This window comes from Oncorhynchus masou, chromosome 24 (genome assembly GCF_036934945.1).
Source record: "Oncorhynchus masou masou isolate Uvic2021 chromosome 24, UVic_Omas_1.1, whole genome shotgun sequence".
NCBI lineage: Eukaryota > Metazoa > Chordata > Actinopteri > Salmoniformes > Salmonidae > Oncorhynchus > Oncorhynchus masou.
In genome coordinates this window covers 74,116,191-74,245,481 of record NC_088235.1, presented here as the reverse complement: position 1 = coordinate 74,245,481, position 129,291 = coordinate 74,116,191, and the positions used below count along the sequence as shown (strand labels likewise).

Sequence of the window (129,291 nt, the reverse complement as noted above, 5' to 3'; positions counted from 1 at the left end):
TCTAGAGCTCATTTTATTTTATATAATGTAGAATACTCTGTATACATACAAGTACACACACAGACAATGATAACATGCTAGGGGGTACAACAAATTACAGATTATACAAAGACCTTAAAACAATCAATATGTGTGCTTCTTTTAACAACTTTCTTATTAGAATAATGTGGAATGGTCTTAATTGTACTGCTCGAATTCCTTATAGAAAACACGGAAGTGTTTTTTTTTTTATTAGTGAATTTACATTTATGAATATGACATTTTTCCATTAGCACAATTATAATTGAGGTAAAATTGTTTTTATCTTTATTATGGTTAAGGAAACCGAGCAGCACATTCTCCCATAACAAACAAAAGTCAATTATAAAACTGTGAATATCTTTCCATAATTGTTTTACATGTAGACAATGCCAAAGTAAATGTGAAACTGTTTCTGGATGCTCAAAACAAAAGTACAATCAATGTTAATGTCTTTTTTTTTTGTTTAATACTTATGGATCATTCTGAAAGAGACCTCTTTGACCTTGTTAACGAGCAAGTATTTGTGTGGTAATAACCAGACTTTTTTCCAACAGATATTAGTGACCAATGTATTCCAGTAACTTGTGACATAAGGAATGAAGACAATATCCCTTTGAAATAAAGCACGTATAGATCTGTTGTTCTGAGGGAGGAAGGAGAAACATATTTTCCCTATTGGAGAGAACTGGATTAAGCGAGGGTAGGTCAAGAAGGTGAGGTCTGGCTACACCTCTATATGACATGAGCGTTCCAGATGGAATAGCATCAACGACTATGGCGAACTCTAGGTGTTACAGGGATATTGTAACGAGATAAAAAAAATCCTCATAATTGAGTGACAATCCTTCTGCATTAAAAAGCTGACTCACCAGCAGGATATGATAATTGAACCAGTTCTTTAAAAAATAAAGACTTGTTTCTATACAAAATGTCCTTATTGATCCAAATGAAATACCTATGCGGGGAACAATTATGTTTATATATTAATGACCACGCTAAGAATACTTCTCTATGAAAAGCAAATAATTTTGTGTAACTGATGTGAAATGGCTAGCTAGTTAACCTGAAGTAGTTGTTCCCCTTGCTCTGCAAGGGCCGTGGCTTTTGTGGAGCGATGGGTAACAATGCTTTGGGGGTGGCTGTTGTTGATTTGGGTCCCTGGTTCGAGCCCAGTTTGGGGCGAGGAGAGGGACGGAAGCAAAACTGTTACATTTGCAGGAGTCTTATCAATGTTACAGTTACAAAGTAACATAAAATTGAGGCCACCAAAATGGGAGAAGATATGATGAAGGATGAAATTCCAATTTGAAGTTGGATTCTTTGAAAAAAATGTAGCCCATTTTATCTTAAGTATTATTCAAAGTATGAAAATCTGAAAAATTGAGACCACCATATTCATACGAGTTCATAATGACAGATTTCCTAATATGTGTACGATTTTTCCAGATGAAGTTGAAAAGCACCTGGTCAACCGCTTTACCTATTTTGTTGTCAAGATATAGGGACTGGGCTGCATAAGTAAGTGTGGAGATACCTTCAGAAAATAATACTCGACCTTTTCAAGGATAAATCCCTCTGAAACCAATGATTAAACTTATTTTTGTTTTTTTCAATAATAGGTATACAATCTAATGAGCATCTTTTCTGTTGATCCTTAGATATGGTAATCCCAAGGTATGTTACTTTTCCCTTGACTGGAATATTGCATATAGAGGTTATCACACAGTCTTAAACAGCAAACAATTCGCACAATTATTTTTAGAGCTCTGACTCATCGACTGGAAGATCACTGATGTCATGATTTGTCTCGTATTTTTCCGAGTTCCCAGTTGCTTTGAATGCAGCATTAGTTCCTATGATCCATGCCAAATAATCAGTGATCATCATAATGACAAGCAAAACACTGAATAAGAAGAGGACACTTTTATTGATACACAAGGTACAACTTACTTTACGTCCTTTTGAGAGTACAACATATGTACATGTATAATAAAAGGAATAAAGGACTGTTTTTTAAATAACGTAATTGCCTAACTCATGACGTACCATTTATTACCCTTTCTCCTTCAACTTAAATGATTGGTTAAATACACAGTACTAGTATTTACCATTGGACAATATCACTAGGATTCCAAGACCCAATGCATTTCTAACTTACAGTAGAGGTATGTGTCAATTTCATTTTCATATGACCCAGATCCGACTATACAAAACTGTTACAAGTCACAAAGAGAGAAAAACATGTCCAAAAAGAAACAAAGAACAACGGTGAAAACTAAAGCAATGAAGTCCAAGACCAGAACACTGTGGGCTATTGTTGAAGCATTGAGCCCACACACTCCTGCAGACAAGGACACTGCATTGATTGTAAACCAAAGACCAGTTTAAATTCAGTTACTCTAATCAGGTGATGATAAGGTCAAAATATCAGACATTGCATACCATTCAACGAACCACCCACAACCTTGCGGATGTGAAGTGTTTTTCAGTTGCAATGGTTTTGGTCGATATAAAGCAGAATTTTACCTTGGTTTTGTTTTTTTCATGTCCCGTTATCTGTCTGTGTAATGGTATCCCAATCTCTGTCAGACTTGTGTCATTGTTTTCCAATCATAAGTATTAGTGGTTCAGCAGTTTGCAATTCAACATGGAAACCCGAAGTCTTTCCTGTGAATCTGGCATGGTTGGGTTTGCTGTCATCAATACCATCACTGAGACTTGTCTTGGTTGGATGCCTCTACCTGTTGGTCTGTAAAGATAATGCAATACACTTGCTCAAAGTTCACTCATAGTTGCTCATAGTTCACCAAATAAAATGTAAAACACTCAAAGTAGTTATGTCAAAATGACATGAGAAATATAGGCAAATGAAGGAAATATGGGCACAGTATACACTCCCCTTCATATGTTTTTGGACAGTGAAGATACCGTTTCAAATTTGGTTTTATACTCCACCATTTTGGATTTGAGATCAAATGTTTCACATGACTCCCCAGTTGAGGAAGTCATAAGTATTTGGACAAATTCACATAAAGAGGCAATCTGCAGTTGCTCCATACATTTTTGGACTTATAAATGAATATGATCCCATTGATTCTTGATGAAATGTACAACGTTTGCATCCCTGTCCAAATCCCTATGGAGGGGAGTGTACAGGAAGTAGATGGTGCCCATATCTTTCTCATTCCTTTGGGAAAACGGCATAGCTGGATCTACAAAACAAATGGCATGGGGCATGGACTCATACGATGCGAGACGAATTTGGAAGTCCTAAAACCATCTGACAAACTTTAGTAATTAACTATTCCTTTAGGAGGTTAGAGCACTTGGTTAATGCAAATAGCAATCTGTGCCACCAGATTCAGCCACTGCCCACAAAACCTTGTGGTTGACCGGGTGAATACAGTGAGTGATACTGTATACACACACAGTATGACTGTGTGACACTTACCATTTAGTCTACAGTGGGTTCAGTGTAGATCAACTCATTGATAATCTTCTGAATAGACATGGAATAGGAACAGACAAGACAGTGAGGAATAATTACTTTCAAAAGAGCTTCACAACCATATTACGAAAGGGAAGCACAAAGCAGCGGGAAGCATACATTTATAATCATTGAAATATTGGCTAATTGGCTGATGGTCGACTACCTCTTTTCACAGTTCAGGTAATGCCTGCTGTAGTGGGCCTTGATTTGTTTTTAAACCTGAGGAGGGAAGCCTAGCAGAATCTTTAATCCAGCCATGTGTTCTTCTCACAAGTCGGATTTGCTGATTTACATCCTCGTTTTCATTCTTGAGAAAACAGACTTTGCCATCTGTTGCTGTGCTAAAATCTCTGACAAAACATTTTGAAAGCTTATTTTGTGTTGAGGCTGTGCTTTCTACTGCATTTCCTCCAACAAGACACTCCCAAAATTAAACAATAGACCCAGATTCCAAGCTTGCAGAAAGTGACTACGTGAAAAATAACTAATGGCAGCTTTATCAGTATCCATTGTCTACAGATTGCAGTGGAGTGGGATTAGTTAGTTAGCACCCATTAACTTCCACATGACTGTACAGAGTATCAGTTTAGGAATGATCCCACCAACAACATTTACCAGCCAGAGGAGAGAAAATAGTGATCCACGGTGTGGACTGGAGGCTTGACACATGCTCCATAAAATATATATATGTATTCTATTTTGATGACATGCATTTCAATAGTGTTGGCACTTTCAATCACACTGTGTTGTCGTCTTCTGTTGTTCAATTAAACCATTAAATTATTTCTGACAAATAATAGCAATCAAATGAGATATTAAAACTAAGAGTTGATACTAGCTACTAGAATGAAGGAGTGGTTTCTTAGAGGCTACAACAGGGTTTACAGTGCCTTCGGAAATGATTCACACCTCTTGACTTGTTCCACATGTTGTGTTACAGCCTGAATTTAAAATGGATTAAATTTAGATTTTGTCATCACTGGCCTACACACAATACCCCATAATGTCAAAATGGAATTATATTTCTCAAAATGTTTACAAATAAGAAAAAATGAAAAGCTGAAATGTCTTGAGTCAATAAGTATTCAACCCCTTTGTTGAATATCCCTTTGAGCATGGTGAAGTTATTAATTACACTTTGGATGGTGTATCAATACACCCAGTCACAACAAAGATACAGGCGTCCTTCCTAACTCAGTTGCCGGAGAAGAAGGAAACAGCTCAGGGATTTCATCATGAGGATGGATCAACAACATTGTAGTTCTTCAACAATACTAACCTAATTGACAGAGTGAAAAGAAGGAAGCCTGTACAGAATAAAAATATTCCAAAGCATGTATCCTGTTTGCAACAAGGCACTAAAGTAATGCTGCAAAAGATGTGGCAAAGCAATTAACTTTTTGTCCTGAATACAAAGTATTATGTTTGGGGCACTCTCCACATTTTCAAGCATAGTTGTGGCAAAATCCTAGAGGACAACCTGGTTCAGTCTGCTTTCCAACAGACACTGGGAAAGGAAAGGACAATAACCTAAAACACAAGGCCAAATCTACACTGGAATTTCTTACCAATAAGACAGGGAATCAAATCATATGAAATCAATGAATGTTTCTGAGTGGCCGAGTTACAGTTTTGACTTAAATCTACTTGAAAATCTACGGCAAGACCTGAAAATGGTTATTTAGCAATGGTCAACAACCAATCTGACAGAGCTTGAATGATTTTTTTAAAAGAATAATGGGCAAATGTTGCAAAATCCAGGTATGGAAAGCTCTTAGAGACATGCAGTACCAGTCAAAATTTTGGACACACCTACTCATCCAAGTTGTTTTTTGCAGCACCTACTGAAAAATATATTTTTTAAAGGAATAAAAAAAATACAAATATATATATTAGTAGTGCTCTGGGCCTTTACTAGACCTGTGTTAGCAGACCGATATAGATGTCTGTAGCGCGGGTAAAAAAAAAGTGCAGCACTCCCAAACATCTTCCCACTGCTATGGAGACATACCCAGAAAGACTCACAGCTGTAATCGCTGCCAAAGGTGCTTCTATAAAGAATTGGGGCGGCAGGTAGCCTAGAGGTTAAGAGCTTTGGGCCAGTAAACGAAAGGTCACTGATTCAAATTCCTGAGCCGACTTGGTAAAACATCTGTCGAAGTGCCCTTGAGCAAGGCACTTAACCCTAATTGCTTTTGTAAGTCACTCTGTTAAATGTTTAAAATGTTAAATGTATATTAAATGAGATATAGGTGTATTTCATTTTCTATACATTTGCAAAGAATTCTAAAAATATGTCTTCACTTTGTCATTATGGGGTGTGTGTAGATGGGTTAGAAAGAAAAATCTATTTAATCCATTTTAAAATCCAGGCTGTTACACAACAAAATGTGGAATAAGTCAAGGGGTATGAATAATTTCGGGAGGCACTATATAGACAACACATACTCTAGGGAAACAACACACAGCTAACATGCAAACAAGCTAATAGTGAGACTATATTAGCTTAGCTGGAGCAGTGTTAGGCACTAACTAATGGCAAAGGAAATCAAGTGATAAAGAGTTTGTTACAGAAATAAAGAGTTCGTTTTACATACAGCTGATTCTGATGTGCTGAGTAAGGCTTTGGCCCCTGATGCATCTGATGTGCTGGGTAAGCCTTTGGCCCCTGATGCGCTGGGTAAGCCTTTGGCCCCTGATGCTTGTGGTACTATAGTCTTGTTTTTCACCAGTGATTGAAGGACTGAGGGCAGACAGGAAAGATAATAAGAGACAGGCCCCATGCAAACAAAGGTATAGGAAGTTTGCTTCAGAAACAAGTAAGCGATCTGTACACATGAAATTGCAAAAGCAGTTGGAAAGGATGTATACAAACAATCAAGGCTGAAACACACATGCATGTACACACACAAACAGACACACACACACAAAAGTGTATCTCAGTTTTTCCTGAAACTTAAATGGATAGCAATATTTAGGCTAATTTGTTTATTCTGTATACTTTGCATTATCTTCACAGTAAGAATGCATTCTTTCACAGGTTGAAAATAGCTACCTCTATATCAGCTGACCTGGTTCTTGCCATCCTTCTGTCTACCTTTTGTAAGCTGTCTATGACCTCAGTTGACATCATTAATCCCTGCTCGACCATTTGCCAGTTTATGAAATCCATCACTGGTGTGACCTCATAGCCAACAGCACATTAAATATATCCTCATTGTTTTCTCAATAGATACAGTAAAGAGTTCAAAGGAACTCAACCAAAACAATGGAAATGACATGGAAACGTGTGGGGGAAAGATCCTGAATATCCTCATTGCCCCAGCAAAATTAGCCTACAATTAGGCTATTGATTATATGTACATTTCACACTACGTTGAGATAAAAATCGGAGTATATTGTTTGTATGGATGTCAACCCCAATACATGTCCATGTCATCGTCACCAATCAACTGCATTAGTTAAAAACGACTGAATATCACCACCCATATCTGTATGCTAGCTATGCTACCAGCTTATACGAACAGGCGTTAGCATTTAGCAGTCACTTCTTCTAAACCTGAAAAGGGACAACTTCTAAATGGTATGCAGCGAAAACAGAGAAATATATCCTAATCGAACTTTAGTAATCACATTGTGTGCCTGTTACAATACATCAATCATGACAGATTTGACCAATATCCACTTTGTTAGATCAGATTGGCTGAATCTGCACCAACACGGTGTCCTTCTTCTATCCCCCACGGCCTGCACTCCATTGACCTCTTTACCGCATCTATATGGGTGCAGTGTTACACACAGCTCTCTAATAGGATTTATACTGTGAAATACCAAGCCATTTAGGGACTTCAGAGGGAAATTAGCTATGTAGCTAAATCAGGTACAACATTTATTGGGCATGCTTTTGAATGTACTGACTGCAAAATTATATAATCCGTTTCCACTGCCATCGATTGCTACAGTGCATTTGAAAAGTATTCAGACCACTTGAATTCTTCCACATTTGTTACGTTAGTCTTATTCAGAAATGTATACAATAGTTTTTTTCCCTCATAAATCTACACACAATAAATACACCATAATGACAAAGCAAAAACAGGTTTTTAGAATTGTTTGCAAATGTATTAAAAATAAGAAACTGAAATATCACATTTACATAAGTATTCAGACCCTTTACTCAGTACTTTGTTGAAGCACCTTTTGCAGCGATTACAGCCGCGAGTCTTCTTGGGTATGACGCTAAGCATTAAGCATCTCTTTGCTCCATTAATCTTTCCCTCGATCCTGACTAATCTCCCACTCCCTGCCGCTGAAAAACATCCCCATAGAATGATGCTGCCACCAGCACGCTTCACTGTAGGGATGGTGTCAGGAGTTCAATCTTGGTTTCATCAGACAAGAGAATCTTGTTTCTCATGTTCTGAAAGTTCTTTAGGTGCCTTTTGGCAAACTCCGAGTGGGCTGTCATGTGCCTTTTACTGAGGAGTGGCTTCTGTCTGGCCACTCTACCATAAAGGCCTGATTAGTGGAGTGCTGCATAAATGGCTGTCCTTCTGGAAGGTTCTCCCATCTCCACAGAGGAACTCTGGAGTTCTGTCAGAATAAACATTGGGTTCTTGGTCACCTCCCTGACCAAGGCCGTTCTCGCCTGATTGCTCAGTTTGGCCGGGTGGCCAGCTCTAGGAATAGTCTTGGTGATTGCAAACTTCTTCCATTTAAGAATGATGGAGGCCACTGTGTTCTTAGGGACCCTTCAATGCTGCAGACATTATTTGGTACCCTTCCCCAGAGCTGTGCCTCAACACAATCCTGTCTCGGAGCTCTACGGACAATTCCTTCGACCTCATGGCTTGGTTTTTGATCTGACATGCACTGTCAGCTGTGAGACCTTATATAGACAGGTGTGTGGCTTTCCAAATCATGTCCAATCAATTGAATTTACCACAGGTGGACTCCAAACAAGTTGTAGAAACATCTCAAGGATGATCAATGAAAACAGGATGCACCTGAGTTTAATTTCAAGTCTCATAGCAAAGGGTCTGAATACTTATGTAAAAAAAAATTGAAAAGATAATTTGCAAAAACCTGTTTTCAATTTGTCATTATAGGGTATTGTGTGTAGATCGATTAGGATTTGTATTTACTTAATCAATTTTAGAATAAGGGTGAGATGTAACATAATGTGGAAAAGGGGAAGGGGTTTGAATACTTTCTGAATGCACCGTTACATTCTCCAAACATGCTTACAAGGAGATTTTGGACACTGGTAAATAACCTACTAACATATTTTAAAACAGTTTGGAGGAAATGACAACAACCTAGGGAAGTCTAAAATAAGAAAATACTTCACTTTAAGGTGTACATGAAATGCATTGGGGCTAAGAGCTAGCTGTTTCTGGACTGGGCCGTCAGGGGCCTCTGTACCTTCTCTGGTGACGGACTCGGCTGCATTCATGGCCTTCCCGCTGAGGTCATTGACCATGCTGTCCACGGTGGCCTCGTGCTTGAGGAAGAAGGGCCGCACCACCCGGTTGTACAGAATCTGAGAGCCGTTCCACGTGACGGGGGCCATGCACCACAACAAGAACAGGCACTGGCAAAGAGGGTGCGAAAAAAAACAAGAACATGATTGACACATGTTGAAGGGCAGCACATACTGCCGTAACCACATAAGCAAAGCATGACACGTCCATGAGCCAAAATAAAGCATAAATACAGGTGTTTGATCACAGGTAGTTCACGGCATACCACAAATTTATTGACATGTACTTATGAATGTTTATGTATAGCAAGCTTATAATAGCTTGTTAATTGCTTGTTAAGTGTTATATGCAGCTATATTCAGTAGCCTATAGTGATTTTGAATTATATTGTAACTGTAAGGTCAGTGGTTGGTCACAATGAGTGAGTTGAAGCAGTTTTCAGTTTGCTTAGAATGTAAGGCACACAGTCTGTCTGTGTGATACACATCTGATTATCACCTTACCTTGAAAGCATAGTAGAAAGGAAACCAGTAGAGGAAGATGTCAGAGAAGAATTCCGCCAAACTGAAGATTCCGTAGACGACCCAATAGGTCAGCCATTTTGTGTCATCTTCTTTGTTTGTGCTCTCGATGGCTTTGATTCTACATGGAAGAGTGGAAACAGTACCCGACATTACATAGCAATAATTGAGGTAAGGTACTACATAACATAAAATGGCAACACATAAACGGTCTAGCTTAAAACATGTAACTTAACTTTAAAGCTAGTTTGCTACTGTTCTTACGAGTAATATGCAGGATACACAAATCCAATCATGTTACAGAGGAGGGAGGCGCCATAGCCATATACCAAATACAGTCCCGTCAGAGACACTGCACCTGTCGATAACACAAGACACATGACGAGAGGTGAAGCGTTATACTGAACAAAGATGCTAATCAAGCAGTGCACTGCTACTTCATGAGAATGTAAGTAGTCTTAGGGAAATTGTGTGAGGAGTCTCAAATGCTGTTATTGACTGATAGTGAAGGATTTACTGAACTTTAGAATGTCATGCAAAATACATTTTTAAATACATTTTTAAAAAATAGAGAGAGAGAGAGAGAGAGAGAGACTGAGAGAGAGAGAGAGAATGTCTGGTAACAGCTGCAGAAGAAACAGTTAAGAAATTAGAACTTGAAAATTGTCCAATCTACAAAAGGATGTGTTTGCCAGTGATGATATACTTACATCGGCCTACTCTCATATTTAGGTCTACAGGTAACTACAGTTGTTGTATTGCATTGTTGATTCCTTGTTAAGCTCTACACCCAGAGACAACTCTCTAGTCTCGTGCATGCTTGTAGCTATTCATTCCTTGTTGGATAAAGCAGTATTGAGAATTTGCTGGAATAAATTGTGGGTTCATGGAAGTATGTGGGTATCATTGGGCACCAGGCACGGGTAATTACATCATCACAACTGAACTCATGGCACAAGTGCACATGGCTCCCTATGGTGGTGCTGTCTAGGGCTAATACCAACATGTGACATGGAACAGTATTACAGTAAGTGCAACCCACTGGCATGGACGTACTCCTGGCCCGTGCCTTGCCAAAGTCCTCTGGAGGGTGACAATGAATTATTCAACATAACGGACAGTCTGAAACCACCAAGACATGGCACTGTGGTTGGATTTGTGACAGTGAAGTATCTGAAGGAAGATTGGTTGTTTTTTTGTTTACATACAGTAATAGCAGTAGTATTTGCAATTATAATACTGCACCATTCAAATATGTATGTTCCTAAAAATCTAATGGAAATAATCTTTCATTACAATATTATTAGGTAGATCTAATATTTATAGTGTATACAATGTAGGTAGAGGTACATCTGAAGAGTGTGCGTCCTAAAGAAACACACCTGTTGGTCAATACCAAACTGTGCGCCATAGCATAACCTACTTCTAGACCTTCCAATTGGCTGCAGTTCGTGTTCACAGCAAGGACTACAAGTGTGCTGCGCATTCGACCAATGTAGGCTTCCAATGAATCAATAGCCTACAGGAATCCATCTTTGACATAATGGTATTTAAACATCTACATCAAATTAACATGACAACAAATTTGTCCTCCGAATAGGCTACACAAAAGTTACATACCTAGGGCAATAATTTTTTTCTTGATTCCCGTTTTCTCCTCCAGTTTTCCAAGGAAATCTGTAACCATGTTTTTCTCATTTAGAAATTTATCTGCGCGATCTCGAAGTTTGTTAAGTACTTCTGAGATACCCATGGTGACGGGTTTACAGAGTTCGGAGTTTCTTAAGGCCAAATTCTAAAAATAAACATGTAAATAAACTATATTTTCCCTGTGGAAATCTGAGTCCTCGTGCAGTTCAAATCAGCTGACGGGACAGGTTTCGTCTCCTTAATCCGCTTTGCTGGAGAGTCCCTCTGTGCGTCATTTGGCGGTGGAGAGGGAATGGTTAAGGATCACGACTGGCTAGAAGGAAACCAATAGGAATACAGATTATAATTATCTGAAGTTGTACAGTGCCAAATTCCAACAGGTGTTTATCTGCTACACTGTATTAATTTCAACAGGTAAAACAGCCTATATGGGTGTGTGCCTATTATTTGTCTATATTTCTAACGGGAATAATGTGTTGCTGTGTGGAATGTATTAGGATACCCAGCAGGTGTCAGTGTACGGGCATTCTTAGTGATCCCTCCATGAGTGTAATGAAGTTGCCCTTAGACAATGATCTAAGGTCAGTTTTGCATTCACACAAATTGTTACGTTTAGGGGACGGTAGACTTGCGCCTCCCGAGTAGCGCAGCGGTCTACCAGAGGCGTCACTACAGACCCAGGTTCGATCCCGGGCTGTGTTTACAACCGGCCGTGATCGGGAGTCCCATAGGGCGGCACACAATTGGCCCAGCGTAGTCCGGGTTAGGAAACAAATAGGAGGAATACAATTATACGTCGTCAGTTAGGGGAGGGTTTGCCCGGGGGGGCTTTACAAGTAGGCGGTCATTGAACTTGCCTAGTTAATCAAATAAAATCCAATGCCTAATGGTAACTTTAAATGGTTTTACACAGACTAGTATCAAACTTTGCTTTGGCCGGGGTCTTGAAAGCACAGTAGGCACGGTGATTTGAGCTATCCGATTGGCCAGGGCAGTATGCGCACTCGATTTAGCCACAGATCTCCCGATCCGCAGGGGAGGCGGAGTTTGTCATTTCAGATTTCAGATAAGTGAAATGGTTAAAAAAGGGAACACTTACCCGGTGCGTAGGGCTTCTGAATCAAGTGCACTTACTGTCAAGAGCTCAACACAAATACAAAAAAAGGAGCGCAGGCTTTTATCATTGGCTTTTGTACAGAAATGTTTGATGATCCACAAGGAATGCCTAGAACATCTACCAGTCGATTGCGATCGGCCGGTTGGTGACCACCGCATTAACATATGATGACAACATATAACAACAAGCCTGATGTGTTTATTGATTATTATGTGAATGACAGCCCACCTACACGGAATTCAAAATGATTGGCTATTCTAAATGATTACTTTCATCAGTCACATGCCCCTAGTGGGGCAATAATGGACATACTGTAATACAAGTTTGTAAACATAACTGCATGCTGTACATATGACAATAATTTTAACATTCCTTTCCCCAGGCATCCAGTGCTGTTCTTCTAGCAGTAGGAATCTATGCCAAGGTTGCCAAAGAGAAAAGTCAGGCATCAATCTATATAATAGGTAGTGAAATGTATATTTCCATTGGCAAAATAAACTCAATGATGGGCGACTATTAATTAGGTGTGTGTGTTTTGCCAAAGATGTGGACACTGACGACTGACCCAGCAATCTTGCTGATCATCATTGCCTCAATGTTTAGATTCACCTTCTTTGGGTGTTTTGGATCATTGCACAATCTGTCACGTTCATCTGAATGGACCAAGGCACAGCGTACTTAGAGTTCCACATGTTTAATAAATGTGAAACTCACCAAAATCAATACAGAAGAAAATGAAACGGGACGTTCTGGGCTGCTCACAGGCAGCTACACAAAAACAAGATCCCACAAAAAAACAGTGGGAAAAGGCTGCCAAAATATGATCCCCAATCAGAGACAACAATAGACAGCTGCTTGGGAACCATACCAGGCCAACATAGAAATGAAAAAACTAGACTACCCACCCTTATCACACCCTGACCTAACCAAAATAGAGAATAAAAAGGATCTCTACGGTCAGGGCATGACACAATCGAAGCTGCTACTGAAGACAGTAGCTGAGCTCCTTGCTTGTTACCATTGTTTACAATATCCCTGTGACTTAGCCATACGTACAATATTGTTTTCTGTATATTGGAAAGCCATAGATAGATTATGGTAAATAGTAGTACCTGTAATTATCTCAACACTGTAGTTGTCTTTATGGTGATTGCAGAAAGTAAGTAATACCATCATGTCTTGCAACTGTCCTAGCCTACTACAAGGTTGAAATATCATTTCTGTTGTCAGTTTTTAGGGATATTGGCTGGCAATCCTCCTGCAGACTGCAGCTGCAGGGCTTGGTTTCCTATTCACTGACAAGGTAATGTTAGGACCCTGAAAGCCGGTATTTTGCTGAGAATTGCATCCCCTGCAAAGCCAAAGCACAATTGAATTCTCTGCATGCCACCATTTTAGAATAAAAGTTTCACCAAAATTAAACGAATTAGCTTGTAGGTATCAGAGATCACTGAGATGTTTTCTGGTGTTCTTTCAGGTTTTGGAGAGGACTGAAAAGTTGATGGAAAGGCAAATTGGGATGATTTGAACTTGAAACATGTTATTGACTTTGTTCTGAAACAGGTTAATTACACTGGTTCAGTCGGTTGGAACATGGTGCTGGCCATATAAATAGAATTACTAGAATTGTGGATTTGATTTTGTTATGGGCCTCATATACAGAGTATTTGTGTATTGGTGTGTTCGGATGAGAGTCTGCTAAATTAAAATATGACTATATTATAACATGATCATTAAATGGGGAGAAGGGCATCACATGAATCATTAATAATGTACTAATTACTAAAAAATTACAGTATATAAATGACCTTTGGGAACAACCTTTGCTATGAAAATGAAATGAGAAGAAATAGACCACAACACTACGCACTGCATACTGACAGAACAGTGGACAGCGGACTGCTGAATTACTTCCTGTATTAGCAGAATCCAAGAGCAATTTAGCACAACCTACTATCATAGAACAGAATGACAGAACTGCAGTGAAGCAACTCAATCTAAACCTGGAAATGTTTAAATCAAGTTTATTCACTATAATTCATGAGTTGGCTTTGTATCAGAATCAGGGGTTTTAGAACAAGGCCGGAACAAAATCCTGCACACCCAACAGTCATGCTCACAAATGTTATATCCACGGTATTTCCACAGACAGCGTTCAACACAATGTGTGGCTATGAGGCCCAGAGTATGGAGCGGAGTTCGACAGGGGGCAAGCGTGTACACCGCTGGCTGCCTGGATAAGGTTGTGTGGTGGGGGAGACAGAACCTCTTCTTAATGGGGGGGGGGGATTACTGTGGGTCTGCTCTGCTTAGAGGTAAGACATGGCTCAGTAGTTCACATTTGAATTCGATTGGGGAAAAACATGTTTAGTTTGCTTGGCTGGATATCCTAAACATAGTCGATCCCGGAGAAGTGCAGATCAGACAAGTGCAAATCCCTTTTCAGTGAAATAGAAGTCCCAATTTAAATATATTTGTTTTTACTTGCTCTGGATGTCTTTATGCCCCAGTTAAGGCAACAATGTCATTTTCAAGTCATTAGGAATCAAGTGTATGCAGGACCAGTAAGAAGATGGCACATACAAATATACAATTATACCATGTAGATTTTTAGTGAATTGTCAGCTGCAGAGGGGCCATAAAAAAACACAATTAGATTAGCTCTCCAATAATATATTTAATCACATTTCAAGATATAAGTTCAGTTGAGAACAAGCAGAAACCCATAGGAAGCTACACAAGTCACAGAGAACAGGAAGGCAATGCTTGACATTGGAAAAGCTCTAACGAGCTAGTGTTCACGGAGTGGATGAACATGTTGATTAAAACGTTGCATGAAATCGTGTTAGCAAAGAGCCTGGAGAAAAATAATACAGACTCTAAAAAGACATGGGAACAAGTCTTGTGTTTCTTTAAGGACACTTAAAATAATCATGACCATGAAAAAGCATATCATTTAAATATGTATTTGTGTTTTGCATGTGTGTGTTTTTTATGTAATATGTTGGTTATGTTAAAGATGAATTTTTGGGGGGAAATTGTCGCTACAAAAAAAGAAAGGCAATGCTCTCTAAATAAACAGAAAGACGTGCTTTCAAACTGACTTGAAAATATGAGTGATTGTACAGCATGTTTGTAGAATGCCCAACCTTATTTCTCATCATGTACCAAGTTTTTGTGTCTTTTTCTTGCAAGCCGTGTATAAAGAAGGTCCAAAAGAGGGGAAAACAAGATGGTGGAAGAGAGCCTTCCTTCACTAGAGAAAGACTAGACAGCAATGTTTGGTGCGTGTTTCCTGGGACTTCAATAATAAATGAGAGAGCCCTCCTTTTGATCCACTGGAGTTGTTTAGCAACAACTTTGAACAGAAGTAGTCTGTACGCACAGCGAATCTCTGTACTTTAATGTCAAAAGATTGTTCAAGAGAGCGCCGGAGGGCAAAGACATTAACTATTTAATATATGATTTCCAACAACAGGAAATGTCAGATTATTTTATTTTAGCATTCTACAAAATAAGAACAGAGTGTACAAAACATCAGGAACACCTTCCTAATATTGAGACACACCCCCTTTTGCCTCAGAACAGCCTCAATTTGTCGAGGCATGGACTCCACAAGGTGTCGAAATCATTCCACAGGGAATGGCCCATGTTGACTCCAATGCTTCCCACAGTTGTGTCAAAGTTGGCTGGATGTCCTTTGGGTGGTGGACCATTCTCGATACACACAGGAAACGTTGCAGTTCTTGACCCCCTCACACAAGTGAGCTTGGCACCTACTTCCATACCCCGTTCAAAGGCAAGACAATCTTTTGTTTTGCCCATTCACCCTCAATGGCACACATACACAATCCATGTCTCAATTGTCTCAAGGCTTAAAAATCCTTATATAACCGCTCTCCTCCCCTTCATCTACACTGATTTAAGTGTTTGAAGGAACATTTTATGGTTTGTGCTTTTCTAAGAACCAATGTGACAGATTGATCGTGCCTGGGAGGTATCCTCACAATCAGTATAAGCAATTTGGCAGTATGCCCAGAACATTGCTTTGAGAACTGATAGGGGTATCTCGGTTTTAAGGTCTTAGCTTGGCGAGAAGAAGCCTTGTGAGGTATTGGTTGGTCGCATGCATGAACCAAACGTTAATGATGAATTAATTATGAATAAGCTAAATCATGCAAATACAACTATAAGAGAACTAACGGGATTGCCCCGGCAGATCTCCCGACCAACATGTACTATTGTGCATTAAGTTGGTTGGAACCTCTCCAGCTTACTGATAATAAAGAATGAGTAATTAAATGTTTGACTGAGTCCCTGGTGGTAATTTCCATGATAAGTGGATTTAGCAAGTGACATCAATAAGGAATCATAACTTTCACCTGGATTAACCTGGTCAGTCTATGTCATGGAAGGAGCAGGTGTTCCTAATGTTTTGTACACTAAGTGTACATGTGTGCTTTGTACAGCTACTAGCCCTTAAATGTTCTGCATATTGATGCTTTTATACATAATCACAGCATTTTGTAACAGTTTGTATATTTGTCATCTCTACGTGTCATGTGATGAACATGTGCGAACACAAATTCCTACATTTCACAGAATGTTTTATAATAAGTAATATGGATAGCTGATTTAAAGCAAGTGAACTGAGCTGACAGACAGCCCCTATTTTCATATAATTCAGTGAGGGAAACTGAAGTCAACTTACTGTATACAGAAGCAGCACACCTTAGAACCGTATATGACACTAGATCTCTACAATTGACACTATGTCTGTTATGTTATGTCAGTTTCCTTACAACAGTTGGCATGAGTGAGAGGGTTTGCTCTTGAGCATCAGGGCCATGAAGTTAAACTGAGCAGGATTGTACTCAGGGATCTCTGTGATGACGCTGTGAGGGCTGTCTGCACTCTTCTGCCGGGACGTGACCCTGTAGTGTGCGTTGACGTTCCGGAGTGGGTTGTATTCCGGACAGACGCCATCCGGACAGCGGAATCCTTCCTTGATGACGTAGCCCAGCTGAGAGATTGCCACAAAGCCATTCCTGTAGGTCAACATTTTGGTGACAGGAGCGTAGACGTACTGGACGAATAACAGACTCCCTGGGACAAAAAAAATGATACACAATATGTAGTGTTCATTTGTGTATACCAATATGGGTTTGATATATGGTTTGAAATAGTAGCGAGCAACATTTATTTCTAATAGTATTAAACAAACAATGTAAAATTCTCAAAAAAAACCTCAAATGTAGTGAGCACATACCACTAGCAACATCCCAGACTTTAATAGTTCTATCCTGTGAGCCAGTGAAGACGTGCTTGTCACTCTCAGAGAACGCTGCACAAAGAACCCCTTCAAACAAGAACCCCTGTATTTCAAAAGGTACAAACACATTTATGTCAATGAGTCAATCTGAGGTGTGTCTGAAAAATAGATTCTCCCTGACTAGACCGTTGACCTTTAACTTGACCTTGTACTCCATGGTGTGATCCAGCACCAGGGGGGTCAGCCCCCACAACCTCTGCACGGCGTCCTCTGAGCCCACTAGGGCGTGCGTCCCCCAGTTGCTGGTCGTCACGCAGTTGACCCTGCTGCGGTGGCCATCCAGGGTGGCGGTTGAGGCGGACTTGAAGTCGTACATGGTGACCTTATATTAATAAGGAGACAGGACACAATGCTAGCTTCAGCAACATCTTTACTAAGTTAAAACAAAATATCTTGTAGGCCTACAGAGCATTATGGGTAACGTTGGCCAATGATGCTACAGACCTCCCCGCAGGCCGTTCCGTACAGCAGCCTACAGTCTGGGAGCAGGGCCATGGAGGAGACGGGCGAGTGGAGCAGGGAGAGGGCAAACTTCGCGGAGGGCCCCTCCACGCTGGGGAAACTGTCCCTGGCCGTGATCTCGAACAGACATACTGAGTCCTCGTAGGCCACGGCCATGTGCTTCTCCTGGCCGCCAATGGCCATGCAGCGCACCGTGGGCAGGGTCTCAGGAGGTGGGATGCACAGGGTCTCTTTGGGGAAGGCTAGGGGGTAGATGAGGACCGTGCCAGTCGTGAGGCCACAGAAGAGGAGTTTCTTGTTCTGGGCCAGCTCTAGGCAACACACCTCAGCAGAGACGGCCATGGTGTCAGTGGAAGAGCCTGAGACAAACAGGAGAGAGATTCTCTTTAACAGGCCCCCATTGTCAAATACAAGCAAATATTCTCCATGTTGCATGTGGATATTGAAAACATACAATGAGACATGTCCGTTAGCCCCTCTAGGTCCACATTATACATTCACATTTGTAACATTACTTCTTATTCTTTCTCTATGATAAATACAGTGGGGAGAACAAGTATTTGATACACTGCCGATTCTACAGGTTTTCCTACTAATAAAGCATGTAGACGTCTGTAATTTTTATCATAGGTACACTTCTTGCTTTTCTTTTCTTTTTTTACCCCTTTTTCTCCCCAATTTCGTGGTATCCAATTGTTAGTAGCTACTATCTTTTCTCATCGCTACAACTCCCGTACGGGCTCGGGAGAGACGAAGGTTGAAAGTCATGCGTCCTCCGATACACAAACCAACCAAGCCGCACTGCTTCTTAACACAGCGCGCATCCAACCCGGAAGCCAGCCGCACCAATGTGTCAGAGGAAACACTGTGCCCCTGGCAACCTTGGTTAGCGTGCACTGCACCAGGCCCGCCACAGGAGTCGCTGGTGCGCGATGAGACAAGGACATCCCTACCGGCCAAACCCTCCTTAACCCGGACGACGCTAGGCCAATTGTGCGTCGCCCCACGGACCTCCCGGTCGCGGCTGGTTACGATAGTCTGGGTGCGAACCCAGAGTCTCTGGTGGCACAGCTGGCGCTGCAGTACAGCGCCCTTAACCACTGCGCCACCCGGGAGGCCTATCATAGGTACACTTCAACTGTGAGAGACGGAATCTAAAACAAAAATCAAAAAAAATCACATTGTATGATTTTTAAGTAATTAATTTGTATTTTATTGCATGAAATAAATATTTGATCACCTCCCAACCAGTAAGAATTCCGGCTCTCACAGACCTGTTAGTTTTTCTTTAAGAAGCCCTCCTGTTCTCCACTCATTACCTGTATTAACTGCACCTGTTTGAACTCGTTACCTGTATAAAAGACATCTGTCCACACACTCAATCAAACAGACTCCAACCTCTCCACAATGGCCAAGACCAGAGAGCTGTGTAAGGACATCAGGGATAAAATTGTAGACCTGCACAAGGATGGGATGGGCTACAGGACAATAGGCAAGCAGCTTGGTGAGAAGGCAACAACTGTTTGCGCAATTATTAGAAGATGGAAGAAGTTCAAGATGACGGTCAATCACCCTCGGTCTGGGGCTCCATGCAAGATCTCATCTCTTGGGGCATCAATGGTCATAAGGAAGGTGAGGGATCAGCCCAGAACTACACGGCAGGACCTGGTCAATGACCTCAACAGAGCTGGGACCACAGTCTCGAAGAAAACCATTAGTAACACACTACGCCGTCATGGATTAAAATCCTGCAACGCACGCAAAGTCCCCCTGCTCAAGCCAGCTCATGTCCAGGCCCGTCTGAAGTTTGCCAATGACCATCTGGATGATCCAGAGGAGGAATGGGAGAAGGTCATGTGGTCTGATGAGACAAAAATAGCTTTTTGGACTAAACTCCACACGCCGTGTTTGGAGGAAGAAGAAGGATGAGTACAACCCCAGAACACTATCCCAACCGTGAAGCATGGAGGTGGAAACATCGTTCTTTGGGGATGCTTTTCTGCAAAGGGGACAGGACGACTGCACCGTATTGAGAGGAGGATGGATGGGGCCATGTATTGCGAGATCTTGGCCAACAACCTCCTTCCCTCAGTAAGAGCCTTGAAGATGGGTCGTGGCTGGGTCTTCCAGCATGACAACGACCCAAAACACACAGCCACACAACTAAGGAGTGGCTCCGTAAGAAGCATCTCAAGGTCCTGGAGTAGCCTAGCCAGTCTCCAGACCTGAACCCAATAGAAAATCTTTGGAGGGAGCTGAAAGTCCGTATTGCCCAGTGACAGCCCCGAAACCTGAAGGATCTGGAGAAGGTCTGTATGGAGGAGTGGGCCAAAATCCCTACTGCAGTGTGTGCAAACCTGGTCAAGAACTTCAGGAAACATATGATCTCTGTAATTGCAAACAAAGGTTTCTGTGCCAAATATTAAGTCCTGCTTTTCTGATGTATCAAATACTTATGTCATGCAATAAAATGCAAATTAATTACTTAAAAATCATACAATGTGATTTCCGGATTTTTGTTTTTTGTTTTAGATTGTCTCACAGTTGAAGTGTACCTATGATAAAAATTACAGACCTCTACATGCTTTGTAAGTGGGAAAACCTACAAAAATCATCAGTGTATCAAATACTTGTTCTCTCCACTGTATATCCCTATGAACTTTTACTTGACAATTTTCAAGTAGGTCATATTTTTCACCCAAACATAAGGTGCACATATGTATTTTTACCTGTGTGACAATTCCATGTAATCACTTCTTTCTGGCCTACGTTTCTAACATAGTACACCGTGTCACCATCTTTAGTGAGGGCAACCTGAGGGCACCCGGCTGGAATACAGCAATTGTGTCTCTGCTGAGGGTTGTTGGGTGAGGGCAGATGCCACAGCTTCAGGTAGTAGGCTGAGGAGGAGGCGGAGATGACAGTGCCCTCATACAGAGCCAGAGTGGTGACAGGGGCATCCATGCCAAGGAAACAGTCAAGGAGGTTTCCCGTGGTCATAGACCACACCTGTAAAAAGCAGAGCGGATCAATGTTAGCCTGGTCCCAGATCTGTTTGTGCTGTCTTGCCAACTAGTAAGTGCCGGGAGCATCGGTTCGTGTCAAGAACTGCAACGCTACTGTGTTTTTCAAGTTCAACAGTTTCCCGTGTGTATCACGAATGATCCACCACCCAAAGACATCCAGCCAACTTCACACAACTGTGGGAAGCATTGGCAGTGCAACTCAATACACTCAGTGTATATTTGGGGCACAATTTAGAAACGTAGGATATCAGAAGGCCACATTATCTAGGGATGTTTCATCAAAGTTGTAGCTATACCAATAACAATGGCAGTTGGCAAAAACACACAAACAGATCTGGGATCAAGACAAGACATTTGGATCAAAGTTCGTCATTGGGAACAAGTGACTTCTTTGAATAAGCCCAGTATGTGACTTGTCATCTATATCCTCTATATTGCCATCTATATCAATGCCATCTATTATCAGTAATAATCAATAACTAAAGTACAGTCTAGAAACAAGTTGTATACAAGTGCATCATTTTCATGGGTACCAATTAACCAATACTGACCCGTATAGTCTGGTCCTCAGAGCCCGAGACGACCACTCTGTTGTCGCTTGACACACAGGCACACAACACCGTGTCCTCGTGGTGCAGATCCAGGAAGCTCTGGACACAGTCTGACTCTCTATGGAAAAGGACCAGTGTCCTCTCACAGCCTGTAATGATATGACTGTATATAATATTACTGTATACTGTATATAATAGTCATTTGCCAGACACTTTTCCAGTTAGCACATTCAGTATATGTGGCCTAGCCTGGTCCCAGATATGTTTGTGCGGTCTTGCTAATTCCTATAGTCAAGAAGTCAGCAAGACAACATGAACTGATTTAGGACCAGGCTATACAGTGCACTCGGAGAGTATTCAAACCAATTGATTTTTTCCACATTTTGTTATGTTACAGCCTTATTCTAAAATGGATTAAATATGTTTTTTTCCTCATCAATCTACACACAACACCCCATAATGACAAAGCAAAAACGGTTTTTTTTAGAAATTTTTGCTGATTTATAAAAAAAACAGAAATAACTTATTTACATAAGTATTCAGACCCTTTGCTATGAGACTCGAAATTGAGCTCAAGTGCATCCTGTTTCCATTGATCATCCTTGAGAAGTTTCTACAACTTGATTGGAGTCCACCTGTGGTAAATTAAATTAATTGGACATGACTTGGAAAGGCACACACCTGTCTATATCAGATCCCACAGCTGACAGTGCATGTCAGAGCAAAAACCAGGCCATGAGGTCGAAGGAATTGTCCGTAGAGCTCCGAGACAGGATTGTGTCAAGGCGCAGGTCTTGGAAGGGTACCCAAACATGTCTGCAGCTTTGAAGGGTCCCCAGGAACACAGCGACCTCCATCATTCTTAATTGGAAGAAGCTTGGAACCACCAAGACTCTTCCTAGAGCTGTCTGCCCAGCCAAACTGAGCAATCGGGGGAGAAGGGCCTTGGTCAGTGAGATGACCAAGAACCTGATGATCAATCTGAAAGAGCTCCAGAGTTCCTCTGTGGAAATGGGAGAACCTTTCAGAAGGACAACCATCTCTGCAACATTCAGGCCTTTATGGTAGATTGGCTATGGTAGATTGGCCAGACAGAAGCCACTCCTCAGTAAAAGGCACGTTTGCCAAAAAGCACCTAAAGGACACTGACCATGAGAAACAATATTCTCTGGTCTGATGAAACCAAGATTGAACTCTTCGGCCTGAATACCCAGTGTCATGTCTGGAGGAAACCTGGCACCATCCCTACGGTGAAGCATGGTGGTGGCAGCATCATGTTGTGGGGATGTTTTTCAGCAGCAGGGACTGGGAGACTAGTTACGATCAAGGGAAAGATGAATGGAGCAAAGTACAGAGAGATCCTCGATGGAAACCTGCTCCAACCTTCCAACAGGACAACGACCCTAAGCACACAGCCACACATTTACAAAAAACTGTTTTTGTTTTGTCATTATGGTGTATTGTGTGTAGATCGATGAGGGGGAAAAAACTATTTAAATCAATTTTAGAATAAGGCTGTATTGTATCAAAATGTGGAATAAGTAAAGGGGTCTGAATACTTACCGAATGCACTGTATGTGGCCCATATGGGAATGAAACTCTACTCCAACCCCCTGAACCATAGAGACACAGAGGTAGGCTACATAGTGTCAATGCCATTCATGGGGTTCCTCCTAAGGTCCTCCTGTACTGTAGTACTGCTACCTGCCAAAAGTATCCTTTCGTCATCTGAGGCGGAGAGGAAGGTTGCACAGACTGGAAGCTCTGTGACTGTCTGTCTCAGAGTCCACTGTGACTCTCTGCCCTGTACCGTGCTGGAAACCTACAAATGACAGATGGTCGAACAGAATGCAATGAGAAACCAATTATGCCATTAAAATCAGAAATACAGTCTATCTCATAGGAAATTGAATCATCCTCCTCCAGGACATGTTTCGACAATCTGTACCTGATAGAGGAAGCCCTCCTTGGATGCTATAAGTAGTCGGCCATTTCTTTGCAGTGTAAGGGTTGCCGTCAGCGTCAAACTATGTGAAGATTTTTCCAAATGTATCTGCGCTGTCTTGTCCTCGGCGGATGGGTGGGAAAATGTGACAAGTCCTCCGTCTGAGAGGGAGACGACCATTCCATTCAAAAATCCCAGAATAATGGAGACACCGGTATCTTTGACTTGGAATAGTAGTTCTGTTGTGTTAAGATGCCATACTTTCACCTGCAGGTAAAGCAGAAGCGTTACAGATGATAATATTCTTGGGGAGTACATACTGTAAATATAAACAAGGTTGGTTAACAGAATGATTGAAAAGGTGCATTTGAAGGAAAACTCCTCAAAGAAAATGTATTTGATAGATGACAATTAAGCCCTTCACATGTATGTCATACCTGGCCTCCAGAGTGGGTGAAGACAAGCGCCCTCTCCTCAGACACATGGATGTGTGTGGTGGAAGGTAAGGAGTTAATGGACACCGCCTCCTGGGTACAGTACAGCTGCCTTCCACTCAGCAGGCTCCACTTCCTCAGACTCCCGTCAGCAGCCAATGAGAGACAGTGAGCGCCGCTGTCAATCACTCTCACTGATAGCACCTTAGCTGAAGAGCATAAATAAGTAGACACACAGAGAAAGAATTTGCTAGAATAACCAGAATGTGGATACGCTTGACAGTGATTAATTACAAACTCAAATACCTTTCCTTAGAAATACACGCACACACACACCCTCACCTGTGTGTCCCACTAAGGTTTGGATGACCTCTAGATCATTGAGGTCCCAGGCAATCACCTTCCCGTCCTCTGAGCCTGCCAGCAGGATCCCTCTCTCTGGGCAAATATCCAGAGCTGTGACCCCTTCAGACAGACAAGACAAGAAGCTGTCCTTAAGCACAGATGTAAGATCAGCTTACCCATGCCATATCCTAACTTTAACCATTGGAGATGTGAAATACAGACTGACATTAGATCAGCATCTGGTGGCTACTTCATCCTACTCCTGGGCTCAATTTGCAATGAACAGGCAAATCCTGCACTATGTGTACAAACCTTTCTGGAAACCAGCAAGCGTTGTCTTTAGCGCTCCCCCTGGAGGCTGGAGGAAGGTGCACTTGGGGACAAGGATGGGGTCGGGACAGCACGAGAGCCAGTCGTGACACTGGCAGCAGAGTCGTCCTATCAGTGAAGGGTACATCTCAGCGAAGGTGTGGAGCCTGGCCAAGACCTCTGTGTAGAAGAGGGGGGGGTCTTTGGAGAGGAAACATAGTATTAGAACGGAGTGAGACAGTGTGAAGAGAAGGCTCTCCTGATACAGTATCACCCAACCACCCACCCATCCAAGTATAATGTCAATGTTTCTGATTCCAAGCCAGAGGGACGAGAGTCAACAATAACCTACCCTACTGTTAGCACTCATTCTCTTTTGATCAATGATTTTTTTTGTTTGTTGTTGCATCGCTCGTAAATATGTGAAATAGTGATCCAGCTACTTTACCTGAAACCGGGCAGATTTAAACCCAACAGAACGTGCATTAATTGAACATGTAACACTCAACTACGATACCACCCCCCTGACCCATCTGACCCCCCTGACCCATCTGACCCATCTGTCCATCTAGAAAGTCCAGGGTGGGCTTGAGGAGAATGAAAGTTTCTCGGATCAGTTGAGTCTCGGGGCAGTCCATGAGCTTGGTGCAGAGGGTCAGGTCCTCAATGACACTGGCCACGCCACAGGTCAGGGTCTTACAGTACAGCCACTCACTACTGCCTGTGGGGCAAAGAGTCACAGCTTAAAGGTTAGACTTCGTAATATGACATCATCATACACAGTAAGACAACTTCCTGACATCAACAATAAGAGAATTCAAATCAGCCAAGCCTGTCTGCCAGTATTGGCTCTTCCCACCATTGACTTTTGCACTGTGGCCTTACCTATAACCTCCTGGCGCAGCTCCTCCCAGAGGCCTGCGTGGAGGAGGTGGTAGGGCAGCTCCTGCAGCTTTTTGACATTTGCCACTCCTTCAGCGAACCACAGAGGCTGAGGGGGCACCTTGGCAACATGCCAGGGGAGAGAGAGGACAGGTGTACGTTAATGATTTAACACGACACAACTAACCCGCGGAAACATTTTCACTATGGAAACACGTCCGGTTAGCTTCAAGGTAGTATCAAAAGCAACCGTCCATTTCATTAAATGAAAAACATGTCCTCTTGTGCATCTCTATCAATTGTTCTTCCTTAGTTTCAGTTCTTATTTACTGTGATATTTTTTTGTGTATTGTGCTCCCTCTAAAAAAAGGCTCTGAGGGTCAGAGACCTTTATCCAGCTCAAATGGACCACACACACACAGCACAGAACGTTGAACTACTATTCATCTGCCATTTGTTCGTGGAAGTCTGTTTTAGTTGACCACCCTGGTGGACGTCTGACTGCAGACATGTTCGCGTGATTCAACCTGTAAAATCCGTTTGCACTTGGTTTGCAAATCATGGCCGTCACTCTTTTGAGGTGCTAAGGCCTTGTTTGCGTGGCGCTACAGAGGGCAGTGCGGACAGCTCAGTACATCACTGGGGCCGAGCTCCCTGCCATCCTGGACCTCTACATCAGGCGGTGTAAAAAGAAGGCCAGGAAAATTGTTAATGATTCCAGCCACTCAAGCCATCGACTGTTTTCTCTGCTTCCGCACGGCAAGCGGTACCGGTGCATCAAGTCTGACACCAACAGGCTCCTGAACAGCTTCTGTCCCCCAAGCAATAAGGCTGCTAAATAGCTAACAAAATGGCTACAAGGACTATCTAAGTTGACCCTTGTATTTTACACTGTAATGACTAGAGGAGTACACCGATTATTATTGAAAACACATCTAAGGGTTCTTTGGAGGTGCCATTCTATGTCATCATAGGAAACTGAACTGAAATCCCATCATTCTGTTACCTTGCGGTCAGCGTCCAATGTGGTCGTCAGTGGGGGTAGGAGGACAGCTTTGACTCGGCCTTGGCTCCAGCTACCCAAGAAGTACTCAGCAAGGATCCTGTGTCTGTCAGCCTGCTGCTCTGACCTCTGGTACCTCTCTCGCACAGTTTCAGTCAACAGCCTATTACCATATTAAATTGCACAGACAAAGTACAGGATTGGAAGTTCTGCCATAAGCAGAACAACACAAGAAGTATTGACTACTACTGGACTGGAAGCATGCTCAATGGAAAATCTACATTATTAAAATAGATTTTTAGCAAAAACAATTGACTTAATCTGGGTTTGGAACCCCAGCCCCTAAACCTATTTGGCTGAGATATATAGAGAGGATCCTTACTTGTGGTGGAAGTCGAGCACCGTGACGCCATTGGCCTGTCCCTCCACGAGTAGTTCTCCCAAGTCGTGCCTGAGTCGCACCCACAGTAGAGGGGGGAGGCGGATGAGGGAGTGGTTGGGGGGAAGCCAGTACTGGTAGACTTCAGCCAGGACATTGTCATCAAGGGACAAGATATCACGCAGCTCTGCCTCTGATAGACTACCCCTGGAGAACAGAATGAGTAATAATCATTTGGAAAAGAAATCATTATAAATAGAAGGATGGATTTTTCCATTTCTAACCCCAATGTATGATAAGGGGGGAGGAATACGGCAGCTTTCGATCTGGGAATTTGTCATGTGGATTGTCTGTAGGTTAAAGTATGACTCTGGCTTGATATTCCAGTGGTCTATTGATTGAAATATCAATGTTGTATTGTCGGTAAATGCACCAGATGTGTGTGGGCGTGTGGATGTGTGTCACAGGTGGCTGGTGGCCCCTTAATTGTGGAGGATGTGCTCATAATAATGTCTAGAATGGAAAAAAATGGAATCAAACACATCAAACACATGTGTTTGATACCATTCCATTCACTCCATTCCAGCTATTATGAGCCGTCCTCCCCTCACAAGCCTCCTGTGGACTGTGTATCTGTGTGTGTACACGAACACCTCACCTAGCAGAAACGATATATCCCAAAGCTGCGCCAACCAGTTGCTTCCCATGCCTCTCCTCAAGGGCCTGGAGTAGCTGTGACATCACTTCCTGTGCACTACTGCTCAGGGCCAGGTCAGTCACGGGTGTATAGGACGCCCATCGCCTGGCCATGTCCAGCAGTAGCTTCAGATGCAGAGGATTTCCACTCAGCTGAAAGCTACACAGTACCACTTCACACTGTTCTGGAGTCAGGCTTCGTTGCGCTTCCCTCATGTAGGCATTCATGATCTCTCTACCCTGGTCACATGATAGGGGTTCTACTTCAAAGAAATGTCCCGGCACCTCGACTGTTCTCCGAAGGTTAGCCAAAACTGGAGAGCCTGTATCTGCAGTGGACACCACCAAATGGACATTGGGGGGGATGTCTTTGGGTAGCCAGTGGAGGTTCTGGCCCTGGGTGGCTGAGGACAATTGGTCCAAGGAGTCTAGTATCAGAAGAAGTGTGTCTCCTCGCTCCGACACCTCAGCTAGAAGGCCATGGAAGAACCTTACCAGGTCCTCACTCGTGTGTGCTGTTATTGGGGTGGGAGGTGACAAACTGAACACAGAGCAGATCTGGAAACAGACACTCTGGAGGACACGGCCCAGGTCGGAGCTCTCTGCCGATGTCCCCAGCAACCTGAGCACCACCACAGCCCTGGGGTCCAGGAGGCCACGCATCTCCTGTGCCAGCTTGCAGAGCAGCGTTGTCTTGCCCACACCTGGTGGCCCATGCACCACCAGGGGCGTGTGGCGGGTGTTGGTGTGCTCCCACATGGCCAGGCAGATCTTCCCAAGGAGCCCCTCCCTGCCGCAAAATACGCCTGAACACTTCCCGGCACTCAAAGCCATGTGGTGACTAAGCTCCTGGAGCAGCCAACCTTTGTCCTCTTCCCCCTTCCTCTGACTTGCATCTCCTCCTCTTGCCCCATTCGTCCTCACTTCACCAGCCTCCACTGACGAACCAGCACCAACTCTCCTGGCAATGCAGGCCTTCGTCTGGGACACGAGCTGCTCGCAGAGGCTCTCCAGGTACTGGGCATGCTCCTTGCAGCTGGGCTCGATGGCTCCCTTGCACAACTCCACACTGTGCAGGTTGAGCATGCCCGGTGAGGCAGAGAAGAGACGCGACTTGAGGCCCGAGAGGAGTTCCTGAGCCTCGGTATCCAGCAGGCCATCAGCCGTCACATCCATGTACTGGGCCAGCCGCTTCGGGCCGTCCTTCTTACGCAAGTGAGGTAGCTCCCGCACGAAGAGGATGGCGGAGGGCTCGCTCTCGTCCCCATCTGGAATTCGCAGACCCTCCTCTATCTCATGCTCCGCCACTATGGAGGAGGGAGAACACCAGAAAATGGGTTGATTGGTTCTACAAAATGTGGATTTTCTACAATAAGTTACAGCTAATGAGCAAATAAGCTACCAAGTCATTGCGAATAAATAATAGTTTAAGTGGAAATGTAACTAGAAAGCCACCAAGACTGAATCTAGCGACACTTGTCTACACATCACAATGCAGAACATAACAGGTTTTTAGCTTGATCCTATTCTAACATGACTGGTCCAAGACATTGGCAAGCTCTGACCAGATTTGAAGAACTGGTGTTTTTGTTCAACCGTTATATCCCCGTCTTTTTCAGCCTGCACGGCCGCAGTGCGTAGGAGCTGCAATAATCGAGCCTCTGTGTAGCGCCAGGAAATGACACTGTCATCCTGCAGCAACCTTCTCTCAGGCTGAAGGTCATTGTAGTGGGGCAACAGAGTTGTGATTGGCTGAAGAACGTAGACAGGCGGAACAGCATTGTTGTCTTTCCTGAACCATTGGTGGAGAAGCCCAACCTGGTCCTGTGGTAGCTTGGACAGCAGCACCTCAAATTGTTTTCCTGGGAGTACACGGGGGATAGGGCGGTGGCCATACCGGTTCCCCAGTAGAGCCTTGAGAACAAGGGAGACATATCAAATCAAATTAAATTAAAACACATAACACCTCGCTGGAATTATATATTTCAAGAACCATTGAATTCAAGGAAAAGAAGAGCTAATTAACATTTGTGCAGGGTTCTCCAACTCCTGTCCTGGCAAGCTAGTAGGTGTGCAGGTTTTTGATCCAGCACAGCAGACAGCACTTACATCCCACTGGGTACACTGGTTGAATCAACATTGTTTGCGCATCATTTCAATGGAATTACATTCAACCAACGTGGAACAAACGTTGGGATACAGGTATCAAATGATCCATCTTCAGTCTGAGCCACAGTTATTTCATGTCATGGGTTAGAAGAAAAGCCTGTAGCTCTCCAGGTTTGGAGTTGGACCCCTGTGCTAGAGGAACAGTATGAACAACACTTACAATGAAACTTGGTCCTACGGATATTTTCCTGCAAGCCTCGATTTCCTGAAGACACAGTTCTGTGGTCATGTGGTCCACAGCAATTGCATCCTGGAGACCCCATCTCATATCCACAACCTTCAGGGATAAAGAACTAAATACAGAAGTTCCTCCAACAACACTAACATCACACTTCTCCGAATAATGATCTCCGAATTCATATGAAATTAGAATTAATTGACATGTGTCTGATGGCGGCCCATAATGTACTGCTACTCACCTCAAACACTAAGCCCAGACTCTGACAAAAAGCTTGAAGTTCAGGATAGGTTTTGTCCAATAAGGCATTCCTTTCACTGCTCATATCTGCCAACGGTCACATCAGGTCAGAAAACACACAGTGTTACCCAAAACTTAAACACAAGGCTATTCGCCGAAAGATTACAAATTAGCAGGGGCCCAACTTTCACTGGGGACAGGACCCCACATTCTGAAATTGCATTTTTGTCGCCCCCCCCCCCCCAGTTTACTTGGAATGTGATACAAAACGAGGCAACGGTGTGCTTCAGGACCATGCAGACACCTCTGAGCGGTCGGGTAGGTTGTTACGTCCTCCCAACTTCTAAAACCAAAGTTGCGCCCCTACAAATTCGGGATATGATTCTTTCAAAACAGATACAATGGCTGGGCCGTTGTAGTGATGATGTAGCATCTGCTAAATAAGGAATAATCACATCTCTGATAAATTCAGTTGCAGCCAAATATATTGTCACCCTTGCACTTTTCTTAAATAATTCACTATTTCTTTTAAAATAAGTTGCCATCGAAAAAAACTGTCTCCACATCTTGTTATTGGATTTTCAACATTGCAGAACCAATTGTATTTTTGTAAACTTAAGTTTTAATTTAGAAAATAAAGACAAATGCATGGACAAAGTTATTGGCACTCCGGAGCTTGGTTGCACAGCCTTTGGCCTAGATAACTGCCAACCAAATGCTTTTATGGAGCTACTAATGAGCTTGCTGCAACATTCTACTGACATATTTCCCCACTTTCAGCAGCAAAGTTCTTTAATTCTTCAATGTTTGAGGGACACCCTCCAACTACTGTTTTCAGCTCTCACCATAAGTTATGGATGTGATACGTCTTCGAAATAAGGGTGTGGCTATGATTCGTAAATTGAAAGCAGACCACTACCTGAAATCTACATCAGGTAATTTAAATAATCCATCCAAATTTTGGCAAGTAGTGAATGGTTCGGAGTGCAAAAAAGATACACAAGCTTCCAAAACAATTGTTGGAAGACACACAGATTGTAACTGAGAGAATCTCCACTCTGACAGCATTTTCTAGATGCAGGCAGTTTATTTGAGAAGATCAAGGTATAATTGAGCCCCCTATGAATTTACCTGACATCCCTGTGCTCTCCATCGCCAGGTTCCCTTTTCATCCTTCTGTTTCAGAAGTGTGTAAAGCCCTGGAAATAAATTGATAGAAAAAAAATCCCCTGGCCCTGATGATCTAGACCCCAGTTTCCTACACCTAGCTGCAGGCATCATTGCTCCCCCTTAGCATGTATTTTTAACCTTACGCTTGATGTTAAGGAAATCTGGCTTTTGTACTGCCTCTCCTGAAAGGTGGAGATCATTCGCTACTTGATAACTATCGACCCATATAAAAATTGTCTGCACTGTCTAAGGTACTGGCGTCTTTAGTAGGCAGCTGAAGGCCTACCTCCAAGAAAATAACATCTTAAATGGAATGCAATCAGGCTTAGATCTGGCCACAGCACTGATTCAGCAACATTGAAGGTTTTAAATGACATCCACTGTGCTCTTGACAAGTTACATTGTGTGTCTTTATTAATTTGTCGAAGGCATTTGACACTGTGGACCATACTGTGTTAGTGCAAAGGTTAAAATGTTGTGGAATTACTGGTCATGGTCTAGATTGTGTACGATTTGATAGGGAATTTATAAACCAATGTGTAATGGTGGATGGTTGTAAATCCAAAGAGTCCAAAGAGTTGCGCTCAGGTGTTCTACAAGGTTCTATTTTTGGCCCACTGTTGTTCATTTTGTATATCAACAACATTGGGGATTATATTGAAACAGCAGATGTTCATTTTTATGCAGATGCTACTGTTCTTTATTCAAGTGGTAGTAGTTTACCTTAAGCTTTTGAAAATGCCCAAAGAGCATTTATCATCATGTATGATTTATCTGTATGATTTAAAGCTGGTTCTGAATTCAGGTAAAACAAAATGCCTGGTATTTTCAAATGCCGGGCATGTTTACAAATGTCATTGCTATATTGGCTGGGAATACTATAGAGCAAGTCAAAGTGTACAAACATTTGGGTGTGTGGGCTGATGACAAGCTGAGCTTCACTGTTCATGTGGAGAACTTGATAAGGAAGCTCAAGCTGAGAATAGTTTTTTTTTTTTACCGGCATAAGGGTTGTTTTTCTCTGGAGGCCAAGAAGGAGCTGGTACTATGTACATTACACACAGATTTAGATTTTAATGTTATATATATATATATATATATAAAAAACATTAAAATCTAAATATATATATAAAAAACATTAAAATCTAAATATATATATATATATTTATTTATTTATTTATTAGTGGGGCAAAAAAGTATTTAGTCAGCCACCAATTGTGCATTTTCTCCCACTTAAAAGGATGAGAGAGGCCTGTAATTTTCATCATAGGTACACTTCAACTATGACAGACAAAATGAGAGAAAAAAAATCCAGAAAATCACATTGTAGGAATTTTAATGAATTTATTTGCAAGTTATGGTGGAAAATAAGTATTTGGTCACCTACAAACAAGCAAGATTTCTGGCTCTCACAGACCTGTAACTATTTCTTTAAGAGGCTCCTCTGTCCTCCACTCGTTACCTGTATTAATGGCACCTGTTTGAACTTGTTATCAGTATAAAAGACACCTAACCACAACCTCAAACAGTCACTCCACTATGGCCAAGACCAAAGAGCTGTCAAAGGACACCAGAAACAAAATTGTAGACCTGCACCAGGCTGGGAAGACTGAATCTGCAATAGGTAAGCAGCTTGGTTTGAAGAAATCAACTGTGGGAGCAATTATTAGGAAATGGAAGACATACAAGACCACTGATAATCTCCCTCGATCTGGGGCTCCACACAAGATCTCACCCCGTGGGGTCAAAATGATCACAAGAACGGTGAGCAAAAATCCCAGAACCACACAGGAGGACCTAGTGAATGACCTGCAGAGAGCTGGGACCAAAGTAACAAAGCCTACCATCAGTAACACACTACGCCGCCAGGGACTCAAATCCTGCAGTGCCAGACGTGTCCCCCTGCTTTATCCAGGACATGTCCAGGCCCGTCTGAAGTTTGCTAGAGATCATTTGGATGATCCAGAAGAAGATTGGGAGAATGTCATATGGTCAGATGAAACCAAAATATAACTTTTTGGTAAAAACTCAACTCGTTGTGTTTGGAGGACAAAGAATGCTGAGTTGCATCCAAAGAACACCATACCTACTGTGAAGCATGGGGGTGGAAACATCATGCTTTGGGGCTGTTTTTCTTCAAAGGGACCAGGACGACTGATCCGTGTAAAGGAAAGAATGAATGGGGCCATGTATCATGAGATTTTGAGTGAAAACCTCCTTCCATCAGCAAGGGCAGTGAAGATGAAACGTGGCTGGGTCTTTCAGCATGACAATGATCCCAAACACACCGCCCAGGCAACGAAGGAGTGGCTTCGTAAAAAGCATTTCAAGGTCCTGGAGTGGCCTAGCCAGTCTCCAGATCTCAACCCCATAGAAAATCTTTGGAGGGAGTTGAAAGTCCGTGTTGCCCAGCAACAGCCCCAAAACGTCACTGCTCTAAAGGAGATCTGCATGGAGGAATGGGCCAAAATACCAGCAACAATGTGTGAAAACCTTGTGAAGACTTACAGAAAACGTTTGACCTCTGTCATTGCCAACAAAGGGTATATAACAAAGTATTGAGATTAACTTTTGTTATTGACCAAATACTTATTTTCCACCATAATTTGCAAATAAAATCATTAAAAATCCAACAATGTGATTTTCTGGAATTTTTTCTCTCATTTTGTCTGTCATAGTTGAAGTGTACCTATGATGAAAAATACAGGCCTCTCTCATCCTTTTAAGTGGGAGAACTTGCACAATTGGTGGCTGACTAAATACTTTTTTGCCCCACTGTATATATATGCAGGCCTCAACCACCACCCTGAGAGCACTTGATTCAGTATATCATGCGGTCCTCAGGTTCATTACAAATCAACAATGTCTTACACATCATTGTGATCTCTACAGCGCTGTTGGTTCGTCGTCATTGACCTTGCGTAGGCTTAAACATTGGTATACACTGATTTATAAGGTCATGTTGGGTAAGATACTATTTTCTCTGTTCTTTTTAATCAGGTCGGTAGATAAATATAAATTACGGTCCCATTCTCATTTGCTTTTATCAGTACCAAGAATTAGAACAGGTTTTGGTAGAAATAGTTACTCAGGTCCTGGCACTCTCTCCTGAACATTAAAACATATGATTATCTAGTCTTGTTGGTGGAGTTTATATGTAAATATCATAGAAGAGTGTAATTGTCTTTAGGACAACAGTTTTTTAGTCGAGACGTGTTTTTTTTAGCCTAACATGTAATTGTTGTACTGTATGTGTGTCTATAGTTTCGTTTCATGTTGTGACAGTGTATGCTTTGTTCCCCCTGCTACTATTGGATCAGGTCTCTCTTGAAAAAGAGATGTTATCTCAATGAGGAAAAAAAACAGTATAAATAAAAGGTCAAAATAATAAAATAATAATCATCATCCGGACTCTTCGATGGTCTCTCCGGAGCAGTCCCGTGTTTCATAATGAACCATCTCCAGGGTGCACACATCAAAAATGGTTCAAAGAGAGATGCTGGACTGTTCTGGTGTGGCCAGATCTGAAACACATCCCATAAATTATAGCAAGAGCTGAACACAGCAGTTGGTGGAGGGTACCCCTCAAATATGGAAGAATCCGTGGAAAGGTGCAGCAAGCTCATTGATGGCTACAAGAAGAGTTTGTCTGAAGTTATCTTGGCCAAAGGCTGTGCAACCAAATACAAGCTCCAGTGTGCCAATCATTTTGTCAATGCCGTGTGTCTTCATTTTCTATTTTAAGTTTACAAAAATAAAACTGGTTATGCAATGTTGAAAATCCAATAAGGTGTGGGGACCAAAGGTTTTCTTCAATTTCAACTTATTTTAGATGAAATAGGAAATTATTTATGTTCAAGGGTGCCAATATATTTGGCCGCAACTGTATATGCCTTGGCTGAGCCCATGTTACAATGAAAATACTGAACCCATACCATTATGAAAATACTGAGCCCAATGTGTCATCATGAAAATACACCCACCTGTAAATGTGGAGCTGACAAAGACTCGGACCACGTTGGACCTGAGCTTCAGTCCTTCAGTTGCCTGGCCTCTGAGAACCTCCATGAGAGCTCCTCTTGGCGATGCCATGGTCCTCCTCACCAAGCACTGTCCCAGGCTAAAACCTCCCTCTCATCTCACAATGACCCACAATAAGTGCTCAGCTTCCAAAAGTCATCAGAGAAGCATGTGAGCAGACTTATCTATTCTGACTGTAAGCATGTACTTGTGTTACAGTTTTTAGATCATTATTTAAGCATCCAATCCAATTGCCCCTTGTTCCTTGTGCTTCATGTTGCATAGTGAAATTAGATGCAAGATACATACCTGAATGTTTTTTCCCCCTCTCCCGTTGAATCCTATTTGTCATATCCTTGGAGATCAAGCTCTCCAAGACAACCTTGGGCCCTGTTCAAATATTTTCAAATTGCACCCTTCGTTCCTCTTTTCCTTGAGATAATCACTGGTGTAACACTAGAGGGTAGGTGAAAGCCAAGGTTTCTCTAAAATAGCTCTCCCCCACCCAGTCAGTGATTGCATTGAGGGGAGGAAGGTAGGATGCCCTTTCAAAGTATTGGAGCAGGGCCTTTGTTTACGAATGGTGTCTTCCTGGGACTGGAGGTCCCTTAGGGTAAGGAAAGGAGAAGAGGGAGTTGGCTGTTGCCTCGCAGCTGAGGCTCACCTTTAATGACATGGGGGAGAAGGGGCAAGACTAATAGTGTTTTAATATACAGTCATTGGTTTCAACTTAGACTGTAGCATTCACCAAGCACTTTTAGGAGCTGACGGGCTTGATGCCACTAAACAAATCAATTATCAGAAATCTCCGAAACGGAGCTTTTATTTTATCGTGGGAACACTTAAGAATATTCTGCAACACAAAGGTAGCTTTGGATTATACTGAAGCATAACATTTATTTAATGCTTCATGAAGCTTTTCTGAAATATCCCATTATTTATACTAAATAGAAATAAGATATTTCAGAAAAGCTTCATACAGAAGTATAACCTGGTTATAGTTGCTTGCCTCTCAAATAAGTTAGAGATCTGAGATATTGTATTAATGTACTTAATTTTCAGAATGACTAGGCATTCCAGCTCTTTACCCTGACCATACATCATGATGTTTGTTCCCCAGTACTGTACTACCCTTTAAGCTGTTTTGACACAGGCTCCATTTTACCAAACGAAATCCTCAGAACACGACAGGAATATCCCTGGAGTTCATTTGATCATCAGGGTATTTAACTACAGAGGTAATAAAGTGAGTCAAGCCTGAGTTTGCCTCTGGCTAGGACTGGCAACAACATCTGCGACAATATTCCTGGTAGTGCAAGTTAAAAAACACCCTAACAAAACACCTAACAAAATCTTTGTAATACGAGGTTATACTTCATTTGGAATGTACTACTGCTATACAACCATGAGGACTGCCGTTGTAAACAGCTTAATGGCAGCGAGTGTACTTCAAGGCTACAGACTCATTCTCAGGGGAGTTAGTCTTATGTAATACTAATGAGACACAGTATTATGCCTTGTTTCACCAGAAAGGATACTGAATCTATATGATACTGGCTGCATATCAGGGCCTCAAACATGCGGCCTAAGACCCAAATGCGGCCTAAGAGCTGTTTTAATGCGGCCCGTGAACGTCTTAGTATATCATTAACAAAATAAGTTTAAAACCCCTTAAGAGCTACTTATTTTGAGAAAACTGACAGAAGGTGACAAATGGGTCAAGTCAATTCTTAATGTATTTTGTTCAACCTTACTTGCATACAATAGTTTAAAACATCTCCAAACTAAAAAAAACAACACAGCACAAAAGGGTGAAATAGCATGCATCAATTCTTGTTTTCATTGTTTTTTTCTAGAACATGTATGTCCCTTGTGCCCGTGTCCTAAGATTATGATTGGTTAGGGTGGGCGTTTACACTGAGCTGGTTGTGATTGGTCAACAGGCACATGGAGTGTCTGCCTCCAGCTCTACCGTTAATCCTTTGCTCAGGAGAAAAGCTTCTTGCTTTGGCTCCCTCCCTAGGAAGTTCTTGAGCATAATTTCAGCGTCCTCCGAGCCTCCGGGCTTTAGGATACAGTTTCTGTAGCCCAGCCCCACCTAGAAGAGATGGAAATGTACTTCATCAGCATCAAGCAGATGACCATTGAAGCTGACAACATTGACATTTCTGCCATAGTGAAATCATTTGGAGTTCAAAAAGGCCAGTCAGACTACATGGCACCAGTTCTGGAGGGCTGCAGGCGGTCACTGCTCACTAGCATCAAGAACCAACGACGCCTGATACCAACTACTCGATAAGAGCGGAAGGTCAGGTGTAAAAACAGCATTGTAAATAACTAGCTGTGCCAACCTTGGGGTTCATGATGCCCTCCTGCTTGAAGCGGGCGTAGAACATGTCCATGGAGTAGACCTCGCTCCAGAGGTAACCGTAGTACTGGGCATCGTAACCACCCGCCAGGTGGCCAAATGTGGCTGGCATGTTGGTTCCTATGGGCACAATGGCGAAGAAAAAAAGGATTTGTTTTTAAAAAACAGACAATAACTTAAGGAGTTGGCAAGACTGCACAAACAGATCTGGGAACAGGCTACCAAACTACAGTTGTGATAGTGCTATGGACCATTAGTTGAGGTTGTCTCTGACCTGAGGATGCAGGCACGCCCAGTATCTCCTGGCTCAGCCGGGCGTACTCCTCAGCCGGGTCCAGCCCATTCTTGGTGTGTAAGGCCTGGTCCACTTTGGCAAGGACGATCTGACGCAGGTTAAACAGACCTGCATGGGAGGGAGAGGGTTAACACAATAACACACTGAAGCATTTAAACCCAGTAGCTCTTCAGGAGTCGTGTTGGTGACCACTGCCCAATAACCTAAACACCAGCACTGGTGTAAAAGGCGTTATTAAGCTGGGTGTTCTATGAAAGAGCCAGGGTGTTGTTTCATGGTGACCCACCCGTGTTGGCCAAGCGGGACTTCATGAGTTTGTCCAGCAGGTCGTCAGGGATTGGGGCACCCGTCTTGTAGTGTTTGGACATGCGCTGCAGGGGCTCCTTCTCCCACACCCAGTTCTCCAGCATCTGGGACGGCGCCTCCACAAAGTCCCGCTCCACGTGTGTCCCGCTGAACATGGCAAAGTCCGCCTGGGAGCAGCAGAGGAGGAGAGACACATGCATCTGTTAATCCCCGCATCCTGTGGTAGAACTACTGTTAGACATCAAACTGGACAGGAAAGGGGAGGGATATATTATTTTGGTGTTCATATACAGTGCCTTGCGAAAGTATTCGGCCCCTTTACTTTCAGTGCAGCAAACTCTCTCCAGAAGTTCAGTGAGGATCTCTGAATGATCCAATCTTGACCTAAATGATTAATGATGATAAATACAATCCACCTGTGTGTAATCAAGTCTCCGTATAAATGCACCTGCACTGTGATAGTCTCAAAGGTCCGTTAAAAGCGCAGAGAGCATCATGAAGAACAAGGAACACACCAGGCAGGTCCGACATACTGTTGTGAAGAAGTTTAAAGCCGGATTTGGATACAAAAATATTTCCCAAGCTTTAAACATCCCAAGGAGCACTGTGCAAGCGATAATATTGAAATGGAAGGGGTATCAGACCACTGCAAATCTACCAAGACCTGGCCGTCCCTCTAAACTTTCAGCTCATACAAGGAGAGGACTGATCAGAGATGCGGCCAAGAGGCCCATGATCACTCTGGATGAACTGCAGAGATCTACAGCTGAGGTGGGAGACTCTGTCCATAGGACAACAATCAGTCGTATATTGCACAAATCTGGCCTTTATGGAAGAGTGGCAAGAAGAAAGCCATTTCTTAAAGATATCCATAAAAAGTGTCATTTAAAGTTTGCCACAAGCCACCTGGGAGACACACCAAACATGTGGAAGAAGGTGCTCTGGTCAGATGAAACCAAAATTGAACTTTTTGGCAACAATGCAAAACGTTATGTTTGGCGTAAAAGCAACACAGCTCATCACCCTGAACACACCATACCCACTGTCAAACATGGTGGTGGCAGCATCATGGTTTGGGCCTGCTTTTCTTCAGCAGGGACAGGGAAGATGGTTAAAATTGATGGGAAGATGGATGGAGCCAAATATAGGACCATTCTGGAAGAAAACCTGATGGAGTCTGCAAAAGGCCTGAGACTGGAACGGAGATTTGTCTTCCAACAAGACAATGATCCAAAACATAAAGCAAAATCTACAATGGAATGGTTCAAAAATAAACATATCCAAGTGTTAGACTGGCCAAGTCAAAGCCCAGACCTGAATCCAATCGAGAATCTGTGGAAAGAACTGAAAACTGCTGTTCAAATGCTCTCCATCCAACCTCACTGAGCTCGAGCTGTTTTGCAAGGAGAAATGGGAAAAAAATTCAGTCTCTCGAGGTGCAAATCTGACAGAGACATACCCCAAGCGACTTACATCTGTAATCGCAGCAAAAGGTGGCGCTACAAAGTATTAACTTAAGGAGGCTGAATAATTTTGCACGCCCAATGTTTCAGTTTTTGATTTGTTAAAAAAGTTTGAAATATCCAATAAATGTCGTTCCACTTCATGATTGTGTCCCACTTGTTGTTGATTCTTCACAAAAAAATACAGTTTTATATCTTTATGTTTGAAGCCTGAAATGTGGCAAAAGGTCGCAAAGTTCAAGGGGCCGAATACTTTCGCAAGGCACTGTAGGTTTGATTACATTTCCTATACCATATTAAATATAGATTTTGTAGTGAATGGTCATTGAAGGAGTACACTCTGCTCTCAGGTATTAAAACTGGAAAAAAGTCACTGCTTACAAACGTGTTTTAGGTTGATTTTACAGGTATTAAATAGCCAATGATGTATTGAGAGCAGGAAATATATTACCCATCACACTAAAATGCCTTTACTCAGTCAAACATTAATTTCAGTGCTTAGGAATTACACAGCAATGTATACTCTATAGTAGCAATGACACCACACACACGTATACATACACACCTGAGCGCAGAGCTGGTGCATGACGTGGCCAAACTCGTGGAAGTAGGTCTCCACCTCGTCGTGCTGCAGCAGGGAGGGGGCGTCGGCCGTGGGCTTGCTGAAGTTGGCCACCATGGCCGCCACCGCCATCTGCCGGGTCCCGTCCGACAGCAGACAGCCGGGCTGCAGGCCAAAGCAGGCCGCGTGGCCGTACTTCCCCTCGCTGGGAAGGGTTACACACAACCACCGTGACTGGCTAAACATTTTTATTTCAGTGTCTCCCCCATAATGTGGAGGAGGAAAAGGTGGACTCTTCTCTGTTTCTATTGCTGTAGACAAATTCAGAGCAATGAAATAAAGACTTTCCCCCCCAAAAAATATTAAAATCCTCATTAAAAAAAGATGGTTATATCAAAACAATCATCATACATAACTAATTGTATGCGGCCATCTTTAAAATCCTCTGCCCTTTTCAATCTCTTCCGTTTTCCTCCGACTCACCGTGGGAAGAGGTCCAGGTAGAACTGGCCCACCACCGTGCCCGTGGTGCGATCCTTGACGGAGTAGAGGGTGACGTCGTCGTGCCACACGGGGGCGCCCCCCTCCACCAGGTCAAAGGTGAGGTTCAGCAACTCCTGGTAGATGTCCAGCAGGCCCCGGGTCACAACCTCCATGGGGAAGTACTCCTTCAGCTGGTTCTGGTCCACCGCGTATTGGGTCTCCTCCACCTACAGGAGGAAGAGCAAAGGACAGATTCAATTCATCACTTCAAAACATTATCCCTTCAGGGGCAAATATAGACCACACAGCCCACTGGGTCATCTCTAACACCGCAGTGAAAAACACAGAGCTATGATTTTTATTTTAAGTGTTATATATTTTGAGTAGGGATTGATTGATGCTCAACGTTAAGTTGCAATCTTCCTACCATCATATCTAAGCTAATATGACACCAACGTCGATGAAACTTTGCAAATAAACTTGAAAGTACACAACACACTCTTGACACACACACACACACACACACACACACACACACGACCCGTTCAGCCGTTACGGAGAAACACATGCCGGACATTTCACAAAGTCGTTAGCATTAGCATAATTGCCCAAACCTAGCTCAAATTCTAGACGTCGGATTAAAACAAGACTACAGCATCCATAAAATGACCATCAGACTTGGTTTTATTTGGACGGAATAAATTGAGATGCAACCCGCTTGTACATCGTACAATTTATCACTCTCACATGTCCAATTAGAACCAACGATGTGACACCTTTTTGAAGCATTTCCAACACACACTGGGAGACAAATTCACCTTTCAGCAGTACAATAACCTAAAATACAAGACAAATATACACTGCCGAGTCGCTTACCAAGACGACATTGAGTGTTCCTGAGTGGTCTAGTTACAGTTTTGACTTAAATGTACTTGAAAATCTATGGTAAGACCTGAAAATGGCTGTCTAACAATAATCACCAACCAAAGTTACAGCGCTTGAAGAATAAATAAAAGTGCAAATTTTGTACAATCCAGGTGTGCAAAGTGACTTACCCAGGAAGACTCAAAGCTGTAAATCACTGCCAAACGGTGATTCTAACATGTGACCCCCTACTCAAGGGTGTGAATGCTTATGTAAATTAGATATTTCTGTAATCCATTTTGAATTCAGGCTGCAAAGCAACAAAATCTGGATTAAGGGGTATGAATACTTTCTGAAGGCACTGTAAATATCATGGCTGTTTTTTTTAGATATAGGCATATTGTAATTTTGTTTTATTGTAGCGTGACCATCTTACTACAATTTTTTTTTTTTTATAAATACAAACATAATATAAGCTGCATATTAAATATGACAAGAGGTAATGAACTGGCCATTGATCAGAACAGCAAATGATAAAACAGGACCATATTTTATTTATGTCAATATTGCACAGATAAGATAATGGTTAGAGAAATCAGGAAGGCAGAAAGGCTCTAAAGGCCTCTATATCTATATGAATGACACTGTCCAACACAACCTGTTGTTATGTTAAGCACCTACGGAGAAAAGAAAAGGATCCGATTGCCCCCTCAATGACATACAGTCCATTCGGAAATTATTCAGACCCCTTTTCCATATTTTGTTACAGCCTTACTCCAAACTGATTAAATTGCTTTTTCCCCCTCATCAATCTACACACCATACCCTATAATGACAAAGCAATATTTTAAAGTTTTTTTTTTTTTAACCTTATTTACATAAGTATTCAGACCCTTTGCTAAGAGACTCGAAATTGAGCTCAGGTGCATCCAGTTTCCATTGATCATCCTTGAGATGTTTCTACAACTTGATTAGAGTACACCTGTGGTGAAGTCAATTGATTGGACATACAGTGCCTTGCGAAAGTATTCGGCCCCCTGGAACTTTGCGACCTTTTGCCACATTTCAGGCTTCAAACATAAAGATATAAAACTGTATTTTTTTGTGAAGAATCAACAACAAGTGGGACACAATCATGAAGTGGAACGACATTTATTGGATATTTCAAACTTTTTTAACAAATCAAAAACTGAAAAATTGGGCGTGCAAAATTATTCAGCCCCTTTACTTTCAGTGCAGCAAACTCTCTCCAGAAGTTCAGTGAGGATCTCTGAATGATCCAATGTTGACCTAAATGACTAATGATGATAAATACAATCCACCTGTGTGTAATCAAGTCTCCGTATAAATGCACCTGCAATGTGATAGTCTCAGAGGTCCGTTAAAAGCGCAGAGAGCATCATGAAGAACAAGGAACACACCAGGCAGGTCCGAGATACTGTTGTGAAGAAGTTTAAAGTCGGATTTGGATACAAAAATATTTCCCAAGCTTTAAACATCCCAAGGAGCACTGTGCAAGCGATAATATTGAAATGGAAGGAGTATCAGACCACTGCAAATCTACCAAGACCTGGCCGTCCCTCTAAACTTTCAGCTCATACAAGGAGAAGACTGATCAGAGATGCAGCCAAGAGGCCCATGATCACTCTGGATGAACTGCAGAGATCTACAGCTGAGGTGGGAGACTCTGTCCATAGGACAACAATCAGTCGTATATTGCACAAATCTGCCTTTATGGAAGAGTGGCAAGAAGAAAGCCATTTCTTAAAGATATCCATAAAAAGTGTTGTTTAAAGTTTGCCACAAGCCACCTGGGAGACACACCAAACATGTGGAAGAAAGTGCTCTGGTCAGATGAAACCAAAATTGAACTTTTTGGCAACAATGCAAAACGTTATGTTTGGCATAAAAGCAACACAGCTCATCACCCTGAACACATCATACCCACTGTCAAATATGGTGGTGGCAGCATCATGGTTTGGGCCTGCTTTTCTTCAGCAGGGACAGGGAATATGGTTAAAATTGATGGGAAGATGGATGGAGCCAAATACAGGACCATTCTGGAATAAAACCTGATGGAGTCTGCAAAAGACCTGAGACTGGGACGGAGATTTGTCTTCCAACAAGACAATGATCCAAAACATAAAGCAAAATCTACAATGGAATGGTTCAAAAATAAACATATCCAGGTGTTAGAATGGCCAAGTCAAAGTCCAGACCTGAATTCAATCGAGAATCTGTGGAAAGAACTGAAAACTGCTGTTCACAAATGCTCTCCATCCAACCTCACTGAGCTCGAGCTGTTTTGCAAGGAGGAATGGGAAAACACTTCAGTCTCTCGATGTGTAAAAATGATAGACATACCCCAAGCGACTTACAGCTGTAATCGCAGCAAAAGGTGGCGCTACAAAGTATTAACTTAAGGGGGCTGACTAATTTTGCACGCCCAATTTTTCAGTTTTTGATTTGTTAAAAAAGTTTGAAATATCCAATAAATGTCGTTCCACTTCATGATTGTGTCCCACTTGTTGTTGATTCTTCACAAAAAAAATACAGTTTTATATCTTTATGTTTGAAGCCTGAAATGTGGCAAAAGGTCGCAAAGTTCAAGGGGGCCGAATACTTTCGCAAGGCACTGAAGTAGGCGTCAAAGCTGCGTGATGGAAAACCTTGGTAGTGCATTGGTGGAGTAGGCATTGTGGTGCTTGTGAACTTCCTTTCTTTTTTGGGCTTCAGACCAATCCCTGCTTCTCACATTAAACTGTTTTGTGTTTTTAATAAATATAGGCTTTGCACATACTGGTATAGCAATTATGTAATACAACAGCATAATAACCTTTGCAATCTGCAACTCTGACATCCCCCCAAGCCAATGTATTTATGGGTGTTAAAAAAAATAATACTGTTGGGTCCCCAGAAAAACAGAGCTGCAGACATTTGTCGTTTTTACCTATGGCCTACCTGGGTCATGAAGTAACGTGTGTCCCAGGCGTATAACTCGCCTTTGAAGGGCAGGCCCCTCTTCTGGCACTCCTCCTTCTTCAGCTTGAGGATGACATGGCGCTCCTCCTCCCCCAGGGGCTTCAGCTTACGGGCCAGTTCCTCTGGAGAAAAGGAAGATGACCTTATTGTCAAATGTACCCAAAGGAAATGTGTCTTCTGCTTTATGCCAATCCCTCCCAAACACAGAGAGACACAAACACACACACATTGGAGCAGAGACGTGAGGGGTGGAAACTGTGTGTGTGTGTAAGGTTTTTTGTCTGGATCAAAATGGACATTAGGTTGCATGCGGAGGGCATAGCAGTGTGTGGTCAATGGCAGTCACCGACTGAATATTTTAGAGGCCTATTGGCCGCAGAGACAAAATGTTGCTGGAATACTTCAGAGATTTTGGCAATGAGGCCCTTTATCTATTTCCCGAGTCAGATGAACACGTAGACACCATGTTTATGTCTCTGCATGCAGTTTGTGGCATTGATATGAGTCAAACATTTATTCTAGTGTCAAAATGGAATACAAACTGGAAGTAGGATAACTGGTCATAAAGTAAGTCTCCTCCAAAACAGAGTTTTGTAAGTGCGTTCGTCACAACTTACTTGAGGGTTGGGTATTAATTACTTAGATGTCCACTTTTGCCAATGATGCCCAATTGAGACAATGCGTTGTGGTCAGCACCCAGCTGCCATGTGGAATTACTGGACAACGTTGTCAAGTCTGTATATGGGTGCAACGCACGCACATTTCAGTCACCAAAAAGAAGTGAAAATTGGCTCCCATTAAATTGGTGCAAACTACCAATGCATTTAAACAATACGGCCAGGAATGGATTATATCTGTTGAAATGCTTTGGAAGTTTGCTAGCTAAGTACAAGATAGCTGGTACTACCTGGCTCGTAGCTACCTTTGGCTGTACAACATAATGCTAGCGAGCCAGGGTTCATTTGCTAAATTACTTCGCTACTATGGCCTATTTATTGCTTTACCTCCTCACACCATTTGTACACACTGTATATACACATACCCATAACATGAGTGTAGAGTTATACTCCACACACAATTTATTTTTATTTGCTAGGTACACTATATATACACAAAAGTATGTGGACATCCCTTCAAATTAGAGGATTCGGCTATTTCAGCTACACCTGTTGCTGACAGGTGTGTAAAATCGAGCACACAACCATGCAATCTCCGTAGACAAACATTGGCAGTAGAATGGCCTTACTGAAGAGCTGAGTGACTTGCAACATAGCAGTCATAGGATTCCACCTTTCCAACCAGTCCATTCATCAAATGCCTGCCCTGCTAGAGCTGCCCAAGGTCAACTGTAAGTGCTGTTATTGTGAAGTGGAAACGTCTAGGAGCAACAACAGCTCAGCTGCTAAGTGGTAGGCCACACAAACTAAAAGAACGGGACCAGAGAGTGCTGAAGCATGTAAAAATAGTATCTCCTCGATTGCAACACTCTCTACAGAGTTCCAAACTGCCTTTGGAAGCAACGTCAACACAATAACTGTTAGTCGGGAGCTCCATGAAATGGGTTTCCATGGCCGAACAGCCGCACACAAGCCTAAGATCAACATGCGCAATGCCAAGCGTCGGCTGGAGTGATGTTAAGCTTGCCGCCATTGGACTCTGGAAATGGGTTCTCTGGAGTGATGAATCATGCTTCACCATCTGACAGTCTGATGGACTAATATGAGTTTGACGGATGCCAGAAGAACGCTACCTGCACCAATGCATAGTGCCAACTGTAAAGTTTGGTGGAGAAGGAATAATGGTCTGGGGCTGTTTTTTTATGGTTCAGGCTAGGTCCCTTAATTCCAATGAAGGGAAATCTTAAAGCTACAGCATACAATGACATTCTAGACCATACTGCGCTTCCAACTTTGTGGCAAAAGTTTAGGGAAGGCCCTTTCCTGTTCCAGCATGACAATGCTCACGTACACAAAGCGAGGTCCATACAGAAATGGTTGTTCAAGATCGGTCCGAAAGAACTTGACTTGCCTGCACAGAGCCCTGACCTCAACTCTACCGAACACCTTTGAGATGAATTGGAACGCCGACTACGAGCCAGGTCTAATTGCCCAACATTAGTGCCCGACCTCACTAATGCTCTTATGGCTGAATAGAAGCAAGTCACCGCAGCAATGTCACCGCCTTCCCAGAAGAGTGGTGGCTGTTATAGCAGCAAAGGGGGGGAACAACTCCATAATAATGTCCATGATTTTGGAATGAGATGTTTGACGTGCACGTGTCCACATAGTGTATGTGTAGGCATACCGTCTTCATAAGCACATCAATATGATATTTACAGCATAAAAAGTTTTTATAATGTATCTACACTCAAGCTGGGTGATGTTTCCACGTGTCCACACATGCAGCCTAGGGATATTAGTCATTCTGGGAATTGTCCCCCGGGAAAGATCTAACAGCGGACATAAGGAGAATAGAGGCGAGACAAAACTAGCCAGTTATAGATTACTGTGTTGTAGGACAGCTGAGCTGACTCCGGACAGGTCATTCAACTCGCAGTTGATACTATTTCCATGGTAACAAGTCTTTACATGACACAATGAAATTTTGAAACTAAGTTGCAAGCTACTTTTGTTGCAAGGTGTTGTAGAACTAGTGCCTTATGAAACACATTCCAGGCACTGGCTCTTGCTATCAACGCCATAACTGATTTGACAGAGAAATCAGCTAGCCAGCTGCTGTCAGCTTAGCTAAACACAAGGTCAGTGAAGGCTTTAGTCAACACATAGAACTGAATTAGCAGAACATCTTGAGATGGCGAGTCAGTCAGGAGGAGAGAAGTCCTCATCTTCAAATGAAATGGCAAAGACATGAAACACACACATCAAACCACGCCCCCAAGGCAACTCTTGATTGGCTTCAGTCATGGCCGCTAAGCATTTCTTAATGACCAAGCTTCAAAATGAGTCCAAATCAGGAAGCTCAGTTGCTCTTTAAAGCTAATTCCCTGCAATTCTACACATTTTGCCATGGGGATGATAGAATATATTGCCGTTTTAAAGCTAATTTCCTGCAATTCTACACTTTTTGTCATGGCTTAGGCTGTGTTCTTATGCTATCGGAGTGACTCAAACATAACAAAAAAAATGGGGGCCCCATGCCATGACAAAAATACCCCTGAATGTACCATTTTGCTGATTGTTAGTTTCAGATAGTTGTACCCCATCTCGATCAGTAACACCCACCTAGGAAGCCGGCCACCTTCTTGCCAGACTTGGCCATGTTCATCTCCAGGACAAAGTCAGCGTGGGTGGTGAAACCCAGCAGGGAGCTCTTCTGGGCTCTCAACTGCACTAACTCCTTCAGGATGGCAGAGTTCTTCTACACCAGGGTAAAAGACAGAGGGTGAGGGCTGAAATTCATTCCAGGGGACCATTTTAAGTAACTTTACAGGTTATCATCCTTGGTGCTCAGAGAAAAAAAACACAACTGTTGACTATTATCAATTTTGGCCGACATAAACGTTCATTTCGGGCAGCAGTTAAGACTTTCTTTGAGTTTCTCAGGGGCTCAGCGATTTTCTCTAGTCAACGCTCTCCCAGTACAGGATAGTATCTTGGTCTCACACAAAACAGACAACGGCTCACCTCTTTGCACCGAGAGTTGAAGGCCTCCTCCAGCTTCTTGCGGGTCTCGGGGATGAAGCACTTCTTCATGGTGGGGAAGTAGTGGGGGTACTTGAGGGTGATTTTCAGCTTGTCCCCGTCCTTCTCCAGCGAGCTCAGGAAGTCCTCAGGGAGACCGCCTAAAGTGCATCGTCAGACATGTCACAAGTCCTACTTATGGATTTACTTTCAATGTTAGTGATTTTTGGTTCTTCTTTTTTTTTAAGCAATCAAATTAGAAACCTGAAAACACATTAGATATTTCATATAGCTAAGAATGAAACGTTGAAATTCTACAACAGTTTCCATAAGTGTCCTTCCCCTTAATGTTGCGGAATCAGTTAAGGTCGAACAACACAGCAACTGTTGTAGGAAGTTAGTTTTTTTGCATCCTTTTGATGGTGACTACTACAAGAGAACAGGGACGGGTTCGATAGGAGCCTGGGAGCTTATAGCTTGTAAAGAGCCAGGTTGGGATGAATTTCACTTCAGGACACTGACTCAATTCAGTAGATAATATACTGAAATTCAAATTCAGAGGGCCATCTATTTTTAATGAAGATATTTTAACAAATTGGAATTGATACCAATACTATTAAGTAATATTTAGTTACTATTAATGGATAGTACACGTTACTGCCATTAGTGGATAGTACCCATTATTTCTATGAGCAAAGGTCCAACAACAGAAATGGGGTCTCAGAACAGGCCACGTGAACATGGTCTCACCCAGCTCCTCTCTGGTGAAAGTCAGACTAGTGGTGTCTTCGTTCAGGTGCTTGTTGAAGTCAATGCACAGGTTGCTCAGTTTCTTCTTGATCCTCTTGACTTCCTGTTTGGATTAGATAGATAAAGTCAATAAGTTGACAACAATGAACCTACTGTAGATCCTACTGTAGAGTATAACACGAGTCATTCCACCTCAAAAAGCACAAGAAAGAAGATTGACACCCACCATCTCAGATTGTTCTGAAATCATTTGTTGGGAACAGATAAGATTAGCATTCCTGAAACATTGTTTCAAGATGATTTGAACTGTGAGAAATCAAGCTTAATCGACTGCACCCAAAATTGGCCATTTCAATTTATAGGATTCATATACTATTCAATAAATATAGTATATGAAACCTCTTAATGGTTAAGATGTCATCCAAAACCTACGGACCACCCCAAAGGCAAGTATACAGTATTCATTTTGTATGTTTGACAAGTAGTATGAAGCTGCGGCTTACATTATTCTTTATTCATTCTATGTAATGTATTCAGTGAATTTGGTGGATTTTCCCCCACTGTTCAGAAAAATTAGCCATTGAAGTCACTTGCATCCCCCCCATAAATTAGAGTGAAAATACCAGATATTTCTCACTAGATGCCGCTGTTCCTGCTGTTACTGCCACACACTTTTATCCATGTTGCTGGTCTCTTGTGTTTCTTAAATGGATCACAAAAATGCTCGTGCAACTTTGGGTAGACAATCAATCGTTTTTGCTCATGGTGAAAATAAATAGTGTGGTCATCCTCACAAACCAAGGCAGTCCTCAATGAAAGCAATTCAGTTCGTCTCTTAGCAACCCAACTCCTCACAAATAATCCAACAAATGGCAGCTCTCTGAGAGGGTTATCCCTATGGTGTAATTCTCATATGAAGATTTTTCCTACAAATCCAAAAATGTGATGGAGAAATGGGCTCGTGACTAAAATGTTGTGACATCCCTAATAAAATTATAAACCATTACATAGCAGTCTTTTGTTTTTCAATAAAAATGGTTAGAAAACATTTCTATGTTGTTTGACTAGTGACATTTAACATTAAACCCAACCCAATACCATTACAAAACAATATACAGTGTGTATTTGGGACTTTTCCCATTAGAAACTATAACATTGAAAGCATAAGAACTGCTGTTAGTTTGCTTGTTCACCAGGAATGTTGAATCCAGACATTTTTGGAAGGGAATAAACTAAACATACATTGGCTGTTTCCTGGACACAGGTTAAGCCTAAGAGGTGTGTGTTTGAGATGCTTTCATTGAGGACTGGCTTGAATTGTATGGATGACCAAACCTTTTTTTCATCATGTGCAAAAGCTATTAGTTTTCGACCCAAATTTGCAAAAGGGTCCATTTAATAAACACAAGAAATCAGCTATATGGATAAAAGGGTGTGGCAGTAACAGCAGGAACAGCTGCATCCATGGTCAAAAGTGGTACTTTCACATTCATTTATGGGGGAAAAAATACGACTTCAAAATGGCTCATTTCTCTGACCAGGGGGGAAAAACGTCACCGACTTCACTGAGAATACATTACATAGTATGAATAAACAATACACCAAGCTGCAGTTTCATACTACCTGTCAAACATAGAGAACTGATACTGTATACTGGCCATTGGGGGGGCGGGGGTGTTCCGTGGGTGGCTTTTGACCATTTATTTGGATTCCTCGCATCACTGTTAATCCCCGAGGTCGAAGTCCACGCCCCAAGGTAATCTAAATAGCATACTACAGAAATCCCCATAATTGTCTGTCAGTTTAAGAGCTATCAGGTTGTTTTGCATTGGATGCGTCTCAATCCACAGCATCCACCTATATCGCACTTCCGCATCTGCAGTGAAAGGTGACAGAGCTAGAGCAGTGCTTGTCAGTCCATGAGACATCCCGAAAATCGGCCATCACAAAATCGTCTGAACGGTTTGGCCTGAAAACTATTATGACCCCTCTATGGACGGGGGTGTTCTCTGTTTTGCTCTATGACCTCCACAAGTCAGTACAGCCGATCTGCCTACTTCTGTCTGTAGCGTCTGAACACAAGTCACAAGTCTTATCTGAAGGTCAGCCGGTACCAGTTGCAAAAAAATGTGGAAGTATATATGGAGACTTTTTAGGGCCAAAAATGAGTTAAACACAAACAATTATTTTAAATATTTTTGTGGATACTTCAAAGAGTCTTAAAATTCTAAATCAAACAGCTAAATGACCCTATGAATTGAAAAGGCCAATTTGGGTTCATTTCTCAGAGATACCATTTGAAATTAAATGGAACGATCCACTTGGAAATGAGCGTGGCCGTAAAATCCATCAAGGTCACTTCCTTTGAAAACGGTCAAGTCTCTTACATCCTGTGTTTCTTTGGGCAGGTGGAGACCATTCCTTTGGCCCAGCTTGATCAGCCTCTCCATGTACCTCTTGGATTCCCGAGTAAGCGTGTCACCGTCAACCTTGCGCTGTGAGAGGTTAAAAGCAGAACTCAGTCAATGAGAATGATACTCCACGCAACCTTTACATAGCCATGGGATAATTCTGTAGACAACATGAGGCAAGAGCATGTTTATTTTACCTTTATTTAACTAGGCAAGTCCGTTAAGAACAAATGTAAAAACATACAGGCTATAGAGATCTTCCTAGGTACAGCTCAATAGGTCAAAGTGGATCACCTTTTCCTCTCCTTTATTAATACTGATATAATGAAGTGGGAAGATGAAAGCACATCCACTGCGTGCATTTTCAGATCAGTGTAGATGAAGAATAAGGAGATGAGGATGAAGCAACTACAGACTATTGACATCTTATCTACGGACTATTGGGACCTTCCATATTGATCTCACACAGCCCTCCTCACCTCCAGTGCCACGATCCTCTGGTAGACGTCCTCCCTCATGCTCATCTCCACATCAAACTCCGACAGCTTCTTGTCGGCGTCGGTGCTGGCCGTGCGCACCTCCTTGGAGGAGGACACATGCTGGGGAAGTCCAGCATGTTGCGGTCAACTGGAATAACACGTCAAAATGTAAAAGTGAGCAGTTATTATGAGTGTCATTTTCATTGTACGTGATGCTATGTATCATGAGGATTATATGTCATGCTTTTTCAGTGGTCAAAGTGCTTTCATACTGAAATGGGGGGGGGGGACTCAATCCATTACCAATGTGTAGCACGCACCAACAGTTTATAAAACCAGTCTAAACTGACCATTGTCAGCTTGAAACATAGGCTTCGGTTTTGTAGATTATTTCATCACTACGCACAGTCTTAACAAAAGGCCTTATGAAAAGCAGTAAAGCGATGATAAAAACAAGTTCTTTTGGATTAGGTCATTTGGTGCCTTGAGTCTATAAAAGGCTACAACTGACTGATTTAACATGTAGAGTCCAGTGTCCACTGCCTATTGTAGGGAGCATTGGCTTGTCAGCTAGTTTTTATGTAAAAAGTGCTGATTTGTCTATACCATTGCATACCTTTTTCGTGCCAACTCAGACATTTTCCCAATTGCTTTCAAGGCCAGTGGAGTAGATGCTAGTTGTGGTTGCTATGGACTGAACCCGCTACACATCATAACCTATTCATTTCAATCCACTGTGGTCATACAGGAAAGGGTTTGAAGAAATAATGCCATTTTGGAGTCACACCCACCTGTGTACTCCACCTCCACATCAGCGAGAGCCTTCAGGGTGTTCTCATAGGAAACACTGGCCAGGTCCAGAGCCCCGACACAGTCATATACCTTTTTGGTCTTGGCAATAACCTCATCCGAGAGCTGATTGATTTGCTCTGGGGTCAGTTCCCAGCGCAGGCGGTTGTCAGCACAGACTGGCGCACCAGTGCCAGATGCCAACTCTTCTGTTGGGTGAAAGAAAGGTTGGACATGAGTTGGATGGTTCGTCTTGGAAAAGGCCTACTTCTAAAGCGTATGAGGAAATGTTTTGTTTCACTATGCAGGGGATGAGTCATGTTATTCAATGGCATGTGGTATGAACTAGGTAGAGTTTCAGTATTGTTCATGTGATTCGAAGATACTGCGGCAGGTGTACTATCAGAAGTACAGTCGTGGCAGAAAGTTTTGAGAATGACACAAATAATACATTTTCACAAAGTTTGCTGCTTCAGTGTCTTTAGATATTAGATGTTACTATAGAATAGTGAAGTATAATTACAAGCATTTCATAAGTGTCAAAGGCTTTTATTGACAATTACATGAAGTTGATGCAAAGTCAATATTTTTCAGTTGACCCTTCTTTTTCAAGACCTCTGGAATCCACCATGGCATCCACCATCTGCATAATTAATGCTTGGAGTTTGTCAGAATGTGTGGTTTTTTGTTTGTCCACCTGCCTCTTGAGGATTGACCATATGTTCTCAATGGGATTAAGGTCTGGGGAGTTTCCTGGCCATCGACCCAAAGTATCAATGTTTTGTTCCCCGAGCCACTTAGATATCACTTTTGCCATGTAGCAAGGAGCTCCATCATGCTGGAAAAGGCATTGTTTGTCACCAAACTGTTCCTGGATGGTTGGGAGAAGTTTCTCTCTGAGGATGTGGCTGTGTTCTTAGGCAAAATTGTGAGTGAGCCCACTCCCTTGGCTGAGAAGCAACCCCACACATGAACGGTCTCAGGATGCTTTACTGTTGGAATGACACAGGACTGATGGTAGAGCTCACCTTGTCTTCTCCGGACAAGCCTTTTTTCCGGATGCCCCAAACAATCGGAAAGGGGATTCATCATAGAAAATGACTTTACCTCAGTCCTCAGCAGTCCAATCCCTGTACATTTTGCAGAATATCAGTCTGTCCCTGATGTTTTTCCTGGAGAGAAGTGGCTTCTTTGCTGCCCTTCTTGACACCAGTCCATCCTCCAAAAGTCTTTGCCTCACTGTGAGTGCAGATGCACTCACACCTGCCTACTGCCATTCCTGAGAAAGCTCTGTACTGGTGGTGCCCCGAGCTCGCAGCTGAATCAACTTTAGGAGACGGTCCTGGCACTTGCTGCACTTTCTTGGGCACCTTGAAGCCTTCTTCACAACAATTGAACCGCTCTCCTTGAAGTTCTTGATGATCTGATAAATTGTTGATTTAGGTGCAATCTTACTGGCAGCAATATCCTTGCCTGTGAAGCTCTTTTTGTGCAACGCAATGATGACGGCACGTGTTTCCTTGCAGGTAACCATGGTTGACAGAGGAAGAACAATGATTTCAAGCATCACCCTCCTTTTGAGGCTTCCAGTCTGTTATTCGAACTCAATCAGCATGACAGAGTGATCTCCAGCCTTGTCCTCGTCAACACTCACACCGGTGTTACCGAGAGAATCACTGACATGATGTCAGCTGGTCCTTTGGTGTCAGGGCTGAAATGCAGGGGAAATATTTTTGGGGGATTCAGTTCATTTGCAATTAATTGCAATTCATCTGATCACTCTTCATAACATTCTGGAGTATATGCAAATTGCCATCATACAAACTGAGGCAGCAGACTTTGTAAAAAATGAATATTTGTGTCATTCTGAAAACTTTTGGCCACGACTGTACAGAGCCATTCCACTCGTGGTGCTGTTGCACCCAATTGAAACCTCGTCTTGCCAGTTATAGCTTTCAGCTTGCTCGTGTACAGTTGAAATTCTGTGTTACCTGTTGGGTAATTATATTCTGTTGCATCCTGTGGTGGATTCAAGGACGTCCCAGGGACTCATCTGGACTAAGTTAAATGGTGAGTTCTCACTCTGTTGTTCGAAAGACCTCTTTGGTACAGCCTCTCCCATAGTTCGTTTGGCTACCCATTACGAAAACAGAAGGGAACGTTGGGTTATGAATGTAACCTTGGTTCCCTCAGAAGAATAACAGGTCGCCAATCTTTCATGTTGCTCCTCCACCTCTGTGGGGTTTGAGTGAAGTAATGGACAGTGTGTCACACCACGCCTTTTATAGTAACAGGTCACGTGGGTACAGTAAGGGTGTGGCGTGACTGTAAACATCTTTGATATTAAGCATCTCAAACACATCGCGTGAATGGGAAGGAGTTCCCATAGGTCGTCAGGCGACCCGTTACTCTACTCAGAGAACCAAGGTTACATCTTTAACCCAAAGTTTTGTACCAATGATTTTGTCACAAGTGGCTGAGATGTGCAGGACTTAAAATGTAGAGTTAATGAAATGGCACAGGAAAATTTGAGGCAGTCTCTATAAAGGTTGCTGGCCACACAACAATAAATGGATTTGACAGTCAAACTATCACTTAAAGATGCACTATGCAGTAATTGCTCTGCCATTTCCTGGTTGTTCAAATTCTAATAGTTCGCCTGATTTCAGATTGTGACAAATCAAGCTAGTGTAGAGAATCAATGTACCATCTAAACCACTGTAAAATATATTTTCAATAACCAAAAATATAATATATTCAGCTGTTTGAAGCTGGTGAACAAAACCTTAAGTAAAAGAAGCAAAAACAAAACTTAAGATAGGAATAGTGCACATAGAAACAGATCTACCTCTTCTTAGACTTGCTTTAAATGAGAAGGAAACCTAAACATACATTTTAGAGGTTGACCGATTATGATTTTTCAACGCCGATACCGATTATTTGAGGACCAAAAAAGCTGATGCCGATTAATCGGCCGATTTAAATAAAAAAAAAGATTTGTAATAATGACAATTAAAATAAGCTCATTCAGTATTGTTGTACCTTAATATAATACATCAATAAAATGTATTTAGCCTCAAATAAAATGAAACATGTCCAATTTGGTTTAAATAATGCAAAAACAAAAAGTGTTGGAGAAGAAAGTAAAAGTGCATTATGTGCCATGTAAAAAAGCTAACGTTTAAGTTCCTTGCTCAGAACATGAGAACATATGAAAACTTTTAACAGGAGTCTTCAATATTCCCAGGAAAGAATTTTTAGGTTGTAGGAATTATAGGACAATTTCTCTCTATACGATTTGTATTTCATATACCTTTGACTATTGGATGTTCATATAGGCACTTTAGTATTGCCAGTGTAACAGTATAGCTTCTGTCCCTCTCCTCGCCCCTACCTGGGCTCGAACCAGGAACACATCGACAACAGCCACCCTCGAAGCAGCGTTACCCATCGCTCCACAAAAGCTGCGGCCCTTGCAGAGCAAGGGGAACAACCACTCCAAGTCTCAGAGCGAGTGACGTTTAAAACGCTATTAGTGCGCACCCCGCTAACTAGCTAGCCATTTAACATCGGTTACACCAGCCTAATCTCGGGAGTTGATAGATTTGAAGTCATAAACAGCTCAATGCTTGAAGCACAACGAAGAGCTGCTGGCAAAACGCACGAAAGTGCTGTTTGAATGAATTCTGTATTTTATCAAACGGGTGGCATCCATAAGTCATAATTACATAAAATTCTGGCAAATTAGGTGGCCCAAACTGTTCCATATACACTGACTCTGCGTGCAATGAACGCAAGAGAAGTGACACAATTTCACCTGGTTAATATTGCCTGCTAACCTGGATTTATTTTATCAAAATATGCATGTTTAAAAATATATACTTGTGTATTAATTTTAAGAAAGGCATTGATGTTTTATGGTTAGGTACATATTGGAGTAAGACAGCCATTTTTCGTGAATACGCACCGCATCGATTATATGCAACGCAGGACACTAGATAAACTAGTAATATCATCAACCATGTTCAGTTAACTAGTGATTATTATTGATTGTTTTTTTATAAGATAAGTTTAATGCTAGCTAGCAACTTACCTTGGCTTCTTACTGCATTTGCGTAACAGCCAGTCTCCTCATGGAGTGCAATGTAATCAGGTGGTTAGAGCGTTGGACTGTTTAACTGTAAGGATGCAAGATTGAATCCCCGAGCCAACAAGGTAAAAATCTGTAATTCTGTCCCTGAACAAGGCAGTTAACCCACCATTCCTAGGCCGTCATTGAAAATAAGAATGTGTTCTTAACTGACTTGCCTAGTTGAATAAAGGATAAATAAAGGTGTGTGTAAAAAAAAATTTAAACGGCCAAATCGGTGTCCAAAAATTGAAAATTGAAATTGGCCCTAATTAAAATCGGTCGACCTCTAATACATTTCTATGTGAATTTGGTAGGGTCACCCAAAAAGCTTCATATTGCAGCTTCAAATAGCAGCCAACCATTGTCACTGTTGATATACTATGCCACGTCATGATTGGTTTAAGTTTACTAACAGACAAAGTTATTCTTAGAGCAGGCCACCCGGCCAAACTGAACAATCGTGGGAGAAGGGCCTTGGTCAGAGGTGACCAAGAACCCGATGGTCACTCTGACAGAGCTCCAGAGTCCCTCTGTGGAGATGGGAGAATCTTCCAGAAGTACAACTATCTCTGCAGCACTCCACCAATCAGGTATTTATGGTAGCCACTCCTCAGTAAAAAGGCACATGACAACCCGCTTGGAGTTTGTCAAAAGGGACCTGACTATCAGACCATGAGAAACAAGATTCTCTGGTCTGATGAAACCAAGATTGAACTTTTTGGCCTCAATGCCAAGCGTCACGTCTGGAGGAAACCTGGCACCATCCCTACGGTGAAGCAAGGTGGTGGCAGCATCATCCTGTGGGGATGTTTTTCAGCGGCAGGGACTAGGAGACCAGTCAGGATTGAGGGAAAGATGAACGAAGCAAAGTACAGAGAGATTCTTGATGAAAACCTGCTCAGGACCTCAGACTGGGGCGAAACTTCATCTTCCAACAGGACAACGACCATAAGCACACAGCCAAGACAATGTAGGAGTGGCTTCTGGACAAGTTTTTGAATGTCCTTGAGTGGCCCAGCCAGAGCCTGACTTGAACCTGATCAAACATCTCTGGAAAGACCTGAAAATAGCTGTGCAAAAACGCTTCCCATTCAACCTGATGGAGCTTGAGAGGATCTGCAGAGAAGGATGGGAGAAACTCCCCAAATACAGGTGTGCCAAGCTTGTAGCGTCATACCCAAGAATACTTGAGGCTGTAATCACTCCCAAAGGTTCTTTAAGAAAGTACTGATTAAAGGGTCTTAATACTTATGTAAATTGGATATTTCAGGGGGTTTTAAATTATAAATTAGCAAACATTTCGAAAAAAAAACAGTTTATTTTTTTAATTCTGGGGTATTGTGTGTAGATTGAGGTAAAAACAAAATCAATACAATTAAATACATTTTAGAATAAGGCTAAGGTAACAAAATATGGAATAAGTCAAGGGGTCGGAATACTTTCTGAAGGCACTGTAAGTGATTCATTGCCACTTGTTAAAACGAGTTTTAGTGCTTGTGCCGATTATAAGGGTCTCCTCAAAAAATGTTTTTTTTTTACAAGTAATACTATTGTTGCACATGTATGAGCAGATAAACATAACATTTGCTATGTTTTCATTATAATCACGAAATGTTTCAGCATATTGGTTAGGACGCCGTTAACTGTTTTGACATTGGACTATTTATCAAAATGTCTTGTCAACAGGAAGCGTCAACAGGAAGCAGCAACGGAATAATTTGGGTTCTTTCTGTTTTAGTCATATAAAATTGAACTTTCAACCTTAATTTCCAATGGTAACTGCAACTCCAAAAACGTGCTGCGGATTGGTTTATTTTGATGATATACCAGAAATCACCAAAAAGGGTTTGCCCTGCCTTCTAATGGCACATATAATTAAACATAATGTTCAAATGTGAGTCGTTTGAAGACTCACGCAGTTCCTCTCTGCTTACCCCATGTCAAAATAGAAGTCCCCCACAGCACAAGTGCTTGCTTTTTTGTGCAGGTATAACGCACGTTCAGGACTTTTATTTTGACAGTGAGCGGGAAAGGAAGTGAGTCTACAACAGACCCACGTTTGGAAAGTCTGATTTATGTTTTATTATACGTTTATGTCAATACCCCCCGGCCCAGCATAAGAACCAACCCTATAGACAATCGACAAAGTTGAACTTTACTTATATTTGACATCTGCCTTCCGGCGGACTATTCCGTTATTTTGTCAACTAATTCCTAGTAAAACTAGTGTGTAACGTTAAATACTAGCTAACGTTGCTACAAAGCAGGTAGCTAACGTTAATAGCTAGGTAGCATCCAGAAAGCCAAGCACAGACGTATTAATATGCATAACTTTGAGTTTGTATTCATTTGGCAATGAAGTGTTAGGAAAGACTAACATGGATTCATTTCGTACTCACCTGTCGGTGCCATCTTCCAGAAAACCAAGTACCAACGTTTTCAGAGCGCTTTGCAGTCTGTGTTTGCAGATAAAGCGACTGTAGTGCGGGCATGCTTCAGCTACGTAGTGATGACGTCTAAACACTTGCGACGAAGTCAACACCTTTTTTTGCTATCATCACCAGACATACCTTTTTAATATCTCTGGCACCACTAGCTACTGCAAGAAGCACCTGAAGTAAAGGCAACTGGTAAGGATCATTTTTGCTGGCTAACATCTGTTGTGTGCCATAACGTATCGTTTTTTAAACCACACGTCAATGTCAACGAAAGTCGAGTAAATCGAGGTAAAGTGCTCCAAGCATTTTGTTATTGGCGTCATGTCAGTAAAGCTAATGTGCTAAGTAGGCTAGATAACTAACATTATTTAGCTACTAGCAGCTAGATAGCCCTAGCTAAGATATCCACGTAGTTAAGCTTAATCATTTCTCATGCAAAACTAGACACCTAACGTGAACGAATACACGGTCGGAGTATTTTCACATGGTAGGCCAACTGTTAGCTCTGTTAGCCTTATTAGCTAACAGCAGCCGACCGTAAGCAACTTGCTAGAACATTCTAGCTAGCTCGCGACGTCTTGTCAAGTTATCAAACTTGCTAGCTAGTTCTTAGCCTAGGATTAAGAAGCTATCAAATCAGATGACATGGTAACATATAGGTTTATTTGTTATAATACCGGTATGTGTAAATGTCACTGTTTTAGCTACCTACAATCTATTCCAATCAGTTTACAATGGAGATTTATTTTATTTTACCTTTATTTAACTAAGCAAGTCAGTCAAGAAAAACATCTTAACTACCTGTTCAGGGGCAGAAAGACAGATTTGTACCTTGTCAGCTCGGGGATTTGAACTTGCAACCTTTAGGTTACTAGTCCAACGCTCTAACCACTAGGCTACCCTGCCTCCCTGGTGTACCAACAACACTATATTCTCTTCTTTTCTTCTTCAGGGTCCCTCACAATACACGTTCTACTAAGGGGTTTGGACCTCAATCCAAAATGACTGACACAAAGCGTCTTGCCTTCTCCATCATTCACTTTCTTCATGATCAACTGGGCTCTGGGAGTCTATCATCAGATGCTCAGGAAAGTTTAGAAGGTAAGCTTGAGTTGGGAAGCCAAGATTCAGTAAAAGGAGATGGACTCCTAGCCCATGTTGGAAGATGGTCAGGGACTCCACTGTGTCCAGTCATTGCCATTTCTCAACATCTGATGCTTTCCCAGTTGCAGTCCAATGCCTGGAGACCGCCTTCAATGTCTCGACCGACGACCAGACCCTAGCTGTCACTCAAACGCTACCAGAGATTTTTGCCTCTGCGACACTGAAGGTAAATTTAAGACATCTGCTTTATATGAAGGTGAATATGTGGTCAATAGTTTGTCTCAAATGTGTTGACTGTCTGTTGCAGCATCCAAACACTCTCCACGTGAATATAAACACAGCCACAGATTCCCCCACTGAGGAGGAAGAGGCAGAGGCTGAGCGACTCAAAACTGATGGTAGGACCTTCCATGTAAATAGTTTGTACATTACTCAGTCTTCAATATCAGCTCTCTTCAAATGGGTCTATGGTTAAGCTGTTACATTCTATACAGTCTATACATTCTTCTGGCAAATAATTGTATGTGTTTTTCACGGTAGGGAATGATCAAATGAGGGTTGAGAACTATGAGGCAGCTGTGGAATTCTACTCGAAGGCTATTGCCATAAATCCCCAGAATGGAGTTTACTACTGCAACAGGTATTGACCAACAAACTCCTGAACTTGGAGGATAATTTGACAATTATTTACACATTAGGTATATCCAAGTGTACATTGTCAATTTTCAAGCGTGTATGGAGTTTGTCAAGCAGTGAATATTAATTCACATTTGTTTTTGTGAGGTACTGCTAATTGTATGGTTTGCTTTTGCTAGGGCTGCTGCATACAGCAAACTAGGCAACTACGCTGGAGCAGTGCAGGACTGTGAACTTGCCATTGGCATTGACCCAAACTACAGCAAAGCGTATGGAAGAATGGGGTATGTTAGACACTAGTGTTCAATATTACAGTGGACATGGGCCAGTGTGTTGCTGATTTGTTATTGACTGATGGTTGACTTACATTGACTTCAACGTCCCATGCTTCCAGTTTGGCTCTAGCCAGTTTAAACAAACACACAGAAGCTGTAAGTTATTACAAAAAAGCCCTGGAGTTGGACCCAGAGAACGACACCTACAAATCCAACCTGAAAATAGCAGAGCAGAAAATGGAGACACCAAGCCCAGTAAGTTGATAACATCTCAGCCACTATGGAAATGCGTAACATCTGGAAGCATGTGGAATGAATCATTGTTGATCATGTTGTTCTTAAATTATCTCCTCCAGACAGGGGGAGTGGGAGGAGTTGATCTGGCTGGGTTGCTCAGTAACCCTGGTTTCATGAACATGGTGAGTTCCAATTAACTAAAACTGGCCCTTTTCAAATGAAAGATACTAGGAACAACCAGGCTGATCCACTATACTACTATAATGCTGTGTGCTTGACAAATGGGAAACCTTGAAAATACTACTTGTAAACTGTAAGCAACGAGTTGTGTGCATGCAAGTGCCTTGGTTTACCAAAGAGTAGAACTAGTATTTATATTAATTGTTACGGCTGCTTTATCCTAGGCATCTGGTTTGATGAACAACCCACAAGTACAGCAACTGTAAGTTATCCATTTATTTTCTATAACATACACTCTCTTTTTAGATGTAGCACAAGGACTTTGTAAATGCACTCTGAGATTCCATACTTGGGAACTAGCTTTGAGTTTAATGCATGTAGAATATACCACCTTGCTTGTCTGTGTTGTATAGGATGTCAGGGATGATGTCAGGGGCTTACGGGCCAATGGGACCTCCAGCATCGTCTGGAGTAGGGCCAGGGCCTGGCTTAGGTGCAGGACCAGGGCCTGTACCAGGGTTAGGGTTGGGAGCCGGACCGGCAGCAGGAGTTGGAGTAGGGGGAGCGGGTCCAGGTGACATCTCTGGTCTCATCCAAGCGTAAGTCGACTACTAGCTCTACTCAGTCTGTGCCAAATATGACTTGTGTATTGTATTATTTGTTATTACATTAGGCTATATTATTGTATTGTATTATTGTTATACCAATGACATCAGTGATAGACATGAAAGCATTTGAAATGTGAGAGTATTAATAAAATCCATTAATGTATGACCTTTTTGTGACTTGTACTTGGCAACTGCCATTCCATCACCTCGCTGTAACCATGTCCATTTAGGGGCCAACAATTTGCGCAGCAGATGCAACAGCAGAACCCAGAGTTAATTGAACAGCTGAGGAGTCAAATTCGCAGCCGGCCGTCTAGCGCTAGCAACGATGAGCAACCTTGACCCTCAGACGGGTAAGATGAACATTTTAAAATGACATTTGATGGGTTGGTCCATGTATTGTAGAGTTGTTTTTCTTTTGTACAAACTGCTCATGTAGCTAATCCTAAAACGGTCTGCTCTTTGTTTTTTTACAGAGGGAGATTTGTGTGTGGAAAAGTGAAGACGGCCTGTGTCCTTTTTTTGTCGTTTGTATTATTCTCGCAACTCCGGGGACAAAAAGCTTTTCTTCACTGAGTACTTATTGCATGTGCAGCCCCTCCCCTCCAAGGAAACCAGTCAGTGAAACTTTGATCAAATTTGATAAACCCACTGTCAACAGATATCTAGTATGGATTGAGTGGATCTGTTATACTCCAATCTGCAATGTCATGCCAGTATAGCACTTGGTTTAACTGTTTAATGTTACTAATCCTTGCCAGTGAACTGAATCACTACACCCCCAGTGGACTAAATGCAGTTGCATCACTTGAACTTTGTCATTTCAGGTGCACAACAACAGATTATTATGTGATATATTTCAGCAGCCACCTTAATTTGAGAAGCATCTATTTGTACAGAGATATACTGGTAGTCAGAGATGGCATGTAGAGTACTGTCAACATTATGGGAATTAAATGGACCATTTCAAACAGGACCTTTATGGTTGTTGACTTGTTTAGTGTAATCCAGGAGTTGTTTCAGCATTTTTCTTGAGTTGCACGATAACACCTACAGTCCACTTTGTTCTTATTTTGTCATGAGAAATGTGTTTTTTCTAACAACATGGGTGGCTGTCTGTTTTCGTTCACAATCTTTGATTAAATTGCACTGGCAACTTAGCCTAACATGTTTACTTGATTGTAAACCTATTGTTTATTTCAACTCAGGAAGTGAGTTGAAATTCAATACATGAATATATTTTCTAAATGGAATTGAATTCATCAATTGAAGATCAATTCTTTCTTTGAGTTGACTGAAGATTGAATTGATGCCAAGTACCAAATGTGCACTGAAACATAAATTTAAAAAACTGCATTGCATGGTGAGATTGATACATTTAGGAAAGCTGAAGGACATATGCACATCCAGGTAATTTCCACAAGTGCTGGAGTTGTAGGCATCTCATGAAAAACACTGCTCATGCTTCCATGTGATATTTATAACAATATTTTGACCCTTAGGTCTTCATATCCCAGATGGGGGTGGAGGGTCCTATATATAGAGGCAGTACTCAGTGACATCACTTCCTGAATCCAGGGGGAAAGCATGTATCACTGTATCAAAATATATGATCATACACCAGAAATGTGATAAACATGTACAGTAATATACATATATTCAATTTGGACATTTTGAAACTATAAAAAAATGTTTTGCCTCCTGAGCAGCAGTGTGCGGATTTCTGTTTTCCATTGATTATATTTAGCAAAAAAATGTATTTTCAGGAGCTTAGCATTAATTTTCAGGAACTCGCTCAAATGGAGACTTATGTTTACAAAAGCGTTCAACGAAACGTCATCGCATAATGATATGTTCTCCACCAATCAAACGTTTACGTCGTGTGAACACGAAGTGTCACCAGAACAAGGAATGAAGCTGTGAAGGGAAGGTGTACTACAGAGGTATTTCATATTTCTCATCAAAAGCTCGATAGAAACTAGCTATAGTCATTGTATTATTATTTACTCGTGTACAATTTACCTGCTGACAAAGATTGCAACGTGATCCAAATTATTATTAATTATACCGACTGTAGCATCCACTTAAAAAGTTGTGTTTTATCAACGGGTTGCTCAGATAATTGACTAAACGTTATGTTGCCGTGAGTGCAATGTTAGCTAGCTAAATTAGCAACAATCGTACATGTTGATTGTATCATGGTAACGTTACATGCTGTCGGATATGTACATATCTATACTTGTGCAGTATTAAGGATTGTGCTTTGCATCATTCAAGATTGCACATCTAGCTAGTACTCGCAGCTGTGATGAGATGTAATCAATTCAAACCAGTCAAGGTGGTCATAGCTTAGCTATCTGTTCTAGTTTGTAACGGACTGTCACTATAGATACATCTCACAGTTGACCTAGTTAGTTTGTTTTGCACATATTTAACTGTTTATTTTATCATTTGTAGTTGATGTCACAGCCTCTCGGACCAGGACCAGCATGACAGGACACATCTCTGTTTCTGACAGAACATAGGAGAAGAGGCTTTGAGGGTTATGTGCCACTCATATTACTGAGCGATACCATATCTGGACATTATGGAGCTTGTAGTGGCCAAGGTCCTTTGCCTTCTGGGAGTGTTTTCCCTCATGTTGGCTGGGATTCTTCTCCCAGTGCGACTCATGATTCAGGTGGACTATGAAAAAGCCCCAAGGTACAGGAAGGCTCTTGCACTCTGCAATTCTTTTGGAGGGGGTGTATTTCTGGCCACTTGCTTCAATGCTCTTTTGCCTGCCGTACGAGACAAGGTTAGTAGCTATGTCTTGAAAATATTAGATTTTGTAGAGGAAAAGGTTGATTGGTTTATAAAACCTCCCATAATCATGTCATCTCAGAAGTAGTTTGGAAGACTGAAGCCGTGTTGAGAAGCCCCCAAAAATGCATTCTGACAATATGTGAAAGCCTCAACTTTTCTGCTGTTGTAGAATAGAAGTAGAATGTTTATGCTGATGTTCATTTACTGGGTGTCTCTGCCTTAGGTGGATGAGGTCCTGAAACTGGTGAATATCACCACAGACTACCCACTGGCAGAGACCATGATGATGCTGGGCTTCTTCCTCACGGTCTTCGTGGAGCAGGCAGTGCTCACCTTCAAGAAGGAGAAGCCATCTTTCATTGACCTAGAAACTTTCAACGCAAGGGGTTCAGAGGCTGGTAGCGACTCTGAGTACGACGCTCCATTCATCTCCCCCACCCGGGGCTCCCCTGTGAGCCGCCACCACCACCATGGGCATCACCATGGACACCTCAGCCCCACCGAGCTGGCCAGAGCTGGGCCTCTACGGCTGGCCAGCCTGGTCCTGGCTCTCTCTGCCCATTCTGTCTTTGAGGGACTGGCGCTGGGCCTCCAGGAGGACGGGGCCAAGCTTGGAAGCCTCTTCCTGGGTGTGGGCATCCACGAGACCCTGGCTGCCGTGGCTCTGGGGGTGAGTGTTGCCAAAGCTTCTTTGCCCATGAGGGATGCCATCAAACTGGGTGTGACGGTCAGCCTCATGATACCCATTGGCATCGGACTGGGCATGTGCATCAATAGTGCCCAGAACCTGGCAGGCAGTATTGCATCGGTGGTGCTCCAAGGCCTGGCTGCTGGTACTTTCCTCTTTGTCACCTTCTTTGAGATCCTGTCTCGGGAGCTGGAGGATAAACATGACCGACTGCTGAAGGTGCTCTTTCTCATACTGGGCTATGGAGTTCTAGCAGGCCTAATGTTCATCAAATGGTGATTGAAGGAAGAAGCCTTTTAATGCAATCAGTTGTCTGATTATCACACTGACCACAATTTGTATTGTGTGCACATAGGCACTACCAAAGTAAATGTTTTTTATTTGGTAAAGGGGAACAGTAAATCAAGTATCGTATTTTTTTTTCTTTGCACTGGAACATGTTTGCTTACCAAGTCAGGCTGTTACTGTGTTAGTTTCTGCCATAGTGAATACATGCTCCTGACATTGATTAGTAATGGTAAAGCTAGTCACTTTGATAGTATATGTTTCCAGAGACCGGATGAAAACTGATGTCGAGAGATCCAGAAAACAAATTTATAGCATTTATAGTAACGACTCATTTTGGTAGTGAAGTGAACGACTTGTAACATGAAGGTAACCTTTACTGAAGAAAATGTGCTACGTGCAGTGATATGTAACTGATATTAACATATTGAAGTTTGTGGTTGAAGGATATAATGGTGGTTAGTATGAAGTGGTTCATATTGTCTCCTGTCTGGTCTATGTACCTGCTGTTTCCATGATCCGTAAGCTATGTGTTAAAATATGTGCATATTTCAATGTACCGTTGTCAAATGTAAACAGTTTCAATTTGTTTTTGTCTGTTGGGGTAAGTGTTTCCTAGAATGAATAGCCCAATAAGGAGTTGAGAAAAAATGTGTGCAAATTGTTCATTGAATTCAAGTCAGAATACCTTCCTAATTGTGTGATTTTAGTTGGATACTTTAGCCTTTTTACAATTATTACTCTAACTCCCTAATCAAATAAGAATCAATTCACTGGAAACTGTTTGTGTAGCCTGGTGCATGGTCCTGATATTTGTCACATTGAGATTATATCAATGGTTTCCTTTTCAAGATGTTATTTTTAGGTTTATGGTAACGGGGAGTCACATTGAGACCCATGTCTCTCTTTATAAATTATGGGGTACAGATATGATATCATCAGTAGAGGCTGTCTGTTTTTTATGTCTTTTCCACAGTTAGTTTTGACAGATCATTTTACATTGCTTAGAGGAATTCCATTTTCACCTAAATATGTTTTTTTGTTTTGTTTTTTTACTTGTGAAAAATGTTTGGCTCGTAATTTGAATGTGTAGAACTTAACGTGTTTTGCAGAAGACACTTACTGGAGGAAGCCTACTGTAAAAGGTACATTTGTAAAGTTCAAACCTTATTGTGCTCCCTAAAATCTACATAAGATCAGTTGTTCAAATGTATAGTAGGGCAGTTATACATTGAATGTGTCCATATCAATTTGTGCTTTTAGGGTCTTAAAACAAAAGGACATTTTCATTATTGTGAAAATAGTTTTAATGCAAAAAATATATATATTCATTGGCAACCAGCTTTCCTTTATATAATGAACAGTGAAATGCAAATAAGTTATGACTTCTATTACAACATGGGGTTGGTGATGGTTAAATACTTTATTTATATTAGATAATAGCAGCCCTTCAATGAAAACTGTTTGCAATGTTGTGACAAACGTTTAACTCTTAAACTATATATATATATATATATATATATATATATATACACACCGTGTATTACATGTTTCGGCGGTGAGGTTTTCCATTTTAATTTGATTGAATTGAGCATTAAAGAAAACCTTTACTCACACCATGGCCGGACATCTTTTCCTTTATCATATTTGGTTCATGATTTAGAAACATGTCGCAGTCAGATGAACAGTACCACAAACTGTTTTGACCTTGGATGGCATAGGTGTGATTTCTAAATTTTAGCTCTGTTTTTCGAAAGGAAATGCCCAAATACATACACTTAGTGTACAAAACATAAAGAACACCTTCCCCTCCCCCCTTTGCCCACAGAGCCTCAATTCGTCGGGGCATAGAATCGACAAGGTGTTGAAAGCCTTCCATGGGGATGCTAGTCATTGTGTCCCACAGTTGTGTCAAGTTTGCTTGATGTCCTACGGTGGTGGACCATCCTTGATGATACACACAAGAAACTGTTGTGTAAAAAAAAACAGCAGCGGTGCAGTTCTTGACACAAACCAGTGTGCCGTTCAAAGGCACTTGAATATTTTGTTTTGCCCATTTGCCCTTTGAATGGCACACATATACAAACCACGTCTCTTGGCTTAAAAATCCTTGTTTAACCTGTCTCCTCCCTTTTCATCTACATTGATTGAAGTCGATTTAAATGACATAATGGATCATAAGATTTGACCTGGATTCATATGGTTAGTCTATGTAATGGAAAGAGCACTTGTTCTTACTGTTTTGTGAACTCAAATGTATATTTAGATGTGATTTCCTCCATTCCAGTTGGTGAACTAGCAATTGGCCAAACCATTGCGTCTAACCTGTAGTGCAACCTAACTATTTACGTTCACACCTTCAATAACATATTCCAAATGGCTCTCTTCCAAGTAAGGAGATGTCAGGATGTAGCCGGTGTATTTGGTATTTTATTAGGTTGCCCATAGGCTGTTTTAAAAGCAGCAGCTGCTCTTCCTTGTGGGCCTCATGAAACATGACATTACAGAACTAGGCAAGAACAGCTCTGTGATAACTCGAATTGACAGTTCTACAGTAGGATAATTTACAAAGATAGTTTGAGCCCTCTGTTAAATATGTCTACAGGGTCAGAGGTCTGGGTTTGAGACAACGCCCTGTTCAGCATGTCAAAAGTTAATCTTTGGTCTTACCGAAGGTTCTGAGTATTCCCCTAGGTAAATGGTTCCTAAGTAAACCATGGGAACAGTAAACACTGATTCAAATATACTAATGTAACAGATACAGTGGGGTCTGAAATTATTGACAGCCTTGATAACAATGAGCGAAATTGACTAAAATAAATTATTCAAATGCTGAGCTGTATTGTAAGCTCAAAACAATTGGGAAATTAGATTCTCTTACACTAATGCAATTGATCAGAGAAAGCGATTTTGTTAAACAAGTAATAATTATTTTCTCAAAGGCAGGGGTCAGAATTATTGACACCCCTGTGTTCAATACCTTACCTTGTGAGAATAACCGCACTGAGCCTTTTTCAAAAATGTTTTATGGGTTGGAGAACACATTGGGAGGGATCTTAGACGATTCCTACATACAGACTTCTTCCAGGTCCTTATGGACTGCTCTTTTCAATTCAAACCACAGTATTTACATTTGTAATTTAGCAGACTATTTTATCCAGAGTGATTTACAGAAGCAATTACAGTTAGGTGCCTTGCTCAAGTGCACATTGGCAGCTTTTTCACATATTCTGCTCTGGGATTCGAACCGGCAACCTTTCAGTTACTGGCCCAACGCTCTTAACCGCTAGACTACCTGCAGCTCCTTTTTCAATAGATTTCAAGTGCGGAGACAGAGATGGCCATTTTGTGGCCAATTAACCATTTCTTTGTGGGTTTTGATGTGTGCTTGGGGTTGTTGTCTTGCTTGGAATATAACCTTGCGGCCAATTTTCAGCAACCTGTTTTTTAGCTAAAATGTCCTGGTACAGGGGAAAGTTCATGATGCTGTTGACCTTTATGGGGAATTCAACCAAATTACAAATTCACCTCATCATATTAATACTGCAAATCATCATCAGTCACTGATTCTCCAGGTCCATACATTCTATCCATGAGATATTGTTTACTCCACTCCTCATAACTTAATGCAAATGTGGCTATATAGATCGGCAACAGGAAATATTACTGCTGTCCTGTGCTGGACCAAAGTATACCAATATGCTTGCATTTGACAATAAATACTGTCACTTAGTTGCACTCAGCTGAAGATAGAGCCCATGTAGACTACATTCTAGGGGTCCATGAGATTAGGTAAATGTATAGCTAAATTGGATAAAGCATCCCTTTTTAAACTTAATATTGCTTGATTCTGTCAGTATAGGACAATGCCAACAGGATATGAAATGTTTTAACATTAGGGTGTTATAATATGTTAATCAAATGTTATAATAGGTTAATTATTATGTAACATTTGTAGATAATAAAGATACAGTGCCTAGTGTAAGTCTACACTCCCCTTGCACAGTCTTCACGGTTTCTGCCTTAAAATTAAACCTAAAAAGGATTACATTTTTTTCCTAATCGACACAACCTACTCCATATTTTTAAAGTGAAAGAAAATTATAGTTTCATACACAAAAAATGAAGTTGTCTTGATTGCGTATGTCTTCACACCCCAGAGTTATTACTTGGTGGAAACACCTTTGGAAGCCATTTCAGTTGTGAAAAAGGTTCTTCCAATTTTGCACAACTCTTAGGGCAACATTTTTATATCCATTGTTTTTGGCTTTGCTCCTTTCATATTTCTTTTGATCTTGACAAACTCCCCAGTCCTTGCCGGTGACAAGCATACCCACAACATGATGCCACTGCAATACTTAAAATACAGAGGGTTTCACTCTGTGTTGTATTGGATTTGACCCAAACCTGTAGTTTTTAATTTAGGCAAAAAAGTTCATTTCTTTGCTGTGTTGTCTTGCAGTATTACTTAACGGCCTTGTTGCAAACAGAATGGTTGATTTGGAGTGGATTTCATAAAACAGGCTTCCTTCTTTTGACTTTGTCATACAGGCCAGTAATGTGGAGTTTATGCAATGTTGTTGATCCTCTGTTTTTTCAAGTATTGTTATGGCAGCATCATGTCATGGGAATGCTTGTCACCGGAATGGACTGGGGAGTTTGTCAGGTTAAAAATAAACATAAAAGGAGCTAAGCCGGTTCTGTGTAGATCGGTAAGGGGAAAAAATCAAATGTAATCTTTTTTCAGATTTAAATTTAAGGTAGCAGAATGTGAAGACTGCAAGGGCTGTGTAGACATTCACTAGCGACTGTAACTGTAAATCCACAGACAACATTCAGGGACACATTAAGATCTTGAATTAAATACCTTTTGCCACACATCAAGGTGAAAAGAAGGAACAGCCACCTTCCAGGCGTCTCAAACCCGTTTTCAGTTGCGTTTTCCATCACTTACCTGTTGGCTGACCTTTCCTCTTATTGACACACCAAATATATGTTCCTCACAGTCATTTCCGTTCCCTTCTCTCCCTCACCTTTGACATTTGGGCTCAATACTCAAATGCAACCAGCTTCTAATAGGATTTGACTGGATTGCAGCCGTGCATTTGTTTTGTTAACTAGAACAAAATTACAATCAAACCTTATGAGATTGACCTTAAGAAATATTAATCTACTGATCCTTAAAAGTTCGAGAAGGGGTCAGTTCAATTGGGATCCATTTCATCTCAGTTGATAAATTCAATTTTATTCACAATTTGGATAAAATATGGCCCTGGTACAGAATTGTTCAGTTTGGCAGTGTATGTAAGATGTAGTTTTCTTTGATAAGAGGCTACTACAATGACAACTTCGAATTTGAGCAAATTTGGGGCGAAGCTGGCAGGGCTGGAACCATGAGGGACCTCATACAATAGCGGGGGCGTCATGCACCCCAAATATCGGAGGGGGCACAAAGTACGTGAAGATGGCTGGAGGGTGGCTCGGCCACTCGACTGTAGATTGTAGGATTTAGCATTTTAACATACTAACCCGAACACCTGAATCAGTTTTTTCCTACAATCTAGAGCCATTAAGCCAATGTATTTTCTTTTTCTGCATATCTAAGATCTTGAACTGCCTGTATCCTCCTGACTAATGGTTCTTCTCATAGTTTTTTGTTGTATTTGACCTCCTTTTCTCCCCAATTTTCAATCTTGTCTCATCGCTGCAACTCCCCAACGGGCTCGGGAGAGGTGAAGGTGGAGTCATGCGTCCCCCGAAACATGACCCACCTAACCGCGCTCCTTAACACCCGTCAGTTTAACCCAGCACCAATGTGTCGTAGGAACCACCGTACAACTGGCGACCGGGGTCAGCCCGCAGGCACCTGGCCCACCACAAGGAGTCAGTAGAGCGCAATGAGCCCTATCCCGGACGACACTGGGCCAATTGTGCACTGTCCTATGGCACTCCTGGCCACGGCTGGTTGTGGCACAGCCCGGGAAATGAACCCAGGTCTGTGGTAACACCTCTAGCACTGCATGCGATGAGGTGCCTTCGACTGCTGCGCCATTCGGGTTCGTTTTTTAAAGAAACTAAATATGCTTCTCTGAATCTTTGCTCAAATCTGGGTCAAATATTGAAAGGAACTTGAGTCTTATTCAGTACATTTAGTTATTGCTTGCTTTTCTGAAGTCGACCAACCTCGCAATAAGGCATCCCAGCTAAGATAGTTAGACAAGCTAGCTACTCTAACTTGATTGATAGCCTTAAATGGCTTCTTAGTAGTTAGTTATGAGGTTGGGAACCTATCTGGGCTAGCTAAAGCCAACTTCCTAAAATTGGTGGCTAGGTGGCTAGTAGTATTACGTTTGACCAATGACAATAGAGGACATGGAGCCTGTATTGAAGTAAATCTAGCCATGACGACGACCAGGAGCCATTTGCAAACAAGGGAAATCCTATTAAGCTGTGAAGTTAGCGCGGCAAGGGAGCCTTCGGCAATCTAAGAATAGCAGGTTCATTAGAGAGACATCAGCATAAAGGCTGTTCAAACAGCAAAAAAAGAGGCCAGATGGTGGTGAAAGGGTTGTGAGAACCATGGACCAATCTCAGCTCTATGCTGCTTTCCACCAGGTAATGTTCTGGATAAGTTGGGACGGGCTTCATGTCATCCTTGAATCCTTTTACACTATTACTACATGAAATCCATGATTCATGGGGATATCAAACCTTTTCCCTCAGTAGCCTATAACTCGTCCAAGAAAGTTAAAGGTTTTGCGAAAAGCAAGGTTGAAGCAGTTGACCCGGTGGACTACCCAGAACAGTATGAATCCTCGGTTCTTAGCCTAGTTTTTCCACTGTGCTTCTGCTTCCACCGCTGCTTGCTCTTTGCGGTCTAGGCTGTGTTGACGTGGGAGCACTTTGTGACAACTGCTGATGTAAAAGGGGCTTTATAAATAAATCTGATGATTGATTGAGATGACAAGATATAAACAATGAAGTTCAAAAACATGGCAGCCTGCTACCTAACAACAAATACTTGTTAGATGTTGTTACACGTTTGTAAGCCTCTTAGTTCCACATTCTCCCTAATTGTGGGCTTTGGCTGGCTGGCATTCACTCTGCACAAGCCCACGATGGCTTAATCCCCATGTAAGCTAAATTAATTGCACCCTCCAGAAGAAGTTGACTGTCTTCCCAGTGAAGGACTTGGCACTATGGAGGAGCTACTACTGCCCACAGATGGCAAGGAAACACGATACAACAATAGTACGTATTCTCCAAGAGGAGACTCTGGGGGGAAACCCATGTACGAACGCGTCAAGACATTTTTACACAGGACTTTCGTCGTTGACTTGAAACAGTGGCTGAGGGAGTATCTGAAGCTCAACGGCTTGCTGACACTCTCGGTTTTTGCCGTGTTGGCCGGCTGTCTCCTGGGGTTCATGTTGAGAGGGAGCCATCTCTCTACCCAGGTACGTGGTTCTTTATCACAAAGTCGGACGCATGTGCAAATGCTGCTTGATTATTTGAAGTGTTTGCATTGGAGAACATCAACCGGCAGACGTAATGGACCATTGAGAGAAGCTTCTAGTGCCAGTCTGCCAGGTCCATGTGTCTCCCTTGGCAGTGTGTACATTTCTGTGTTTGACCATCTCTCACTCTTTTCGGATGAGGCGGATCCGTGAAAGTGTTCCACTTAAAACGCCCGATAGAGCTCCTGTTTGCATTGGAGAACATCAACCGGCAGACGTAATGGACCATTGTGAGAGGCTTCTAGTGCACGACACCATCAGCAAATGATGGGACTGGAACCTGAAAAGTGGTCTGCGTTAATTGTTATAGCAACAGAGAGCCTGTGCACAGCTAGAAGAGCAGCCCTCGTAGCATGCATTCATCCCCTTGATTGAATACGTGGTTGTTAGGGAAGGAGTTAATGACCTCTACTCAGCAACGTGTTTCAGTCCCTGAAAGGAAAGTTCTCCGCTAATGCAAATGTAGCACTTTCAACGCATTTTGTGGAATAAATTCTAATCTAGGCCATTGATGGTGAACCAATTACTGGCTTCAGAAAAAGAAATGCAGCATATTGTTGGAGTACAACAGTAGACACCTAGAGAGTTATAGGCCATCTATGGTGCTCATAAGGTAAAGAAGGATAGGTATCGTATGCCCACATTATCACGCCCTTCCTGTCCACTTTTACATGAAAACAAAAGGAATGTGATGTTCAGAACAGTAGAGAGTTGAGGTCAATCCAAGCTCAGTCCTGTCAGGAGAAGGGGATTATTTGATCTCAGACTGAGACTTGGCTTGCCAAAGCAAACATGGCCTAAAGTGTGCTCGATAATCACAGGTGTGTGAGGTGACGCATGACCCAAAGATGATGTTTGTAAGTGAGCGGAGGTTTATCCTGAGGAAATGACTGTGGGAGTTACTACCAAGAACTACACTTAACAAAAATGTAAACACAACATGTAAAGTGCTGTTCCCATGTGCTGAATAAAGTATCCCAGAAATGTTCCATACGCACAAAAAGCTTATTTCTTTCACATTTTGTGGACAAATTTGTTTACGGTACATCTCTGTTAGTGAGCATTTTATCCTTTGTCAAGATAATCCATCCACCTGACAGGTGTGGTATATCAAGAAGCTGATTAAAGCTGATCATTACACAGATGCACTTTGTGCTGGGGACAATAAAAGGCCACTAAAATGTGCAGTTTTGTCACACAACACAATACCACAGATGTCTCAAGTTTTGAGGGAGTGTGCAATTGGTATGCTGACTGCAGGAATGTCCACCAGAGCTGTTGCCAGAGAACGCCATTTTAAAGAATGTCCAACCGGCCTTAAAACTGAAGACCACGTGTAACCACGCCAGCTCAGGACCTCCACATTCAGCTTCTTCACCTGCGGGATCGTCAGAGGGGGGAGGGGCAGTATTTCTGTCTGTAATAAAGCTCTTTTGTAGGGGAAAACCGATTCTGATTGGCTGAGCCTGGCTGTTAAGTGGATGGGCCTGTCGCCCCCCCCCCCCCCCCCCAATCTGAACCAGATTGAATCAACCAATATTATTCACGGTTATTTCTTTACGATTTTGAAAACCAAGAACATCCTTTCGCCTTTTCACAAGGGGTGACTCTGAAAAGCCTTTTCCTCAATTTCCCTTCTCAAAACATTGAAGGAGAAGGAGCATTGGAGGTGAAGGAACCTTCTCTGACCTCCTTTTGGTGGTTTGAGAAGGAATCTAGGAGAGAGGACACGAAGAATCAAGCAAAAGGCTTTTGACATTCACCCAAGTGTGTGCTGATGGGCACTTTTTTTCTAGAAGACAGGAATACTTGAAACAAAAATATCTGTCCAACTATTGTAACGGGTCTCCTGTGGAAAGAGACAAAGTTTTGGAATGTGTTTCAAGGTGGCCTTTTTTTCAACAATCAACCTCCTCAAATCTGTTAAGTCACCAGCTGCCACTGCTTTGGAGTGAGTGCTTCATCCCTACTTACATTAATTAACATGAATGTTTCTTCTGATTTCCCCTTCCAGGCTAAGATTTATTTTTCATTCCCTGGAGAACTTCTCATGAGAGTGCTCAAAATGCTGATCCTCCCCCTCATCACGTCCAGGTAAACATCTTTAATGTCAACTTCTTTCCAGTAATATGGTTGCATATTCAACCAGCAATAGAGTAATAAAAGTATAATTTAATCTTCACTGAGAATTCCTCTATTGTTGATTGAATATATTTCACACACCACAAAAAAGAACCAGCCTCAAAAGTGACTTTTGAGAAAAGTGCATAACTGGACGAGGTGTTAAATGACTTGGAGAGAATGCTGACTGCAGGATGACTTTTGATGTTATCACACCGCACCCAATGATAGTCGCTACCCCCTATAGACAGGTAATGACATCACATCTTCATTCAAGTTGAATGGGGATTAAAACATTACCACTAAACAAGACTTTAGAAACCAGATTTCAGTATATTCCATATGGTCGACATAACATGACAGGTTCCAGTTATATTACAACTGTCAGATAGTATATAGCCTCTGCCAATTCCCCAAAAACCAGATATTCCGGTTTTCAGAGGACATGGAAACAAGGCGACGCTCCATTTTAACTCCTCCTCCACATTTACTGGATTGGTTGCACAGTGCAGAAGAGAACCTCCCCCCACAGTTTTATTTTATGTTCTTGTCAATACCAGTATGTAAGGGATCTAGTTTCAGGCATTTATTTTATGCCTGCTATGTTTGGTTAGGTAGTATAGGAAGTAGTGCTGACAACAAACACTTGAAAAGGTGTCCTTCTGCCACTTCAATAGAAATGTTCATTAGATCTCACTTAGATCCACATTCTCCTTAGTTTCCTTTAATCACTCACTAGAATGGATCCATATGTGGGTACCAATTTAGGCACCTGAGCAATTATTGGGCCATTTTTATTGCATGTTTTCCTTATTTCATCCTAACCAATCCTCTCTCTTTTTTTCTCTCTCTACAGTTTAATGTCAGGCCTGTCGTCTATGGAGTCCAAAGCCTGTTGTCGTGTGGGTGTTCTCACTGTGACCTACTACCTGTGGACCACCTTCATTGCGGTGGTGGTGGGTATCCTACTGGTGATCATCATCAAGCCCGGGGTGGGCACTGAGATGGACAGCAACAGGCTAGGAGGAGGGCCCGTCATGACTTCTGCTGATGCCTTGCTAGATCTCATTAGGTGAGTGACCAATAACGAAAAACCAGAAGCAAAACTGAAGTGTGATTTCTACTTAAAATATCAAAGGGATGTAAAAGGCACTCATTCGTGGAATGGCCCTGCTACAATGCATTTGGAAAGTATTCAGACCCCTTCTATTTTTATACATTTTGTTACATTACAGCCTTATTCTAAAATTGATTAAATAAGAATACAATTCTCATCCATCTACACACCATACCCCATAATGACAAAGCAAAAACAGGTTTTAAGACATTTTTTCCAATTCATAAAAATAAAAAATAGAAATGTATTCAGACCTTTTGCTATGAGACTCGAAATTGAGCTCAGTAGCATCCTGTTCCCATTGATCATCCTTGAGATGTTTCTACAACTTGATGGGAGTACACCTGTGGTAATATCAATTGATTGGACATAATTTGGAAAGGCACACACCTGTATATAAGGTCCCACTGTTGACAGTGCATGTCAGTGCAAAAATCAAGCCATGAGGTCGAAGGAATTGTCCGTAGAGCTCCGAGACAGGATTGTGTCGAGGCACAGATCTGGTGAAGGGTAACAAAACATTTCTGCAGCATTGAAGGTCCCCAAGAACACAGTGCCTCCATCATTCCTAGATGGGAGAAGTTTGGAACCACCAAGACTCTTCCTAGAGCTGGCCACTCGGCCAAATCAAGCAATCGCGGGAGAAGGGCATTGGTTAGGGAGGTGACCAAGAACCCGATGGTCACTCTGACAATGCTCCAGAGTTCCTCTGTGGAGATGGGAGAACCTTCCAGAAGGACAACCACCTCAGCAGCGCTCCACCAACCAGGGACTGGTAGACTAGTCAGGATCGAGGGAAAGATGGACGGAGCAAAGGACAGAGAGATCCTTGATGAAAACCTGCACCAGAGCACACAGGACCTCAAACTGGGGTGAAGGTTCACCTTCTAACAGGACAATGACCCTAAGTACACAGCCAAGACCACACAGGAGTGGCTTCGAGATAAGTCTCTGAATGTCCTTGAGTGGCCCAGCCAGAGCCCAGACTTGAACCCAATCGAACATCTCTGGAGAGACCTGAAAATAGCTTTGCAGCAAAGCTCTCCTCCAACCTGATCGAGCTTGAGAGGATCTGCAGAGAAGAATGGGAGAAACTCCCCAAATACAGGTGCGCCAAGCTTGTAGAGTTTACTTATGTAAATGTGATATTTTTATTTTTTATTTTATACATTTGCAAACAGTTCTGAAAACCTGTTTTTGCTTTCTCATTATGGAGTACTGTGTGTAGATTGATGAGGAAAACAATTTAATCAATTTTAGAATAAGGCTGTAACATAGTCCTGCATTAGCGGACCAATGTATCCCTATGTAGCGCGGGCAAAAGTCACAGCACCCTCAACCCAAAACATCGTTGAGTGGCCAGATGGAAGGCACTCCTCAGTCAGACTCCAGATATTGATTTCCAGAAAGTGCTTTCAGGAGTAAGTTGGATTTGTTACAGCAGTGTGTCTTGGATGAAGGGAGTTGAGACTAGATTTAGAAGCCGGCAATCCTGTGGCATGGCCCCATTCGGTGCTGGCGGCAAATCTAGCACCCACAACCAGACTGCCAGTTTCTACAGTGAGCTCCACTGTATTGGGACAGTGACAATTGTGTGTATGTTGTTTTGGCTCTGTACTCCAGCATTTGAAGTGATATAATGACTACAAGGTTAAAGAGAAGACTGTCAGCTTTAATTTCATCTTATTTTCATCCATATCGGGTAAACCGTTTAGAAACTACATAGTCCATTTTACTGTGCCAAAAGTATTGGGACAAATTCACTTATATGTATATTAGAGTAGTAAAAACTTAAGTATTTGGTCCCATATTCATAGCACGCAATGACTACGTCAAGCTTGTGACTCTGCAAATTTGTTAGATGCATTTTCCGTTTGTTTTGGTTGTGTTTCAGATTATTTTGTGCCCAATAGAAATTAATTGTCAATAATGTATTGTGTCATTTTGGAGTCACTTTTATTGTAAATAATAATTTCATATGTTTCTTAAACACTTCTACATTCATGTGGATGCTACCACGATTACTGATAATCCAGAATGAATCATGAATAATGATGAGTGCAAAAGTTAGAGGCATAAATGCCGTTCATTCTTATTAGCAACAAAATTATCTGAAACACAATCAAAACAAATAGCAAATGGATCCAAGTTGGTAGGGTCACAAGCTTGATGTAGTCATTGCATGCTAGGATTATGGGACCAAATACTAAACTTTTGACTAATTTAATACACATATAAGTGAATTTGGTACTCTAAAACGGGTATGTACAAAAAGTGCCGTAATTTCTAAACTGTTCACCTGATAATGATGAAAATGTCACCAAAAAAACTGGGAGCTGCGTTATTGGCTTTCACTGTAATACAAGACATGCTGAAGTCCAAGGCTATATCTTAAAGTGAGATCTATTGTTTGGGTGTTAATCAAAATGTTTATTTTCCTCACTAAAATTAAGAACTTCAGTAGACATTCCAGTCCAAATACCTACTTCTGGTAATTATTCAATTTAAAAAAATGTAAATGAATACAAATAAATAAATATGATAAAGACATGTAACTTGGTCATGTAAATTCAAAGCGTTTTTTTCCCTGTTTAAATTTTTGGGGGGGATATATTGACTCCAGTCCTGTTAAGTACAGTACCATAGGCCTGATATGCATGCTTCGACCTATTGTTGTCTATGCTTGGTAGTCCTACACAGTAGCAACAACTATCTCAGGAGGTTGGGACGCACACACACATACACACAATCCAGTTAACTGACAGGGGTGATGAAAAAAATTTTAGTTGTCCAAAAGGGATGATTTACAGATGAACCCAGTCATGAACAGCGAGGATACAAATGATCTTCGTGGAGGATTGCTTCACCGGCACACGTCAGGAGGGCTTCTGGCTCGTGCCTGTCTGAAAGTACTTCCCTCTTTTAAGGGCCCTCGCAGGAGTCGCCTGCCCTCTTCATCCACTTATTAACTCGACCTCTGACACTGCAGAGTAAAGAGAGGAATAGAGGAGAGCCAGAGTAAAAACTGATAACGTAGGGGGCAAATTGCCTCTAGTGTTCACTGATGTAAAACGAAGACACTTCACAAGTTCTTCATTTCTTTGCAGAGGCATAGTCATTGTTTGGCCCATGCAAATACTTTAAACCTTAAAATACTTCAATTCATAAAATATGTTTTGTATTGTCAAAAAGCTTCACTTTATGCAGACATACATCAAAAGGTGTATTCATCACTTCTATACATTCTGTGGAATACACATCAATGATTAGACTGCAGGGGACCACTTTCCTTTGCATGGCTCACAAATGACAAATGGCTCACAAATTACTGTGACAATAGCCTCGCTACTGTATATAGCCTGTCCTTTTACTGTTGTTTTATTTCTTTACCTACACCTTTTTTTTGCACTATTGGTTAGAGCATGTAAGTATGCATTTTACTGTAAGGTCTACCACACCTGTTCTATTCGGCGCACATGACAAATAAACAGATTTGATTCAAAAGGTTGAAAAAGCTTGTTCGACATGATCATACTTATCAAGTTGGAATTATTATGATTCCCTCTTATACGGTAATAATTACACGTGACCTTACAAATACTGATCAGGAATGAATAGCCATGCGTTTTACCCTGACTGTATGCACCAACATATCAACATGCTAAGCTAAATTATAACATCCTCTTTTTACAGGAATATGGTTCCTTCCAATCTTATTGAGGCGACATTTCAACAGGTAACACCAGTCCAATGCTAATGTACAGTATGACACATTAGAGAGTGACTTCAGAAAGTATTCACACCCCTTGACTTTTTCCACATTTTGTTGTGCTACAGCCTGAATTTTAAATATATGAAATTAAGATTTTGTGTCACCTTAACCCCATAATGTCAAAGTGGAATTATGTTTTTAGACATTTTTACAAATTCATTAAAAATGAAAAGTTGAAATGTCTTTAGTCAATAAGTAATTCAATCCCTTTGTTGATAGAGCAATACAACCGACATGTACATGATTGTGAAGAGTCTCACCTTTCAAAAGAGTGTGTTAGTGTGTATCCCAAACTGTTCGTACACTGCACACAGAAGTAGGCAGAAGAGGCTGGACCGACTTTAGATGAGTCCCGTGACACTTGTGGGGGTCGTAGAGCAAAACAGAGAACACCCACCACCATGTTCGTGAGAGTTTGTAGGCCAAACAGTTCGGACGCTACAGACTTTTCGTGAGAAGACAGGTTTTCGGGAAGTATCATGGTCTGACAAACACCGGAGATGCGGAAGGGTGATATCGGTAGATGCGATGAATTGAGCCCATGCCAGATATCGATAGCTTAAAGATATCGATAGCTTATAGGTAGATAGGTTAAAATAAAAAGCAGCCATTGAATATCACTTTGAGTATGGTGAAGTTGTTAATTACACTTGCATCAATAAACCCAGTCACTACAAAGATACAGGTGCTTTTCCTAACTCAGTTGCCGGTAAGGAAGGAAACTTTTAATGGCTGTGATAGGAGAAAACTGAGGATGGGTCAACAACATTGTAGTTACTCCACAATGCTAACCCAAATGACAGTGTGAAAAGAAGGACACCTCCACAGAATAACAAATATTCCAAAACATGCATCCTATTTGTAATAAGGCACTAAAGTAAAACTGCAAAAAATGTGGCAAAGAAATTAACTTTATATCCTGAATATAAAGCGTTATGTTTTGGGAAAATCCAACACAACACATCACTGAGTGCCACTCTTCATATTTTCAAGCATGGTGGTGGCTGCATCATGTTATGGATATGCTTGTAATCGGCAAGGACTAGGGAGATTTTTAAGATAAAAATAAACCGAATAGAGCTAAGCGCAGGCAAAATTCTAGAGGAAAAGCTTTTTCAGTGTGCTTTCCAACAGACACTGATAGACAAATTCACCTTTCAGCAGGACAATAACCTAAAATACAAGGTCAAATATACATAGGAGTTGCTTACCAAGACGTCATTGAATGTTCTTGAGTGGCCTAGTCACAGTTTTGACTTAAATCGGCTTGAAAGCCTATGGCAAGACTTGAAAATGGCAGTCTAGCAATGATCAACAACCAACTTGACAGAGCTTGAACAATCTTTTAAAGAATAATTTGCAAATATTGTACAATTTAGGTGTGCAAAGCTCTTAGAGACTTACCTCTCAAAGACTAAAAGCTGTAATCGCTGCAAAAGGTGATTCTAACATGTATTGACTCAGGGGTGTGAATACTTATGTAAATGAGATATTTCTGTATTTCATTTTCAATAAATTTGCAAACATTTCTAAAAACTGGTTTTCACTTTGTTATGGGGTATTGTGTAGATGGGTGAGATGTTTTATTTATTTAATCCATTTTGAATTCAAGTTGTAACACAAGAAAATGTGCAACACGTCAAGGGGTATGAATACTTTCTATAGGCACTGTACCATTGTTTATTTAATAATATGCCAGACATAGAAGACCTTCCATTGGTAGTGATTAACAAGTCAAGACAAATCCCTACAGCTTATGGGTATTGTACTTTAAATCACCTTCCTCATCTGCAATGTTCTTATTGATCCAGTACAAAACAGATATGGTCCGTATCCTGAAAGTCCCCAGAGTCACAGTGCAGCCCAACTTTGTGTACATCATGCCTGACGATAGTGGCCCCACTGGTAGGACGGTGTTCCTGGAGCTCACTCCACCTCCTGAGATTCACTACAAGACCAGAGCTGGCAGCAGCCAACAGATGAACGTGCTGGGGATTGTCATCTTCTCTGCCACCATGGGTAAAGACAGTTTATCTTCTATTTTCTTTTATCTTTTTTCTTATTTTCTGTATCAATGCTACAGTTGAAGTCAGAAGTTTACATACACCTTAGCCAATTACATTTAAACTCGGTTTTTCACCATTTCTGACATTTAATCCTATTAGAAATTCCCTGTTATAGGTCAGTTAGGATCACCACTTTATTTTAAGAATGTGAACATGTCAGAATAATAGTAGAGAGAATTATTTATTTCAGCTTTTATTTCTTTCATCACATTCCCAGTGGGTCAGAAGTTACATACACTCAATTAGTATTTGGTAGCATTGCCTTTAAATTGTTTAACTTGGATCAAATGTTTTGGGTAGCCATTCCACAAGCTTCCCACAATAAGTTGGGTGAATTTTGACCCATTCCTCCTGACAGAGCTGGTGTAACTGAGTCAGGTTTGTAGGCCTCCTTGCTCGCACACGCTTTTTCAGTTTTGCACAAGAATCTTCTATAGGATTGAGATCAGGGCTTTGTGATGGCCACTCCAGTACCTTGACTTTGTTGTCCTTAAGCCATTTTACCACAACTTTGGAAGTATGCTTGGCGTTATTGTCCATTTGGAAGACCCATTTGCGACCAAGCTTTAACTTCATGATTGATGTCTTGAGATGTTGCTTCAATATATCCACATATATCCACATTACTTCCTCATCTATTTTGTGAAGTTCACCAGTCCCTCCTGCAGCAAAGCACCCCCACAACATGATGCTGCCACCCCCATGCTTCACGGTTGGGATGGTGTTCTTCAGCTTGCAAGCCTCCCCCTTTTTCCTCCAACCATAATGATGGTCATTATGACCAAATAGTTCTATTTCTGTTTCATCAGACCAGAGGACATTTCTCCAAAAAGTATGATCTTTGTCCCCATGTGCAAACCGTAGTCTGGCTTTTTTTATGGCGGTTTTGGAGCAGTGGCTTCTTCCTTGCTGAGTGGTCTTTCAGGTTGTGTCAAATTAGGACTAGTTTTACTGTGGATATAGATACTTTTGTACCTGTTTCCTCCAGCATCTTCACAAGGTCCTTTGCTGTTGTCCTGGGATTGATTTGCACTTTTCTCACGAAAGTACGTTCATCTACAGGAGACAGAACGCGTCTCCTCCCTGAGCGGTATGACGGCTGCGTGGTCCCATGGTGTTTATACTTGCGTACTATTGTTTGTACAGATGAACGTGGTACCTTCAGGCCTTTGGAAATTGCTCCCAAGGATGAACCAAACTTGTGGAGGTCTACAAATGTTTTTCTGAGGTCTTGGCTGATTTCTTTTGATTTCCCCATGAAGCAAAGAGGCACTGAGTTTGAAGGTAGGCCTTGAAATACATCCACAGGTACACCTCCAATTGATACAAATTGTGTCAATTAGCCTATCAGAAGCTTCTAAAGCCATGACATCATTTTCTGGAATTTTACAAGTTGTTTAAAGGCACAGTCAACTTAGTGTATGTGAACTTCTGACCCACTGGAATTGTGATACAGTGAATTTATAAGTGAAATAATCTGTCTGTAAACAATTGTTGGAAAAATGACTTGTGTCATGCACAAAGTAGATATCCTAGCCGACTTGCCAAAGCTATAGTTTGTTAACAAGAAATTTGTGGAGTGGTTGAAAAACTAGTTTTAATGACTCCAACCTAAGTCTATGTAAACTTCCGACTTCAACTGTATATGTATCCATCTCTATCTAAATCATTTTAATTTTGCTTTTTTTAGGGCTGTTACTGGGGAAAATAGGCGAGAGAGGAGCACCACTAGTTAACTTGTGTCAGTGTATCAACGAATGTGTCATGAAAATCATCAACACTGCTGTTTGGTAAGTGGAAGTCGAGCTTTATCAATAGTTTACATTATCATGGTTCCACTGGCTCAGTGGTTTAGAGAATGGCAACACCAGGTTTGTGGATGTGATGTCCATTCAGTGTGACTTTCTGAGGTTACGACCTGTACACGGGCATGTGGTGAGAATGGGGTCATTGTCTTGTGGTCAAGCTTTGGTGGAGAAGTCAGGCGACGATCTTGCTTCGTTCCACCCAGCAGCGAACTGCACATGCCAAGGATTAGTCAAGCAGGAGTAGCTCACCCTGTGCTCAGGGTCAACAGTGACTTATCCCAGGGGCCTCTGGCACCACCAGGGCAGAATGACTGCCCCCTCTCATTGAAGCCACAGCGGTTCAAGGCCGACCGTGGTACTGCAGGCATTGTTTGCAGAAAACAGGATCCCCCATTATAGTGACTAGAAAAAATGACAATCTTTGGGTAAAATCGAATACAACCATGGTACCAATAATTGATCATTTAGTTGCTAATGGCAGCTTGCAGTACCCCAGTCGGCCTTCAACTTGAGTAACTCAATGAGAGGGAAAAAGCACTAAAGCTAGCCTGCAACGTCACTTCCTGGAGTATTTCAAACTGTTTCGTCACTAGTTGCCACAGCCACAAAGTCGGAATTATGGCTAAATCCTGCCTATTTCTAAAATGTATCTTCTTAAAATCTGATTTTAAACCTAACCTTAACCACAATGTTTAACCCTAAGCTTAAATTAGAACTATTAAGCAACAAAATAAATCATGACTTTTATGAAATAGCCAGTTTTTACTTTGTGGTTGTGGTAACTAGAGACAACAATATTATGTCTCCATGAGACGCCATCTTAACCAATTTCATTTGGCTTAAATGCGCTATTGAGTCTTCACATAAGAGTGAATGGTGTCATGTGATCGATGGCTTTGTCAATTTATATATATATATATACAGTCATTAGGCACATTGCATGCAGCTCAGGTTTACCTGAAACTGGCCCGGCCATATTGTACGATGTCACTTACCACACAGGTTCTGCTGATATAGGACCGACCTCAAAGACTTGAATGGCTCTTGGCTCTGACATGTTTTTAGCGGCAGGAATAAACTCACGTGACACAACAGGGCAATTTTAGTTTTCTTTTTTTTGTGAATACAGTTTTGAGATTTGGTCAATACATAGCATTATTTCAATTACAATGTATTTATTTTTATTCTGTTTTACTGTGTGGAAACGGCTCATTAGGAAAAACACATTTGACCTATAGGTAACTGCCAAAATAATGGAAACACTTGAGTAAATGAGGGATACAAAGTATATTGAAAGCAGGTGCTTCCACACAGGTGTGGTTTCTGAGTTAATTAACCAGTTAACATCCCTTCATGTTTAGGGTGTATAAAAAGTATAAAAATGCTGTTTTGTCTATCATGGCTATGACCCCATAGGATGACAGTGCCCCCATCCCCAGGCCACGAGTGGTCACTGAATGGTTTGATGAGCATTTAAACGACATTAACCATATGCCATGGCCACCTCCGTCACCAGCTCTTAACCCAATTGAACCCTTATGGGAGATTCTTTAATAGTGCCTGAGATATCCTTTTCCACCACCATCAACAAAACACCAAATGATGGAATTTCTTGTGGAAGAATGATGTTACATCCGTCCAATAGAATCTATGCTTAGGTGCATTGAAGCTATTCTGGCTCATGGTGGCCCAACGCCCTATTAAGACACTTTATGTTGGGATTTTCTTTATTTTGGCAGTTACATGTAGGTTGTATAGAAAGTCTTTGGAGGTGTTTCTTGAACAACAATGAAACACAGTTCTTCCTTTTTTAATTTCCGGACAGGTATTTTCCATTTGGGATCATATTTCTCGTAGCTGGAAAAATCCTGGACATGCAGGACCCATCTACTCTTGGGAAGAAGCTGGGCTGGTACACTATCACTGTTCTGGCTGGGCTCTTTGTCCACGGCCTCATCCTCCTCCCCTTCTTCTACCTCATCCTGACTCGGAAAAACCCTTTCACTTTCATCAGAGGCCTGCTTCAAGCCTTGGTCATAGCACTGGCCACCTCCTCAAGGTCTGTCTGTGTCCTATTTTCTCATTAAACAATGATATTTTTCACTGTCCTGGAGGTTGCTGCAGTGTGCAGGGCTGCAGTGTGCAACCAACAACCTGGGTTGGGGTCAATTCCTTTCTTAATTATGTCAGTTCAGCAGGAAGTGAATTGACATTAAATTCATGTTGAATCGCAAATGTACTTTATTCAATTTGTGAATCGAATTTCAGTTCACCCCCTAATTTGAAATTAAAGTAACCCCCCCCCCCCTTCATTCAGCTGAGTCATATAACACCTGATTCATTTGATTCAGGTGTGTTAGTGCAGGGTTGGGACAAAAGCTTGCAAACACTGTTGCCCTCCAGGACCAGGTGTGAAGAACACTGTCCCAGAGGGATCCTTATAAACATTGTAATGTTTGATTGATCATCTCCAGTTTCAAACACTTTCTTTGAAACTCGTAAAACTTACTCAAATGCATCTGCATCATGTTGCTATTGATCCACACTATGGTGTTTAGAGGTGAACAGTCAAGCACAGAAATGTATTAAGAGAATAATAGCCTAAATGTACAACAACAACAAAAAAGCATGAAAGCTGATTGCTGTAATTAAGTAGTGTAAATGAAACTATTCCAAATGGAGGAAAACAAACAATAATATATCCAGAGGATATCAGTTAGAATAATCCCTTAACTCAACTCTCTCTCTCTCTTAAGTTCTGCCACTCTGCCCATTACTATGAAGTGTTTGCTGGAGAACTGCAATGTGGATCGCCAGATAGCACGCTTCGTGCTGCCTGTGGGCGCCACCATTAACATGGACGGAACAGCTCTTTACGAAGCCGTGGCGGCCATCTTTATCGCCCAGGTCAACGATTATGAGCTGGACTTTAGCCAGCTGGTCACCATTAGGTATGTATGGGGTTTCAAATCACTCCAATTCTCATGTAAACCTTCTCATAAAGCTACCCAGTCCATATACGGGGGGGAACTTTGAGTCCTAACTCAAAAGCAGTAACCGGTCTGTGTAGTCTGCCATGACAGTCTTGGTTTCTGGGTGCCAGGACTATAACCATTTCACAAAAAGTAACATCCTGATATGACCAGTTTCACACAACTACATGGGAATGTCACTGTACAACATTAATGTGATGTTTTTCATGATGAGATTTGGTCACTGTTTTTGAACTTTTTAAAGGGTATAGCTCATATCATATTAACCATGGCAGGACAATATTGTAATGCACCTTCTTAGCGGAGTAATTGATTGTGTTGGTCTCTGTTCAAAGTATAACAGCTACAGCTGCCAGCATAGGTGCTGCTGGGATCCCCCAGGCTGGCCTCGTCACCATGGTGATTGTGCTGACATCAGTGGGTCTGCCACCTGATGACATCACTCTCATTGTGTCCATCGACTGGGTACTGTAAGTTCACTATGACAACAATTAGTCATATTCAATATCTACATAATGGAACATATACCATACCACATGTTAATAGTGACTGAAACGACAGAACATTTTATGGATAAAAAGTGAATTCATTCATATGTCAAAGGAAATCTTAAATTGTTTCTGCATTCAAGAAGCAAACGTTTTTTGGTTGGAGTGAGAGGCTGACCTCTGGAGCTTTTGTATTCCCTGTCCTCTCAGGGACAGATTCCGAACCATGATCAACGTGCTGGGAGACGCCCTGGCAGTAGGAATCATCGGCCACTTATGTCGGAAAGACTTTCCTCGCAGACCTACTGGCAAGGTAGGCAGCTGTCACTGTCTAGCCGCAACCACATCATAACAATTGAGTTATAGTCCTAAGCTCCTGTCTTGTGAGGTATCAGAGGCCCTGCACATAATAATGATTGTCTTTAATTGATCAAATGTGTCTGCCAACCAGGGTTAAACATTTATCAATCTGAAATCAATACGTCATGTGAATCTAGACCTCAATGTCTGCACAGTTTGTCACTTATGACAGAGATACTGATAAGTGTGTGTGTGTGTGTGTGTGGGTGTGTGTGTGGGTGTGGGTGTGGGTGTGGGTGTGGTGTGTGTGTGTGTGTGTGTGTGTGTGTGTGTGTGTGTGTGTGTGTGTGTGTGTGTGTTCCTCCCTAGTCACAACCTTCATATGGCACACAGAACTCTCACAACATGCAGAATGGTGTGCCTATGACCGAGCTGCCTCTGCACAAGCAGGACTGCTGCTATGATGTGATGGGGGCCACAGTCAATGAGAGGCCTACCATCTACTACAACATCTGTCAAGTTTAACTCCTGGAAATACATTAACCTCAAATGATGGACAACTTTGGTGCACTTTTCCCCTACTCGTGCCATGAAACAGTACTGAAAGAACCTGCTCCTGCTTTGGTGCACTTATCGCTTTGTCGGTGACACTGTAATGGACAAATCAGTGTTTTCCACAAAGACCTTTTATTTAAAAAATAAATAATTAAAAGTTAAACAGTGATGAGTTAGGAATCGCCCAAATGTACTACTACGACCTTGTCTATGTGGTATTGGCTCTTGCTATTAACTCGAGTCGTCCAACGTGCTGTGGATTCACTGGATGTTTTTTTCTCACTGTCCCTCTCCATGGTCTCTATGGTCCATGTGACAGTCATAATAACAGCATGCAGGTATGCATTTTGAACAACTTGTTTGGCTTGATTTTATTTTTTTGCATGCAAAGGAAGTAGGTCTACTGTCGGGTCATACTGGACATTCTGGGTCAATGGCAATAAACTCATTTCACTCAACTTCGTCTTCTATTTAATGCGCCTAACATTTATTGGCAGTTTCAACAATCTAAAGGGAAAGTACAGGAGGGGAAATGTTGTTTAATTCAAAACACGTCGTCTGATGATCTTTTTTTGTATGTGACCCTGCTTTTCTTGTATTCAAAAACCTAAATGTAATGTTGCCTTAAATAAAAAATGTCACTTGTCCGCAAGATTAAGTCATTTATCTACACAGACAAGAAACCATTTTGTTTTCCAAGGCACACAGACAAACTACCATACCATTCTTCCCTCAACCATAGCAACATAGTACTCACGGAAGTACGTTGTTTCTTCCGATTCATTTATTGTAGTTATTTGAAAAATATTTTTTTTGTTTTAAATTGCTTGATTTCTGGTGTATCTATATGTTGTAATCAAATGCAACGTCATGGATGCGAGTTCCTTTCAGTGATTAATCCAGTTAGTTAGGACATGAGGAAGCCATGAGTATGAAGCCCTTTGGACGGCAGGCACACGCATGTGCCTCCGGTGTTAGTGAGAGATTAAGTCACGGTGAAGACTTGGACAAAGAAGAAGGATTACGAGGGAGGGTCTTTTGGCTTTAAGTGCTTGAGATTACAGTGCTTGAGTTTACAGTGCCTTTGTCATCCACAAGGACATTACTGACCTACTAGCCATTTGGGTATGGAAGATTAACTTGTTGTAAATGGCATGCTTTTGACCGGTTTGCAAATCTTGTTTGGTTATCTAATAAGGCTGAGGGTTGCCTAAAACTGTCTCAGATTGACCTATCATGTAGGCATAAAACCTTCCCTCCTACTTTTTTATTTGTTTTATTTTATTTCCCCTTGTAACGGTGGTCGTCTTCCTCTTCTGAGGAGGAGTAGGAAGTATCGGACCAATATGCAGCGTGGTCCGTGTTCATAATTACTTTAATAGAACACTGAAAAATACTAAAACAACAACGTGAACGAACGAAACTGAAACAGTTCTGTCTGGTACAGATATGAAACAGAAAACAACTACTCACAAATCATAGTGGGAACACAGGCTACCTAAGTATGGTTCTCAATCAGAGACAACGATTGACAGATGCCTCTGATTGGGAACCATACTATGCCAAATGCAAAAATATAAAACATAGAACAAAAACATAGAATGCCCACCCCAACTCACGCCCTGACCAAACTAAAATAGAGACATAAAAAAGGAACTAAGGTCAGGACGTAACACCCCTTTATTTAACCAGGTAGGCCAGTTGAGAACAAGTTCTCATTTACAACTGCGACCTGGCCAAGATAAAGCAAAGCAGTGCAACAAAAACAACAACACATGGGATAAACAAACATACAGTCAATAACACAATGGAAAATCTGTATGCAGTGTGTGCAAATGAAACTCTGGGTCATTCCATTTCATTTCAGCAAGCCATGACACTCACCATCTCAGATCGTTCTGATTTTTTTTCTGTAGTTAGAAACAGATAAGCATTTCTTCAAAATTATTTTGTTGAAAAGCAATTGAAATAATCTAATTGATTGCACCCAAATTTGCCATTTTGAATCGATATGATTCATATAATATTCATACCCAACATACCCAAATACCTCATACCCCTGTGCATTGTACTGGTACTCCCTGATTGTACCTCCATTCTTGTGTACTTTATTCCTCGTGTTATTATTTGTCTTTTTAGTATTATTTTACCGTTGATTAGGGCTCGTAAGCAAGCATTTCACAGTAAAGTCTACACCTGTTGTATTTGGCGCATGTGATTAATAAAGTTTGATTTGAACCTAACAACATAACAATGGTTCAGATGTGTAAATGGTGAAAAGCCACCCATGGACTCCCCATACCCCACACCAAACTTACCCCAAAGGTCAGTATACAGTATCAGTTCTCTATGTTTTACAAGTGGTATGAAGCTGCGGTTCTGAGTATTGTTTATTCATACTATCTCATGTATTCTCAGTGAATTTGGGGATGTTTTTGTTCCCCTGTTCAGAGAAGTTAGTCTTTGAAGTCACTTGCATTTTCTTCTATAAATGAGTGTTATCCACATTGCTGGTGTCCTGTGTTTATTAAATGACCCTTTTGCAACTGAGTAGAAAGCCCAATAGCTTTTGTGCATGATGAAAATAAAGGATACTGCCATCCTTTCAATTCAAGCCTGTCCTCAATGAAACCACCAATGGGGAGTGGTCGGGCTCACTTGGAGATTCCCCATTGGCCCAGCTACAAATCTTTTTAAAAACCTGTTCTAGCTGTGTGTGTACAATCAAATGTATTCATAAAGCCCTTCTTACATCAGCTGATGTCACAAAGTGCTGTACCGTACAGAAACCCAGCCTAAAACCCCAAACAGCAAGCAATGCTGTATAAATCGCTTTATAAATTGGTGATTCTATCACCAAAGTTACAATCCAAAAACATATCTGCCCCACAACATGGAATTCTATCGCTTCCAACATTCTAATGTCAATATGGGTGATTTACAATGAACAGTTGTTTACTTAACTAGGTAAGTCAGTTAAGAACACATTCTTATTTACAATGACGGCCAAACCCTAACAACACATACCAATTGTGCACCGTCCTATGGGACTCCCTATCACAGCTGGTTGTTATACAGCCTGGAACTGAACCAGGATTTCTAGTGATACCTCGAGCCCTGAGATGCAGTGCCTTAGATCAGTGCGCCACTCGGGAGCCACTAGTTGTAGCTGGTGCTTTCAAAGTTGGTTATATTATATATCATTTGAAAGGTAATGTCATGACTGTTCAGAACCACTTGGCAAACAAACTTTCAAATGTAACAGTGTTTCCTTTCTAAAGCAATTTATACTGGTAATTCTGATACAGTATGTACCCTAGAAGTCAAAGATCTATTGACCTGAGCACACCGAAAATGTGTCTGATGGATAGCTGGGAATCTAACTTTGATGGTTAGTTGAACTGAATAGAAAATAAGAGCGGGCTGGCATGGTTGAGAGCTTAACTTTATGCACAGATTGGTTTCATACAACCACTCTCAACCACCAGCTCCAAAAGTATTGGGATACTAACCACGCTTCCATACACAGTTTTTATGTGAGTAGTCATGCAGTATAAAAAAAACAACTATGACAGTTGTTTTTTTAACCTTTATTTAACTAGGCAAATCAGTTAAGAACAAATTCTTATTTTCAATGACGGCCTACCGGGGAACTGTGGGTTAACTGCCTTGTTTAGGGGCAGAAGGACAGATGTTTTACCTTGTCAGGTCGGGGATTCGATTTTGTAACCTTTCGGTTACACTCTAACCACTAGGCTACCTGCCGCCCCTGTAATGGAAACTGGAAGATTCAATACAATTGTAGAAATGCAGACAGATCACTTTGACATGGTGGAATCTTGTTGTGTGGGTAAAATTAATTAAGTGAGAAATGGGGTTGGAAACACCTTTATGCGCAAATATTGAACAACCATCATATCAAAGTAAACTTGGAGTCACTGGAAGACATGGTGTGTGGTCCTCCCACTACAGACTCCGGGAGCCATGCCGCTCATTAGTCTACAGATTAAATAAATTATGATGAACTTCACAGGGTGGTGAAAGTGCAAGTGATCTTGATGCCTATTCAAGGGTCTTATTCTGGTGACATGATGATTGATGCTTGAATTCAGTTTGACAAATACACATATTCTTATCTATAATAATCTCATCGTGTAGACTAGCCTATCTGCACTGTCTCTGCGGTCTGTTGCCTAGAGTGCACATGCCAAGTCCAGAGTAGGCACATTTGCTATTTACCGCAACAGAATTTATGACAAAACTATAGGTAGAGTTGAAATTGCGATGGAATTTTAGATTTTTATTCAGTGCATGAAAACTTAAGGGAAAAGTTGCATTTTCAGGACTACGTTGTCACGCGCTGATTTCTATCTGCAACAAGACAGCTCTGTGGAAACACACCGCTGGTGGGGAAAGGCACATGTTTTCTTTACATGGATTTTAGAATATTCGTATGAAAATCTCCCCCTAATTGGTTGGAAACCTAGGTACAGAATTTTTTTGTTGTTCTTTTGGCTCTGCACTCCACCATTTTGGATTTGAAATTATACAATGACTGAGTTTGAAGTGCAGACTGTCAGCTACAATTTGAGGGTATTTTCATTCATGTTTGGTGAACCGTTTAGAAAGCTCGTATTTGTTTTTGCCTTTATTTAACTAGACAAGTCAGTGAAGAACAAATTCTTATTTTGAATGACGGTTCTACGGGGGAACAGTGGGTTAACTGCCTTGTTCAGGGGCAAAACGACAGATTTGGGGATTCGGGGATTCGAAACTTGTGGGGATTCGAAACTTGTGAACAGGGTGCTCCATGATGGCGGTGGGGTTAAGCTACATACAAAGACCATAAGCTATGGACAACGAACACAATTGCATTTTATTGATGGCAATTTGTTTGCACAGAGATACCGTGACAAGATCCTGAGGCTCATTGTCGTGCCATACATCCACCGTCATCAACTCGTGTTTCAGCAATAGAATGCATGGCCCCATGTTGCAACGATCTGTACACAATTCCTGGAAGCTGAAAATGTCCCAGTTCTTCTATCGCCTGTATACTCACCAGACATGGCTTGGGTCACAGTCGGTGTTCCAATTCAACCAAAGCTGTTCGATGGGGTTGAGGTCAGGGTTCTGTGCAGGCCAGTCAAGTTCTTCCAAACCAATCTTTACAAACCATTTCTGTATGGACCTCGCTTTGTGCACGTGGGCATTGTCATGCTGAAACAGCAAAAGGCCTTCCCCAAACTGTTGCCACAAAGTTGGAGGCACAGAATCATCTAGAATGTCATTGTATAAAGATTTCCCTTCATTGGAACTAAGGGGCCTAGCATGAACCATGAAATCAGCCCAAGACTATTATTCCTCCTCCACCAAACTTTACAGTTGTCCCTATGCATTGGGGCATGTAGTGTTCTCCTGGCATCCATGAAAACCAGATTTGTCTGTCAGACTGCCAGATGGTGAAGCGTGATTCATCACGCCAGAGAACGCGTTTCCACTGCAGAGTCCAAAGACAGAGAGCTTTGCAATACTCCAGCCAACGCTGTTCGGCCATGGAAACCCATTTCATGAAGCTCCTGAAGAACGGTTATTGTGCTGACGTTGCTTCCAGAGGTTGTTTGGAACTCGGTAGTGAGTGTTGCAACCGAGGACAGACAATACCTACGTGCTACGCGCCTCAGCACTCGCCAGTCATGTTTTGTGTTCTTGTGTGGCGTCCTACCACTTTGCGGCTTAGCCGTTGTTGCTCCTAGACGTTTCCGCTTCACAATATCAGCACTTACAGCTGACCGGGGCACCTCTAGCAGGGCAGATATTTGACAAACTGACTTGTTAGAAAGGTGGTATCCTATGACCGTGCCCCCTTGAAAGTCACGGAACTCTTCAGTAAGGCTAATGTTTGTCTTTGGAGATTGTATGGCTGTGTGCTCAATTTTCTACATGTGGCTGAAATAGCAAAATCCACAAATTTGAAAGGTTGTCCACATAATTTTGTGTATATGTAGTGCATCTACACAGTGTAAGCGGGAGTATGCAAGCTAGCACACAGACGCCATTTGGCTCCAAACAACAAGACACCAAATATGGTGATGAGTGGAAGCCCAGTGGCCAGCAGTTGGAGAAGCTAGAGCGAGATGGATTTTGGACCAGACTCTGCACATTTTCTAATCAATGAAACATTTGATCTCAATGCAACTTTTCCCAAATCTTGAATCTGTTACGAACAGACTGGACACATTTTGGGGTAGACTTGAACCTTTGCCAAAGTTGATAAAAATGGCATTGTTTCAAAGGAGTACAAGTAGGTGTTCCCTAACAGAATAAAAAAAAAAATATTTTTCACATGCCTTGTAGACAAGCCGTGTAGACTATGAGTGAAAAGCTTACTTATGGGTGATTTTCCAACAATAATATAAAAATTCAACAGAAATAGTTGACACAAGGATTAAATACACAGTAAATAATGAATAGAAATAAAAAGTAAAAATAACATGGCTATCTATACACAGGGAGTAGAAAATAACATGGCTTTATATCAAATCAAATTATAGGGAGTTAATGTGCAGGGAGTCATGTGCAGGGGTACGAGGTAATTGAGGTAACTATGTACTGTACATATAGGTAGGGATAAAGTGACAAGTCAACATAATAGATAATAGACCGTAGCAGCAGCAAAAAAGGGTCAATGTTTATAGTCCGGGTAGCCATTTGATTAGCTACTTAGCAATCTTGTTTAGAAATCTTATGGCTTAGGGGTAGAAGCTGTTCAGGGTCCTGTTGGGTCCAGACTTGGTGCATTGGTACCGCTTGCTGTGCGGTATCAGATGGAACAGTCTGGCTCGGTTGGCTGGAGTCTTTGACAATATTTAGTGCCTTCCACTGACACCACCTGATATAGAGGTCCTGAATGGCAGGGAGCGTAGCCCAGTGATGTACTGGGCCATACGCACTGATTTCTGTAGCGACTTGTGGTCCGATGCCAAGCAGTTGCCTTAGCAAACGGTGATGCAGGCAGTCAAGATGATCTCAATGGTGCAGCTGTAGAACTTTTTAAGGATCTGAGGCCCCAATTGTCTCAAGGCTTAAAAATCCTTCTTTAACCTGTCTCCTCCCATTCATCTAAACTGATTGGAGTGGATTTAACAGGTGACATCAAGGGATCATAGCATTCACCTGGATTCACCTGGCCAGTTTATGTCATGGAAAGAGCTTTTTTTGTACACTCAGTATATCTATGTCTGTGTAGGTATGGACATGAGTGAGTGCATGTGTGCTAAGGTGCGGTGAATCAGAGCAGGTGGTCAGTCCAGTTCAAGTGTTCAGCAGTCTGATGGATTTTAGATAGAAACTGTCTCTGAGCCTGTTGGTATCAGACCTCATGCTCCGATACGTCTAACTGACGGTAAGGGAGAGAACAACTCGTGGCTGGGGTGTGTGGGGTCCTTTATGATGCTGCGTGCCTTCCCAGGCACCGTTTCGAGTAGATGTTCTGGATGGCCTTTATATAATCTCATCATTATATACAGTATCTCTGAGAAGTGTAAATTAGTTAGTAGGTGAATGGAAGAGTGTCCTCGCCTCCTCAATAGCCTTCTCCCAGCGAGGAAGCACAAGAGTATCCTATCTAAGTCCTTTGTGGAAGAGTTTTGAGATACGCCACACCCCCTTTGAATCAGCTGTTGTTTACTCAGAGGAGAAAAGCATACACATATTTAAAAACATTATGCTACTTATCCTTTTATCTATAAATGTCACAACTGGCTGAATGTATTTTTTTTACAACTTTACACATTTAATTTGGGATTCCACCGCTGTAAATGTAATTTGCATGAGTGAGTCTCATTTCATACATTTGTTTCCACATTTCCTCTCCTCCCCTCCCCGGGTTATCTTTGACCTTTTTCAATAGGAGGCGAGGAGAGGACGGAAGATGAAGTTGAGCATACCATTTGAGAATCTCCCATTTAAAGGGCAGCAGCCATACTGACAGTGTTCCCCAACCCCTCTCTGTTTTTTAACTGGTCGTTCAGAACAGCACCGATTTTGTTTAATTGAAGGTTAAACACTGTTTTTTTTCATACTGAACGCAGCTCAGGCTGAAGTGCATTGGCAGGTCACTGAAACAGTTACTTGCTGCTTTTTCCACAAAACGGCTCTGTTTTACTGCAATCAGACTTTTTTTAATACTGCATCTGTCAGAGGTCTGGGCTTTTGGGATAGGTGGTACATCTCTCGTTTCTGGACCGCTGGATCATCAGATGCCTTGAGATGCATCCACCTGCAGTCTCGGAGGCAAGCCGTCAGTCACTAAAACCTGCCTGTCACTAAACGTATTATTCTGGACGTAAATCCATGCCACTCCATTGAGCATTATAGAGTATGTTACGTTGTGTTGGCCAAAACTTGTCCACACTTCGCTACCTTTCGTCATTTCATTATTTTTGGGCTCATAACCAATGATGATACGAGCAAAGAGGATTTAGATAACTTAGTGTGAAAACTTTTTTGAATGTTGATTTTTTTTGATAATGGCAGCCTTCAATTGGATCATTATTTTCCAGCTCTCCAGGTAGCTGGCTAAAAGGTGTGCATTTTTACTATGTGACTTTTTGCATGTGTGTGTGTGTGTGTGCTCACAGACTGTTCTCTCTCCCGGGTGCCAGTGGTGAGGCGTCCATGGACAGTCCATCCTCTACCAACAAGGAGCCCATCTCCAGCTCTGCTGGTTAGTACAGCTGTCACACACGTGGACACATCATTCTCTAACACATACACACCCTTACTGCATCTTGTATCTATCTCATAGTCTCTTTCATGGCCTCTCCCAAACGCACACATTCTCTTTCACGGTCTGTCTAATGTATTTTTCCTCTGTTTTTCTGTTCCTGTCTTTCTATCTCTACCTCCTGATACTCATCATCTCTCCTTCTGTCTCCTCTTCTCCTCTGACATCAGTAGTAGTATGCAGCTCAAAGTAGTAGCATGCATCTGGCCACCCCATGCCAATGTTTTAAGAGGCTTAGGCCAGCAATCTAAATGTCTGATCAAGGGAGCGTTATCCATGATTTTTAGACTGTACTTTTAATTTTCCAACTTAATAACATTGTAATTTTTCTTTGTTATTCCCAGTGCTATATCAATAGTTTTGTCAAGAGGTGGCCCCAATCCCGTTGGATGACAGTCCCCCATCCCATTTACACCCCCCTATAGATCCCTCCCTGTAGATCCCTACTCTGTTCATCATATATATATATATATATATGTGCGGCATCAGGATATATATATCCTGATGCCTAGTGACCTTACCCCTATACATATCTAGCCCTACCACTCTACTATCCATGCACATTGTAAATATGTTTATTGGCACTGATCCTGCAACTGACCCTGTATATAGTTTACTTACTTTCTCGTGTGTTTTTGTTTTACTTGACTTTGTAATTTTTTATTTTATTGTACTACTGATATTGATCATTGCATTGTTGGGATTGCACAAGTACAGTGAAATGCCTTTCTTCCTTGTGAACGTGACAATAAGAACCTGATTATCTTTCTGAATTTTGTTAATGCTCCAACCCTTACATTTTTCATACACAGTTAACTTTGTATATCACATTTTTGTTTATGCTGAATAATTTCAAATTGCCTATTCAGTCTCATCAGTATGCACAGTTGAGATTGCTCTCAGGTACGGTATACATCCTGTTCAAATATAACCCAAACACAACTATTGACTTATTATCATTTACATTACATTACATTTAAGTCATTTAGCAGACGCTCTTATCCAGAGCGACTTACAAATTGGTGAATTCACCTTCTGACATCCAGTGGAACAGCCACTTTACAATAGTGCATCTAAATCATTTAAGGGGGGGGTGAGAAGGATTACTTATCCTATCCTAGGTATTCCTTGAAGAGGTGGGGTTTCAGGTGTCTCCGGAAGGTGGTGATGTCATTTCTGTCACTTGTTGTATCATACTATGGATTCTGTCCTATCACTCTAGGCAGAAATGACTCTTGATTGTCGTGTAACTAGTATACACATCATGCATTGCTTTATTCAATTTGTTCAAAGTATTTGTATGTGTGAAATCAAGATGTAGGATACTGTACATCCTACAATTCATATTTTATTGTATGACCGCAGCTCAATTGGTAGCCCAATGTAATCTAGCTTAAGGTATCATATCATACTAAAGCAGTCAAACTTAATATATTATAAATGGGCCAAAGCTGGTACAATCAAGACTTTGGATACTATACGTCTTACAATTTGTATTATATTGTACGACAGCTATTCCATCAATAGCCTAATGTAATGTAACCTAACATAAGGTAGCATATCATACTAAATGGCGTGGCATGGATTTACGAACAGAATAATATATTTAGTGGCAGATACTACTGCACTGTTGGAGCTAGGAACACTAAGCATTTCGCTACATCCGCAATAATGTCGGCTAAAGATGTGTATGTGACTAATAACATTTGATTTGACAGGCGGGTTTTAGGGACAGGAGGCTCGACTCCAGAGCTGCAGCTTGATACTAGGATAGGATGTATAGGATGTAGTATAGGATGCATTCAGGGCCTTTCAGGAGGATCCTGTGATACCTATGGGGTCTTTGTTCGTTGACGGTTCTAGAGTGAGGGGGAATACTGTAGTGCTTAATACGTGAGAGTAAAGTAGAAATGTAATGCAGACACGGTCCGCAGATTTTTCTACTATTCTCTAATTCAATGTATACTGAGATGTTGTAACTGTTCTAAAAAGAAGTCATACCAGTACCCGTCCAAGCAGGTACACGGATGTCAGAAAGAATATCGTATGATGTGACGTCATTACGTTTTAACAATGTTTTTGCAAAGATGGCGGTGGTTGAGTGAATGGGACGAAACAGCCCCTTTAGTTTGAAAAATAGATTTATTCTAAGGTATTTCAGTTTCTTTTCCGACAATCTGATTTAAATAGTTTATTTTCAGAAATTCCTTAATAAATAGATTCTTAATAAACGAAGAACTAGAATGGTAATATGACACAGAGCAAAAAGAAGAAACGGGCGAATCGCAGTCTCCTGCTGGCGAAAAAAATTATTATCAAGGATGGAGGAACGGTGAGTTTCCACCTAAATGACAGTATTTGCCATCGTATTTCTTGAGATTAACTAGCAGCATGTGGTATGTCTACAATATGTCACATTTCGCGAGCTAGCTAGCGCCTGCTTGCTAGCGTCCGGGAAGTTCATCATATGCCTCTTCATAGTCCTCTCAAAAACAACATAGCTAACGTTAGCTAGTTGGCTGGCTAGCACCAGATGTGTGGCACCAGCTAGCTAAGTTAGCTAGCATATCAGTATCTTTGACAGTAATTTAGCTAGATGCCATCTGAGATGGACAAGTATTAGCTAGCTGACTAGCTAAGGAAGTAACTTTAAACACTATTGTTAAAAAGGTGGCTAGGCTAATAGAGTTCCATAACCATGGGCAAGCTTTCTAGCTAGCCGTTTGTTTAGTTCGATGATGTTATAGTTATTCAGCAATATGGTAGCTAGCTAAATTCTTAACGTTGCTTACTGAAATCAACAACAACGAAAGTGAAATTTGCCAAGAGTGCAACACCGCTACTGGCTCTAGTGTCAATTATGAATGTTGTGTAAGCAGGAAGATGCCCCACTGTGTATTATGGTGACTTATTGCTGAGTTGACCTTTTAATATATCTTATTTGAAAGTAAGACAGTTGAGTATTACTTGTTTCTTGTTTACACACTTACATAGTTATTCCACTCTGTTCACCAGGCACAAGGTTTTGGAGCTCCCAGCGTGTACCATGCTGTAATTGTCATCTTTTTGGAATTTTTTGCCTGGGGCCTGCTTACAGCACCCACTTTGGTGGTATGTTGTCTTGTTTATGACCTATTATTTAATACAGTATGATTTGTTGGCTGCTGATGAAACTATGTTGAAGACCTTCTCCAATTTACAGTATCCACTCTGTCCCTGTCCCCTTCCAATCCAGGTCCTACATGAGACGTTCCCGAAGCATACGTTTCTGATGAATGGCTTGATCCAGGGGGTAAAGGTAAGGTGTTTGAACATGTGCTATTATTTTGAACAGTTATCTTTCAATTCTGTTACAATTTTTTGGGGGGGGTGTCTTGCTGTATTACAGGGCCTGCTGTCTTTCCTGAGTGCTCCGCTGATTGGTGCCCTGTCTGATGTGTGGGGTCGGAAGTCTTTTCTCCTGCTCACCGTTTTCTTCACCTGCGCTCCCATTCCACTGATGAAGATAAGCCCGTGGTACGATGGGTCCCAACCTGAGAGAGTTCATAGTTACTGAGATCACCATTTTAAAAGCTGAATCAGGTGTATTATTAACTGAGTGCCATATCCTGCCTCGGGTTTCAGGTGGTACTTTGCAGTTATCTCGGTGTCCGGTGTGTTCGCTGTTACATTCTCTGTGGTCTTTGCCTATGTGGCTGACATCACGCAGGAGCATGAGCGCAGCATGGCCTATGGACTGGTGTGTATTGAACATTACCTACACAGTTTCTTCTAATCTTGTTTACCACAGCACCTTTTTTGATTCAGGGATTTGTGGTTCATTGCTAAAATAGTACATCATTCAGAACCTATTTGCAGATTTGTTCCTCTTAAACAAAGCAGAAATTATGCGCAAAAACAAATGTGAACCTACAATTTCATTCAAAGAGTAGTAGTAGCAGAGCTTGGCAGTAGTAAACCTTGTCTACTCTTGTTCGTTAGGTGTCGGCCACCTTTGCTGCTAGCCTGGTGACGAGCCCGGCCATTGGCGCCTACTTGGGCCGTGTGTACGGGGACGGCCTGGTGGTGGTGCTGGCCTCGGCCATCGCTATGCTGGACATCTGCTTTATCCTGGTGGCCGTGCCTGAGTCTCTGCCTGAGAAGATGAGGCCAGCGTCCTGGGGGGCTCCCATCTCCTGGGAACAAGCCGACCCCTTTGCTGTGAGTACCTGTCCACCTCTAAAGGCTCAGTCAGTTGGTGTTATTATTTTGTGTAGCCATTATTAGTGTGCTTCCAGAACGCAAAATGATAAACCTCTTGAAAATGTGTGCTTCAGTTTGGCACTATGATCAGTGGTAGCAGCTAGAAATTTGGTGGGTCTCAAAGAGACCGAGGCGGAATATGGACATTTTTCATTTCTGTTGCATCACAGTCCTCCTGACTGCTGACGTTGGGGTCATTTAGAAATCCAAAAAAGTTATAGGGGTAATGTGTGTCTGTTTTCAAGGGACAATGGTATCAACGGAATTGGTGGCGGAGGCCGGTATTGTTTATGATTAAAAGAGGGCTTAGGAATAGAATGTGGTGAGAATGGCTGTGCTGCAAGACCCCCCCCCCCCTCCCCCCCCTGACTGGCGCCCATGGTTCCCCTTAGGGAAACATTATAGCATCTGTTTTTGTGTTGACACTTTCAACTAGCTACTCATGTTACAAGTGGTCCTCTTCAGTCTTCCAATTTCCCTACAATAGCTCTATCACTTAAGCTACTGTTTTCATTCAAGTTCATAGAAGAACAAGACCACCTGATGTCGTATGCATTTGGGAAGAGAAACTTGACAAGTTCTAATGTGGTTAGTTGTAAACGTAACGATTCATGTATTTGGACCAACTTGTTTGGTACAGGCCATGTTAGTGTTACCTCGTCTTTAATTTATGCGCACTGTTTTCATAATTCCTCTATAATAGGCTTTCAGCGAGGGGTGGTGGTTCTAATTGCACATTGGCACCAACGGTGCCCAAAACAGTGCTGGAATAGTACACAAAAAATAATATTTGATAAACACAATTGGATTTACCCAGCATAAGGAACAAACATTCATGCCGCATTTAGAACAGGATGTGGTCTTTGTCAGCCAAACCTGAACTTCCCCTAAGGTGGGTTGTTTGAAGGAGCCAAGGTGGTGTGTGTAAAAGGGGGAGGGAGTTCAACAGGCTGTTAGACAGACGCCAAATAGGGGAACAATTAACCTTTCATAATCCTCTATATTGCTGAGGGGCTGTACAACAACAGTTAAAGCTACATGGCACAATGTACAGCAGCTACTCATGGCACAGCGAAACAGGTCTTCATCAGGCAATGTTGAGGGGGAAGGCTGACGTGTCGCTGAAATACATCAACATCACATGATATAGCAATGATGATTGCAGGGTACTTACAGTGTCTTCAAAGTTTTCACACCCCTTGACTTTTTCCATATTTTCTTATTACAGCCTGAATTTAAAATGGATTCAATTGAGATTTTTTTTGGTCACTTGTCCTACACATAATGTCAAAGTGGAATTATGTTGTTTTTTTTTAACAAAAATGCTAAGATGCAATATGTAGAACTTGCTCCACCATTTCCTGGTTGTTAAAATTCGAATAGTTTGTCTAATTTCAGTTTGACAAAACAAGTAGTCATTGTGTAGATAATCATTGTAGATCTACCGCTTCTTGGACTTGCTTTCAATACGAATGACAGATTTATAACACAGATTTCTATGTGAATTTGGTCGGGTCGCCCCAAAAATGACATATTGTAGCTGAAATGTCTTGAATGACATATTGTAGCTGAAATGTCTTGAGTCTATAACTATTCAACCCCTTTTCTTATGGCAAGCCTATATAGGTTAAGGAGTAAAAATGTGCTTAAGTCAAATGATAAGTTGCATGGACTCTGTGTGCAATGATAGTGTTTAATATGACTACCTCATCTCTGTACCCCACACATACAATTATCTGTAAGGTCCCTCAGGGGCGGCAGGGTAGCCTAGAGCGTTGGACTAGTAACCGGAAGGTTGCAAGTTCAAACCCCCGAGCTGACAAGGTACAAATCTGTCGTTCTGCCCCTGAACAAGGCAGTTAACCCACCGTCATTGTAAATAAGAATTTGTTCTTAACTGACTTGCCTAGTAAAATAAAGGTAAAATAAAAAAAGTCGAGCAGTGAATTTCAAACACAGATTCAACCACAAAGACCAGGGGGAGTTTCAAGTGCCTCGCAAAGAAGAGCACCTATTGGTAGATCAGTAAAAGCAGACATTGATTATCCCTTTGAGCATGGTGAAGTTGTTCAACTTTGGATGGTGTATCAATACACCCAGTCACGTCAGGGATTTCACCATGAGGCCAATGGTGACTTAAAAAAAACACTTTGAGTTTAACAACTGTGATAGGAGAAAACTGAGGATGAATCAACAACATTGTAGTTACTCCACAATATTAACCGAATTAGAATGAAAAGAAGGAAGCCTGTACAGAATATGCATCCTGTTTTCGACAATGCACAGAAGTGATACTGGGAAGAAATGTGGCAAAGAAATCTAGTTTTTGTCCTGAAAGAAAGTGTTATGTTTGGGGATAAATACAACTCATTACTGAGTACAACTCTCCATATTTGCAGGCATAGTTGTGGCTTCATCATGTTGTAGGTATGCTTGTAAACATTACGGACTGGGGAGTTTTTCAGGTTATAATATAAATTGAATTGAGCTAAGCACAGGCAAAATCCCAGAGGAAAACCTGGTTCAGTCTGCTTTCCACCAGACACTGGAAGATTAATTCACCTTTTCAGCAGGACAATAACTTAAAACACAAGGCCAAATCTACACCGGAGGTGCTTACCAAGAAGACAGTGAATGTTCCTGGGTGGCCGAGTTAGAGTTATGACTTAAATCTGCTTGAAGATTTATGGCAAGACCTTAAAATGGTTGATCAAAAACCAATTTGACAGAGCTTGAAGAATATTGAAAAGAAGAATGGGCAAATGTTGCTCAATCCAGGTGTGGAAAGCTCTTAAAGAGCTTACAGTCAGAAAGTAATTGTAATTGCTGCCAAAGGTACTCCTACAAAGTATTGACTCAGGGGTGTAAATAATTATGTAAATGAGATATGTCTGTATTTCATTTTCAAAAATAATGCTACATATTCGAAAAACATGTTTTCACTTTGTCATTGTGGGGGTATTGCATCATTATAATCAATTTTGAATTCAGGCTGTAACACAACAAAATGTGGAATAAGTCGATGGGTATGTATAGTTTCTCAAGGCACTGCGAAGATAATATCAAGATTGTGTTAATAAATATAAGTGTGTTATGATGATCGATCCAGGGAAATAAGCATCATCACACGATTGACCTACAAAACTTAAGCTAAAGGAGTATTTATTTTGAGTCCGGATGAAGTCTCTCTTTTTTGCTCTTAACACAATCATCACGATTGGCGCTGTATAATGCTGAAGGCCCAAGTCACTGATATTGTAGCATAACAATAGAGTATGGGGGTGTTTGTAGGTCAAGGGTTCCCAACCTTTGTTCCCCAGTGCCACTTTTTTCACATTAACCCCCCCCCCTTTTATTTATTTATTTATTATTGTTTATTAAGGTGGCCTATATTAAATACAACAGCAGCTTGACATTGTTTATTTGAGAGACCTAAGAAGTGTTGTTTTGAAGCTACTTTCCTGCATTTCTACATAGTTTAACAAGACTCACGAGGAAGACTATTTAAATATGATAGTAATGGATAAGGAAAATATTGGTTTATTATAATGTATATGAACCCTCAATGTAATTATGCATTATATCATTTTTTCCGTAAAGTGATTCGATCAGTTGATAGCAACAGTCACGCATTGTATAAGATTACTTCCCAAGCACTTTAGAAGGTCGTAGCTCAGCTTATGAATGTCATGGAGACAAACCAACGATATTCCAACGTGCACCAGAATTGCGTCTTACTCTTGCATTTCACCACTTGATTATATCCTAAAGCATCACGGATTTATGCGTAGTTTTAGATTTGTATAAACAAATCGCAAATTGTTCAAAAAGTACACCCCCCCCCCCAATCAAGGAAGGTCCCGCACACCGCCACGAAACGTTAGCTTCCCATGTGGGGGGGTGTGGGAACCTCTGTTGTAGGTGGTTATGTGCTGGTGTAATTCTAGGTCTCCTGACTCTCCGACGCAGACCACAGCTGTTTTGTAACTCTACTTCTCTAGTTTGCTCTCTTGGGTTGAGACCCAGTTCTCACAATAGGCCTCCTTTCTGACCAGGAGGAGTGGTTGGGTGTTCTTGCACATCATATCGTTAACACTTGTTATCACCTACCGTCCTCCTAACCCCTTTTTCTTTCTGTCTCCAGTCTCTAAGGAAAGTGGGCCAGGATTCCACTGTGCTGCTCATCTGTATAACAGTGTTCCTGTCCTATCTCCCTGAAGCTGGCCAGTACTCCAGCTTCTTCCTCTACTTACGACAGGTCGGCTATGTATACTATCAAATATATATAAACGGACGTGTAAGATGCGCGTCAGATGTCAGCCCATCCCCCTATTTCCATTATCGATGTAACTGAGGTCAAGTCCCCTTCATATTCAGTATATCATTTGGTAGAGTTGTCGAGGGATTTTGACTATGTAGCTCATTCAAAGTATTCAACCAAGTTATCATATTTTGCTTGGACCCCTGCTCTTTGCTGCTCACAGCTAGGCCTGTATTTATATCCTTGATGATAGGCATACTCATTTTGTTTCACTGGCAGTACGATCACATTTTCGCTCTCCCTTTTTTCAGATTATGGGATTTTCACCTGAAAATGTTGCAGCTTTCATAGCTGTTCTAGGACTGCTTTCAATCATTGCACAGGTTAGTTGTCATTAACTATCATTACATTAATTATATTTATGTTTATATCTATATCTATTTCCCTTCACTGGAACTAAGGGGCCTAACCCGACCCATGAAAAACAGCCCCAGAACATTATTTCTCCTCCACCAAAACTGTACAGTTGGAACTATTTATTGGGGCAGGTAGTGTTCTCCTGGCACCCGCCAAACCCAAATTTGTCCGTCAGACTGCCAGATGGTGAAGCGTGATTCATCACTCCAGAGAACGAGTTTCCACTGCTCCAGAGTACAATGGCCGTGAGCTTTACACCACTCCAGCCAACGCTTGGCATTGCGCATGGTGATCTTAGGCTTGTGTGCGGCTGCATGGTCATGGAAACCCACTTCATGAAGCTCCCGACCAACAGTTCTTGTACTGCGTTGCTTCCAGAGGCAGTTTGGAACTCGGTAGTGAGTGTTGCAATTGAGGAAAGACTATGTTTACATGCTACAGTGCTCGGTGGTCCTGTTCTGTGAGCTTGTGTGGCCTACCACTTCGCGGCTGAGCCGTTGTTGCTCCTAGACGTTACCACTTCACAATAACAGCAGATACAGCAGCTCTAGCAGGGCAGAAATTTGACAAACTGACTTGTAGGAAAGGTGGCATCATATGATGGTGCCACGTTGATTGTCACTGAGCTCTTCAGTAAGGCCATTCTACTGCCAATGTTTATCTATGGCGATTGCATGGCTGTGTGCTTGATTCTATACACCTGTCAGCAACAGGTGTGGCTGAAATAGCCAAATCTACTAATTTGAAGGGGTGTCCACATAATTTTGTGTATATATATGTATATATATGAGGCTGGGGCTGTTTTTCATGGCTAGGCCCCTTAGTTCCAGTGAAGGGAAATCTTAATGCTACAGCATACAATGACACACTAGATGATTCTGTGCTTCCAACTTTGTGAAGGCCCTTTGCTGTTTCAGCATGACAATACCCCCCCATGCACAACGTGAGGTCCATACAGAAATGGTTTGTTGAGATCGGTGTGGCAGAACTTGATTGGCTTGTACAGAGCCCTGACCTCAACTCAATTTAACACCTTTGGGATGAATTGGAACGCCGACTGTGAAGCCAGGCCTAATCGGCCAACATCAGTGGCCGGCTCTTGTGGCTGAGTGGAAGCAAGTCCCTGCAGCAATGTTCCAACATCTAGTGGAAAGCCTTCCCAGAAGAGTGGAGGCTGTTACAATATATTAATGTCCATGATTTTGGAATGAGATGTTAGACAAGCAGGTGTCCACATACTTTTGGTCATGTTGTATATATCTATATAGTTATTCCATTCTCTGCCATGTTATAACGACCTTTGGTTTGGCCATATAACAAGGACTTTCATTATAGGCATTATGAACATTCCAATAAAGTGTTTCTAATTATGTTATTTTTTTGTTCCCTTTGTAAGACTGTAATATTGAGTTTACTCATGCGTTCCATCGGGAATAAGAACACCATCTTGCTCGGCCTTGGGTTCCAGATACTGCAGCTTGCCTGGTATGGGTTTGGCTCCGAGCCATGGTAAGCTTTTTCAAGGCGACTCAAACCATTGAACGCATCTGATGATTCAGTTCAGTGATAGATACTCTTTACAGTGATAGATACTCTTTAAAGTGACTATCTCTCTACAGGATGATGTGGGCAGCAGGGGCTGTAGCAGCCATGTCAAGCATCACTTTCCCAGCAATCAGTGCGTTGGTTTCTCGCACCGCTGAGCCAGACCAACAAGGTTTGTACTTAGTTATAACTTTATTTTGCAACTTTCTTTGATTTGTCTTTTGGCAGGGTCATAAATGCAAATGAGAAATGGTTCTGTTAAAGGGGCAGTTAATCAAAATTACTTATTTTTTTCCTTACCTTGAAACCAGTTAATGCTTAGCCATAGACGACTTTTCAAGGTAAGAAAATAAATATGTACTTTTGCAGAACTATCCCTTTAACTTACCTTGTGAATTAAAAGTTTAATAAAATCCAACTAATATGAAAATTATTTTGGCGCTCATCCCACAGGGGTGGGCCAGGGGATGGTGACGGGGATCCGGGGTCTGTGTAACGGCCTGGGGCCGGCGCTCTACGGCTTCATCTTCTACATCTTCCACGTGGAGCTAGATGCTCCCCCAGATGGCAGCCAGGACACGCCGGTCCACACTCAACCCCACCTTCAGCACCTCCCACAGGTTAGCACCCAGCCCCAAACTTTTCTCCTCCTTCTCATAGTTTTGATATGCAGCCTGAACCCGACGAGGCTTGAATTTGGGTGGAGTTCAACAGCCAGCATACTTACTCAAAAGTGACCAAGCAGTTCAACAAGGCTCTATCGCTGTCTTAAAAGTGGCTATCATTATTTAGGCACTATGCAATCTTAGAGGTTTGTGGCCACTATTTAACGTTAACTAGTTACCAAGTATTTACGTGACTGTTTTTGAATGTGCTTTGTACACGTGTAACCCATTTTGTTAAGCATTTTCCTAATTTAGTAAAATTCTCTTGTACCTTTTTATTCCCACCTCCTCTCCTCAGACGTCCATCATTCCTGGCCCACCCTTTCTCTTCGGAGCATGCTCAGTGCTGCTAGCACTCTTGGTGGCCCTTTTCATACCAGAGCACCCCCACCTGGGCCCCCGGCCTGGCAGCTGGAAGAAGCACAGCTCGCCCCACGGGCACCCCCACAGCCCACAGCCACCCGGGGAGGCCAAAGAGCCCCTACTGCAGGACACAAATGTGTAACACAGACCTGGCTACTTGGGCCTGACTCCCCCCTCTTCAAACCACACAAAGCAAGAGAGCTCATGTGTAGGTGTAGTAAACAATCAAAAAGCTATATTAAGAGTTACCACTATATATGTATACATAGGAGTATGTTTTTTTTTAAAGAAAGTTCTATCCAAAGGCACTATTTGCAATGGCTTATATTTATTCATTTTTTTGTTTTTCCTCAAACTTTTACTTTTTCTTTTTCTTCAACCGTTGTTTTGATGATATTGGACAGGGCAATGCTCAACTCAGGGACATACCTGTTGGGCTGTTTCTGAACACAGTGTGTTCCACAATCAGAAGAGGGAGTCTCTGCACAAAAAACAACAACCTAGAAAGAAAAAGAAGCATCAGAAAGACTGGTTAGTCCTCTAGAGTTGGGCCTTCAGCTTTACGGAACTGTGTGTGAGAAAAATGACAATGCGGGGCTGAATCGGAAATCCAGTTGAAATTTCCCCCAAATCTCTGCATAAAACAGCCTTAATCCACAAACTAACCACGGAATGTGAAGACGCGATGGACTTGGAATGGTACAGCTGAATTTTTAAAGCACCTTTGTTTTGACGCTTATATCAAACTGCTGCCTATACGAATTCCTACTACCACTTCTTCAGACTGACTGGTGCCTCAATTGGGGTGAGATACTTTTTGGCGGGACCACAAGGAGATATCGTATCAACCCCTGCTTACTCTTTGACATCACAGAATGTGACAGATTGGCTTGATATTTTGTCTTTTATTCTCATTTTGTTCATGTACACGGCCAAGTTCCTGACATGTATGGATCGTACAGTTACAGAAAATGATCATACAAGAAGGGTTTGCCTTTAAAAAATATCTAATTTACACGAAGGACACCCTATGTCAGATAACACGTTGCATAGTTACGGAATCCGTAGATCCATCTCGTGGCCTTCTAGAAACCTTTTCACTTGTACAAACAAAATATGTTCTCGTTTTAACTTGCTTATTGACCAAATACCAAAAGTACATATTGAATCATGAAAGTTGTGAAAGTGTGCTCTAGCTATTTATGAGTTGGTGTTCTGTAAAACAGCAATTTCTTGAAATACTGTATGCAGTTTTTTTCTTTTCCATGTATTGTCATTGTTTTGCTGCCTTTTATTTTCAATATTACATTTGTTGACTGACCTTGTAAATATACAGTAAGTATACAACCATGCATTTCAATAAAGTGGAATATTTTGATGGATTTATGGTTGGGAAACTTAGGTAAAGGGAACATTGAGCTAAATCCAAACATGAGATACCAGTATGATGAATCTTGAAGTCAATGCATTTTAGGGTTCCACCCTCAGCCTTTTATTGTACACTGTCTGATAGGGTACAAGCGTATCAATATAATTTAGCATGTTTTGCTGTGTTGGGCAGCAGGCTGTAATTGACGACAGGTGAGATGGACACATTGCTGGCAGTTATTTCACCAAGTAAAAGTTCAATGTCACGCTATATTTCTAGTTTGTCTTCAAATGGTTCTGTAAGCTTGATTTGGCAATGCAACTATTTGAGGAGATCCACAAGATGCAACTTCTGTTTCAAGATGACAAACCAACAGATTTAATTGTAGTTGATCAGAGGCTTGACCACTGACATTTTTGGAAAAAATGTTTTAATATACATATGTATATATTCATATACTCATGGGTACAGTTTTTACACAGAAAAACACTTCAGTAGCAATCATATCCTGACATTCAAGTGGAGCAATAACCATAGTAAAGGTGTTAAGACTGTTCATCAATGAGCTGGTGATTCCTCGTTAACCATTGAAAAGAGTAATTTCTCAAATGGCAGCTTTTCCTGGGCAACACTATTAAGAATGTTTTCACACTGGCTCAAGTGTAATTTGGACCAGGGCTTGAGTATTTTAAAAATTGTATTTAACCATTATTTAACCAGGAAGGGCTCATTGAGATTTGAAATCTCATTTTCAAGAGATTCCTGGCCAAGATAGGCAACACCAAGTCATTACACAATTACAGACATACATGAACAACTACAGCTAATCTAGTAAAAAAACATAGAATTCACAGGAGAAGAACAAAATACCCAGAGATGGTTGTCCATCTGGAAGGTTCTCCCATCTCCACAGAAGGACTCTGGAGCTCTGTCAGAATGACCATCGGGTTTTGGTCACTTCCCTGACCAAAGCCTTTCTCCCCGGATTGCTCAGTTGGGCCAGGCGGTTAGCCCTAGGAAGAGTCTTGGTGGTTCATTTCGATGAGACATGGTGAAGCCCCAAAATTTCCTACCCTGGAAGCCTGTGTTTCAGACATAAGTGGATGGCTGCAAATGTTCTACTTTTAAACTCGGACAAAACAGAGATGCTTGTTCTAGGTCCCAAGAAACAAAGAGATCTTCTGTTGAATCTGACAATTAATCTTGATGGTTGTACAGTTGTCTCAAATTAAACTGAAGGACCTCGGCGTTACTCTGGACCCTGATCTCTCTTTTGACGATCATATCAAGACTGTTTCAAGGACAGCTTTTTTCCATCTACGTAACATTGCAAAAATCTGAAACTTTCTGTCCAAAAATGCAGAAAAATTAATCCATGCTTTGTTACTTCTAGGTTAGACTACTGCAATGATCTACTTTCCGGCTACCCAGATAAAGCACTAAATAAACTTCAGTTAGTGCTAAACACGGCTGCTAGAATCTTGACTAGAAACAACAACAAAAATATCACATTACTCCAGTGCTAGCCTCCACACTGGCTTCCTGTTAAGGCAAGGGCTGATTTCCAGGTTTTACTGCTAACCTACAAAGCATTACATGGGCTTGCTCCTACCTATCTTTCCGATTTGGTCCTGCCGTACATACCTACACGTATGCTACGGTCACAAGACGCTGGCCTCCTTACTGTCCCTAGAATTTTTAAACAAACAGCTGGAGGCAGGGCTTTCTCCTATAGAGCTCCATTTTTATGGAATGGTCTGCCTACCCATGTGAGCGACCATGACTAGGTCTCAACCTTTAAGTCTTTACTGAAGACTCATCTCTTCAGTAGGTCATATGATTTTAGAGAGGAATGGAAAATTTGATATAGGCCGATAGTTTTTATATTTTCTGGGTCAAGGTTTGGCTTTTTCAAGAGAGGCTTTATTACTGCCACTTTTAGTGAGTTTGGTGCACATCCGGTGGATAGAGAGCCCTTTATTATGTTCACCATAGGAGGGCCAAGCACAGGAAGCAGCTCTTTCAGTAGTTTAGTTGGAATAGGGTCCAGTATGCAGCTTGAAGGTTTAGAGGCCATGATTATTTTCATCATTGTGTCAAGAGATATAGTACTAAACACTTGAGTGTCTCCCTTGATCCTAGTTCCTGGCAGAGTTGTGCAGACTCAGGACAACTGAGCTTTAGAGGAATACGCAGATTTAAAGAGGAGTCCATAATTTGCTTTTTAATGATCATGATCTGTTCCTTAAAGAAGTCTATGAATTTATTACTGCTGAAGTGAAAGCCATCCTCTCTTGGGGAATGCTGCTTTTTAGTTAGCTTTGCGACAGTATCAAAAATAAATGTGGGATTGTTCTTATTTTCCTCAATTAAGTTGGAAAAATAGGATGATCGAGCAGCAGTGAGGGCTCTTCGATACTGCACGGTACCGTCTTTCCAAGCTACTCGGAAGACTTCCAGTTTGGTGTGGCACCATTTCCATTACAATTTTTTGGAAGCTTGGTTCAGAGCTACGGTATTTTCTGTATACCAGGGAGCTAGTTTCTTATGACAAATGTTTTTTGTTTTTAGGGGTGCGACTGCATCTAGGATATTGCCCAAGGTTAAATTGAGTTCCTCAGTTAGGTGGTTAACTGATTTTTGTTCTCTGACATCCTTGGGTAGGCAGAGGGAGTCTGGAAGGGCATCAAGGAATCTTTGGGTTGTCTGAGAATTTATAGCACAACTTTTGATGCTCCTTGGTTGGGGTCTGAGCAGATTATTTGTTGCGATTGCAAACGTAATAAAATGGTGGTCCAATAGTTCAGGGTTTTGAGGAAAAACATTAAGATCCACAACATTTATTCCATGGGACAAAACTAGGTCCAGAATATGACTGTGGCAGTGAGTAGGTCCAAAGACAAGTTGGACAAAACCCACTGAGTTGATGATGGCTCCGAAAGACTTTTGGAGTGGGTCTGTGGACTTTTCCATGTGAATATTAAAGTCACTAAAAATTAGAATATTATCTGCTATGACTACAAGGTCCAATAGGAATTCAGGGAACTCAGTGAGGAACACTGTATATGGCCCAGGAGGCCTGTAAGCAGTAGCTATAAAAAGTGACTGGATAGGCTGCATAGATTTCATGACTAGAAGCTCAAAAGACGAAAATGTAATTTTTTTTGTAAATTGAAATTTGCTATCGTAAATGTTAGCAATAATGTCTAAACATGTTTTCGCTTTGTCATTATGGGGTATTGTGTGTAGATTGCTGAGGATATTTTAAATCCATTTTAAAATACGGCTGTGATGTAACAAAATGTGGAAAAAGTCAAGGGGTCTGAATACTTTCCCAAGGCACAATTGGGTACTTACATTCCAGGATCTTACATTCCAGGGTACTTACATTCCAGGATCTTACATTCCAGGGTACTTACATTCCAGGATCTTACATTCCAGGGTACTTACATTCCAGGGTACTTACATTCCATGTTAATGTTTTAACCTGTGCTCTTTTTTCAAGTATTTATTAAAAGGGATCATTATCAAGCCACTTGATTGGTTTGCCAAAAATGTAGTTTGTTGGTTGTTTAAAAAAATCACTTGTCACGTTTTACTCGCAATTACACTCGATACTCTGGGTTGGATTAAATGCAGAAGACACATTTCAGTCAAAGGCATTCAGTTGTACAACTGACTAGGTATACCCCTTTCCCTTACATATCTATTCAATTTAAACCTGGAATGTAAAGAAATTCCAAAGATCTGGAAATCAGCATTTGTTCTAGGATATTTTTCAATCCATTTTAGAATAAGGCTGTAATATAACAAAATGTGGAAAAAGTCAAGACGTCTGAATACCTTCCAAAGGCACTGTATCTACTAGCATGCTAGCAGATACCATAGACTTCCAGTCTTTGCTCTAATGCTAGTTAGCAACTTCCTTCAAGCTGCACGCAGACATAAAAAGGTTATCTACAAGTTCATCTGACTCTGAGGAAGTAGATAAAGGTCTTCATTGCCAAAATCCTGAAGTATCCCTTTAAGCCTATTGGGTTTTGAACCTATGGGTATTCAATACTCCATAAAATGATCAAGGATAAACATCACTCACCTACCTACAGTCATGGCCAAAAGCTTTGAGAATGACTCAAATATACATTTCCACAAGGTTTGCTGCTTCACTGTGTTTAGATATTGTCAGATGTTACCATGGAATACTGAAGTATAATTACAAGCATTTCATACGTGTCAAAGGCTTTTATTGACAATTACATGAAGTTGATGCAAAGTCAATATTTGCAGTGTTGACAATTGTTTTTCAAGACCTCTGCAATCCGCCCTGGCATGCTGTCAATTAACTTCTGGACCACATCCTGACTGATGGCAGCCCATTCTTGCATAATCAATGCTTGGAGTTTGTCAGAATTTGTGGGGTTTTGTTTGTCCACCCACCTCTTGAGGATTGACCACAAGTTCTCAATGGGATTAAGGTCTGGGGAGTTTCCTGGCCATGGACCCAAAATATTGATGTTTTGTTCCCCGAGCCACTTAGTTATCTCTTTTGCATTATGGCAAGGTGCTCCATCATGCTGGAAAAGTCATTGTTTGTCACCAAACTGTTCCTGGATGGTGTGAGTTGCTCTCGAAGGATGTGTTGGTACCATTCTTTATTCATGGCTGTGTTCTTAGGCAAAACTGTGAGTGAGCCCACTCCCTTGGCTGAGAAGCAACCCCACACATGAATGGTCTCAGGATGCTTTACTGTTGGCATGACACAGGACTGATGGTAGAGCTCACCTTGTCTTCTCCGGACAAGCCTTTTTCCGGATGTCCCAAACAATCGGAAAAGGGATTCATCATAGAAAATGACTTTACCCCAGTCCTCAGCAGTCCAATCCCTGTACATTTTGCAGAATATCAGTCAGGTCCCTGATGTTTTTCCTGGAGAGAAGTGGCTTCTTTGCTGCCCTTCTTGACACCAGGCCATCCTCCAAAAGTCTTTGCCTCACTGTGCATGCAGATGCACTCACAACCTGCTTGCTGCCATTCCTGAGAAAGCTCTGTACTGGTGGTGCCTCAATCCCGCAGCTGAATCAACTTTAGGAGACGGTCCTGGCGCTTGCTGGACTTTCTTGGGCGCCCTGAAGCCTTCTTCACAACAATTGAACCGCTCTCCTTTGAAGTTCTTGATGATCCAATAAATGGTTGATTTAGGTGCAATCTTACTGGCAGCAATATCCTTGCCTGTGAAGCCCTTTTTGTGCAAAGCAATGATAACGGCATGTGTTTCCTTGCAGGTAACCATGGTTGACCGAGGAAGAACAATGATTCCAAGCACCACCCTCCTTTTGAAGCTTCCAGTCTGTTATTCAAACTCAATCAGCATGACAGAGTGATCTCCAGCCTTGTCCTCGTCAACACTCACACCTGTGTTAACGAGATAATCAATGACATGATGTCAGCTGGTCCTTTTGTGGTAGGGCTGAAATGCAGTGGAAATGTTTTTTGGGGGATTCAGTTCATTTGCATGGCAAAGAGGGACTTTGCAATTAATTGTAATTCATCTGATCACGCTTCATAACATTCTGGAGTATATGCAAATTGCCATCATACAAACTGAGGCAGCAGATTTTGTGAACATTAATATTTGTGTCATTCTCAAAACTTTTGGCCACTACTGTACACCGGCCCTTTGACCTTTTTGCTTATGCATATCTTGTTTAGTTTGCTTAATTCTAGTCTCCCAAGGGACTTGATAGAGATGACGGTGCCACTGCCACCCCGGTCATGGTGACCCTGATCAAATGCAGCTCCCAAAACAATCTTAACTCAAAACAGGACTGGAGTCTGCCTACTCACTGCTTCCTCAATTAGACAGGTAGGGCTTGACAAGGACAGAGGCAGGAACATATCTGCTTAGATTTCTTCACTGCAGAAGGAAACGCATTGGTCCTCATAATGATTGACAACATGATTAGCCTTTTTTCAATTTGGACCTCAATTCTTATTAAGCCAAACTGCATGTAGTAATTAACTTTCACATAATTGACAAAAAGGATTAAATACATCTCACTCCAAATAGACTGTAAAGTTCATGGAAGCACCAACACGGTTAATGTATACGTTCAAAACAGATGGGAGCACAGCTGCAGTAGTCCTGTAACAAACCGTCATATCCTGTTGCCGGGCGGTCGCAGCCAAATTAAATAGTTCCTTCTAAATTACACTAATTTGCATGAAGTACACCCATGTGCTAAATTCCCTCGACATATCCCTCTTTGTGTATGTTATTGTATTGATGGAATAGCTTATTTGCTTTGAAAATCTTGTAACAGAGTAGCAACAGAGCTCATAGCTTGTCAGTAGTGTTCCTAGATGAAACGTGACTCCAGAGGTTTAATTTTAGTCAGGGGTGGAACACTGAAAATAGTGGTGGTGGTCACAAGCTAAACTTGCCACATGGACTACAGTCCCCCTGACAACACATACCTTCAGAAGACAGTAGAAAGAATTGTGTGAAATAGGGGTGGAAACTGTTCCAATGATCACGCAACATGTTTGTCCTCTGTTCAATGGGGTGGGAAATTAGAAGCATTTTAGGACTAGCTCTATTCATTCCAAGTCCTGGAGACAAAAACATTGAGCAATGTTCAATGGAAAGATGGTTACTCAGTTAACAAAATATTTTAAATGAACTGTAGGGCTATATAATACAGACCTTATATTTCACCATTAAAAGAATTCTCATGGGAAAAATGACTGGGAATTTCCAACATGAACCTGTATCTCTCCCATACTTCCAGGCGAAGACAATTATTTAGCGTCTATAGACTGAAGGCTTTATTTTGCCAAACTAGTGAGTGTCAGAATTATTGGGGAACATAACCCACAACACTCAGCAAAGCCAATAAATCTTTACACCTCAAATTTATTAAAACTTGTTTTCAGGATCCACACAATATCCGAAACGGTGATTAAGTCAGACAGGCATTTCTCACACACCTTCAAATAGTACAATCTCCCTAAAATACAGAGACCACAGTACGCATTCCCAAAACCCTACACTAAGGTTATGTTCGAATACTCATACTAACCGCACTCTTTGTGACATAAATTGAGTAGGTAGTATACGGTATGTTAGTATGGGTATTCGAACAAAGCTTAAGTGTTCACTTCCACCCATAACTTAATATTTTCCTATTTATTTATTTTTTAAACATCATCAAACAGCAAGAAAAGCAGCTACTTTGTAACACAAATTGATCAAACTAACAATTGGGGAACCATTGGAGTGTTTTATCCAGTAGCTGCTGACAAGATACAGTGCCTTCAGAAAGTATTCATACCCCTGGACTTTTTCCACATTTCTTTGTGTTACAGCCTGAATTTAAAATTGATAAAATTGAGAATTGTTATCACTGGCCTACACACAATACACACCCATAATGTCAAAGGTGTTTTACAAATTAAAATTGAAAAGCTGAAATATCTTGAGTCTAAGTATTCAACTCCCTTTTTCACATAATAAGTTACATGGACTCATTGTGTGCAAATATCATGTTGGTGGATGGGTAAAAACAAAAAGCAGACATTGAATATCCCTTTGAACATGAAGTTATTAATTACACTTTTGATGGTGTATCAATACACCCAGTCACTACAAAGATACAGGTGTCCTTCCTAACTCAGTTGCCAGAGAGGAAGGAAACCGCTCAGGAATTTCATCTTGAACCCAACGGTGACTTTAAAACAGTTACAGAGTTTAATGGCTGTGACCAGAGAAAACTGAAGATGGATCAACATTGTAGTTACTCCACAGTAATAACCTAATTGACAGAGTGAAAGGGAAGCCTGTACGAATAAATAATTTTCAAAACATGCCTCCTGTTTGCAACAAGGCACTAAAGTAAGACTGCAAAAGATGTGGCAAAGTATTTAACTTTTTGTCCTGAATACAAAAGTGTTATGTTTGGGGCAAATCCAATGCAACACATTACTGAGTACCACTCTCCATATTTTCAAGCATAGTGGAGGCTGCATCATATTATGCTTGTAATTGTTAAGGACAGAAGTTTTTCAGGATAAAAATAAAATGGCTCTAAGCACAGGCAAAATACTAGAGGAAAACATGGTTCAGTCTGCTTTCCACCACACACAGGATAATAACCTAAAACACAAGGCCAATATCTACACTGGAGTTGCCTACCACGAAGACCGTAAATGTTCCTGAGTGGTCAAGTTAGTTTTGACTTAAAACTACTTGAAAATCTATGGCCAGACTTGAAAATGGTTGTCTAGCTTTAATCAACAACCAATTTGAGAATTTTGACAAGTATAATGGGCAAATGTTGCACAATGCTGGTGTGGAAAGCTCTTAGAGACTTACCCAGAAAGATTAACAGCTGAAATTCCTTCTAAAAGATTGCTACAAAGTATTGACTCAATGGTGTGAATACTTATGTAAATTAGATCTGTATTTCTTTTTTAATACATTTACAAAACATTCTAAAAACCTGTTTTCACTTTGTCATAGTAGGGTATTGCATCAATTTAATCCATTTTGAATTCAGGCTGTAACACAACAAAATGTGGAATAAATGAAGGGGTATGAATACTTTCTGAAGGCAATGTAGCTGATATGAACACTAACAAGCGCATGTTGTACAATGGTGCTTTCCATAGGGAGTCACTAAACCGCACATTCTCTTGAAAATAGCTTTCGAGCATTGATGAGGGAATGTGTGGGACTGTAAGAAAACAAAAAGGTGCAAAGACATTTTTACAGGGTTATACAGTATTTCAGAAATACAACAGGTTTACTAAAAAAAAAAAAGGTTTGTTTTCCAACATTCTGCTCTTCAGGAGAAAGCGCTACTGTTCATACCCATCCTATGTCAGTAAGGCAACCAGAAGAGAGCAATCAAACTAAGGCCACACACAAAGATAAAAACAGCCAGCAACTAGAGATTAGTTTCACAACGTTGAGTAGTAAGGGAACTTGTGGTGTCCATGGCGTGTGCAGCCATCCATGTTCGGAGGAAGAAAGGTTTGGAAGGCTAAGGGGCCAGGAGCAGTATGGTGACCAGTAACACCCAGTCAAAGTGACTACCCAAAGAGTCAGAGTACAGTAGACCAACTTCACATCATCATGGGGGTTGGTTTTGTGTCGCTGGGCTTGCGTCCAGGGGACGCAGGCCAGGGTACCGCATGCTCATTTCAGATCCAGGACCATAGAGGCCGGGTTCTCCAAGTAGTCCCTCCACAGGTTGGAAAACCGCGCCATGGTGGCCCCGTCGATGATCCGGTGGTCTGCCGACCAGCTGACGTTCATGACGTGAGCTTTCACCACCTCGTCCCTCGAGTTAAACCTTGGCAGGACCTGGAAGGGGTATAAACATGTCAGGAAATGATTATTCATAAATCAATCCAGACATCCATAACTATCAAATAAATATAAATGTAAGTCCAGACAATGTCATGAGGCTCAGTCAGGCGTCTGTATCGTGTTGACACCTCCCAGTCAGCTGGCCACATGCCCACTAAGCTGAGAACTAGCACCAACACTCAGCTCCCATTATCAGCTGAGGTCCGTACCCCTGCGCCACTCATCATAGCCAGCATTGACAACATAACTGATAATGTTAAAGTAATATAATTTTCACAAACCTGGATCTTTCCAAGAGCGCCAATCGCCACCTCAGGAGGCAGAATTACTGGCTTTGCATAAGTGCCTCCAATCTGATTCAATGGAAAAAAACAAATACATGACATGTAAAGACTGAACAAGCGGCTTAAGCAAGCATAGGTCCCAAATAATACAGCCGCTAGCTGTCAATTACTATTCAAGTTAGCATTAGATGGCTACTAAAAAAGCATTATATGGCTACTAAATGCAAACACGGCTTTTAATTATGAAAACGTCAACATTATAAAATCACACAAGGTTTAAAAAAAATATACAAATCTGTTTGACTTATCAGTATCACTTTAAGCTCATCCTCCTAGCCACTAGTCCCCCCCCCCCTCTCCCTCCCCCGCTCACCGAGCCAATGTTGGAGAGGGTGAAGGTGCCTCCTGTGAGGTCGGCCGTGCCCAGCTGGCCCGTGGCGCCCAGGGTCTGCATGCGGTTGAGCTCCACTGCGATCTCAAACACACTCAGCAACTGCACATTCTTCACATTGGGTACCAGCAGGCCCTGGCTCGTGTCCATGGCCAGACCAATATTGTGGGATGCCTGGTGGAGGAGGAGGAGACATATCAGCACATCTCAGCACTAGCTCAGGTTCTCAATCACTTTAAAAGAAAGGATGAGCAAAATGTCATGTTCATGAGTCATTCTAGTTCTACGTCCAGCATTCTGCTCGCTGTGAGCAAGTACCCCATCTATTTGAATATACACTACATGACCAAATGTATGTGGACACCTGCTCGTCAATCATCTCATTCCAAAACCATGGGCATTAATATAGAGAGTTGGTCCCCCCTTTACTGCTATAACAGCCACCACTCTTCTGGGAAGGCTTTCCACTAGATGTTGGAACATTGCTGCGGGGACTTCATCCACAAAAGCATTAGTGAGGTCGGGCACTAATGTTGGGGCGATTAGACCTGGCTTCACAGTCGGCGTTCCAATTCATCCCAAAGGTGTTCGATTGGGTTGAGGTCAGGGCTCTGTGCAGGCTAGTCAAAGTCTTCCACACCGATCACGACAAACCATTTTTGAATGGACCTCGCTTTGTACACGAGTACATTGTCATGCTGATACAGGGAAGGGCCTTCCCCAGACTGTTTCCACAAAGTTGGAAGCACAGAATGTCATTGTATGCTGGAGCGTTTAGATTGCTCGTCAATGGAACTAAGGGGCCTAGCACGAAAAAGGAAATTCAAGTTGTATGATGGGACCAACCTAAACCTTAAGTGAGTAATTTTTCTTAACAGGAGTGGGGGAGCGGACAACCAAATTCACAGAGAATACATTACATAGAACTGATACTATATACTCATTGTTGGGGTGATCCGTGGATGGCTTTATACCATTTCTATGGATCCCTCATGTCCTACTCGTTGTTAGAAAAAAATACGTTTGGTCCAAATCGGATGTTAGGTACTATAATTTATTGAATATTAATGAATCCTATAATTATTTTTTTAAATGGCCAACCCTTTAAATAACACCCGAGACGTTGCCAGACCCCTGGTTGAGTTGGCGCGTACACAGCTAGATAAACACACTGAATCTCTGAAGGGTTAACAGTGACATGAACAGGGTTGCAGGTGTGATTGCAGAGTACAGTGAAAATCATAAGCTCTGACATGCAGGACTAAATGGAAATAAAATGATAATGCTAATAAAAAAAAACAATAGAACTATATACACATAACTGTAGCAGTGATTAATACATGTCTATTAGGGTGGAGGCAGAGTATAGACTTGAGGCGGTGGGGGGACCAAGTGAAAAAAAAAAAAAAATAAGAAAAAAAAACAAACACTAGAAAACAAAGTCGAAATCTGCAAAGTTTTAAAATCGGCGAATGAGGCGAGGCGCCCTCATTAGCTTGCTGCTACATGCCAGGGAGATAAGTGTCTTTCCCACTGGATTGTGGAGGCTGCTTAGAGAGCGCCCTGCCACAAGATGGATTAGCAAAACAGACAAAAAGTTGGTCGGATATCCCGGGTCCGTTCAATGTACGTGCGTAAAGAAGGCCCCCAGACACAGGGCATGCAAACTATGTTGCTCATCAGAAACAAATGGAGGCAAAAAATAGAAAATAGCTTAAACATTTTTTGTTTTTTTTTAAAGGACCTGTAGGACATAGCCATTACTTTCGGGACGAAGACTGCATTTGGACGCGACGTTACCTCAGAATGGCCTTGGGCGAACCAAGTACCAGAAGGGTGTATGGATAACTTGGGAGGTCCCCAACATGTTTAACCGAGGCTAAAGCCACAAGAAAGGAGATGTCACAGGAGAAGATATTCAGATCCAGACTCAGTCATTCAAAAGAAGGCCTCTCACAGAGCATCCAAAACCAAATCCCAAGTGAGCGCAATAGGTTGAGAATCCGTAATTTAATTCCTAGGAATGAAAAGTGTTGAGCTGGGGAAAGACAGCTCATTTTCGGGTTCATTTGAACCAGAGACCGTGTGTTGGACAATAGCATGGTTGTGTCCAACCCTGATTGTTCCCTCAACTCTGCTTCCAACCACCAACTGCCTACGGGCCCATAACCTGTATCACTAGACACCTCATTAGGGTCTAGTGAACTACAGACAGGAAGCAGCAATGAATCCCAGTAATGCAAAACCTATGGGAAGGGTGCCCCCTTGTGGAATCATCATAGGGTTTGGTTTCAATACTTCAAACCAAATATCGGTCCAGGTAGTCACAAAAATAGATGGGGGTTGGTTTAAATGGTGATTTTAATGAATGGAGCGAATTTGAGCGGCAGTTTAAGAGAGCGGTTGGAAAGGACGTGGAGCGTTCAATAAACATAATCTAGAAGAACTGTAAAAAAAGGGATATCATGTGTGTTTTGGAAACAAGTGCTTTCATAAATGCATGACGCGTGCCTCGTTTCACAGGAGCATTTTATTTTTATTTTTTAAGTGCCTTAACTCAATGAACCAGCCTTAACCAATTTTGTTTACTTACATAGAGTTTGATTGTCCAACAACAGTTTTATAAGTTATTTATTTTGTGACCACCTAGTGTCCTCTTTCCACTGCTGTGGTGCTGAATCGCAGTGAGAATGGTGAGTGGGCCGGACCTGCCATGCCTAGAAGGAATCCAGCTTTTGTCAAATTAAGATCAAAGTTCAATTTTAGCTAACTCAAACCCTGTTCCGAAGCTTAACCTAAATCTCCTAAACTGCTACAAAAAGTCAAATCTGACAAATATTGTTAGTAGCTACTGTCTCATCGCTACAACTCCCGTACGGGCTCGGGAGAGACGAAGGTTGAAAGTCATGCGTCCTCCGATACACAACCTAACCAAGCCGCACTGCTTCTTAACACAGCGCGCATCCAACCCGGAAGCCAGCCGCACCAATGTGTTTGAGGAAACACCGTGCACCTGGCAACCTTGGTTAGCGTGCACTGCGCCCGGCCTGACAAGGATAACCCTCCCTAACCCGGACGACGCTAGGCCAATTGTGCGTCGCCCCACGGACCTCCCGGTTACGACAGAGTCTGGGCGCGAACCCAGAGTCTCTGGTGGCACAACTGCCGCTGCAGTACAGCGCCCTTAAACAATGCGCCACCAAGGAGGCCGAACAAGCAACCTTTCAGTCGAATTAACTCATGACGTGCAACTGTATATTTCTCCACTTGCATCAGAGGTCAAGTGACTGGCTACAACTGGAGCGAGGAAATGACCATTTATTGTTTTCATTAAGCAAATTATATATTAGGCCTCACTCCAGAACTTCACTACCATTCCTGTTCCCGTGTCAACATCTAACTAACAAAGACAACAAACCTGTACCTCTTTATTCATTTGGGCATGGTTATGAACCCAAACCCGGCTTAGCCGTCGTCATCTAGGTCGCATTTTTAGCAATCTTAACTCATTGCTATAGCCAGGCCAAACAATCCGAAGAATAACACATTTTTTGTGATTAGGAAACTATAAGAACCATACAAAGTCCAGCACACAACATCCAGGGGTGCGCACGCTCTACCACAAAGGGGCAGTTTAGTTGGCGCCTCTGTGAGAAAGTCTTGTGTTCCAATTGTTTGTTTTAGTAGCGTGAATCGTTCCTGTCTACACCGAGATGAAGAGCGGAATAATGGAAAGAATTCATTCTAGCCTCACACTTATCACCTGTGGAAAGTGGGGCTTCCAGAGAGGAAAGGATTTTATTGGCCTTGTCAGGAGTGATTTTAGATTTTCAACCAAAGTTGAGAGAGTGCGACTCCCCATAGTATGTTGTACCAAAGTTGACTGACTGAAAGGGAAGCAATGTCTCCCCAACACCATCCCCCCATCCTGCAGCCTTACCTTGTAGGTGATGTTCTGAACAGCCTCGTCCACCGAGGCGTTGAGCATAGGGAAATGGAGAAGGCCCAGGGAAGCAGCCTGCTCAAACAGAGAAGATCATAATTATCTTCAAATTACATTTTTTGTGTCACATGCGCCAAATACAACAGATGTAGGCCTTACCGTGTAACACTTACTTACAAGCCCTTAACCAACAATGCAGTTAGAGTGAAGACAATTTTTTTTTTTAAATAAACTAAAGTCAAAATAATAATAACACAAAATACCAATAACGAGGCTATATACAGGGGGTACTGGTATGGAGTCAGTGTGTGGGGGAACAGGTTAGTCAAGGTAATTTGTACATGTAAGTAGGGGTAAAGTCACTATGCATTGATAAACAGCGAGTAGCAGCAGTGTAAAAACAACGGGGGGTGTCAACGCAAATAATCCGGTTGGCCATTTGATTAATTGTTCAGCGGTTTTACGGCTTTGGGGTAGAAGCTGTTCAGGAGCCTTTTGGACCTAGATTTGGGACTCCGGTACTGCTTGCCGAGAACAGTCTATGACTTGGGTGACTAGAGTTGTTGACAATTTTTTTGGGCCTTCCTCTGACACCGCCTAGTATTATAAGTCCTGGATGCAGGAAGCTTGGCCCCAGTGATGTACTGGGCCGCACGCACTCCCCTCTGTAGCACCTTACGGTCGGATGCAGAACAGTTGCCATACCAGCCAGTGATGCAACCGGTCAGGATGCTCTCAATGGTGCAGCTGTATAACTTTGAGGATGCCAAATCTTTTCATTCTTCTGAGGGGGAAAAGGCATTGTCGTGCCCTTTTCACAACTTTCTTGGTGTGTTTGGACCATGATAGTTTGTTGGTGATGTGAACATCAAGGAACTTGAAAATCTCAACCTGCTCCACCACAACCCCGTCGATGTGATGCTCGGGCCCTCCTTTTCCTCTAGTCCACATTCAGCTCCTGTCTTAAGCATGTTGAATGAGTTGTTGTCCTGGCACCACACTGCCAGGTCTCTGACCTCCTCCCTATAGGCGGTCTCATCATTGTCGGTGATCACTGTTGTGACGTCAGCAAATGTAATGTTGGTGTTGGAGTCGTGCTTGGCCACACAGTCGTGGGAGAACAGGGAATACACGAGGGGCCAACGTGTTGAGGATCAGTGTAGCAGATGTAGATCAATGTAGCAGATGTGTTGTTGCCTACCCTTACCACCTGGGGACGGCCCGTCAGGAAGCCCAGGATCCAGTTGCAGAGGGAGGTGTTTAGTCCCAGGATCCTTAGCTTAGTGATGAGCTTTGTGGGCACTACAATGTTGAACGCTGAGCTGTATGAATGAACAGCATTCTCACATAAGGTTACTTTTGTCCAGGTGGGAAAGAACAGTGTGGAGTGTGATTGAGATTGCGTCATCTGTGGATCTGTTGGGGCGATATGCAAACTGGAGTGGGTCTAGGGTTTCCGGGATGATGGCGCTGATGTAAGCCATGACCAGCCTTTTAAAGCACTTCATGACTACCGACGTGAATGCTATAAGGGCCGTTAAGTCAATTACCTTCGCTTTCATGGGCACAGGGACTATGGTGTGATCCAAACTGCAGCAAGCAGGCTATTTACCCAAATCCTCCGGCATAGTACTTCAGGTATGACGTGCAATGATTCTTTCATGACACCCCTGTAATAATGAAGTTTCTGTGCAGGGCATTATAACACTTCCGTCACATAACACAAGCTGCTACCTTTGTCATAACAAGAGTACATGATCTGGCATGAGCTGACATTTCAACGTCATAACGAACCCATCTTATTAGGTGTTCCCCATGCATTTTGGCAATAGCGTCCCTTTGACACAAGACATGCCACCTCACAACTTCATATTACATCATGTCAGGAGTCAAAGGTCACCTTGATGAAGAAGGGCATGTAGCTGAGCTTGACACCACGAGCCTCTGACAGGCCCTTCAGCTCCTTGCGCAACTGCACCAGCCTCGTCAAATCCACTTCATCTTTATAACCAAAGTGGGGGATCTTCAAAGCTGCAGTCATGGTCTTTACCATTGCTTTGTGGAAACCTGGTCGTTCAGAAGAACATATTGGAAAAAAGGCATATGTTTTGATGAAACCAGTACTATATTGCTAAGTTACCACCTGTCCGGGTCAAGTCACTTTAGACTGTTACAAACAAAGCCAGAAGGAAGTTGTTTGGAACCTGGACTGAACCTAGATTGGGAATTGAAATACAGTGAGTTGCTTTTTGAAACACGTTCAAAACATCACTGCTACTCTAATTATAATAGACTATATTTAACCTGTCTAGCTAATAGTATGGGTTATTCTCTGAATCAGAAATGTATCCCAGAAAGCAAACACATTTATTGGAACCATTAACCATCTCTGTAAAGCTCCCTCTACCTTTCAGGGGCTCAGTGCTGTCCTTGCCCGTGAAGACGGGCCTGGAGACGACAGGGAGCTGGACACTTGGTGTGGGCTTCATCTTGGGCATGGAGGCCGAGGAGGGGGCGGATGCTGCGGGAGGGGGTGGCTGGATCTCATGGAATGGGGTCGGGGGTAAGATGGCCCCTGTCTGTTTGGCCAGGAAGTTGAGGATGTCCTCTTTGAGGATCCGTCCGTCTCTCCCGGTACCGACCACTTCACTCAGCTTAATCTAAGGAGGAATGGAAAGTAGGCGGCAAAGAGGTAAATAGACAATCGCAAAAGCCTGGAGACCCAGTAGTTGGCCATTTCAGGTTTAAAGGGGTGGTGCTAAATCTTGTGCTGTAGTGCCATCTTGCAGTGAATGCATGCTTGCATGTGTACGTGTCAGTCTTTTAATAACAACTCACATTGTTCTCCATGGCTAAACGACGGACTGCAGGAGTGGCCTGGGTCTTGTGTCCCTTGATTTCCTGGTGTGTGTGCTCATCGTTTGACATCGCCGGGGTCTCCACAACATCCTCCTCATGGACCACCTCTGAAAGATCGACCAAAGTCACTATTCCCACCTTCCAACAGAAGCCAACGTTGTTTTGAACTTAGATAATTTGGTGTTCCAAAATGTTTTTATTTATTATTATTATAAACGTGACCCAGGTAATATGAACTGGCTTCAAGTTTCAGTTCTATTGTCTAAACATTTGATACATAAAAAGTTGGGAGATTTCCATTACGCCATTGTTGGTGCTTTGGCGGCATACCTACCCGGACCGGGCTCTGTCTCGATATCCACCAGGGGTGTGCCCACTAAGGCTGTGGCATCAACCTCATAGTAGAGCTTTTTAATGACACCGTCATAGCGACTTGTGATGGTGACAGATGCCTTGTCACTCTGTACCTCACAGATGCTATCAAACTGGGAGACTTTGTCTCCTTCCTTCACATACCTATGGAAACAGAAAGACAACCTTAACATCTTTCTCTTGGAGTAGCTATGCTTAGTAATCATTGAACTTGTATGACCTCTAGTGGCAACTTAACAAAACATAATTCATATACAGCTTTGTATGTTGCTGTACTATATTTTGAAAACATACCATTCCTTCACTGTCACCTCCATGATGCCCTCGCCAATATCTGAGAGTTTGAATGGCAGAATTGGTCCTGATGTGACTAAAGAAAGCAAATGATCATTAAAAATGAAACATCCATTCTTTAACCTATAACTTCCACATAGCCTTTTGTGCATTTAAGATTGTTTAGTTTACTGTCTGTACAGAGTGTACACTGTCAGCAGCAGCATCTTCCTCATTCCACATCCCTGTGCGCCGATTCCGAAGCCTACTTACCATAACTGGTGTGGAAAAACCTAGAGCTGCACAGCTGAGGGATGAAGACAGTGTGGGGATGACGGGTGTAGTCTGGTCGGCCAGTTTGGACCCTGGAGCAGCAACGCTTGTACCGATGTGCCAAGAGCTGCGATGATAAATGAGAAATAGATCCATGTCATGATCAGTCATTAGATGGGGTCGCGTTTCAGGACTAGGCTTTGTTAATGGATACATCTATACCATTTCAGCATCTGAAGATATAGCTAGCATGACTTCGTAGCTTTCAACAGTTGACTAGCTGCAGAGCAAGTTTAGTTTAACAATCTAATGTTACACAGTACCAATCAGATGTTGACACCTCATTCAACAGTTTCTTTATTTTTACTATTTTCTACATTGTAGAATAATAGTTAGGACATCAAAACTATGAAATAACACATATGGAATCATGTAGTAACCAAATGGAAGTGTTAAATCTAAATATATTTTATATTTGTGATTCTTCAAAGTAGCACACACTGTATATAGGCTTTCTTTTTTTCTATTGTGTTATTGTGTCTATTGTGTTATTTCTATATTGTTTATTCTATGTAACTGTGTTGTTTCTGTAGCACTGCTTTGCTTTATCTTGGCCAGGTCGCAGTTGTAAATGAGAACTTGTTCTCAACTAGCTTACCTGGTTAAATAAAGGTGAAATAAAAATATCAATGAGAAAGAATCTTTCAGATAACAAAGAAACTGCTACAGTAAGTGTTGCACAAATCCATACGCAGTGTATGCCTCCAGTTGACGAACTACACTTCCTCCCCAGTTAAGTTTACACACAGGTGTTCGGAGAACGCTAAATAGCCAATTAGCACAGGTGACCGCCTGTCTTCCGTAAACAAGGTTGTAAATAACAGAGATTGCCGTGTGGAAACCCTATCACAAACGCTATAACCCTATAAAAAGTG

At 41.8% G+C, this 129,291-nt stretch overlaps 8 protein-coding genes and 2 non-coding genes across 11 annotated transcripts in view; 4 read left to right on the top strand and 6 right to left on the bottom strand.

Moving 5' to 3' along the window:
* Positions 1 to 5,872: 5,872 nt before the first annotated feature.
* Positions 5,873 to 11,307, bottom strand: LOC135511438 (receptor expression-enhancing protein 6-like). The gene is made up of 6 exons (XM_064932945.1): positions 11,136 to 11,307; positions 9,780 to 9,873; positions 9,498 to 9,636; positions 8,936 to 9,104; positions 6,109 to 6,254; positions 5,873 to 5,884 (listed from the first exon to the last, which is right to left on the bottom strand). Exons 1-6 carry the CDS (start codon positions 11,266 to 11,268, stop codon positions 5,873 to 5,875), a joined length of 693 nt encoding a protein of 230 aa, XP_064789017.1. The 5' UTR covers positions 11,269 to 11,307.
* A 3,663-nt stretch (positions 11,308 to 14,970) lies between these two features.
* Positions 14,971 to 35,585, bottom strand: nwd1 (NACHT and WD repeat domain containing 1). The gene is made up of 20 exons (XM_064934844.1): positions 35,387 to 35,585; positions 30,235 to 30,320; positions 29,976 to 30,092; positions 29,212 to 29,560; positions 27,609 to 28,953; positions 26,954 to 27,157; positions 26,575 to 26,734; positions 25,572 to 25,689; positions 25,243 to 25,407; positions 24,690 to 24,887; positions 24,375 to 24,497; positions 24,036 to 24,241; positions 23,602 to 23,865; positions 23,358 to 23,475; positions 21,654 to 21,802; positions 20,806 to 21,085; positions 18,059 to 18,435; positions 17,760 to 17,936; positions 17,552 to 17,657; positions 14,971 to 17,388 (listed from the first exon to the last, which is right to left on the bottom strand). Exons 1-20 carry the CDS (start codon positions 35,493 to 35,495, stop codon positions 17,081 to 17,083), a joined length of 4,959 nt encoding a protein of 1,652 aa, XP_064790916.1. The 5' UTR covers positions 35,496 to 35,585; the 3' UTR covers positions 14,971 to 17,080.
* Positions 35,586 to 37,141: 1,556 nt separating this feature from the next.
* Positions 37,142 to 59,461, bottom strand: LOC135512623 (thimet oligopeptidase-like). Its single transcript, XM_064934839.1, is given in 15 exon segments — positions 37,142 to 37,521; positions 37,775 to 37,911; positions 38,066 to 38,194; positions 38,373 to 38,559; positions 40,421 to 40,622; positions 40,901 to 41,127; positions 44,726 to 44,868; positions 47,989 to 48,124; positions 48,391 to 48,548; positions 49,138 to 49,240; positions 51,525 to 51,632; positions 52,028 to 52,149; positions 52,152 to 52,175; positions 52,819 to 53,025; positions 59,348 to 59,461. Coding segments are annotated over 15 exon segments (2,058 nt in total). The 5' UTR covers positions 59,361 to 59,461; the 3' UTR covers positions 37,142 to 37,359.
* On the bottom strand, positions 48,718 to 48,853 carry LOC135513412 (small nucleolar RNA SNORA16B/SNORA16A family). Its single transcript, XR_010451533.1, has one exon. It is a non-coding gene; the product is annotated as a small nucleolar RNA SNORA16B/SNORA16A family (small nucleolar RNA).
* Positions 59,462 to 59,469: 8 nt separating the features above from the next.
* LOC135512624 (small glutamine-rich tetratricopeptide repeat-containing protein alpha-like) lies at positions 59,470 to 63,600 on the top strand. Of its 2 annotated transcripts, none has more exons than XM_064934841.1 (12): positions 59,470 to 59,578; positions 60,339 to 60,487; positions 60,613 to 60,716; positions 60,798 to 60,888; positions 61,031 to 61,130; positions 61,306 to 61,410; positions 61,521 to 61,656; positions 61,758 to 61,820; positions 62,043 to 62,080; positions 62,232 to 62,417; positions 62,657 to 62,779; positions 62,903 to 63,600. In XM_064934841.1, exons 2-11 carry the CDS (start codon positions 60,388 to 60,390, stop codon positions 62,766 to 62,768), a joined length of 1,035 nt encoding a protein of 344 aa, XP_064790913.1. In that variant the 5' UTR covers positions 59,470 to 59,578; positions 60,339 to 60,387; the 3' UTR covers positions 62,769 to 62,779; positions 62,903 to 63,600. The 2 variants fall into 2 exon arrangements, with proteins under 2 accessions (XP_064790913.1, XP_064790914.1); XM_064934842.1 differs by lacking the exon at positions 59,470 to 59,578 and adding an exon at positions 59,589 to 59,674.
* Positions 63,601 to 63,694: 94 nt separating this feature from the next.
* Positions 63,695 to 67,820, top strand: LOC135512625 (zinc transporter ZIP3-like). Its single transcript, XM_064934843.1, has 3 exons — positions 63,695 to 64,369; positions 64,884 to 65,223; positions 65,455 to 67,820. Exons 2-3 carry the CDS (start codon positions 65,014 to 65,016, stop codon positions 66,196 to 66,198), a joined length of 954 nt encoding a protein of 317 aa, XP_064790915.1. The 5' UTR covers positions 63,695 to 64,369; positions 64,884 to 65,013; the 3' UTR covers positions 66,199 to 67,820.
* A 5,583-nt stretch (positions 67,821 to 73,403) lies between these two features.
* LOC135511437 (excitatory amino acid transporter 5-like) lies at positions 73,404 to 89,588 on the top strand. The gene is made up of 11 exons (XM_064932944.1): positions 73,404 to 73,661; positions 75,736 to 75,815; positions 76,699 to 76,914; positions 80,653 to 80,695; positions 82,543 to 82,750; positions 84,488 to 84,587; positions 86,431 to 86,664; positions 87,362 to 87,556; positions 87,934 to 88,068; positions 88,297 to 88,399; positions 88,756 to 89,588. The coding sequence occupies exons 1-11, from the start codon at positions 73,404 to 73,406 to the stop codon at positions 88,909 to 88,911; spliced, it is 1,728 nt and encodes a 575-aa protein (XP_064789016.1). The 3' UTR covers positions 88,912 to 89,588.
* A 10,217-nt stretch (positions 89,589 to 99,805) lies between these two features.
* On the top strand, positions 99,806 to 110,604 carry LOC135512622 (hippocampus abundant transcript 1 protein). The gene is made up of 12 exons (XM_064934838.1): positions 99,806 to 100,061; positions 100,745 to 100,840; positions 100,965 to 101,027; positions 101,118 to 101,245; positions 101,354 to 101,468; positions 101,711 to 101,929; positions 106,116 to 106,229; positions 106,544 to 106,615; positions 108,046 to 108,158; positions 108,269 to 108,366; positions 108,648 to 108,814; positions 109,158 to 110,604. The coding sequence occupies exons 1-12, from the start codon at positions 99,981 to 99,983 to the stop codon at positions 109,362 to 109,364; spliced, it is 1,473 nt and encodes a 490-aa protein (XP_064790910.1). The 5' UTR covers positions 99,806 to 99,980; the 3' UTR covers positions 109,365 to 110,604.
* Positions 110,605 to 117,486: 6,882 nt separating this feature from the next.
* LOC135512621 (lipoamide acyltransferase component of branched-chain alpha-keto acid dehydrogenase complex, mitochondrial-like) overlaps positions 117,487 to 129,291 on the bottom strand; it is a 12,447-nt gene continuing 642 nt past the window's right edge. Inside the window, exons 2-11 of the mRNA XM_064934837.1 lie at positions 128,357 to 128,483; positions 128,105 to 128,180; positions 127,773 to 127,954; positions 127,418 to 127,545; positions 126,987 to 127,239; positions 126,480 to 126,646; positions 124,577 to 124,654; positions 120,619 to 120,810; positions 120,243 to 120,314; positions 117,487 to 119,955 (exon numbers count right to left, since the gene is read on the bottom strand). Coding sequence (XP_064790909.1) covers positions 119,788 to 119,955; positions 120,243 to 120,314; positions 120,619 to 120,810; positions 124,577 to 124,654; positions 126,480 to 126,646; positions 126,987 to 127,239; positions 127,418 to 127,545; positions 127,773 to 127,954; positions 128,105 to 128,180; positions 128,357 to 128,483 — 1,443 coding nt within the window. The 3' untranslated portion in view covers positions 117,487 to 119,787. The remainder of the gene's footprint in view (positions 119,956 to 120,242; positions 120,315 to 120,618; positions 120,811 to 124,576; positions 124,655 to 126,479; positions 126,647 to 126,986; positions 127,240 to 127,417; positions 127,546 to 127,772; positions 127,955 to 128,104; positions 128,181 to 128,356; positions 128,484 to 129,291) is intronic.
* LOC135513421 (small nucleolar RNA SNORD94) lies at positions 120,056 to 120,194 on the bottom strand. The gene has a single exon (XR_010451541.1). It is a non-coding gene; the product is annotated as a small nucleolar RNA SNORD94 (small nucleolar RNA).

Coding starts and splice junctions, on each gene's coding strand:
- LOC135511438 (XM_064932945.1), bottom strand. CDS start 11,268: ATGGGTATCTCAGAAGTACTTAACAAACTTCGAGATCGCGCAGATAAA. Junction 9,637..9,779: donor GTGTATCCTGCATATTACTC/GTAAGAACAGTA, acceptor TCTTCCATGTAG/AATCAAAGCCATCGAGAGCA. Junction 6,255..8,935: donor CGAGTCCGTCACCAGAGAAG/GTACAGAGGCCC, acceptor GTCTGCCCTCAG/TCCTTCAATCACTGGTGAAA.
- nwd1 (XM_064934844.1), bottom strand. CDS start 35,495: ATGGCATCGCCAAGAGGAGCTCTCATGGAGGTTCTCAGAGGCCAGGCA. Junction 29,561..29,975: donor CCGTAGGACCAAGTTTCATT/GTAAGTGTTGTT, acceptor CTTGTTCTCAAG/GCTCTACTGGGGAACCGGTA. Junction 24,498..24,689: donor GCTTGCTGGTTTCCAGAAAG/GTTTGTACACAT, acceptor GTCTGTCTGAAG/GGGTCACAGCTCTGGATATT.
- LOC135512624 (XM_064934841.1), top strand. CDS start 60,388: ATGACTGACACAAAGCGTCTTGCCTTCTCCATCATTCACTTTCTTCAT. Junction 60,488..60,612: donor TGCTCAGGAAAGTTTAGAAG/GTAAGCTTGAGT, acceptor ATGCTTTCCCAG/TTGCAGTCCAATGCCTGGAG. Junction 60,717..60,797: donor TTGCCTCTGCGACACTGAAG/GTAAATTTAAGA, acceptor TGTCTGTTGCAG/CATCCAAACACTCTCCACGT.
- LOC135512625 (XM_064934843.1), top strand. CDS start 65,014: ATGGAGCTTGTAGTGGCCAAGGTCCTTTGCCTTCTGGGAGTGTTTTCC. Junction 65,224..65,454: donor TGCCTGCCGTACGAGACAAG/GTTAGTAGCTAT, acceptor TCTCTGCCTTAG/GTGGATGAGGTCCTGAAACT.
- LOC135511437 (XM_064932944.1), top strand. CDS start 73,404: ATGGAGGAGCTACTACTGCCCACAGATGGCAAGGAAACACGATACAAC. Junction 75,816..76,698: donor CTCCCCCTCATCACGTCCAG/GTAAACATCTTT, acceptor CTCTCTCTACAG/TTTAATGTCAGGCCTGTCGT. Junction 76,915..80,652: donor GCCTTGCTAGATCTCATTAG/GTGAGTGACCAA, acceptor CTCTTTTTACAG/GAATATGGTTCCTTCCAATC.
- LOC135512622 (XM_064934838.1), top strand. CDS start 99,981: ATGACACAGAGCAAAAAGAAGAAACGGGCGAATCGCAGTCTCCTGCTG. Junction 100,062..100,744: donor TTATCAAGGATGGAGGAACG/GTGAGTTTCCAC, acceptor TCTGTTCACCAG/GCACAAGGTTTTGGAGCTCC. Junction 101,028..101,117: donor GCTTGATCCAGGGGGTAAAG/GTAAGGTGTTTG, acceptor GCTGTATTACAG/GGCCTGCTGTCTTTCCTGAG.